We start from the raw sequence: 144,179 nt of genomic DNA, 5'->3' as shown, positions 1-144,179 counted from the left end.
TCTCACTGTGGTCAGTGTCACGATGGGCACTGTCACCATGAGCACTGTCACCATAGGCAATGTCACCTTGGTCAGTGTCACCATGAGCACTGTCAACATGGGCACTCATACAGTGGGCACTGTCACTGTGAGCACTGTCACCATGGGTACTGCCACCATGAGCAGTGTCTCTGTGAGTATTGTCAGCATGGGTTTTTACCGTGAGCACTGTCACCATGAGCCCTGTCACCATTTTTCAGTGACACCATGTGCACTACCACCATGCGCACTCTCACCATGGGCACTGTCACCGAGAAAACTGTCACCATAAGTACTGTCTTCATGGGCACTGTCACCAAGGGCACGGCCAACATGTGAACTGTAACCATTGTCAGTATCACTATGAGAAGTGTCACCATGGGAATTCCCAACATAGGAACTGTCATCCTTAGCACTTTCAGAAAGGGAACTGTCACAATGGGCACTATCACCGTGAGGACTCTCACCACGGGAATTATCGCCATGGGCACTATCAGCATTAGAACTGTCACCGTGGTCACTGTCACGATGGAATTTGTCACTGTGAGCACTGTCACGATAGGCAAAGTCACGGTTTGCACTGTCCCCTTGGGCCCTGTCACAGTGAGCACTATCACTTTGACGGTGATGTCCATGGGCACTGCCACCATGGACACTACCAACTTGAGAATTATCACCATTTGTTCTCTCAGCGTGGTCACGGTCAACAAGTGCACTCTCACTATGCTCACTATGACCGTGAACACTGTCACCATGGGCACCTTAATCATGGGCACTATCACCGTGAGCACTATCACCATCGGCACTATCACTGTGATCACTGTCACCATAGACACTATCATGGTGAGCACCGTTAACATGAGCATTGTAACTGTGAGCACTGTCACAATGGGTAATGCAACCATGAGCCCAGTCACCGTGAGCACTGTCAGCATGGGTTGTCACCTTGTGCACGGTCAGCATGAGCACTGTCACCATGGGCACTATAACTATTTTTCAGTGCCACCATGTGCACTGTCACCTTGGACACTATCACCACGAGCACTGTCACCATGAGTACTGTCATCATGGGCAATGGCACAGCCACCATCTGCAATCTTACCATGGTCACTGTCACTGTGCGCACTGTCACAAATGGAACTACCAACATGGGCACTGTCATCATGAGCACTTTCACCATACGAACTCTCACCATGGGCACTATGAACGTGAGAACGGTCACCATGGGCACTGTCACCATGAGCATTGTCATCATAGGCAATGTCACCGTGAGAACTATCACCATGCGCACTGTCCACAAGGGCACTATCACATTGAGTTGTATCACCATATGTACTGTCATCTTGGGCACAGTCACCATGGGCACACTCACCAAGTACACTATCACTATGCTCACTATTACTCTGAAAACTGTCACCATGGGCACCGTAACCATGGGCACTATCACCGGGAGCATTATCAGCATTGGCACAACAGGCGTGATAACTGTCACCATGGGTCATATCACCGTGAGCACGGTTGCCATGGGCACTGTCACGATGTGCAATGCCCCATTGGTACTCTCACCATGGGAACTGCCACCATGAGCACTGTCACCATGAGCACTGACACCACGATCACTGCCACCGAGGGCACTGCCACCATGAGCACTTTCACCATGAGAACTGTTACTATGTGAAATGTAACCATGGGCAATTTCTCGATGAGTACTCTCACCATGGGTATTTTCACCTTGGGCACTCTCAACGTAAACAGTATTACCATGAGCAGTTTCACTGTGAGCACTGTCACCATGGGCACTGTCACAATGCGGAGTGTCACCATGAGCCATGTCACCATGGGAAATGTCACCGTGAGAAGTGTCACCATAGGCAATGTCACCATGGGCAATGTCACCATGGGAAATGCCATTTTGAGCACTGTCACCATGGGTACTGCAACCATGAGTACTGTCACCATGAGTACTGTCACCATTGGCAGTATCACCAGGCGCACTGTCACCATGGGCACTATCACCATGACAACTCTCAGAGTGAGCACTGTCACTGTGGGCACTGCCATCGTGAGCAATTCCACCATGGGCAATGTCACCATGGGCACTAACGCTGTGAGCACTCTCAACATGAGCACGTCACCATGAGCCCTGTCACCATGGACAATGTCACTGTGAGAAGTTTCACCATAGGCAATGTCACCGTGGGCACTGTCACCATGGTCACTGCCACCACTGTCACTGTCATTTTGAGCACTGTCACCATGGGTACTGCAACCATGAGCACTGTCACCATGAGCACTGTCACCATTGCGAGTATCACCATGTGCACTGTCACCATGGGCACTAACACAATGAGAACTGTCAGCGTGGGCACTGTCACTGTTGGCAAGGGCACCATGGCCACTTCCACCATGGGCAATGTCACCATGGGCACTATCACTGTGAGCACTGTCAACATGAGCACGTCACCATGGGCACTGTCAACATGGGTACTATCTCAAAGGGCAATGTCACCATGAGCATTGTCAGGATGGGCAATTTCACCATGGGCACTGTCACCAAAGGAACTATCGCCATGAGCAATGTCACTGTGGGCCGTGTCACCAGGGGCACTATCACCGTGGTTAATGTTATCATTGGCACTTTCCCCTTGAGCACTGTCACCCTGGGCACTGTCATCATGGGCACGGTCACCGTGAGCACTATCTCCATGAGCACAGCCACTGTGAACACCATCACCATAATCACTGGCCTCATTGGTACTGTCACCATGAGCACTGCCACAATGAGCACTGTCAGCATGGGCACTTCCCCCATGAGCACTGTCACAATGAGAACTGCTACCATGGGTATTTTCACCATGAGTACTGTCACCCTGTGTATTGTCACCATTTGCACTGTCACCATGAAGACTATAACCGTGAGCGCTATTACCATGAGATCTCTCACCATGGTCACTGTCACCATGGCACCTTGCACAATGGGGGCTGTCAACATGAGTGCTGTCACCATTGGCATTATCACTGTGAGCATTCTCACTGTGGTCAGTGTCACCATGGGCACTGTCACCATGAGCACTGTCACCATAGGCAATGTCACCTTGGTCAGTGTCACCATGACCACTGTCAACATGGGCACTCATACAGTGGGCACTGTCACTGTGAGCACTGTCACCATGGGTACTGCCACCATGAGCAGTGTCTCTGTGAGTACTGTCAGCATGGGTTTTTACCGTGAGCACTGTCACCGTGAGCCCTGTCACCATTTTTCAGTGACACCATGTGCACTACCACCATGCTCACTCTCACCATGGGCACTGTCACCGAGAAAACTGTAAGCATATGTACTGTCTTCATGGGCACTGTCACCAAGGGCACGGCCAACATGTGAACTGTAACCATTGTCAGTATCACTGTGAGAAGTGTCACCATGGGAATTACCAACATAGGCACTGTCATCATGAGCACTTTCAGAACGGGAACTGTCACAATGGGCACTATCACCGTGAGGACTCTCACCACGGGAATTATCGCCATGGGCACTATCAGCATTAGAACTGTCACCGTGGTCACTGTCACGATGGAATTTGTCACTGTGAGCACTGTCACGATAGGCAAAGTCACGGTGTGCACTGTCCCCTTGGGCCCTGTCACAGTGAGCACTATCACTTTGACGGTGATGTCCATGGGCACTGCCACCATGGACACTACCAACTTGAGAATTATCACCATTTGTTCTCTCAGCGTGGTCACGGTAAACAAGTGCACTAACACTATGCTCACTATGACCGTGAACACTGTCACCATGGGCACCTTAATCATGGGCACTAGCACTGTGAGCACTATCACCATCGGCACTATCACTGTGATCACTGTCACCATAGACGCTATCATGGTGAGCACAGTTAACATGAGCATTGTAACTGTGAGCACTGTCACAATGGGTAATGCAACCATGAGCCCAGTCACCGTGAGCACTGTCAGCATGGGTTGTCACCTTGTGCACGGTCAGCATGAGCACTGTCACCATGGGCACTATAACTATTTTTCAGTGCCACTATGTGCACTGTCACCTTGGACACTATCACCACGAGCACTGTCACCATGAGTACTGTCATCATGGGCAATGGCACAGCCACCATCTGCAATCTTACCATGGTCACTATCACTGTGAGCACTGTCACCAATGGAACTACCAACATGGACACTGTCATCATGAGCACTTTCACCATACGAACTCTCACCATGGACACTATGAACGTGAGAACGGTCACCATGGGCACTGTCACCATGAGCATTGTCATCATAGGCAATGTCACCGTGAGAACTATCACCATGCGCACTGTCCACAAGGGTACTATCACATTGAGTTGTATCACCATGTGTACTGTCATCTTGGGCACAGTCACCATGGGCACACTCAGCAAGTACACTATCACTATGCTCACTATTACTCGGAACACTGTCACCATGGGCACCATAACCATGGGCACTATCACCGGGAGCATTATCAGCATCGGCTCAACAGGCGTGATAACTGTCACCATGGGTCATATCACCGTGTGCACGGTTGCCATGGGCACTGTCACGATGTGCAATGCCCCATTGGTACTCTCACCATGGGAACTGCCACCATGAGCACTGTCACCATGAGAACTGTTACTATGAGAAATGTAACCATGGGCAATTTCTCCATGAGTACTCTCACCATGGGTATTTTCACCTTGGGCACTCTCAACGTAAACAGTATTACCATGAGCACTTTCACTGTGAGCACTGTCACCATGGGCACTGTCACAATGCGGAGTGTCACCATGAGCCATGTCACCATGGGAAATGTCACCGTGAGAAGTGTCACCATAGACAATGTCACCATGGGCAATGTCACCATGGGAAATGCCATTTTGAGCACTGTCACCTTGGGTACTGCAACCATGAGTACTGTCACCATGAGTACTGTCACCATTGGCAGTATCACCAGGCGCACTGTCACCATGGGCACTATCACCATGACAACTCTCAGAGTGAGCACTGTCACTGTGGGCACTGCCATCGTGAGCAATTCCACCATGGGCAATGTCACCATGGGCACTAACGTTGTGAGCACTCTCAACATGAGCACGTCACCATGAGCCCTGTCACCATGGGCAATGTCACTGTGAGAAGTTTCACCATAGGCAATGTCACCGTGGGCACTGTCACCATGGTCACTGCCACCACTGTCACTGTCATTTTGAGCACTGTCACCATGGGTACTGCAACCATGAGCACTGTCACCATGAGCACTGTCACCATTGCGAGTATCACCATGTGCACTGTCACAATGAGCACTATCACAATGAGAACTGTCAGCCTGGGCACTGTCACTGTTGGCAAGGCACCATGGCCACTTCCACCATGGGCAATGTCACCATGGGCACTATCACTGTGAGCACTGTCAATATGAGCACGTCATCATGGGCACTGTCAACATGGGTTCTATCTCAAAGGGCAATGTCACCATTAGCATTGTCAGCATGGGCAATTTCACCATGAGCACTGTCACCAAAGGCACTATCGCCATGAGCAATGTCACTGTGGGCCGTGTCACCAGGGGCACTATCACCATGGTTAATGTTATCATTGGCACTTTCCCCGTGAGCACTGTCACCCTGGGCACTGTCATCATGGGCACGGTCACCGTGAGCAATATCTCCATGAGCACAGCCACTGTGAACACCATCACCATAATCACTGGCCTCATCGGTACTGTCACCATGAGCACTGCCACAATGAGCACTGTCAGCATGGGCACTTCCCCCATGAGCACTGTCACTATGAGAACTGCTACCATGGGTATTTTCACCATGAGTACTGTCACCCTGTGTATTGTCACCATTTGCACTGTCACCATGAAGACTATAACCGTGAGCGCTATCACCATGAGATCTCTCACCATGGTCACTGTCACCATGGCACCTTGCACAATGGGGGCTGTCAACATGAGTGCTGTCACCATTGGCACTATCACTGTGAGCATTCTCACTGTGGTCAGTGTCACCATGGGCACTGTCACCATGAGCACTGTCACCATAGGCAATGTCACCTTGGTCAGTGTCACCATGACCACTGTCAACATGGGCCCTCACACTGTGGGCACTGTCACAGTGAGCACTGTCACCATGGGTACTGCCACCATGAGCAGTGTCTCTGTGAGTACTGTCAGCATGGGTTTTTACCGTGAGCACTGTCACCATGAGCCATGTCACCATTTTTCAGTGACACCATGTGCACTACCACCATGCGCACTCTCACCATGGGCACTGTCACCGAGAAAACTGTCACCATAAGTACTGTCTTCATGGGCACTGTCACCAAGGGCACGGCCAACATGTGAACTGTAACCATTGTCAGTATCACTGTGAGAAGTGTCACCATGGGAATTACCAACATAGGCACTGTCATCATGAGCACTTTCAGAACTGGAACTGACACCATGGGCACTATCACCGTGAGGACTCTCACCATGGGAATTATCGCCATGGGCACTATCAGCATTAGAACTGTCACCGTGGTCACTGTCACGATAGAATTTGTCACTGTGAGCACTGTCACGATAGGCAAAGTCACGGTTTGCACTGTCCCCTTGGGCCCTGTCACAGTGAGCACTATCACTTTGACGGTGATGTCCATGGGCACTGCCACCATGGACACTACCAACTTGAGAATTATCACCATTTGTTCTCTCAGCGTGGTCATGGTCAACAAGTGCACTATCACTATGCTCACTATGACCGTGAACACTGTCACCATGGGCACCTTAATCATGGGCACTATCACCGTGAGCACTATCACCATCGGCACTATCACTGTGATCACTGTCACCATAGACACTATCATGGTGAGCACAGTTAACATGAGCATTGTAACTGTGAGCACTGTCACAATGGGTAATGCAACCATGAGCCCAGTCACCGTGAGCACTGTCAGCATGGGTTGTCACCTTGTGCACGGTCAGCATGAGCACTGTCACCATGGGCACTATAACTATTTTTCAGTGCCACCATGTGCACTGTCACCTTGGACACTATCACCACGAGCACTGTCACCATGAGTACTGTCATCATGGGCAATGGCACAGCCACCATCTGCAATCTTACCATGGTCACTATCACTGTGAGCACTGTCACCAATGGAACTACCAACATGGGCACTGTCAGCATGAGCACTTTCACCATACGAACTCTCACCATGGGCACTAGGAACGTGAGAACGGTCACCATGGGCACTGTCACCATGAGCAGTGTCATCATAGGCAATGTCACCGTGAGAACTATCACCATGCGCACTGTCCACAAGGGTACTATCACATTGAGTTGTATCACAATGTGTACTGTCATCTTGGGCACAGTCACCATGGGCACACTCAGCAAGTACACTATCACTATGCTCACTATTACTCTGAACACTGTCACCATGGGCACCGTAACCATGGGCACTGTCACCGGGAGCATTATCAGCATCGGCTCAACAGGCGTGATAACTGTCACCATGGGTCATATCACCGTGAGCATGGTTGCCATGGGCACTGTCACGATGTGCAATGCCCCATTGGTACTCTCACCATGGGAACTGCCACCATGAGCACTGTCACCATGAGAACTGTTACTATGAGAAATGTAACCATGGGCAATTCCTCGATGAGTACTCTCACCATGGGTATTTTCACCTTGGGCACTCTCAACGTAAACAGTATTACCATGAGCACTTTCACTGTGAGCACTGTCACCATGGGCACTGTGACAATGCGGAGTGTCACCATGAGCCATGTCACCATGGGAAATGTCACCGTGAGAAGTGTCACCATAGACAATGTCACCATGGGCAATGTCACCATGGGAAATGCCATTTTGAGCACTGTCACCATGGGTACTGCAACCATGAGTACTGTCACCATGAGTATTGTCACCATTGGCAGTATCACCAGGCGCACTGTCACCATGGGCACTATCACCATGACAACTCTCAGAGTGAGCACTGTCACTGTGGGCACTGCCATCGTGAGCAATTCCACCATGGGCAATGTCAGCATGGGCACTAACGTTGTGAGCACTCTCAACATGAGCACGTCACCATGAGCCCAGTCACCATGGGCAATGTCACTGTGAGAAGTTTCACCATAGGCAATGTCACCGTGGGCACTGTCACCATGGTCACTGCCACCACTGTCACTGTCATTTTGAGCACTGTCACCATGGGTACTGCAACCATGAGCACTGTCACCATGAGCACTGTCACCATTGCGAGTATCACCATGTGCACTGTCACCATGAGCACTATCACAATGAGAACTGTCAGCCTGGGCACTGTCACTGTTGGCAACGCACCATGGCCACTTCCACCATGGGCAATGTCACCATGGGCACTATCACTGTGAGCACTGTCAATATGAGCACGTCATCATGGGCACTGTCAACATGGGTTCTATCTCAAAGGGCAATGTCACCATTAGCATTGTCAGGATGGGCAATTTCACCATGAGCACTGTCACCAAAGGCACTATCGCCATGAGCAATGTCACTGTGGGCCGTGTCACCAGGGGCACTATCACCATGGTTAATGTTATCATTGGCACTTTCCCCGTGAGCACTGTCACCCTGGGCACTGTCATCATGGGCACGGTCACCGTGAGCAATATCTCCATGAGCACAGCCACTGTGAACACCATCACCATAATCACTGGCCTCATCGGTACTGTCACCATGAGCACTGCGACAATGAGCACTGTCAGCATGGGCACTTCCCCCATGAGCACTGTCACTCTGAGAACTGCTACCATGGGTATTTTCACCATGAGTACTGTCACCCTGTGTATTGTCACCATTTGCACTGTCACCATGAAGACTATAACCGTGAGCGCTATCACCATGAGATCTCTCACCATGGTCACTGTCACCATGGCACCTTGCACAATGGGGGCTGTCAACATGAGTGCTGTCACCATTGGCACTATCACTGTGAGCATTCTCACTGTGGTCAGTGTCACCATGGGCACTGTCACCATGAGCACTGTCACCATAGGCAATGTCACCTTGGTCAGTGTCACCATGAGCACTGTCAACATGGGCCCTCACACTGTGGGCACTGTCACAGTGAGCACTGTCAACATGGGTACTGCCACCATGAGCAGTGTCTCTGTGAGTACTGTCAGCATGGGTTTTTACCGTGAGCACTGTCACCATGAGCCATGTCACCATTTTTCAGTGACACCATGTGCACTACCACCATGCGCACTCTCACCATGGGCACTGTCACCGAGAAAACTGTCACCATAAGTACTGTCTTCATGGGCACTGTCACCAAGGGCTCGGCCAACATGTGAACTGTAACCATTGTCAGTATCACTGTGAGAAGTGTCACCATGGGAATTACCAACATAGGCACTGTCATCATGAGCACTTTCAGAACGGGAACTGACACCATGGGCACTATCACCGTGAGGACTCTCACCACGGGAATTATCGCCATGGGCACTATCAGCATTAGAACTGTCACCGTGGTCACTGTCACGATGGAATTTGTCACTGTGAGCACTGTCACGATAGGCAAAGTCACGGTGTGCACTGTCCCCTTGGGCCCTGTCACAGTGAGCACTATCACTTTGACGGTGATGTCCATGGGCACTGCCACCATGGACACTACCAACTTGAGAATTATCACCATTTGTTCTCTCAGCGTGGTCATGGTCAACAAGTGCACTCTCACTATGCTAACTATGACCGTGAACACTGTCACCATGGGCACCTTAATCATGGGCACTATCACCGTGAGCACTATCACCATCGGCACTATCACTGTGATCACTGTCACCATAGACACTATCATGGTGAGCACAGTTAACATGAGCATTGTAACTGTGAGCACTGTCACAATGGGTAATGCAACCATGAGCCCAGTCACCGTGAGCACTGTCAGCATGGGTTGTCACCTTGTGCACGGTCAGCATGAGCACTGTCACCATGGGCACTATAACTATTTTTCAGTGCCAACATGTGCACTGTCACCTTGGACACTATCACCACGAGCACTGTCACCATGAGTACTGTCATCATGGGCAATGGCACAGCCACCATCTGCAATCTTACCATGGTCACTATCACTGTGAGCACTGTCACCAATGGAACTACCAACATGGGCACTGTCATCATGAGCACTTTCACCATACGAACTCTCACCATGGGCACTAGGAACGTGAGAACGGTCACCATGGGCACTGTCACCATGAGCATTGTCATCATAGGCAATGTCACCGTGAGAACTATCACCATGCGCACTGTCCACAAGGGTACTATCACATTGAGTTGTATCACAATGTGTACTGTCATCTTGGGCACAGTCACCATGGGCACACTCAGCAAGTACACTATCACTATGCTCACTATTACTCTGAACACTGTCACCATGGGCACCGTAACCATGGGCACTGTCACCGGGAGCATTATCAGCATCGGCTCAACAGGCGTGATAACTGTCACCATGGGTCATATCACCGTGAGCATGGTTGCCATGGGCACTGTCACGATGTGCAATGCCCCATTGGTACTCTCACCATGGGAACTGCCACCATGAGCACTGTCACCATGAGAACTGTTACTATGAGAAATGTAACCATGGGCAATTCCTCGATGAGTACTCTCACCATGGGTATTTTCACCTTGGGCACTCTCAACGTAAACAGTATTACCATGAGCACTTTCACTGTGAGCACTGTCACCATGGGCACTGTCACAATGCGGAGTGTCACCATGAGCCATGTCACCATGGGAAATGTCACCGTGAGAAGTGTCACCATAGACAATGTCACCATGGGCAATGTCACCATGGGAAATGCCATTTTGAGCACTGTCACCATGGGTACTGCAACCATGAGTACTGTCACCATGAGTATTGTCACCATTGGCAGTATCACCAGGCGCACTGTCACCATGGGCACTATCACCATGACAACTCTCAGAGTGAGCACTGTCACTGTGGGCACTGCCATCGTGAGCAATTCCACCATGGGCAATGTCAGCATGGGCACTAACGTTGTGAGCACTCTCAACATGAGCACGTCACCATGAGCCCAGTCACCATGGGCAATGTCACTGTGAGAAGTTTCACCATAGGCAATGTCACCGTGGGCACTGTCACCATGGTCACTGCCACCACTGTCACTGTCATTTTGAGCACTGTCACCATGGGTACTGCAACCATGAGCACTGTCACCATGAGCACTGTCACCATTGCGAGTATCACCATGTGCACTGTCACCATGAGCACTATCACAATGAGAACTGTCAGCCTGGGCACTGTCACTGTTGGCAAGGGCACCATGGCCACTTCCACCATGGGCAATGTCACCATGGGCACTATCACTGTGAGCACTGTCAACATGAGCACGTCACCATGGGCACTGTCAACATGGGTACTATCTCAAAGGGCAATGTCACCATGAGCATTGTCAGGATGGGCAATTTCACCATGAGCACTGTCACCAAAGGCACTATCGCCATGAGCAATGTCACTGTGGGCCGTGTCACCAGGGGCACTATCACCATGGTTAATGTTAAAATTGGCACTTTCCCCGTGAGCACTGTCACCCTGGGCACTGTCATCATGGGCACGGTCACCGTGAGCAATATCTCCATGAGCACAGCCACTGTGAACACCATCACCATAATCACTGGCCTCATTGGTACTGTCACCATGAGCACTGCCACAATGAGCACTGTCAGCATGGGCACTGCCCCCATGAGCACTGTCACTATGAGAACTGCGACCATGGGTATTTTCACCATGAGTACTGTCACCCTGTGTATTGTCACCATTTGCACTGTCACCATGAAGACTATAACCGTGAGCGCTATCACCATGAGATCGCTCACCATGGTCACTGTCACCATGGCACCTTGCACAATGGGGGCTGTCAACATGAGTGCTGTTACCATTGGCACTATCACTGTGAGCATTCTCACTGTGGTCAGTGTCACCATGGGCACTGTCACCATGAGCACTGTCACCATAGGCAATGTCACCTTGGACAGTGTCACCATGAGCACTGTCAACATGGGCACTCACACTGTGGGCACTGTCACTGTGAGCACTGTCACCATGGGTACTGCCACCATGGGCAGTGTCTCTGTGAGTACTGTCAGCATGGGTTTTTACCGTGAGCACTGTCACCATGAGTCCTGTCACCATTTTTCAGTGACACCATGTGCACTACCACCATGCGCACTCTCACCATGGGCACTGTCACCGAGAAAACTGTCACCATAAGTACTGTCTTCATGGGCACTGTCACCAAGGGCACGGCCAACATGTGAACTGTAACCATTGTCAGTATCACTGTGAGAAGTGTCACCATGGGAATTACCAACATAGGCACTGTCATCATGAGCACTTTCAGAACTGGAACTGTCACCATGGGCACGATCACCGTGAGGACTCTCACCACGGGAATTATCGCCATGGGCACTATCAGCATTAGAACTGTCACCGTGGTCACTGTCACGATGGAATTTGTCACTGTGAGCACTGTCACGATAGGCAAAGTCACGGTTTGCACTGTCCCCTTGGGCCCTGTCACAGTGAGCACTATCACTTTGACGTTGATGTCCATGGGCACTGCCACCATAGACACTACCAACTTGAGAATTATCACCATTTGTTCTCTCAGCGTGGTCACGGTCAACAAGTGCACTCTCACTATGCTCACTATGACCGTGAACACTGACACCATGGGCACCTTAATCATGGGCACTATCACCGTGAGCACTATCACCATCGGCACTATCACTGTGATCACTGTCACCATAGACACTATCATGGTGAGCACAGTTAACATGAGCATTGTAACTGTGAGCACTGTCACAATGGGTAATGCAACCATGAGCCCAGTCACCGTGAGCACTGTCAGCATGGGTTGTCACCTTGTGCACGGTCAGCATGAGCACTGTCACCATGGGCACTATAACTATTTTTCAGTGCCACCATGTGCACTGTCACCTTGGACACTATCACCACGAGCACTGTCACCATGAGTACTGTCATCATGGGCAATGGCACAGCCACCGTCTGCAATCTTACCATGGTCACTATCACTGTGAGCACTGTCACCAATGGAACTACCAACATGGGCACTGTCATCATGAGCACTTTCACCATACGAACTCTCACCATGGGCACTAGGAACGTGAGAACGGTCACCGTGGGCACTGTCCCCATGAGCATTGTCATCATAGGCAATGTCACCGTGAGAACTATCACCATGCGCACTGTCCACAAGGGCACTATCACATTGAGTTGTATCACCATGTGTACTGTCATCTTGGGCACAGTCACCATGGGCACACTCACCAAGTACACTATCACTATGCTCACTATTACTCTGAACACTGTCACCATGGGCACCGTAACCATGGGCACTATCACCGGGAGCATTATCAGCATCGGCACAACAGGCGTGATAACTGTCACCATGGGTCATATCACCGTGAGCACGGTTGCCATGGGCAATGTCACGATGTGCAATGCCCCATTGGTACTCTCACCATGGGAACTGCCACCATGAGCACTGTCACCATGAGCACTGACACCACGATCACTGCCACCGACGGCACTGCCACCATGAGCACTGTCACCATGAGAACTGTTACTATGTGAAATGTAACCATGGGCAATTTCTCCATGAGTACTCTCACCATGGGTATTTTCACCTTGGGCACTCTCAACGTAAACATTATTACCATGAGCACTTTCACTGTGAGCACTGTCACCATGGGCACTGTCACAATGCGGAGTGTCACCATGAGCCATGTCACCATGGGAAATGTCACCGTGAGAAGTGTCACCATAGGCAATGTCACCATGGGCAATGTCACCATGGGAAATGCCATTTTGAGCACTGTCACCATGGGTACTGCAACCATGAGTACTGTCACCATGAGTACTGTCACCATTGGCAGTATCACCAGGCGCACTGTCACCATGGGCACTATCACCATGACAACTCTCAGAGTGAGCACTGTCACTGTGGGCACTGCCATCGTGAGCAATTCCACCATGGGCAATGTCACCATGGGCACTAACGCTGTGAGCACTCTCAACATGAGCACATCACCATGAGCCCTGTCACCATGGAAAATGTCACTGTGAGAAGTTTCACCATAGGCAATGTCACCGTGGGCACTGCCACCATGGTCACTGCCACCACTGTCACTGTCATTTTGGGCACTCTCACAATGGGTACTGCAACCATGAGCACTGTCACCATGAGCACTGTCACCATTGCGAGTATCACCATGTGCACTGTCACCATGGGCACTATCACAATGAGAACTGTCAGCGTGGGCACTGTCACTGTTGTCAAGGGCACCATGGCCACTTCCACCATGGGCAATGTCACCATGGGCACTATCACTGTGAGCACTGTCAACATGAGCACGTCACCATGGGCACTGTCAACATGGGTACTATCTCAAAGGGCAATGTCACCATGAGCATTGTCAGGATGGGCAATTTCACCATGGGCACTGTCACCAAAGGCACTATCGCCATGAGCAATGTCACTGTGGGCCGTGTCACCAGGGGCCCTATCACCATGGTTAATGTTATCATTGGCAATTTCCCCGTGAGCACTGTCACCCTGGGCACTGTCATCATGGGCACGGTCACCGTGAGCACTATCTCCATGAGCACAGCCACTGTGAACACCATCACCATAATCACTGGCCTCATCGGTACTGTCACCATGAGCACTGCCACAATGAGCACTGTCAACATGGGCACTTCCCCCATGAGCACTGTCACTATGAGAACTGCTACCATGGGTATTTTCACCATGAGTACTGTCACCCTGTGTATTGTCACCATTTGCACTGTCACCATGAAGACTATAACCGTGAGCGCTATCACCATGAGATCTCTCACCATGGCACATTGCACAATGGGGGCTGTCAACATGAGTGCTGTCACCATTGGCACTATCACTGTGAGCATTCTCACTGTGGTCAGTGTCACCATGGGCACGGTCACCATGAGCACTGTCACCATAGGCAATGTCACCGTGGTCAGTGTCACCATGATCACTGTCAACATGGGCACTTATACAGTGGGCACTGTCACTGTGAGCACTGTCACCATGGGTACTGCCACCATGAGCAGTGTCTCTGTGAATACTGTCAGCATGGGTTTTTACCGTGAGCACTGTCACCATGAGCCCTGTCACCATTTTTTAGTGACACCATGTGCACTACCACCATGCGCACTCTCACCATTTGCACTGTCACCGAGAAAACTGTCACCATAAGTACTGTCTTCATGGGCACTGTCACCAAGGGCACGGCCAACATGTGAACTGTAACCATTGTCAGTATCACTGTGAGAAGTGTCATCATGGGAATTACCAACATAGGCACTGTCATCATGAGCACTTTCAGAACGGGAACTGTCACCATGGGCACTATCACCGTGAGGACTCTCACCATGGGAGTTATCGCCATGGGCACTATCAGCATTAGAACTGTCACCGTGGTCACTGTCACGATGGAATTTGTCACGGTGAGCACTGTCACGGTATGCAAAGTCACGGTTTGCACTGTCCCCTTGGGCCCTGTCACAGTGAGCACTATCACTTTGACGGTGATGGCCATGGGCACTGCCACCATGGACACTATCAACTTGAAAATTATCACCATTTGTTCTCTCAGCGTGGTCAGGGTCAACAAGTGCAGTCTCAGTATGCTCACTATGACCGTGAACACTGTCACCATGGGCACCTTAATCATGGGCACTATCACCGTGAGCACTATCACCATCGGCACTATCACTGTGATCACTGTCCCCATAGACACTATCATGGTGAGCACAGTTAACATGAGCATTGTAACTGTGAGCACTGTCACAATGGGTAATGCAACCATGAGCCCAGTCACCGTGAGCACTGTCAGCATGGGTTGTCACCTTGTGCACGGTCAGCATGAGCACTGTCACCAAGGGACTATAACTATTTTTCAGTGCCGCCATGTGCACTCTCACCTTGGACACTATCACCACGAGCACTGTCACCATGAGTACTGTCATCATGGGCAATGGCACAGCCACCATCTGCAATCTTACCATGGTCACTATCACTGTGAGCACTGTCACCAATGGAACTACCAACATGGGCACTGTCATCATGAGCACTTTCAGCATACGAACTCTCACCATGGGCACTATGAACGTGAGAACGGTCACCATGGGCACTGTCACCATGAGCATTGTCATCATAGGCAATGTCACCGTGAGAACTATCACCATGCACACTGTCCACAAGGGCACTATCACATTGAGTTGTATCACCATGTGTACTGTCATCTTGGGCAGAGTCACCATGGGCACACTCACCAAGTACACTATCACTATGCTCACTATTACTCTGAACTCTGTCACCATGGGCACCGTAACCATGGGCACTATCACCGGGAGCATTATCAGCATCGGCACAACAGGCGTGATAACTGTCACCATGGGTCATATCACCGTGAGCACGGTTGCCATGGGCAATGTCACGATGTGCAATGCCCCATTGGTACTCTCACCATGGGAACTGCCACCAGGAGCACTGTCACCATGAGCACTGACACCACGATCACTGCCACCGAGGGCACTGCAACCATGAGCACTGTCACCATGAGAACTGTTACTATGAGAAATGTAACCATGGGCAATTTCTCGATGACTACTCTCACCATGGGTATTTTCACCTTGGGCACTCTCAACGTAAACAGTATTACCATGAGCACTTTCACTGTGAGCACTGTCACCATGGGCACTGTCACAATGCGGAGTGTCACCATGAGCCATGTCACCATGGGAAATGTCACCGTGAGAAGTGTCACCATAGGCAATGTCACCATGGGCAATGTCACCATGGGAAATGCCATTTTGAGCACTGTCACCATGGGTACTGCAACCATGAGTACTGTCACCATGAGTACTGTCACCATTGCGAGTATCACCATGTGCACTGTCACCATGAGCACTATCACAATGAGAACTGTCAGCGTGGGCACTGTCACTGTTGGCAAGGGCACCATGGCCACTTCCACCATGGGCAATGTCACCATGGGCACTATCACTGTGAGCACTGTCAACATGAGCACGTCACCATGGGCACTGTCAACATGGGTACTATCTCAAAGGGCAATGACACCATGAGCATTGTCAGGATGGGAAATTTCACCATGAGCACTGGCACCAAAGGCACTATCGCCATGAGCAATGTCACTGTGGGCCGTGTCACCATGGGCACTATCCCCATGGCTAATGTTATCATTGGCACTTTCCCCGTGAGCACTGTCACCCTGGGCACTGTCATCATGGGCACGGTCACCGTGAGCACTATCTCCATGAGCACAGCCACTGTGAACACCATCACCATAATCACTGGCCTCATCGGTACTGTCACCATGAGCACTGCCACAATGAGCACTGTCAGCATGGGCACTTCCCCCATGAGCACTGTCACTATGAGAACTGCTACCATGGGTATTTTCACCATGAGTACTGTCACCCTGTGTATTGTCACCATTTGCACTGTCACCATGAAGACTATAACCGTGAGCGCTATCACCATGAGATCTCTCACCATGGTCACTGTCACCATGGCACCTTGCACAATGGGGGCTGTCAACATGAGTGCTGTCACCATTGGCACTATCACTGTGAGCATTCTCACTGTGGTCAGTGTCACCATGGGCACTGTCACCATGAGCACTGTCACCATAGGCAATGTCACCGTGGTCAGTGTCATCATGAGCACTGTCAACATGGACACTCATACAGTGGGCACTGTCACTGTGAGCACTGTCACCATGGGTACTGCCACCATAAGCAGTGTCTCTGTGAGTACTGTCAGCATGGGTTTTACCGTGAGCACTGTCACCATGAGCCCTGTCACCATTTTTTAGTGACACCATGTGCACTACCACCATGCGCACTCTCACCATGGGCACTGTCACCGAGAAAACTGTCACCATAAGTACTGTCTTCATGGGCACTGTCACCAAAGGCACGGCCAACATGTGAACTGTAACCATTGTCAGTATCACTGTGAGAAGTGTCACCATGGGAATTACCACCATAGGCACTGTCATCATGAGCACTTTCAGAACGGGAACTGTCACCATGGGCACTATCACCGTGAGGACTCTCACCATGGGAATTATCGCCATGGGCACTATCAGCATTAGAACTGTCACCGTGGTCACCGTCACGATGGAATTTGTCACTGTGAACACTGTCACGATAGGCAAAGTCACGGTTTGCACTGTCCCCTTGGGCCCTCTCACAGTGAGTACTATCACTTTGACGGTGGTGGCCATGGGTACTGCCACCATGGACACTACCAACTTGAGAATTATCACCATTTGTTCTCTCAGCGTGGTCACGGTCAACAAGTGCACTCTCACTATGCTCACTATGACCGTGAACACTGTCACCATGGGCACCTTAATCATGGGCACTATCACCGTGAGCACTATCACCATCGGCACTATCACTGTGATCACTGTCACCATAGACACTATCATGGTGAGCACAGTTAACATGAGCATTGTAACTGTGAGCACTGTCACAATGGGTAATGCAACCATGAGCCCAGTCACCGTGAGCACTGTCAGCATGGGTTGTCACCTTGTGCACGGTCAGCATGAGCACTGTCACCATGGGCACTATAACTATTTTTCAGTGCCACCATGTGCACTGTCACCTTGGACACTATCACCACGAGCACTGTCACCATGAGTACTGTCATCATGGGCAATGGCACAGCCACCATCTGCAATCTTACCATGGTCACTATCACTGTGAGCACTGTCACCAATGGAACTACCAACATGGGCACTGTCATCATGAGCACTTTCACCATACGAACTCTCACCATGGGCACTATGAACGTGAGAACGGTCACCATGGGCACTGTCACCATGAGCATTGTCATCATAGGCAATGTCACCGTGAGATCTATCACCATGCGCACTGTCCACAAGGGTACTATCACATTGAGTTGTATCACCATGTGTACTGTCATCTTGGGCACAGTCACCATGGGCACACTCACCAAGTACACTATCACGATGCTCACTATTACTCTGAACACTGTCACCATGGGCACCGTAACCATGGGCACTATCACCGGGAGCATTATCAGCATCGGCTCAACAGGCGTGATAACTGTCACCATGGGTCATATCACCGTGAGCACGGTTGCCATGGGCACTGTCACGATGTGCAATGCCCCATTGGTACTCTCACCATGGGAACTGCCACCATGAGCACTGTCACCATGAGAACTGTTACTATGAGAAATGTAACCATGGGCAATTTCTCGATGAGTACTCTCACCATGGGTATTTTCACCTTGGGCACTCTCAACGTAAACAGTATTACCATGAGCACTTTCACTGTGAGCACTGTCACCATGGGCACTGTCACAATGCGGAGTGTCACCATGAGCCATGTCACCATGGGAAATGTCACCGTGAGAAGTGTCACCATAGGCAATGTCACCATGGGCAATGTCACCATGGGAAATGCCATTTTGAGCACTGTCACCATGGGTACTGCAACCATGAGTACTGTCACCATGAGTACTGTCACCATTGGCAGTATCACCAGGCGCACTGTCACCATGGGCACTATCACCATGACAACACTCAGAGTGAGCACTGTCACTGTGGGCACTGCCATCGTGAGCAATTCCACCATGGGCAATGTCACCATGGGCACTAACGTTGTGAGCACTCTCAACATGAGCACGTCACCATGAGCCCTGTCACCATGGGCAATGTCACTGTGAGAAGTTTCACCATAGGCAATGTCACCGTGGGCACTGTCACCATGGTCACTGCCACCACTGTCACTGTCATTTTGAGCACTGTCACCATGGGTACTGCAACCATGAGCACTGTCACCATGAGCACTGTCACCATTGCGAGTATCACCATGTGCACTGTCACCATGAGCACTATCACAATGAGGACTGTCAACCTGGGCACTGTCACTGTTGGCAAGGCACCATGGCCACATCCACCATGGGCAATGTCACCATGGGCACTATCACTGTGAGCACTGTCAACATGAGCACGTCACCATGAGCACTGTCAACATGGGTACTATCTCAAAGGGCAATGTCACCATGAGCATTGTCAGGATGGGCAATTTCACCATGAGCACTGTCACCAAAGGCACTATCGCCATGAGCAATGTCACTGTGGGCCGTGTCACCAGGGGCACTATCACCATGGTTAATGTTATCATTGGCACTTTCCCCGTGAGCACTGTCACCCTGGGCACTGTCATCATGGGCACTGTCACCGTGAGCAATATCTCCATGAGCACAGCCACTGTGAACACCATCACCATAATCACTTGCCTCATTGGTACTGTCCCCATGAGCACTGCCACAATGAGCACTGTCAGCGTGGGCACTTCCCCCATGAGCACTGTCACTATGAGAACTGCTACCATGGGTATTTTCACCATGAGTACTGTCACCCTGTGTATTGTCACCATTTGCACTGTCACCATGAAGACTATAACCGTGAGCGCTATCACCATGAGATCTCTCACCATGGTCACTGTCACCATGGCACCTTGCACAATGGGGGCTGTCAACATGAGTGCTGTCACCATTGGCACTCTCACTGTGAGCATTCTCACTGTGGTCAGTGTCACGATGGGCACTGTCACCATGAGCACTGTCACCATAGGCAATGTCACCTTGGTCAGTGTCACCATGAGCACTGTCAACATGGGCACTCATACAGTGGGCACTGTCACTGTGAGCACTGTCACCATGGGTACTGCCACCATGAGCAGTGTCTCTGTGAGTATTGTCAGCATGGGTTTTTACCGTGAGCACTGTCACCATGAGCCCTGTCACCATTTTTCAGTGACACCATGTGCACTACCACCATGCGCACTCTCACCATGGGCACTGTCACCGAGAAAACTGTCACCATAAGTACTGTCTTCATGGGCACTGTCACCAAGGGCACGGCCAACATGTGAACTGTAACCATTGTCAGTATCACTATGAGAAGTGTCACCATGGGAATTCCCAACATAGGAACTGTCATCCTTAGCACTTTCAGAAAGGGAACTGTCACAATGGGCACTATCACCGTGAGGACTCTCACCACGGGAATTATCGCCATGGGCACTATCAGCATTAGAACTGTCACCGTGGTCACTGTCACGATGGAATTTGTCACTGTGAGCACTGTCACGATAGGCAAAGTCACGGTTTGCACTGTCCCCTTGGGCCCTGTCACAGTGAGCACTATCACTTTGACGGTGATGTCCATGGGCACTGCCACCATGGACACTACCAACTTGAGAATTATCACCATTTGTTCTCTCAGCGTGGTCACGGTCAACAAGTGCACTCTCACTATGCTCACTATGACCGTGAACACTGTCACCATGGGCACCTTAATCATGGGCACTATCACCGTGAGCACTATCACCATCGGCACTATCACTGTGATCACTGTCACCATAGACACTATCATGGTGAGCACCGTTAACATGAGCATTGTAACTGTGAGCACTGTCACAATGGGTAATGCAACCATGAGCCCAGTCACCGTGAGCACTGTCAGCATGGGTTGTCACCTTGTGCACGGTCAGCATGAGCACTGTTACCATGGGCACTATAACTATTTTTCAGTGCCACCATGTGCACTGTCACCTTGGACACTATCACCACGAGCACTGTCACCATGAGTACTGTCATCATGGGCAATGGCACAGCCACCATCTGCAATCTTACCATGGTCACTGTCACTGTGCGCACTGTCACAAATGGAACTACCAACATGGGCACTGTCATCATGAGCACTTTCACCATACGAACTCTCACCATGGGCACTATGAACGTGAGAACGGTCACCATGGGCACTGTCACCATGAGCATTGTCATCATAGGCAATGTCACCGTGAGAACTATCACCATGCGCACTGTCCACAAGGGCACTATCACATTGAGTTGTATCACCATATGTACTGTCATCTTGGGCACAGTCACCATGGGCACACTCACCAAGTACACTATCACTATGCTCACTATTACTCTGAAAACTGTCACCATGGGCACCGTAACCATGGGCACTATCACCGGGAGCATTATCAGCATTGGCACAACAGGCGTGATAACTGTCACCATGGGTCATATCACCGTGAGCACGGTTGCCATGGGCACTGTCACGATGTGCAATGCCCCATTGGTACTCTCACCATGGGAACTGCCACCATGAGCACTGTCACCATGAGCACTGACACCACGATCACTGCCACCGAGGGCACTGCCACCATGAGCACTTTCACCATGAGAACTGTTACTATGTGAAATGTAACCATGGGCAATTTCTCGATGAGTACTCTCACCATGGGTATTTTCACCTTGGGCACTCTCAACGTAAACAGTATTACCATGAGCAGTTTCACTGTGAGCACTGTCACCATGGGCACTGTCACAATGCGGAGTGTCACCATGAGCCATGTCACCATGGGAAATGTCACCGTGAGAAGTGTCACCATAGGCAATGTCACCATGGGCAATGTCACCATGGGAAATGCCATTTTGAGCACTGTCACCATGGGTACTGCAACCATGAGTACTGTCACCATGAGTACTGTCACCATTGGCAGTATCACCAGGCGCACTGTCACCATGGGCACTATCACCATGACAACTCTCAGAGTGAGCACTGTCACTGTGGGCACTGCCATCGTGAGCAATTCCACCATGGGCAATGTCACCATGGGCACTAACGCTGTGAGCACTCTCAACATGAGCACGTCACCATGAGCCCTGTCACCATGGACAATGTCACTGTGAGAAGTTTCACCATAGGCAATGTCACCGTGGGCACTGTCACCATGGTCACTGCCACCACTGTCACTGTCATTTTGAGCACTGTCACCATGGGTACTGCAACCATGAGCACTGTCACCATGAGCACTGTCACCATTGCGAGTATCACCATGTGCACTGTCACCATGGGCACTAACACAATGAGAACTGTCAGCGTGGGCACTGTCACTGTTGGCAAGGGCACCATGGCCACTTCCACCATGGGCAATGTCACCATGGGCACTATCACTGTGAGCACTGTCAACATGAGCACGTCACCATGGGCACTGTCAACATGGGTACTATCTCAAAGGGCAATGTCACCATGAGCATTGTCAGGATGGGCAATTTCACCATGGGCACTGTCACCAAAGGAACTATCGCCATGAGCAATGTCACTGTGGGCCGTGTCACCAGGGGCACTATCACCGTGGTTAATGTTATCATTGGCACTTTCCCCTTGAGCACTGTCACCCTGGGCACTGTCATCATGGGCACGGTCACCGTGAGCACTATCTCCATGAGCACAGCCACTGTGAACACCATCACCATAATCACTGGCCTCATTGGTACTGTCACCATGAGCACTGCCACAATGAGCACTGTCAGCATGGACACTTCCCCCATGAGCACTGTCACAATGAGAACTGCTACCATGGGTATTTTCACCATGAGTACTGTCACCCTGTGTATTGTCACCATTTGCACTGTCACCATGAAGACTATAACCGTGAGCGCTATTACCATGAGATCTCTCACCATGGTCACTGTCACCATGGCACCTTGCACAATGGGGGCTGTCAACATGAGTGCTGTCACCATTGGCATTATCACTGTGAGCATTCTCACTGTGGTCAGTGTCACCATGGGCACTGTCACCATGAGCACTGTCACCATAGGCAATGTCACCTTGGTCAGTGTCACCATGACCACTGTCAACATGGGCACTCATACAGTGGGCACTGTCACTGTGAGCACTGTCACCATGGGTACTGCCACCATGAGCAGTGTCTCTGTGAGTACTGTCAGCATGGGTTTTTACCGTGAGCACTGTCACCGTGAGCCCTGTCACCATTTTTCAGTGACACCATGTGCACTACCACCATGCTCACTCTCACCATGGGCACTGTCACCGAGAAAACTGTAAGCATATGTACTGTCTTCATGGGCACTGTCACCAAGGGCACGGCCAACATGTGAACTGTAACCATTGTCAGTATCACTGTGAGAAGTGTCACCATGGGAATTACCAACATAGGCACTGTCATCATGAGCACTTTCAGAACGGGAACTGTCACAATGGGCACTATCACCGTGAGGACTCTCACCACGGGAATTATCGCCATGGGCACTATCAGCATTAGAACTGTCACCGTGGTCACTGTCACGATGGAATTTGTCACTGTGAGCACTGTCACGATAGGCAAAGTCACGGTGTGCACTGTCCCCTTGGGCCCTGTCACAGTGAGCACTATCACTTTGACGGTGATGTCCATGGGCACTGCCACCATGGACACTACCAACTTGAGAATTATCACCATTTGTTCTCTCAGCGTGGTCACGGTAAACAAGTGCACTAACACTATGCTCACTATGACCGTGAACACTGTCACCATGGGCACCTTAATCATGGGCACTAGCACTGTGAGCACTATCACCATCGGCACTATCACTGTGATCACTGTCACCATAGACGCTATCATGGTGAGCACAGTTAACATGAGCATTGTAACTGTGAGCACTGTCACAATGGGTAATGCAACCATGAGCCCAGTCACCGTGAGCACTGTCAGCATGGGTTGTCACCTTGTGCACGGTCAGCATGAGCACTGTCACCATGGGCACTATAACTATTTTTCAGTGCCACTATGTGCACTGTCACCTTGGACACTATCACCACGAGCACTGTCACCATGAGTACTGTCATCATGGGCAATGGCACAGCCACCATCTGCAATCTTACCATGGTCACTATCACTGTGAGCACTGTCACCAATGGAACTACCAACATGGACACTGTCATCATGAGCACTTTCACCATACGAACTCTCACCATGGACACTATGAACGTGAGAACGGTCACCATGGGCACTGTCACCATGAGCATTGTCATCATAGGCAATGTCACCGTGAGAACTATCACCATGCGCACTGTCCACAAGGGTACTATCACATTGAGTTGTATCACCATGTGTACTGTCATCTTGGGCACAGTCACCATGGGCACACTCAGCAAGTACACTATCACTATGCTCACTATTACTCGGAACACTGTCACCATGGGCACCATAACCATGGGCACTATCACCGGGAGCATTATCAGCATCGGCTCAACAGGCGTGATAACTGTCACCATGGGTCATATCACCGTGTGCACGGTTGCCATGGGCACTGTCACGATGTGCAATGCCCCATTGGTACTCTCACCATGGGAACTGCCACCATGAGCACTGTCACCATGAGAACTGTTACTATGAGAAATGTAACCATGGGCAATTTCTCCATGAGTACTCTCACCATGGGTATTTTCACCTTGGGCACTCTCAACGTAAACAGTATTACCATGAGCACTTTCACTGTGAGCACTGTCACCATGGGCACTGTCACAATGCGGAGTGTCACCATGAGCCATGTCACCATGGGAAATGTCACCGTGAGAAGTGTCACCATAGACAATGTCACCATGGGCAATGTCACCATGGGAAATGCCATTTTGAGCACTGTCACCTTGGGTACTGCAACCATGAGTACTGTCACCATGAGTACTGTCACCATTGGCAGTATCACCAGGCGCACTGTCACCATGGGCACTATCACCATGACAACTCTCAGAGTGAGCACTGTCACTGTGGGCACTGCCATCGTGAGCAATTCCACCATGGGCAATGTCACCATGGGCACTAACGTTGTGAGCACTCTCAACATGAGCACGTCACCATGAGCCCTGTCACCATGGGCAATGTCACTGTGAGAAGTTTCACCATAGGCAATGTCACCGTGGGCACTGTCACCATGGTCACTGCCACCACTGTCACTGTCATTTTGAGCACTGTCACCATGGGTACTGCAACCATGAGCACTGTCACCATGAGCACTGTCACCATTGCGAGTATCACCATGTGCACTGTCACAATGAGCACTATCACAATGAGAACTGTCAGCCTGGGCACTGTCACTGTTGGCAAGGCACCATGGCCACTTCCACCATGGGCAATGTCACCATGGGCACTATCACTGTGAGCACTGTCAATATGAGCACGTCATCATGGGCACTGTCAACATGGGTTCTATCTCAAAGGGCAATGTCACCATTAGCATTGTCAGCATGGGCAATTTCACCATGAGCACTGTCACCAAAGGCACTATCGCCATGAGCAATGTCACTGTGGGCCGTGTCACCAGGGGCACTATCACCATGGTTAATGTTATCATTGGCACTTTCCCCGTGAGCACTGTCACCCTGGGCACTGTCATCATGGGCACGGTCACCGTGAGCAATATCTCCATGAGCACAGCCACTGTGAACACCATCACCATAATCACTGGCCTCATCGGTACTGTCACCATGAGCACTGCCACAATGAGCACTGTCAGCATGGGCACTTCCCCCATGAGCACTGTCACTATGAGAACTGCTACCATGGGTATTTTCACCATGAGTACTGTCACCCTGTGTATTGTCACCATTTGCACTGTCACCATGAAGACTATAACCGTGAGCGCTATCACCATGAGATCTCTCACCATGGTCACTGTCACCATGGCACCTTGCACAATGGGGGCTGTCAACATGAGTGCTGTCACCATTGGCACTATCACTGTGAGCATTCTCACTGTGGTCAGTGTCACCATGGGCACTGTCACCATGAGCACTGTCACCATAGGCAATGTCACCTTGGTCAGTGTCACCATGACCACTGTCAACATGGGCCCTCACACTGTGGGCACTGTCACAGTGAGCACTGTCACCATGGGTACTGCCACCATGAGCAGTGTCTCTGTGAGTACTGTCAGCATGGGTTTTTACCGTGAGCACTGTCACCATGAGCCATGTCACCATTTTTCAGTGACACCATGTGCACTACCACCATGCGCACTCTCACCATGGGCACTGTCACCGAGAAAACTGTCACCATAAGTACTGTCTTCATGGGCACTGTCACCAAGGGCACGGCCAACATGTGAACTGTAACCATTGTCAGTATCACTGTGAGAAGTGTCACCATGGGAATTACCAACATAGGCACTGTCATCATGAGCACTTTCAGAACTGGAACTGACACCATGGGCACTATCACCGTGAGGACTCTCACCATGGGAATTATCGCCATGGGCACTATCAGCATTAGAACTGTCACCGTGGTCACTGTCACGATAGAATTTGTCACTGTGAGCACTGTCACGATAGGCAAAGTCACGGTTTGCACTGTCCCCTTGGGCCCTGTCACAGTGAGCACTATCACTTTGACGGTGATGTCCATGGGCACTGCCACCATGGACACTACCAACTTGAGAATTATCACCATTTGTTCTCTCAGCGTGGTCATGGTCAACAAGTGCACTATCACTATGCTCACTATGACCGTGAACACTGTCACCATGGGCACCTTAATCATGGGCACTATCACCGTGAGCACTATCACCATCGGCACTATCACTGTGATCACTGTCACCATAGACACTATCATGGTGAGCACAGTTAACATGAGCATTGTAACTGTGAGCACTGTCACAATGGGTAATGCAACCATGAGCCCAGTCACCGTGAGCACTGTCAGCATGGGTTGTCACCTTGTGCACGGTCAGCATGAGCACTGTCACCATGGGCACTATAACTATTTTTCAGTGCCACCATGTGCACTGTCACCTTGGACACTATCACCACGAGCACTGTCACCATGAGTACTGTCATCATGGGCAATGGCACAGCCACCATCTGCAATCTTACCATGGTCACTATCACTGTGAGCACTGTCACCAATGGAACTACCAACATGGGCACTGTCAGCATGAGCACTTTCACCATACGAACTCTCACCATGGGCACTAGGAACGTGAGAACGGTCACCATGGGCACTGTCACCATGAGCAGTGTCATCATAGGCAATGTCACCTTGAGAACTATCACCATGCGCACTGTCCACAAGGGTACTATCACATTGAGTTGTATCACAATGTGTACTGTCATCTTGGGCACAGTCACCATGGGCACACTCAGCAAGTACACTATCACTATGCTCACTATTACTCTGAACACTGTCACCATGGGCACCGTAACCATGGGCACTGTCACCGGGAGCATTATCAGCATCGGCTCAACAGGCGTGATAACTGTCACCATGGGTCATATCACCGTGAGCATGGTTGCCATGGGCACTGTCACGATGTGCAATGCCCCATTGGTACTCTCACCATGGGAACTGCCACCATGAGCACTGTCACCATGAGAACTGTTACTATGAGAAATGTAACCATGGGCAATTCCTCGATGAGTACTCTCACCATGGGTATTTTCACCTTGGGCACTCTCAACGTAAACAGTATTACCATGAGCACTTTCACTGTGAGCACTGTCACCATGGGCACTGTGACAATGCGGAGTGTCACCATGAGCCATGTCACCATGGGAAATGTCACCGTGAGAAGTGTCACCATAGACAATGTCACCATGGGCAATGTCACCATGGGAAATGCCATTTTGAGCACTGTCACCATGGGTACTGCAACCATGAGTACTGTCACCATGAGTATTGTCACCATTGGCAGTATCACCAGGCGCACTGTCACCATGGGCACTATCACCATGACAACTCTCAGAGTGAGCACTGTCACTGTGGGCACTGCCATCGTGAGCAATTCCACCATGGGCAATGTCAGCATGGGCACTAACGTTGTGAGCACTCTCAACATGAGCACGTCACCATGAGCCCAGTCACCATGGGCAATGTCACTGTGAGAAGTTTCACCATAGGCAATGTCACCGTGGGCACTGTCACCATGGTCACTGCCACCACTGTCACTGTCATTTTGAGCACTGTCACCATGGGTACTGCAACCATGAGCACTGTCACCATGAGCACTGTCACCATTGCGAGTATCACCATGTGCACTGTCACCATGAGCACTATCACAATGAGAACTGTCAGCCTGGGCACTGTCACTGTTGGCAAGGCACCATGGCCACTTCCACCATGGGCAATGTCACCATGGGCACTATCACTGTGAGCACTGTCAATATGAGCACGTCATCATGGGCACTGTCAACATGGGTTCTATCTCAAAGGGCAATGTCACCATTAGCATTGTCAGGATGGGCAATTTCACCATGAGCACTGTCACCAAAGGCACTATCGCCATGAGCAATGTCACTGTGGGCCGTGTCACCAGGGGCACTATCACCATGGTTAATGTTATCATTGGCACTTTCCCCGTGAGCACTGTCACCCTGGGCACTGTCATCATGGGCACGGTCACCGTGAGCAATATCTCCATGAGCACAGCCACTGTGAACACCATCACCATAATCACTGGCCTCATCGGTACTGTCACCATGAGCACTGCGACAATGAGCACTGTCAGCATGGGCACTTCCCCCATGAGCACTGTCACTATGAGAACTGCTACCATGGGTATTTTCACCATGAGTACTGTCACCCTGTGTATTGTCACCATTTGCACTGTCACCATGAAGACTATAACCGTGAGCGCTATCACCATGAGATCTCTCACCATGGTCACTGTCACCATGGCACCTTGCACAATGGGGGCTGTCAACATGAGTGCTGTCACCATTGGCACTATCACTGTGAGCATTCTCACTGTGGTCAGTGTCACCATGGGCACTGTCACCATGAGCACTGTCACCATAGGCAATGTCACCTTGGTCAGTGTCACCATGAGCACTGTCAACATGGGCCCTCACACTGTGGGCACTGTCACAGTGAGCACTGTCACCATGGGTACTGCCACCATGAGCAGTGTCTCTGTGAGTACTGTCAGCATGGGTTTTTACCGTGAGCACTGTCACCATGAGCCATGTCACCATTTTTCAGTGACACCATGTGCACTACCACCATGCGCACTCTCACCATGGGCACTGTCACCGAGAAAACTGTCACCATAAGTACTGTCTTCATGGGCACTGTCACCAAGGGCTCGGCCAACATGTGAACTGTAACCATTGTCAGTATCACTGTGAGAAGTGTCACCATGGGAATTACCAACATAGGCACTGTCATCATGAGCACTTTCAGAACGGGAACTGACACCATGGGCACTATCACCGTGAGGACTCTCACCACGGGAATTATCGCCATGGGCACTATCAGCATTAGAACTGTCACCGTGGTCACTGTCACGATGGAATTTGTCACTGTGAGCACTGTCACGATAGGCAAAGTCACGGTGTGCACTGTCCCCTTGGGCCCTGTCACAGTGAGCACTATCACTTTGACGGTGATGTCCATGGGCACTGCCACCATGGACACTACCAACTTGAGAATTATCACCATTTGTTCTCTCAGCGTGGTCATGGTCAACAAGTGCACTCTCACTATGCTAACTATGACCGTGAACACTGTCACCATGGGCACCTTAATCATGGGCACTATCACCGTGAGCACTATCACCATCGGCACTATCACTGTGATCACTGTCACCATAGACACTATCATGGTGAGCACAGTTAACATGAGCATTGTAACTGTGAGCACTGTCACAATGGGTAATGCAACCATGAGCCCAGTCACCGTGAGCACTGTCAGCATGGGTTGTCACCTTGTGCACGGTCAGCATGAGCACTGTCACCATGGGCACTATAACTATTTTTCAGTGCCAACATGTGCACTGTCACCTTGGACACTATCACCACGAGCACTGTCACCATGAGTACTGTCATCATGGGCAATGGCACAGCCACCATCTGCAATCTTACCATGGTCACTATCACTGTGAGCACTGTCACCAATGGAACTACCAACATGGGCACTGTCATCATGAGCACTTTCACCATACGAACTCTCACCATGGGCACTAGGAACGTGAGAACGGTCACCATGGGCACTGTCACCATGAGCATTGTCATCATAGGCAATGTCACCGTGAGAACTATCACCATGCGCACTGTCCACAAGGGTACTATCACATTGAGTTGTATCACAATGTGTACTGTCATCTTGGGCACAGTCACCATGGGCACACTCAGCAAGTACACTATCACTATGCTCACTATTACTCTGAACACTGTCACCATGGGCACCGTAACCATGGGCACTGTCACCGGGAGCATTATCAGCATCGGCTCAACAGGCGTGATAACTGTCACCATGGGTCATATCACCGTGAGCATGGTTGCCATGGGCACTGTCACGATGTGCAATGCCCCATTGGTACTCTCACCATGGGAACTGCCACCATGAGCACTGTCACCATGAGAACTGTTACTATGAGAAATGTAACCATGGGCAATTCCTCGATGAGTACTCTCACCATGGGTATTTTCACCTTGGGCACTCTCAACGTAAACAGTATTACCATGAGCACTTTCACTGTGAGCACTGTCACCATGGGCACTGTGACAATGCGGAGTGTCACCATGAGCCATGTCACCATGGGAAATGTCACCGTGAGAAGTGTCACCATAGACAATGTCACCATGGGCAATGTCACCATGGGAAATGCCATTTTGAGCACTGTCACCATGGGTACTGCAACCATGAGTACTGTCACCATGAGTATTGTCACCATTGGCAGTATCACCAGGCGCACTGTCACCATGGGCACTATCACCATGACAACTCTCAGAGTGAGCACTGTCACTGTGGGCACTGCCATCGTGAGCAATTCCACCATGGGCAATGTCAGCATGGGCACTAACGTTGTGAGCACTCTCAACATGAGCACGTCACCATGAGCCCAGTCACCATGGGCAATGTCACTGTGAGAAGTTTCACCATAGGCAATGTCACCGTGGGCACTGTCACCATGGTCACTGCCACCACTGTCACTGTCATTTTGAGCACTGTCACCATGGGTACTGCAACCATGAGCACTGTCACCATGAGCACTGTCACCATTGCGAGTATCACCATGTGCACTGTCACCATGAGCACTATCACAATGAGAACTGTCAGCCTGGGCACTGTCACTGTTGGCAAGGGCACCATGGCCACTTCCACCATGGGCAATGTCACCATGGGCACTATCACTGTGAGCACTGTCAACATGAGCACGTCACCATGGGCACTGTCAACATGGGTACTATCTCAAAGGGCAATGTCACCATGAGCATTGTCAGGATGGGCAATTTCACCATGAGCACTGTCACCAAAGGCACTATCGCCATGAGCAATGTCACTGTGGGCCGTGTCACCAGGGGCACTATCACCATGGTTAATGTTAAAATTGGCACTTTCCCCGTGAGCACTGTCACCCTGGGCACTGTCATCATGGGCACGGTCACCGTGAGCAATATCTCCATGAGCACAGCCACTGTGAACACCATCACCATAATCACTGGCCTCATTGGTACTGTCACCATGAGCACTGCCACAATGAGCACTGTCAGCATGGGCACTGCCCCCATGAGCACTGTCACTATGAGAACTGCGACCATGGGTATTTTCACCATGAGTACTGTCACCCTGTGTATTGTCACCATTTGCACTGTCACCATGAAGACTATAACCGTGAGCGCTATCACCATGAGATCGCTCACCATGGTCACTGTCACCATGGCACCTTGCACAATGGGGGCTGTCAACATGAGTGCTGTCACCATTGGCACTATCACTGTGAGCATTCTCACTGTGGTCAGTGTCACCATGGGCACTGTCACCATGAGCACTGTCACCATAGGCAATGTCACCTTGGACAGTGTCACCATGAGCACTGTCAACATGGGCACTCACACTGTGGGCACTGTCACTGTGAGCACTGTCACCATGGGTACTGCCACCATGGGCAGTGTCTCTGTGAGTACTGTCAGCATGGGTTTTTACCGTGAGCACTGTCACCATGAGTCCTGTCACCATTTTTCAGTGACACCATGTGCACTACCACCATGCGCACTCTCACCATGGGCACTGTCACCGAGAAAACTGTCACCATAAGTACTGTCTTCATGGGCACTGTCACCAAGGGCACGGCCAACATGTGAACTGTAACCATTGTCAGTATCACTGTGAGAAGTGTCACCATGGGAATTACCAACATAGGCACTGTCATCATGAGCACTTTCAGAACTGGAACTGTCACCATGGGCACTATCACCGTGAGGACTCTCACCACGGGAATTATCGCCATGGGCACTATCAGCATTAGAACTGTCACCGTGGTCACTGTCACGATGGAATTTGTCACTGTGAGCACTGTCACGATAGGCAAAGTCACGGTTTGCACTGTCCCCTTGGGCCCTGTCACAGTGAGCACTATCACTTTGACGGTGATGTCCATGGGCACTGCCACCATGGACACTACCAACTTGAGAATTATCACCATTTGTTCTCTCAGCGTGGTCATGGTCAACAAGTACACTCTCACTATGCTCACTATGACCGTGAACACTGTCACCATGGGCACCTTAATCATGGGCACTATCACCGTGAGCACTATCACCATCGGCACTATCACTGTGATCACTGTCACCATAGACACTATCATGGTGAGCACAGTTAACATGAGCATTGTAACAGTGAGCACTGTCACAATGGGTAATGCAACCATGAGCCCAGTCACCGTGAGCACTGTCAGCATGGGTTGTCACCTTGTGCACGGTCAGCATGAGCACTGTCACCATGGGCACTATAACTATTTTTCAGTGCCACCATGTGCACTGTCACCTTGGACACTATCACCACGAGCACTGTCACCATGAGTACTGTCATCATGGGCAATGGCACAGCCACCGTCTGCAATCTTACCATGGTCACTATCACTGTGAGCACTGTCACCAATGGAACTACCAACATGGGCACTGTCATCATGAGCACTTTCACCATACGAACTCTCACCATGGGCACTATGAACGTGAGAACGGTCACCATGGACACTGTCACCATGAGCATTGTCATCATAGGCAATGTCACCGTGAGAACTATCACCATGCGCACTGTCCACAAGGGCACTATCACATTGAGTTGTATCACCATGTGTACTGTCATCTTGGGCACAGTCACCATGGGTACACTCACGAAGTACACTATCACTATGCTAACTATTACTCTGAACACTGTCACCATGGGCACCGTAACCATGGGCACTATCACTGGGAGCATTATCAGCATCGGCACAACAGGCGTGATAACTGTCACCATGGGTCATATCACCGTGAGCACGGTTGCCATGGGCAATGTCACGATGTGCAATGCCCCATTGGTACTCTCACCATGGGAACTGCCACCATGAGCACTGTCACCATGAGCACTGACACCACCATCACTGCCACCATGGGCACTGCCACCATGAGCACTGTCACCATGAGAACTGTTACTATGAGAAATGTAACCATGGGCAATTTCTCGATCAGTACTCTCACCATGGGTATTTTCACCTTGGGCACTCTCAACGTAAACAGTATTACCATGAGCACTTTCACTGTGAGCACTGTCACCATGGGCACTGTCACAATGCGGAGTGTCACCATGAGCCATGTCACCATGGGAAATGTCACCGTGAGAACTGTCACCATAGGCAATGTCACCATGGGCAATGTCACCATGGGAAATGCCATTTTGAGCACTGTCACCATGGGTACTGCAACCATGAGTACTGTCACCATGAGTACTGTCACCATTGGCAGTATCACCAGGCGCACTGTCACCATGGGCACTATCACCATGACAACTCTCAGAGTGAGCACTGTCACTGTGGGCACTGCCATCGTGAGCAATTCCACCATGGGCAATGTCACCATGGGCACTAACGTTGTGAGCACTCTCAACATGAGCACGTCACCATGAGCCCTGTCACCATGGGCAATGTCACTGTGAGAAGTTTCACCATAGGCAATGTCACCGTGGGCACTGTCACCATGGTCACTGCCACCACTGTCACTGTCATTTTGAGCACTGTCACCATGGGTACTGCAACCATGATCACTGTCACCATGAGCACTGTCACCATTGCGAGTATCACCATGTGCACTGTCACCATGGGCACTATCACAATGAGAACTGTCAGCGTGGGCACTGTCACTGTTGGCAAGGGCACCATGGCCACTTCCACCATGGGCAATGTCACCATGGGCACTATCACTGTGAGCACTGTCAACATGAGCACGTCACCATGGGCACTGTCAACATGGGTACTATCTCAAAGGGCAATGTCACCATGAGCATTGTCAGGATGGGCAATTTCACCATGAGCACTGTCACCAAAGGCACTAACGCCATGAGCAATGTCACTGTGGGCCGTGTCACCAGGGGCACTATCACCATGGTTAATGTTATCATTGGCACTTTCCCCGTGAGCACTGTCACCCTGGGCACTGTAATCATGGGCACGGTCACCGTGAGCACTATCTCCATGAGCACAGCCACTGTGAACACCATCACCATAATCACTGGCCTCATCGGTACTGTCACCATGAGCACTGCCACAATGAGCACTGTCAGCATGAGCACTTCCCCCATGAGCACTGTCACTATGACAACTGCTACCATGGGTATTTTCACCATGAGTACTGTCACCCTGTGTATTGTCACCATTTGCACTGTCACCATGAAGACTATTACCGTGAGCGCTATCACCATGAGATCTCTCACCATGGTCACTGTCACCATGGCACCTTGCACAATGGGGGCTGTCAACATGAGTGCTGTCACCATTGGCACTATCACTGTGAGCATTCTCACTGTGGTCAGTGTCACCATGGGCACTGTCACCATGAGCACTGTCACCATAGGCAATGTCACCGTGGTCAGTGTCACCATGAGCACTGTCAACATGGACACTCATACAGTGGGCACTGTCACTGTGAGCACTGTCACCATGGGTACTGCCACCATAAGCAGTGTCTCTGTGAGTACTGTCAGCATGGGTTTTTACCGTGAGCACTGTCACCATGAGCCCTGTCACCATTTTTTAGTGACACCATGTGCACTACCACCATGCGCACTCTCACCGTGGGCACTGTCACCGAGAAAACTGTCACCATAAGTACTGTCTTCATGGGCACTGTCACCAAGGGCACGGCCAACATGTGAACTGGAACCATTGTCAGTATCACTATGAGAAGTGTCACCATGGGAATTCCCAACATAGGAACTGTCATCCTTAGCACTTTCAGAAAGGGAACTGTCACAATGGGCACTATCACCGTGAGGACTCTCACCACGGGAATTATCGCCATGGGCACTATCAGCATTAGAACTGTCACCGTGGTCACTGTCACGATGGAATTTGTCACTGTGAGCACTGTCACGATAGGCAAAGTCACGGTTTGCACTGTCCCCTTGGGCCCTGTCACAGTGAGCACTATCACTTTGACGGTGATGTCCATGGGCACTGCCACCATGGACACTACCAACTTGAGAATTATCACCATTTGTTCTCTCAGCGTGGTCACGGTCAACAAGTGCACTCTCACTATGCTCACTATGACCGTGAACACTGTCACCATGGGCACCTTAATCATGGGCACTATCACCGTGAGCACTATCACCATCGGCACTATCACTGTGATCACTGTCACCATAGACACTATCATGGTGAGCACCGTTAACATGAGCATTGTAACTGTGAGCACTGTCACAATGGGTAATGCAACCATGAGCCCAGTCACCGTGAGCACTGTCAGCATGGGTTGTCACCTTGTGCACGGTCAGCATGAGCACTGTCACCAAGGGACTATAACTATTTTTCAGTGCCGCCATGTGCACTCTCACCTTGGACACTATCACCACGAGCACTGTCACCATGAGTACTGTCATCATGGGCAATGGCACAGCCACCATCTGCAATCTTACCATGGTCACTATCACTGTGAGCACTGTCACCAATGGAACTACCAACATGGGCACTGTCATCATGAGCACTTTCACCATACGAACTCTCACCATGGGCACTATGAACGTGAGAACGGTCACCATGGGCACTGTCACCATGAGCATTGTCATCATAGGCAATGTCACCGTGAGAACTATCACCATGCACACTGTCCACAAGGGCACTATCACATTGAGTTGTATCACCATGTGTACTGTCATCTTGGGCACAGTCACCATGGGCACACTCATCAAGTACACTATCACTATGCTCACTATTACTCTGAACACTGTCACCATGGGCACCGTAACCATGGGCACTATCACCGGGAGCATTATCAGCATCGGCACAACAGGCGTGATAACTGTCACCATGGGTCATATCACCGTGAGCACGGTTGCCATGGGCACTGTCATGATGTGCAATGCCCCATTGGTACTCTCACCATGGGAACTGCCACCAGGAGCACTGTCACCATGAGCACTGACACCACGATCACTGCCACCGAGGGCACTGCAACCATGAGCACTGTCACCATGAGAACTGTTACTATGAGAAATGTAATCATGGGCAATTTCTCGATGAGTACTCTCACCATGGGTATTTTCACCTTGGGCACTCTCAACGTAAACAGTATTACCATGAGCACTTTCACTGTGAGCACTGTCACCATGGGCACTGTCACAATGCGGAGTGTCACCATGAGCCATGTCACCATGGGAAATGTCACCGTGAGAACTGTCACCATAGGCAATGTCCCCATGGGCAATGTCACCATGGGAAATGCCATTTTGAGCACTGTCACCATGGGTACTGCAACCATGAGTACTGTCACCATGAGTACTGTCACCATTGGCAGTATCACCAGGCGCACTGTCACCATGGGCACTATCACCATGACAACTCTCAGAGTGAGCACTGTCACTGTGGGCACTGCCATCGTGAGCAATTCCACCATGGGCAATGTCACCATGGGCACTAACGTTGTGAGCACTCTCAACATGAGCACGTCACCATGAGCCCTGTCACCATGGGCAATGTCACTGTGAGAAGTTTCACCATAGGCAATGTCACCGTGGGCACTGTCACCATGATCACTGCCACCACTGTCACTGTCATTTTGAGCACTGTCACCATGGGTACTGCAACCATGAGCACTGTCACCATGAGCACTGTCACCATTGCGAGTATCACCATGTGCACTGTCACCATGAGCACTAACACAATGAGAACTGTCAGCGTGGGCACTGTCACTGTTGGCAAGGGCACCATGGCCACTTCCACCATGGGCAATGTCACCATGGGCACTATCACTGTGAGCACTGTCAACATGAGCACGTCACCATGGGCACTGTCAACATGGGTACTATCTCAAAGGGCAATGTCACCATGAGCATTGTCAGGATGGGCAATTTCACCATGAGCACTGTCACCAAAGGCACTAACGCCATGAGCAATGTCACTGTGGGCCGTGTCACCAGGGGCACTATCACCATGGTTAATGTTATCATTGGCACTTTCCCCGTGAGCACTGTCACCCTGGGCACTGTCATCATGGGCATGGTCACCGTGAGCACTATCTCCATGAGCACAGCCACTGTGAACACCATCACCATAATCACTGGCCTCATCGGTACTGTCACCATGAGCACTGCCACAATGAGCTCTGTCAGCATGGGCACTTCCCCCATGAGCACTGTCACTATGAGAACTGCTACCATGGGTATTTTCACCATGAGTACTGTCACCCTGTGTATTGTCACCATTTGCACTGTCACCATGAAGACTATAACCGTGAGCGCTATCACCATGAGATCTCTCACCATGGTCACTGTCACCATGGCACCTTGCACAATGGGGGCTGTCAACATGAGTGCTGTCACCATTGGCACTATCACTGTGAGCATTCTCACTGTGGTCAGTGTCACCATGGGCACTGTCACCATGAGCACTGTCACCATAGGCAATGTCACCGTGGTCAGTGTCACCATGAGCACTGTCAACATGGACACTCATACAGTGGGCACTGTCACTGTGAGCACTGTCACCATGGGTACTGCCACCATAAGCAGTGTCTCTGTGAGTACTGTCAGCATGGGTTTTTACCGTGAGCACTGTCACCATGAGCCCTGTCACCATTTTTTAGTGACACCATGTGCACTACCACCATGCGCACTCTCACCATGGGCACTGTCACCGAGAAAACTGTCACCATAAGTACTGTCTTCATGGGCACTGTCACCAAGGGCACGGCCAACATGTGAACTGTAACCATTGTCAGTATCACTGTGAGAAGTGTCATCATGGGAATTACCAACATAGGCACTGTCATCATGAGCACTTTCAGAACGGGAACTGTCACCATGGGCACTATCACCGTGAGGACTCTCACCATGGGAGTTATCGCCATGGGCACTATCAGCATTAGAACTGTCACCGTGGTCACTGTCACGATGGAATTTGTCACGGTGAGCACTGTCACGGTATGCAAAGTCACGGTTTGCACTGTCCCCTTGGGCCCTGTCACAGTGAGCACTATCACTTTGACGGTGGTGGCCATGGGCACTGCCACCATGGACACTATCAACTTGAAAATTATCACCATTTGTTCTCTCAGCGTGGTCACGGTCAACAAGTGCAGTCTCAGTATGCTCACTATGACCGTGAACACTGTCACCATGGGCACCTTAATCATGGGCACTATCACCGTGAGCACTATCACCATCGGCACTATCACTGTGATCACTGTCCCCATAGACACTATCATGATGAGCACAGTTAACATGAGCATTGTAACTGTGAGCACTGTCACAATGGGTAATGCAACCATGAGCCCAGTCACCGTGAGCACTGTCAGCATGGGTTGTCACCTTGTGCACGGTCAGCATGAGCACTGTCACCAAGGGACTATAACTATTTTTCAGTGCCGCCATGTGCACTCTCACCTTGGACACTATCACCACGAGCACTGTCACCATGAGTACTGTCATCATGGGCAATGGCACAGCCACCATCTGCAATCTTACCATGGTCACTATCACTGTGAGCACTGTCACCAATGGAACTACCAACATGGGCACTGTCATCATGAGCACTTTCACCATAAGAACTCTCACCATGGGCACTATGAACGTGAGAACGGTCACCATGGGCACTGTCACCATGAGCATTGTCATCATAGGCAATGTCACCGTGAGAACTATCACCATGCACACTGTCCACAAGGGCACTATCACATTGAGTTGTATCACCATGTGTACTGTCATCTTGGGCACAGTCACCATGGGCACACTCATCAAGTACACTATCACTATGCTCACTATTACTCTGAACACTGTCACCATGGGCACCGTAACCATGGGCACTATCACCGGGAGCATTATCAGCATCGGCACAACAGGCGTGATAACTGTCACCATGGGTCATATCACCGTGAGCACAGTTGCCATGGGCACTGTCATGATGTGCAATGCCCCATTGGTACTCTCACCATGGGAACTGCCACCAGGAGCACTGTCACCATGAGCACTGACACCACGATCACTGCCACCGAGGGCACTGCAACCATGAGCACTGTCACCATGAGAACTGTTACTATGAGAAATGTAACCATGGGCAATTTCTCGATGAGTACTCTCACCATGGGTATTTTCACCTTGGGCACTCTCAACGTAAACAGTATTACCATGAGCACTTTCACTGTGAGCACTGTCACCATGGGCACTGTCACAATGCGGAGTGTCACCATGAGCCATGTCACCATGGGAAATGTCACCATGAGAAGTGTCACCATAGGCAATGTCACCATGGGCAATGTCACCATGGGAAATGCCATTTTGAGCACTGTCACCATGGGTACTTCAACCATGAGTACTGTCACCATGAGTACTGTCACCATTGCGAGTATCACCATGTGCACTGTCACCATGAGCACTATCACAATGAGAACTGTCAGCGTGGGCACTGTCACTGTTTGCAAGGGCACCATGGCCACTTCCACCATGGGCAATGTCACCATGGGCACTATCACTGTGAGCACTGTCAACATGAGCACGTCACCATGGGCACTGTCAACATGGGTACTATCTCAAAGGGCAATGACACCATGAGCATTGTCAGGATGGGCAATTTCACCATGAGCACTGTCACCAAAGGCACTATCGCCATGAGCAATGTCACTGTGGGCCGTGTCACCATGGGCACTATCCCCATGGTTAATGTTATCATTGGCACTTTCCCCGTGAGCACTGTCACCCTGGGCACTGTCATCATGGGCACGGTCACCGTGAGCACTATCTGCATGAGCACAGCCACTGTGAACACCATCACCATAATCACTGGCCTCATCGGTACTGTCACCATGAGCACTGCCACAATGAGCACTGTCAGCATGGGCACTTCCCCCATGAGCACTGTCACTATGAGAACTGCTACCATGGGTATTTTCACCATGAGTACTGTCACCCTGTGTATTGTCACCATTTGCACTGTCACCATGAAGACTATAACCGTGAGCGCTATCACCATGAGATCTCTCACCATGGTCACTGTCACCATGGCACCTTGCACAATGGGGGCTGTCAACATGAGTGCTGTTACCATTGGCACTATCACTGTGAGCATTCTCACTGTGGTCAGTGTCACCATGGGCACTGTCACCATGAGCACTGTCACCATAGGCAATGTCACCGTGGTCAGTGTCACCATGAGCACTGTCAACATGGGCACTCATACAGTGGGCACTGTCACTGTGAGCACTGTCACCATGGGTACTGCCACCATAAGCAGTGTCTCTGTGAGTACTGTCAGCATGGGTTTTACCGTGAGCACTGTCACCATGAGCCCTGTCACCATTTTTTATTGACACCATGTGCACTACCACCATGCGCACTCTCACCATGGGCACTGTCACCGAGAAAACTGTCACCATAAGTACTGACTTCATGGGCACTGTCACCAAAGGCACGGCCAACATGTGAACTGTAACCATTGTCAGTATCACTGTGAGAAGTGTAACCATGGGAATTACCACCATAGGCACTGTCATCATGAGCACGTTCAGAACGGGAACTGTCACCATGGGCACTATCACCGTGAGGACTCTCACCATGGGAATTATCGCCATGGGCACTATCAGCATTAGAACTGTCACCGTGGTCACTGTCACGATGGAATTTGTCACTGTGAACACTGTCACGATAGGCAAAGTCACGGTTTGCACTGTCCCCTTGGGCCCTGTCACAGTGAGTACTATCACTTTGACGGTGGTGGCCATGGGTACTGCCACCATGGACACTACCAACTTGAGAATTATCACCATTTGTTCTCTCAGCGTGGTCACGGTCAACAAGTGCACTGTCACTATGCTCACTATGACCGTGAACACTGTCACCATGGGCACCTTAATCATGGGCACTATCACCGTGAGCACTATCACCATCGGCACTATCACTGTGATCACTGTCCCCATAGACACTATCATGGTGAGCACAGTTAACATGAGCATTGTAACTGTGAGCACTGTCACAATGGGTAATGCAACCATGAGCCCAGTCACCGTGAGCACTGTCAGCATGGGTTGTCACCTTGTGCACGGTCAGCATGAGCACTGTCACCATGGGCACTATAACTATTTTTCAGTGCCACCATGTGCACTGTCACCTTGGACACTATCACCACGAGCACTGTCACCATGAGTACTGTCATCATGGGCAATGGCACAGCCACCATCTGCAATCTTACCATGGTCACTATCACTGTGAGCACTGTCACCTATGGAACTACCAACATGGGCACTGTCATCATAAGCACTTTCACCATACGAACTCTCACCATGGGCACTATGAACGTGAGAACGGTCAAAATGGGCACTGTCACCATGAGCATTGTCATCATAGGCAATGTCACCGTGAGAACTATCACCATGCGCACTGTCCACAAGGGTACTATCACATTGAGTTGTATCACCATGTGTACTGTCATCTTGGGCACAGTCACCATGGGCACACTCACCAAGTACACTATCACTATGCTCACTATTACTCTGAACACTGTCACCATGGGCACCGTAACCATGGGCACTATCACCGGGAGCATTATCAGCATCGGCTCAACAGGCGTGATAACTGTCACCATGGGTCATATCACCGTGAGCACGGTTGCCATGGGCACTGTCACGATGTGCAATGCCCCATTGGTACTCTCACCATGGGAACTGCCACCATGAGCACTGTCACCATGAGATCTGTTACTATGAGAAATGTAACCATGGGCAATTTCTCGATGAGTACTCTCACCATGGGTATTTTCACCTTGGGCACTCTCAACGTAAACAGTATTACCATGAGCACTTTCACTGTGAGCACTGTCACCATGGGCACTGTCACAATGCGGAGTGTCACCATGAGCCATGTCACCATGGGAAATGTCACCGTGAGAAGTGTCACCATAGGCAATGTCACCATGGGCAATGTCACCATGGGAAATGCCATTTTGAGCACTGTCACCATGGGTACTGCAACCATGAGTACTGTCACCATGAGTACTGTCACCATTGGCAGTATCACCAGGCGCACTGTCACCATGGGCACTATCACCATGACAACTCTCAGAGTGAGCACTGTCACTGTGGGCACTGCCATCGTGAGCAATTCCACCATGGGCAATGTCACCATGGGCACTAACGTTGTGAGCACTCTCAACATGAGCACGTCACCATGAGCCCTGTCACCATGGGCAATGTCACTGTGAGAAGTTTCACCATAGGCAATGTCACCGTGGGCACTGTCACCATGGTCACTGCCACCACTGTCACTGTCATTTTGAGCACTGTCACCATGGGTACTGCAACCATGAGCACTGTCACCATGAGCACTGTCACCATTGCGAGTATCACCATGTGCACTGTCACCATGAGCACTATCACAATGAGGACTGTCATCCTGGGCACTGTCACTGTTGGCAAGGCACCATGGCCACATCCACAATGGGCAATGTCACCATGGGCACTATCACTGTGAGCACTGTCAACATGAGCACGTCACCATGAGCACTGTCAACATGGGTACTATCTCAAAGGGCAATGTCACCATGAGCATTGTCAGGATGGGCAATTTCACCATGAGCACTGTCACCAAAGGCACTATCGCCATGAGCAATGTCACTGTGGGCCGTGTCACCAGGGGCACTATCACCATGGTTAATGTTATCATTGGCACTTTCCCCGTGAGCACTGTCACCCTGGGCAATGTCATCATGGGCACTGTCACCGTGAGCAATATCTCCATGAGCACAGCCACTGTGAACACCATCACCATAATCACTTGCCTCATTTGTACTGTCACCATGAGCACTGCCACAATGAGCACTGTCAGCATGGGCACTTCCCCCATGAGCACTGTCACTATGAGAACTGCTACCATGGGTATATTCACCATGAGTACTGTCACCCTGTGTATTGTCACCATTTGCACTGTCACCATGAAGACTATAACCGTGAGCGCTATCACCATGAGATCTCTCACCATGGTCACTGTCACCATGGCACCTTGCACAATGGGGGCTGTCAACATGAGTGCTGTCACCATTGGCACTATCACTGTGAGCATTCTCACTGTGGTCAGTGTCACCATGGGCACTGTCACCATGAGCACTGTCACCATAGGCAATGTCACCTTGGTCAGTGTCACCATGAGCACTGTCAACATGGGCACTCATACAGTGGGCACTGTCACTGTGAGCACTGTCACCATGGGTACTGCCACCATGAGCAGTGTCTCTGTGAGTACTGTCAGCATGGGTTTTTACTTTGAGCACTGTCACCATGAGCCCTGTCACCATTTTTCAGTGACACCATGTGCACTACCACCATGCGCACTCTCACCATGGGCACTGTCACCGAGAAAACTGTCACCATAAGTACTGTCTTCATGGGCACTGTCACCAAGGGCACGGCCAACATGTGAACTGGAACCATTGTCAGTATCACTATCAGAAGTGTCACCATGGGAATTCCCAACATAGGAACTGTCATCCTTAGCACTTTCAGAAAGGGAACTGTCACAATGGGCACTATCACCGTGAGGACTCTCACCACGGGAATTATCGCCATGGGCACTATCAGCATTAGAACTGTCACCGTGGTCACTGTCACGATGGAATTTGTCACTGTGAGCACTGTCACGATAGGTAAAGTCACGGTTTGCACTGTCCCTTTGGGCCCTGTCACAGTGAGCACTATCACTTTGACGGTGATGTCCATGGGCACTGCCTCCATGGACACTACCAACTTGAGAATTATCACCATTTGTTCTCTCAGCGTGGTCACGGTCAACAAGTGCACTCTCACTATGCTCACTATGACCGTGAACACTGTCACCATGGGCACTGTAATCATGGGCACTATCACCGTGAGCACTATCACCATCGGCACTATCACTGTGATCACTGTCACCATAGACACTATCATGGTGAGCACCGTTAACATGAGCATTGTAACTGTGAGCACTGTCACAATGGGTAATGCAACCATGAGCCCAGTCACCGTGAGCACTGTCAGCATGGGTTGTAACCTTGTGCACGGTCAGCATGAGCACTGTTACCATGGGCACTATAACTATTTTTCAGTGCCACCATGTGCACTGTCACCTTGGACACTATCACCACGAGCACTGTCACCATGAGTACTGTCATCATGGGCAATGGCACAGCCACCATCTGCAATCTTACCATGGTCACTATCACTGTGAGCACTGTCACCAATGGAACTACCAACATGGGCACTGTCATCATGAGCTCTTTCACCATACGAACTCTCACCATGGGCACTATGAACGTGAGAACGGTCACCATGGGCACTGTCACCATGAGCATTGTCATCATAGGCAATGTCACCGTGAGAACTATCACCATGCGCACTGTCCACAAGGGCACTATCACATTGAGTTGTATCACCATGTGTACTGTCATCTTGGGCACAGTCACCATGGGCACACTCACGAAGTACACTATCACTATGCTCACTATTACTCTGAACACTGTCACCATGGGCACCGTAACCATGGGCACTATCACCGGGAGCATTATCAGCATCGGCACAACAGGCGTGATAACTGTCACCATGGGTCATATCACCGTGAGCACGGTTGCCATGGGCACTGTCACGATGTGCAATGCCCCATTGGTACTCTCACCATGGGAACTGCCACCATGAGCACTGTCACCATGAGCACTGACACCACGATCACTGCCACCGAGGGCACTGCCACCATGAGCACTGTCACTATGAGAACTGTTACTATGTGAAATGTAACCATGGGCAATTTCTCGATGAGTACTCTCACCATGGGTATTTTCACCTTGGGCACTCTCAACGTAAACAGTATTACCATGAGCAGTTTCACTGTGAGCACTGTCACCATGGGCACTGTCACAATGCGGAGTGTCACCATGAGCCATGTCACCATGGGAAATGTCACCGTGAGAAGTGTCACCATAGGCAATGTCACCATGGGCAATGTCACCATGGGAAATGCCATTTTGAGCACTGTCACCATGGGTACTGCAACCATGAGTACTGTCACCATGAGTACTGTCACCATTGGCAGTATCACCAGGCGCACTGTCACCATGGGCACTATCACCATGACAACTCTCAGAGTGAGCACTGTCACTGTGGGCACTGCCATCGTGAGCAATTCCACCATGGGCAATGTCACCATGTGCACTAACGCTGTGAGCACTCTCAACATGAGCACATCACCATGAGCCCTGTCACCATGGACAATGTCACTGTGAGAAGTTTCACCATAGGCAATGTCACCGTGGGCACTGTCACCATGGTCACTGCCACCACTGTCACTGTCATTTTGAGCACTGTCACCATGGGTACTGCAACCATGAGCACTGTCACCATGAGCACTGTCACCATTGCGAGTATCACCATGTGCACTGTCACCATGGGCACTATCACAATGAGAACTGTCAGCGTGGGCACTGTCACTGTTGGCAAGGGCACCATGGCCACTTCCACCATGGGCAATGTCACCATGGGCACTATCACTGTGAGCACTGTCAACATGAGCACGTCACCATGGGCACTGTCAACATGGGTACTATCTCAAAGGGCAATGTCACCATGAGCATTGTCAGGATGGGCAATTTCACCATGGGCACTGTCACCAAAGGCACTATCGCCATGAGCAATGTCACTGTGGGCCGTGTCACCAGGGGCACTATCACCGTGGTTAATGTTATCATTGGCACTTTCCCCTTGAGCACTGTCACCCTGGTCACTGTCATCATGGGCACGGTCACCGTGAGCAATATCTCCATGAGCACAGCCACTGTGAACACCATCACCATAATCACTGGCCTCATTGGTACTGTCACCATGAGCACTGCCACAATGAGCACTGTCAGCATGGGCACTTCCCCCATGAGCACTGTCACTATGAGAACTGCTACCATGGGTATTTTCACCATGAGTACTGTCACCCTGTGTATTGTCACCATTTGCACTGTCACCATGAAGACTATAACCGTGAGCGCTATTACCATGAGATCTCTCACCATGGTCACTGTCACCATGGCACCTTGCACAATGGGGGCTGTCAACATGAGTGCTGTCACCATTGGCTTTATCACTGTGAGCATTCTCACTGTGGTCAGTGTCACCATGGGCACTGTCACCATGAGCACTGTCACCATAGGCAATGTCACCGTGGTCAGTGTCACCATGAGCACTGTCAACATGGGCACTCATACAGTGGGCACTGTCACTGTGAGCACTGTCACCATGGGTACTGCCACCATGAGCAGTGTCTCTGTGAGTACTGTCAGCATGGGTTTTTACCGTGAGCACTGTCACCATGAGCCCTGTCACCATTTTTCAGTGACACCATGTGCACTACCACCATGCGCACTCTCACCATGGGCACTGTCACCGAGAAAACTGTCACCATAAGTACTGTCTTCATGGGCACTGTCACCAAGGGCACGGCCAACATGTGAACTGTAACCATTGTCAGTATCACTGTGAGAAGTGTCACCATGGGAATTACCAACATAGGCACTGTCATCCTTAGCACTTTCAGAACGGGAACTGTCACAATGGGCACTATCACCGTGAGGACTCTCACCACGGGAATTATCGCCATGGGCACTATCAGCATTAGAACTGTCACCGTGGTCACTGTCACGATGGAATTTGTCACTGTGAGCACTGTCACGATAGGCAAAGTCACGGTTTGCACTGTCCCCTTGGGCCCTGTCACAGTGAGCACTATCACTTTGACGGTGATGTCCATGGGCACTGCCACCATGGACACTACCAACTTGAGAATTATCACCATTTGTTCTCTCAGCGTGGTCACGGTAAACAAGTGCACTAACACTATGCTCACTATGACCGTGAACACTGTCACCATGGGCACCTTAATCATGGGCACTAGCACTGTGAGCACTATCACCATCGGCACTATCACTGTGATCACTGTCACCATAGACGCTATCATGGTGAGCACAGTTAACATGAGCATTGTAACTGTGAGCACTGTCACAATGGGTAATGCAACCATGAGCCCAGTCACCGTGAGCACTGTCAGCATGGGTTGTCACCTTGTGCACGGTCAGCATGAGCACTGTCACCATGGGCACTATAACTATTTTTCAGTGCCACCATGTGCACTGTCACCTTGGACACTATCACCACGAGCACTGTCACCATGAGTACTGTCATCATGGGCAATGGCACAGCCACCATCTGCAATCTTACCATGGTCACTATCACTGTGAGCACTGTCACCAATGGAACTACCAACATGGACACTGTCATCATGAGCACTTTCACCATACGAACTCTCACTATGGACACTATGAACGTGAGAACGGTCACCATGGGCACTGTCACCATGGGAAATGTCACCATGAGAAGTGTCACCATAGGCAATGTCACCATGGGCAATGTCACCATGGGAAATGCCATTTTGAGCACTGTCACCATGGGTACTGCAACCATGAGTACTGTCACCATGAGTACTGTCACCATTGGCAGTATCACCAGGCGCACTGTCACCATGGGCACTATCACCATGACAACTCTCAGAGTGAGCACTGTCACTGTGGGCACTGCCATCGTGAGCAATTCCACCATGGGCAATGTCACCATGGGCACTAACGTTGTGAGCACTCTCAACATGAGCACGTCACCATGAGCCCTGTCACCATGGGCAATGTCACTGTGAGAAGTTTCACCATAGGCAATGTCACCGTGGGCACTGTCACCATGGTCACTGCCACCACTGTCACTGTCATTTTGAGCACTGTCACCATGGGTACTGCAACCATGAGCACTGTCACCATGAGCACTGTCACCATTGCGAGTATCACCATGTGCACTGTCACCATGAGCACTATCACAATGAGAACTGTCAGTGTGGGCACTGTCACTGTTGGCAAGGCACCATGGCCACTTCCACCATGGGCAATGTCACCATGGGCACTATCACTGTGAGCACTGTCAACATGAGCACGTCACCATGGGCACTGTCAACATGGGTACTATCTCAAAGGGCAATGTCACCATGAGCATTGTCAGGATGGGCAATTTCACCATGGGCACTGTCACCAAAGGCACTATCGCCATGAGCAATGTCACTGTGGGCCGTGTCACCAGGGGCACTATCACCATGGTTAATGTTATCATTGGCACTTTCCCCGTGAGCACTGTCACCCTGGGCACTGTCATCATGGGCACGGTCACTGTGAGCAATATCACCATGAGCACAGCCACTGTGAACACCATCACCATAATCACTGGCCTCATTGGTACTGTCACCATGAGCACTGCCACAATGAGCACTGTCAGCATGGGCACTTCCCCCATGAGCACTGTCACTATGAGAACTGCTACCATGGGTATTTTCACCATGAGTACTGTCACCCTGTGTATTGTCACCATTTGCACTGTCACCATGAAGACTATAACCGTGAGCGCTATCACCATGAGATCTCTCACCATGGTCACTGTCACCATGGCACCTTGCACAATGGGGGCTGTCAACATGAGTGCTGTCACCATTGGCACTATCACTGTGAGCATTCTCACTGTGGTCAGTGTCACCATGGGCACGGTCACCATGAGCACTGTCACCATAGGCAATGTCACCGTGGTCAGTGTCACCATGAGCACTGTCAACATGGGCACTCATACAGTGGGCACTGTCACTGTGAGCACTGTCACCATGGGTACTGCCACCATGAGCAGTGTCTCTGTGAATACTGTCAGCATGGGTTTTTACCGTGAGCACTGTCACCATGAGCCCTGTCACCATTTTTTAGTGACACCATGTGCACTACCACCATGCGCACTCTCACCATGGGCACTGTCACCGAGAAAACTGTCACCATAAGTACTGTCTTCATGGGCACTGTCACCAAGGGCACGGCCAACATGTGAACTGTAACCATTGTCAGTATCACTGTGAGAAGTGTCACCATGGGAATTACAAACATAGGCACTGTCATCATGAGCACTTTCAGAACGGGAACTGTCACCATGGGCACTATCACCGTGAGGACTCTCACCACGGGACTTATCGCCATGGGCACTAACAGCATTAGAACTGTCACCGTGGTCACTGTCACGATGGAATTTGTCACGGTGAGCACTGTCACGATAGGCAAAGTCACGGTGTGCACTGTCCCCTTGGGCCCTGTCACAGTGAGCAGTATCACTTTGAAGGTGGTGGCCATGGGCTCTGCCACCATGGACACTACCAACTTGAGAATTATCACCATTTGATCTCTCAGTATTGTCACGGTCAACAAGTGCACTCTCACTGTGCTCACTATGACCGTGAACTCTGACACCATGGGCACCTTAATCATGGGCACTATCACCGTGAGCACTATCACCATCGGCACTATCACTGTGATCACTGTCACCATAGACACTATCATGGTGAGCACAGTTAACATGAGCATCGTAACTGTGAGCACTGTCACAATGGGTAATGCAACCATGAGCCCAGTCACCGTGAGCACTGTCAGCATGGGTTGTCACCTTGTGCACGGTCAGCATGAGCACTGTCACCAAGGGACTATAATTATTTTTCAGTGCCGCCATGTGCACTGTCACCTTGGACACTATCACCACGAGCACTGTCACCATGAGTACTGTCATCATGGGCAATGGCACAGCCACCATCTGCAATCTTACCATGGTCACTATCACTGTGAGCACTGTCACCAATGGAACTACCAACATGGGCACTGTCATCATGAGCACTTTCACCATACGATCTCTCACCATGGGCACTATGAACGTGAGAACGGTCACCATGGGCACTGTCACCATGAGCATTGTCATCATAGGCAATGTCACCGTGAGAACTATCACCATGCGCACTGTCCACAAGGGCACTATCACATTGAGTTGTATCACCATGTGTACTGTCATCTTGGGCACAGTCACCATGGGTACACTCACGAAGTACACTATCACTATGCTCACTATTACTCTGAACACTGTCACCATGGGCACCGTAACCATGGGCACTATCACCGGGAGCATTATCAGCATCGGCACAACAGGCGTGATAACTGTCACCATGGGTCATATCACCGTGAGCACGGTTGCCATGGGCACTGTCACGATGTGCAATGCCCCATTGGTACTCTCACCATGGGAACTGCCACCATGAGCACTGTCACCATGAGCACTGACACCACGATCACTGCCACCGAGGGCACTGCCACCATGAGCACTGTCACCATGAGAACTGTTACTATGAGAAATGTAACCATGGGCAATTTCTCGATCAGTACACTCACCATGGGTATTTTCACCTTGGGCACTCTCAACGTAAACAGTATTACCATGAGCACTTTCACTGTGAGCACTGTCACCATGGGCACTGTCACAATGCGGAGTGTCACCATGAGCCATGTCACCATGGGAAATGTCACCGTGAGAACTGTCACCATAGGCAATGTCACCATGGGCAATGTCACCATGGGAAATGCCATTTTGAGCACTGTCACCATGGGTACTGCAACCATGAGTACTGTCACCATGAGTACTGTCACCATTGGCAGTATCACCAGGCGCACTGTCACCATGGGCACTATCACCATGACAACTCTCAGAGTGAGCACTGTCACTGTGGGCACTGCCATCGTGAGCAATTCCACCATGGGCAATGTCACCATGGGCACTAACGTTGTGAGCACTCTCAACATGAGCACGTCACCATGAGCTTTGTCACCATGGGCAATGTCACTGTGAGAAGTTTCACCATAGGCAATGTCACCGTGGGCACTGTCACCATGGTCACTGCCACCACTGTCACTGTCATTTTGAGCACTGTCACCATGGGTACTGCAACCATGATCACTGTCACCATGAGCACTGTCACCATTGCGAGTATCACCATGTGCACTGTCACCATGAGCACTATCACAATGAGAACTCTCAGCGTGGGCACTGTCACTGTTGGCAAGGGCACCATGGCCACTTCCACCATGGGCAATGTCACCATGGGCACTATCACTGTGAGCACTGTCAACATGAGCACGTCACCATGGGCACTGTCAACATGGGTACTATCTCAAAGGGCAATGTCACCATGAGCATTGTCAGGATGGGCAATTTCACCATGAGCACTGTCACCAAAGGCACTAACGCCATGAGCAATGTCACTGTGGGCCGTGTCACCAGGGGCACTATCACCATGGTTAATGTTATCATTGGCACTTTCCCCGTGAGCACTATCACCCTGGGCAATGTCATCATGGGCACGGTCACCGTGAGCACTATCTCCATGAGCACAGCCACTGTGAACACCATCACCATAATCACTGGCCTCATCGGTACTGTCACCATGAGCACTGCCACAATGAGCACTGTCAGCATGAGCACTTCCCCCATGAGCACTGTCACTATGACAACTGCTACCATGGGTATTTACACCATGAGTACTGTCACCCTGTGTATTGTCACCATTTGCACTGTCACCATGAAGACTATAACCGTGAGCGCTATCACCATGAGATCTCTCACCATGGTCACTGTCACCATGGCACCTTGCACAATGGGGGCTGTCAACATGAGTGCTGTCACCATTGGCACTATCACTGTGAGCATTCTCACTGTGGTCAGTGTCACCATGGGCACTGTCACCATGAGCACTGTCACCACAGGCAATGTCACCGTGGTCAGTGTCACCATGAGCACTGTCAACATGGACACTCATACAGTGGGCACTGTCACTGTGAGCACTGTCACCATGGGTACTGCCACCATAAGCAGTGTCTCTGTGAGTACTGTCAGCATGGGTTTTTACCGTGAGCACTGTCACCATGAGCCCTGTCACCATTTTTTAGTGACACCATGTGCACTACCACCATGCGCACTCTCACCGTGGGCACTGTCACCGAGAAAACTGTCACCATAAGTACTGTCTTCATGGGCACTCTCACCAAGGGCACGGCCAACATGTGAACTGTAACCATTGTCAGTATCACCGTGAGAAGTGTCACCATGGGAATTACCAACATAGGCACTCTCATCATGAGCACTTTCAGAACGGGAACTGTCACCATGGGCACTATCACCGTGAGGACTCTCACCATGGGAATTATCGCCATGGGCACTATCAGCATTAGAACTGTCACCGTGGTCACTGTCACGATGGAATTTGTCACGGTGAGCAGTGTCACGATAGGCAAAGTCACGGTTTGCACTGTCCCCTTGGGCCCTGTCACAGTGAGCACTATCACTTTGACGGTGGTGGCCATGGGCACTGCCACCATGGACCCTACCACCTTGAGAATTATCACCATTTGTTCTCTCAGCGTGGTCACGGTCAACAAGTGCAGTCTCAGTATGCTCACTATGACCGTGAACACTGTCACCATGGGCACCTTAATCATGGGCACTATCACTGTGAGCACTATCACCATCGGCACTATCACTGTGATCACTGTCACCATAGACACTATCATGGTGAGCACAGTTAACATGAGCATTGTAACTGTGAGCACTGTCACAATGGGTAATGCAACCATGAGCCCAGTCACCGTGAGCACTATCAGCATGGGTTGTCACCTTGTGCACGGTCAGCATGAGCACTGTCACCATGAGCAGTATAACAATTTTTCAGTGCCAACATGTGCACTGTCACCTTGGACACTATCACCACGAGCACTGTCACCATGAGTACTGTCATCATGGGCAATGGCACAGCCACCATCTGAAATCTTACCATGGTCACTATCACTGTGAGCACTGTCACCAATGGAACTACCAACATGGGCACTGTCATCATGGGCACTTTCACCATGCGAACTCTCAACATGGGCACTATAAACGTGAGAACGGTCACCATGGGCACTGTCACCATGAGCATTGTCATCATAGGCAATGTCACCGTGAGAACTATCACCATGCGCACTGCCCACAAGGGCACTATCACATTGAGTTGTATCACCATGTGTACTGTCATCTTGGGCACAGTCACCATGGGCACACTCACCAAGTACACTATCACTATGCTCACTATTACTCTGAACACTGTCACCATGGGCACCGTAACCATGGGCACTATCACCGGGAGCATTATCAGCATCGGCACAACAGGCGTGATAACTGTCACCATGGGTCATATCACCGTGAGCACGGTTGCCATGGGCACTGTCACGATGTGCAATGCCCCATTTGTACTCTCACCATGGGAACTGCCACCATGAGCACTGTCACCATGAGCACTGACACCACCATCACTGCCACCGAGGGCACTGCAACCATGAGCACTGTCACCATGAGAACTGTTACTATGAGAAATGTAACCATGGGCAATTTCTCGATGAGTACTCTCACCATGGGTATTTTCACCTTGGGCACTCTCAACGTAAACAGTATTACCATGAGCACTTTCATTGTGAGCACTGTCACCAAGGGCACTGTCACAATGCGGAGTGTCACCATGATCCATGTCACCATGGGAAATGTCACGGTGAGAAGTGTCACCATAGGCAATGTCACCATGGGCAATGTCACCATGGGAAATGCCATTTTGAGCACTGTCAACATGGGTACTGCAACCATGAGTACTGTCACCATGAGTACTGTCACCATTGGCAGTATCACCAGGCGCACTGTCACCATGGGCACTATCACCATGACAACTCTCAGAGTGAGCACTGTCACTGTGGGCACTGCCATCGTGAGCAATTCCACCATGGGCAATGTCACCATGGGCACTAACGTTGTGAGCACTCTCAACATGAGCACGTCACCATGAGCCCTGTCACCATGGGCAATGTCACTGTGAGAAGTTTCACCATAGGCAATGTCACCGTGGGCACTGTCACCATGGTCACTGCCACCACTGTCACTGTCATTTTGAGCACTGTCACCATGGGTACTGCAACCATGATCACTGTCACCATGAGCACTGTCACCATTGCGAATATCACTATGTGCACTGTCACCATGAGCACTATCACAATGAGAACTGTCAGCGTGGGCACTGTCACTGTTGGCAGGGGCACCATGGCCACTTCCACCATGGGCAATGTCACCATGGGCACTATCACTGTGAGCACTGTCAACATGAGCACGTCACCATGGGCACTGTCAACATGGGTACTATCTCAAAGGGCAATGTCACCATGAGCATTGTCAGGATGGGCAATTTCACCATGAGCACTGTCACCAAAGGCACTATCGCCATGAGCAATGTCACTGTGGGCCGTGTCACCAGGGGCACTATCCCCATGGTTAAAGTTATCATTGGCACTTTCCCCGTGAGCACTGTCACCCTGGGCACTGTCATCATGGGCACGGTCACCGTGAGCACTATCTCCATGAGCACAGCCACTGTGAACACCATCACCATAATCACTGGCCTCATCGGTACTGTCACCATGAGCACTGCCACAATGAGCACTGTCAGCATGGGCACTTCCCCCATGAGCACTGTCACTATGAGAACTGCTACCATGGGTATTTTCACCATGAGTACTGTCACCCTGTGTATTGTCACCATTTGCACTGTCACCATGAAGACTATAACCGTGAGCGCTATCACCATGAGATCTCTCACCATGGTCACTGTCACCATGGCACCTTGCACAATAGGGGCTGTCAACATGAGTGCTGTCACCATTGGCACTATCACTGTGAGCATTCTCACTGTGGTCAGTGTCACCATGGGCACGGTCACCATGAGCACTGTCACCATAGGCAATGTCACCGTGGTCAGTGTCACCATGAGCACTGTCAACATGGGCACTCATACAGTGGGCACTGTCACTGTGAGCACTGTCACCATGGGTACTGCCACCATAAGCAGTGTCTCTGTGAGTACTGTCAGCATGGGTTTTTACCGTGAGCACTGTCACCATGAGCCCTGTCACCATTTTTTAGTGACACCATGTGCACTACCACCATGCGCACTCTCACCATGGGCACTGTCACCGAGAAAACTGTCACCATAAGTACTGTCTTCATGGGCACTGTCACCAAAGGCACGGCCAACATGTGAACTGTAACCATTGTCAGTATCACCGTGAGAAGTGTCACCATGGGAATTACCAACATAGGCACTGTCATCATGAGCACTTTCAGAACGGGAACTGTCACCATGGGCACTATCACCGTGAGGACTCTCACCATGGGAATTATCGCCATGGGCACTATCAGCATTAGAACTGTTACCGTGGTCACTGTCACGATGGAATTTGTCACTGTGAACACTGTCACGATAGGCAAAGTCACGGTTTGCACTGTCCCCTTGGGCCCTGTCACAGTGAGCACTATCACTTTGACGGTGGTGGCCATGGGCACTGCCACCATGGACACTACCAACTTGAGAATTATCAACATTTGTTCTCTCAGCGTGGTCACGGTCAACACGGGCACTCTCACTATGCTCACTATGACCGTGAACACTGTCACCATGGGCACCTTAATCATGGGCACTATCACCGTGAGCACTATCACCATCAGCACTATCACTGTGATCACTGTCACCATAGACACTATCATGGTGAGCACAGTTAACATGAGCATTGTAACTGTGAGCACTGTCACAATGGGTAATGCAACCATGAGCCCAGTCACCGTGAGCACTGTCAGCATGGGTTGTCACCTTGTGCACGGTCAGCATGAGCACTGTCACCATGGGCACTATAACTATTTTTCAGTGCCACCATGTGCACTGTCACCTTGGACACTATCACCACGAGCACTGTCACCATGAGTACTGTCATCATGGGCAATGGCACAGCCACCATCTGCAATCTTACCATGGTTACTATCACTGTGAGCACTGTCACCAAAGGAACTACCAACATGGGCACTGTCACCATGAGCACTTTCACCATACGAACTCTCACCATGGGCACTATGAACGTGAGAACGGTCACCATGGGCACTGTCACCATGAGCATTGTCATCATAGGCAATGTCACCGTGAGAACTATCACCATGCGCACTGTCCACAAGGGTACTATCACATTGAGTTGTATCACCATGTGTACCGTCATCTTGGGCACAGTCACCATGGGCACACTCACCAAGTACACTATCACTATGCTCACTATTACTCTGAGCACTGTCACCATGGGCACCGTAACCATGGGCACTATCACCGGGAGCATTATCAGCATCGGCTCAACAGGCGTGATAACTGTCACCATGGGTCATATCACCGTGAGCACGGTTGCCATGGGCACTGTCACGATGTGCAATGCCCCATTGGTACTCTCACCATGGGAACTGACACCATGAGCACTGTCACCATGAGAACTCTTACTATGAGAAATGTAACCATGGGCAATTTATCGATGAGTACTCTCACCATGGGTATTTTCACCTTGGGCACTCTCAACGTAAACAGTATTACCATGAGCACTTTCACTGTGAGCACTGTCACCATGGGCACTGTCACAATGTGGAGTGTCAACATGAGCCATGTCACCATGGGAAATGTCACCGTGAGAAGTGTCACCATAGGCAATGTCACCATGGGCAATGTCACCATGGGAAATGCCATTTTGAGCACTGTCACCATGGGTACTGCAACCATGAGTACTGTCACCATGAGTACTGTCACCATTGGCAGTATCACCAGGCGCACTGTCACCATGGGCACTATCACCATGACAACTCTCAGAGTGAGCACTGTCACTGTGGGCACTGCCATCGTGAGCAATTCCACCATGGGCAATGTCACCATGGGCACTAACGTTTTGAGCACTCTCAACATGAGCACGTCACCATGAGCCCTGTCACCATGGGCAATGTCACTCTGAGAAGTTTCACCATAGGCAATGTCACCGTGGGCACTGTCACCATGGTCACTGCCACCACTGTCACTGTCATTTTGAGCACTGTCACCATGGGTACTGCAACCATGAGCACTGTCACCATGAGCACTGTCACCATTGCGAGTATCACCATGTGCACTGTCACCATGAGCACTATCACAATGAGGACTGTCAGGGTGGGCACTGTCACTGTTGGCAAGGGCACCATGGCCACTTCCACCATGGGCAATGTCACCATAGGCACTATCACTGTGAGCACTGTCAATATGAGCACGTCATCATGGGCACTGTCAACATGGGTTCTATCTCAAAGGGCAATGTCACCATTAGCATTGTCAGGATGGGCAATTTCACCATGAGCACTGTCACCAAAGGCACTATCGCCATGAGCAATGTCACTGTGGGCCGTGTCAACAGGGGCACTATCACCATGGTTAATGTTATCATTGGCACTTTCCCCGTGAGCACTGTCACCCTGGGCACTGTCATCATGGGCACGGTCACCGTGAGCACTATCTCCATGAGCACAGCCACTGTGAACACCAACACCATAATCAATGGCCTCATTGGTACTGTCACCATGAGCACTGCCACAATGAGCACTGTCAGCATGGGAACTTCCCCCATGAGCAATGTCACTATGAGAACTGCTACCATGGGTATTTTCACCATGAGTACTGTCACCCTGTGTATTGTCACCATTTGCACTGTCACCATGAAGACTATAACCGTGAGCGCTATCACCATGAGATCTCTCACCATGGTCACTGTCACCATGGCACCTTGCACAATGGGGGCTGTCAACATGAGTGCTGTCACAATTGGCACTATCACTGTGAGCATTCTCACTGTGGTCAGTGTCACGATGGGCACTGTCACCATGAGCACTGTCACCATAGGCAATGTCACCTTGGTCAGTGTCACCATGAGCACTGTCAACATGGGCACTCATACAGTGGGCACTGTCACTGTGAGCACTGTCACCATGGGTACTGCCACCATGATCAGTGTCTCTGTGAGTACTGTCAGCATGGGTTTTTACCGTGAGCACTGTCACCATGAGCCCTGTCACCATTTTTCAGTGACACCATGTGCACTACCACCATGCGCACTCTCACCATGGGCACTGTCACCGAGAAAACTGTCACCATAAGTACTGTCTTCATGGGCACTGTCACCAAGGGCACGGCCAACATGTGAACTGTAACCATTGTCAGTATCACTGTGAGAAGTGTCACCATGGGAATTACCAACATAGGCACTGTCATCCTTAGCACTTTCAGAACGGGAACTGTCACAATGGGCACTATCACCGTGAGGACTCTCACCACGGGAATTATCTCCATGGGCACTATCAGCATTAGAACTGTCACCGTGGTCACTGTCACGGTGGAATTTGTCACTGTGAGCACTGTCACGATAGGCAAAGTCACGGTTTGCACTGTCCCCTTGGGCCCTGTCTCAGTGAGCACTATCACATTGACGGTGATGTCCATGGGCACTGCCACCATGGACACTACCAACTTGAGAATTATCACCATTTGTTCTCTCAGCATGGTCACGGTCAACACGGGCACTCTCACTATGCTCACTATGACCGTGAACACTGTCACCATGGGCACCTTAATCATGGGCACTATCACCGTGAGCACTATCACCATCGGCACTATCACTGTGATCACTGTCACCATAGACACTATCATGGTGAGCACAGTTAACATGAGCATTGTAACTGTGAGCACTGTCAAAATGGGTAATGCAACCATGAGCCCAGTCACCGTGAGCACTGTCAGCATGGGTTGTCACCTTGTGCACCGTCAGCATGAGCACTGTCACCAAGGGACTATAAATATTTTTCAGTGCCGCCATGTGCACTGTCACCTTGGACACTATCACCACGAGCACTGTCACCATGAGTACTGTCATCATGGGCAATGGCACAGCCACCATCTGCAATCTTACCATGGTCACTATCACTGTGAGCACTGTTACCAATGGAACTACCAACATGGGCACTGTCATCATGAGCACTTTCACCATACGAACTCTCATCATGGGCACTATGAACGTGAGAACGGTCACCATGGGCACTGTCACCATGAGCATTGTCATCATAGGCAATGTCACCGTGAGAACTATCACCATGCGCACTGTCCACAAGGGTACTATCACATTGAGTTGTATCACCATGTGTACCGTCATCTTGGGCACAGTCACCATGGGCACACTCACCAAGTACACTATCACTATGCTCACTATTACTCTGAGCACTGTCACCATGGGCACCGTAACCATGGGCACTATCACCGGGAGCATTATCAGCATCGGCTCAACAGGCGTGATAACTGTCACCATGGGTCATATCACCGTGAGCACGGTTGCCATGGGCACTGTCACGATGTGCAATGCCCCATTGTTACTCTCACCATGGGAACTGGCACCATGAGCACTGTCACCATGAGAACTGTTACTATGAGAAATGTAACCATGGGCAATTTCTCGATGAGTACTCTCACCATGGGTATTTTCACCTTGGGCACTCTCAACGTAAACAGTATTACCATGAGCACTTTCACTGTGAGCACTGTCACCATGGGCATTGTCACAATGTGGAGTGTCACCATGAGCCATGTCACCATGGGAAATGTCACCGTGAGAAGTGTCACCATAGGCAATGTCACCATGGGCAATGTCACCATGGGAAATGCCATTTTGAGCAGTGTCACCATGGGTACTGCAACCATGAGTACTGTCACCATGAGTACTGTCACCATTGGCAGTATCACCAGGCGCACTGTCACCATGGGCACTATCACCATGACAACTCTCAGAGTGAGCACTGTCACTGTGGGCACTGCCATCGTGAGCAATTCCAACATGGGCAATGTCACCATGGGCACTAACGTTGTGAGCACTCTCAACATGAGCACGTCACCATGAGCCCTGTCACCATGGGCAATGTCACTGTGAGAAGTTTCACCATAGGCAATGTCACCGTGGGCACTGTCACCATGGTCACTGCCACCACTGTCACTGTCATTTTGAGCACTGTCACCATGGGTACTGCAACCATGAGCACTGTCACCATGAGCACTGTCACCATTGCGAGTATCACCATGTGCACTGTCACCATGAGCACTATCACAATGAGAACTGTCAGCCTGGGCACTATCACTGTTGGCAAGGCAGCATGGCCACTTCCACCATGGGCAATGTCACCATGGGCACTATCACTGTGAGCACTGTCAACATGAGCACGTCACCATGGGCACTGTCAACATGGGTACTATCTCAAAGGGCAATGTCACCATGAGCATTGTCAGGATGGGCAATTTCACCATGAGCACTGTCACCAAAGGCACTATCGCCATGAGCAATGTCACTGTGGGCCGTGTCACCAGGGGCACTATCACCATGGTTAATGTTATCATTGGCACTTTCCCCGTGAGCACTGTCACCCTGGGCACTGTCATCATGGGCACGGTCACCGTGAGCAATATCTCCATGAGCACAGCCACTGTGAACACCATCACCATAATCACTGGCCTCATTGGTACTGTCACCATGAGCACTGCCACAATGAGCACTGTCAGCATGGGCACTTCCCCCATGAGCACTGTCACTATGAGAACTGCTACCATGGGTATTTTCACCATGAGTACTGTCACCCTGTGTATTGTCACCATTTGCACTGTCACCATGAAGACTATAACCGTGAGCGCTATCACCATGAGATCTCTCACCATGGTCACTGTCACCATGGCACCTTGCACAATGGGGGCTGTCAACATGAGTGCTCTCACAATTGGCACTATCACTGTGAGCATTCTCACTGTGGTCAGTGTCACCATGGGCACTGTCACCATGAGCACTGTCACCATAGGCAATGTCACCGTGGTCAGTGTCACCATGAGCACTGTCAACATGGACACTCATACAGTGGGCACTGTCACTGTGAGCACTGTCACCATGGGTACTGCCACCATAAGCAGTGTCTCTGTGAGTACTGTCAGCATGGGTTTTTACCGTGAGCACTGTCACCATGAGCCCTGTCACCATTTTTTAGTGACACCATGTGCACTACCACCATGCGCACTCTCACCATGGGCACTGTCACCGAGAAAACTGTCACCATAAGTACTGTCTTCATGGGCACTGTCACCAAAGGCACGGCCAACATGTGAACTGTAACCATTGTCAGTATCACTGTGAGAAGTGTCACCATGGGAATTACCACCATAGGCACTGTCATCATGAGCACGTTCAGGACGGGAACTGTCACCATGGGCACTATCACCGTGAGGACTCTCACCATGGGAATTATCGCCATGGGCACTATCAGCATTAGAACTGTCACCGTGGTCACTGTCACGATGGAATTTGTCACTGTGAACACTGTCACGATAGGCAAAGTCACGGTTTGCACTGTCCCCTTGGGCCCTGTCACAGTGAGTACTATCACTTTGACGGTGGTGGCCATGGGTACTGCCACCATGGACACTACCAACTTGAGAATTATCACCATTTGTTCTCTCAGCGTGGTCACGGTCAACAAGTGCACTCTCACTATGCTCACTATGACCGTGAACACTGTCACCATGGGCACCTTAATCATGGGCACTATCACCGTGAGCACTATCACCATCGGCACTATCACTGTGATCACTGTCCCCATAGACACTATCATGGTGAGCACAGTTAACATGAGCATTGTAACTGTGAGCACTGTCACAATGGGTAATGCAACCATGAGCCCAGTCACCGTGAGCACTGTCAGCATGGGTTGTCACCTTGTGCACGGTCAGCATGAGCACTGTCACCATGGGCACTATAACTATTTTTCAGTGCCACCATGTGCATTGTCACCTTGGACACTATCACCACGAGCACTGTCACCATGAGTACTGTCATCATGGGCAATGGCACAGCCACCATCTGCAATCTTACCATGGTCACTATCACTGTGAGCACTGTCACCAATGGAACTACCAACATGGGCACTGTCATCATGAGCACTTTCACCATACGAACTCTCACCATGGGCACTATGAACGTGAGAACGGTCACCATGGGCACTGTCACCATGAGCATTGTCATCATAGGCAATGTCACCGTGAGAACTATCACCATGCGCACTGTCCACAAGGGTACTATCACATTGAGTTGTATCACCATGTGTACTGTCATCTTGGGCACAGTCACCATGGGCACACTCACCAAGTACACTATCACTACGCTCACTATTACTCTGAACACTGTCACCATGGGCACCGAAACCATGGGCACTATCACCGGGAGCATTATCAGCATCGGCTCAACAGGCGTGATAACTGTCACCATGGGTCATATCACCGTGAGCACGGTTGCCATGGGCACTGTCACGATGTGCAATGCCCCATTGGTACTCTCACCATGGGAACTGCCACCATGAGCACTGTCACCATGAGAACTGTTACTATGAGAAATGTAACCATGGGCAATTTCTCGATGAGTACTCTCACCATGGGTATTTTCACCTTGGGCACTCTCAACGTAAACAGTATTACCATGAGCACTTTCACTGTGAGCACTGTAACCATGCGCACTGTCACCATGCGGAGTGTCACCATGAGCCATGTCACCATGGGAAATGTCACCGTGAGAAGTGTCACCATAGGCAATGTCACCATGGGCAATGTCACCATGGGAAATGCCATTTTGAGCACTGTCACCATGGGTACTGCAACCATGAGTACTGTCACCATGAGTACTGTCACCATTGGCAGTATCACCAGGCGCACTGTCACCATGGGCACTATCACCATGACAACTCTCAGAGTGAGCACTGTCACTGTGGGCACTGCCATCGTGAGCAATTCCACCATGGGCAATGTCACCATGGGCACTAACGTTGTGAGCACTCTCAACATGAGCACGTCACCATGAGCACTGTCACCATGGGCAATGTCACTGTGAGAAGTTTCACCATAGGCAATGTCACCGTGGGCACTGTCACCATGGTCACTGCCACCACTGTCACTGTCATTTTGAGCACTGTCACCATGGGTACTGCAACCATGAGCACTGTCACCATGAGCACTGTCACCATTGCGAGTATCACCATGTGCACTGTCACCATGAGCACTATCACAATGAGGACTGTCAGCCTGGGCACTGTCACTGTTGGCAAGGCACCATGGCCACATCCACCATGGGCAATGTCACCATGGGCACTATCACTGTGAGCACTGTCAACATGAGCACGTCACCATGAGCACTGTCAACCTGGGTACTATCTCAAAGGGCAATGTCACCATGAGCATTGTCAGGATGGGCAATTTCACCATGAGCACTGTCACCAAAGGCACTATCGCCATGAGCAATGTCACTGTGGGCCGTGTCACCAGGGGCACTATCACCATGGTTAATGTTATCATTGGCACTTTCCCCGTGAGCACTGTCACCCTGGGCACTGTCATCATGGGCACTGTCACCGTGAGCAATATCTCCATGAGCACAGCCACTGTGAACACCATCACCATAATCACTTGCCTCATTTGTACTGTCACCATGAGCACTGCCACAATGAGCACTGTCAGCATGGGCACTTCCCCCATGAGCACTGTCACTATGAAAACTGCTACCATGGGTATTTTCACCATGAGTACTGTCACCCTGTGTATTGTCACCATTTGCACTGTCACCATGAAGACTATAACCGTGAGCGCTATCACCATGAGATCTCTCACCATGGTCACTGTCACCATGGCACCTTGCACAATGGGGGCTGTCAACATGAGTGCTGTCACCATTGGCACTATCACTGTGAGCATTCTCACTGTGGTCAGTGTCACCATGGGCACTGTCACCATGAGCACTGTCACCATAGGCAATGTCACCGTGGTCAGTGTCACCATGAGCACTGTCAACATGGACACTCATACAGTGGGCACTGTCACAGTGAGCACTGTCACGATGGGTACTGCCACCATAAGCAGTGTCTCTGTGAGTACTGTCAGCATGGGTTTTTACCGTGAGCACTGTCACCATGAGCCCTGTCACCATTTTTTAGTGACACCATGTGCACTACCACCATGCGCACTCTCACCGTGGGCACTGTCACCGAGAAAACTGTCACCATAAGTACTGTCTTCATGGGCACTGTCACCAAGGGCACGGCCAACATGTGAACTGTAACCATTGTCAGTATCACTGTGAGAAGTGTCACCATGGGAATTACCAACATAGGCACTGTCATCATGAGCACTTTCAGAACGGGAACTGTCACCATGGGCACTATCACCGTGAGGACTCTCACCATGGGAATTATCGCCATGGGCACTATCAGCATTAGAACTGTCACCGTGGTCACTGTCACGATGGAATTTGTCACTGTGAACACTGTCACGATAGGCAAAGTCACGGTTTGCACTGTCCCCTTGGGCCCTGTCACAGTGAGCACTATCACTTTAACGGTGGTGGCCATGGGCACTGCCACCATGGACACTACCAACTTGAGAATTATCAACATTTGTTCTCTCAGCGTGGTCACGGTCAACAAGTGCAGTCTCAGTATGCTCACTATGACCGTGAACACTGTCACCATGGGCACCTTAATCATGGGCACTATCACCGTGAGCACTATCACCATCGGCACTATCACTGTGATCACTGTCACCATAGACACTATCATGGTGAGCACAGTTAACATGAGCATTGTAACTGTGAGCACTGTCACAATGGGTAATGCAACCATGAGCCCAGTCACCGTGAGCACTGTCAGCATGGGTTGTCACCTTGTGCACGGTCAGCATGAGCACTGTCACCATGGGCACTATAACTATATTTCAGTGCCACCATGTGCACTGTCACCTTGGACACTATCACCACGAGCACTGTCACCATGAGTACTGTCATCATGGGCAATGGCACAGCCACCATCTGCAATCTTACCATGGTTACTATCACTGTGAGCACTGTCACCAATGGAACTACCAACATGGGCACTGTCATCATGGGCACTTTCACCATACGAACTCTCACAATGGGCACTATGAACGTGAGAACGGTCACCATGGGCACTGTCACCATGAGCATTGTCATCATAGGCAATGTCACCGTGAGAACTATCACCATGCGCACTGTCCACAAGGGCACTATCACATTGAGTTGTATCACCATGTGTACTGTCATCTTGGGCACAGTCACCATGGGCACACTCACCAAGTACACTATCACTATGCTCACTATTACTCTGAGCACTGTCACCATGGGCACCGTAACCATGGGCACTATCACCGGGAGCATTATCAGCATCGGCTCAACAGGCGTGATAACTGTCACCATGGGTCATATCACCGTGAGCACGGTTGCCATGGGCACTGTCACGATGTGCAATGCCCCATTGGTACTCTCACCATGGGAACTGCCACCATGAGCACTGTCACCATGAGAACTCTTACTATGAGAAATGTAACCATGGGCAATTTCTCGATGAGTACTCTCACCATGGGTATTTTCACCTTGGGCACTCTCAACGTAAACAGTATTACCATGAGCACTTTCACTGTGAGCAATGTCACCATGGGCACTGTCACAATGTGGAGTGTCACCATGAGCCATGTCACCATGGGAAATGTCACCGTGAGAAGTGTCACCATAGGCAATGTCACCATGGGCAATGTCACCATGGGAAATGCCATTTTCAGCACTGTCACCATGGGTACTGCAACCATGAGTACTGTCACCATGAGTACTGTCACCATTGGCAGTATCACCAGGCGCACTGTCACCATGGGCACTATCACCATGACAACTCTCAGAGTGAGCACTGTCACTGTGGGCACTGCCATCGTGAGCAATTCCACCATGGGCAATGTCACCATGGGCACTAACGTTTTGAGCACTCTCAACATGAGCACGTCACCATGAGCCCTGTCACCATGGGCAATGTCACTCTGAGAAGTTTCACCATAGGCAATGTCACCGTGGGCACTGTCACCATGGTCACTGCCACCACTGTCACTGTCATTTTGAGCACTGTCACCATGGGTACTGCAACCATGAGCACTGTCACCATGAGCACTGTCACCATTGCGAGTATCACCATGTGCACTGTCACCATGAGCACTATCACAATGAGGACTGTCAGGGTGGGCACTGTCACTGTTGGCAAGGGCACCATGGCCACTTCCACCATGGGCAATGTCACCATAGGCACTATCACTGTGAGCACTGTCAATATGAGCACGTCATCATGGGCACTGTCAACATGGGTTCTATCTCAAAGGGCAATGTCACCATTAGCATTGTCAGGATGGGCAATTTCACCATGAGCACTGTCACCAAAGGCACTATCGCCATGAGCAATGTCACTGTGGGCCGTGTCAACAGGGGCACTATCACCATGGTTAATGTTATCATTGGCACTTTCCCCGTGAGCACTGTCACCCTGGGCACTGTCATCATGGGCACGGTCACCGTGAGCAATATCTCCATGAGCACAGCCACTGTGAACACCATCACCATAATCACTGGCCTCATTGGTACTGTCACCATGAGCACTGCCACAATGAGCACTGTCAGCATGGGCACTTCCCCCATGAGCAATGTCACTATGAGAACTGCTACCATGGGTATTTTCACCATGAGTACTGTCACCCTGTGTATTGTCACCATTTGCACTGTCACCATGAAGACTATAACCGTGAGCGCTATCACCATGAGATCTCTCACCATGGTCACTGTCACCATGGCACCTTGCACAATGGGGGCTGTCAACATGAGTGCTGTCACCATTGGCACTATCACTGTGAGCATTCTCACTGTGGTCAGTGTCACGATGGGCACTGTCACCATGAGCACTGTCACCATAGGCAATGTCACCGTGGTCAGTGTCACCATGAGCACTGTCAACATGGGCACTCATACAGTGGGCACTGTCACTGTGAGCACTGTCACCATGGGTACTGCCACCATGAGCAGTGTCTCTGTGAGTACTGTCAGCATGGGTTTTTACCGTGAGCACTGTCACCATGAGCCCTGTCACCATTTTTCAGTGACACCATGTGCACTACCACCATGCGCACTCTCACCATGGGCACTGTCACCGAGAAAACTGTCACCATAAGTACTGTCTTCATGGGCACTGTCACCAAGGGCACGGCCATCATGTGAACTGTAACCATTGTCAGTATCACTGTGAGAAGTGTCACCATGGGAATTACCAACATAGGCACTGTCATCATGAGCACTTTCAGAACGGGAACTGTCACAATGGGCACTATCACCGTGAGGACTCTCACCACGGGAATTATCGCCATGGGCACTATCAGCATTAGAACTGTCACCGTGGTCACTGTCACGATGGAATTTGTCACTGTGAGCACTGTCACGATAGGCAAAGTCACGCTTTGCACTGTCCCCTTGGGCCCTGTCACAGTGAGCACTATCACTTTGACGGTGATGTCCATGGGCACTGCCACCATGGACACTACCAACTTGAGAATTATCACCATTTGTTCTCTCAGCGTGGTCATGGTCAACACGGGCACTCTCACTATGCTCACTATGACCGTGAACACTGTCACCATGGGCACCTTAATCATGGGCACTATCACCGTGAGCACTATCACCATCGGCACTATCACTGTGATCACTGTCACCATAGACACTATCATGGTGAGCACAGTTAACATGAGCATTGTAACTGTGAGCACTGTCACAATGGGTAATGCAACCATGAGCCCAGTCACCGTGAGCACTGTCAGCATGGGTTGTCACCTTGTGCACGGTCAGCATGAGCACTGTCACCATGGGCACTATAACTATTTTTCAGTGCCACCATGTGCACTGTCACCTTGGACACTATCACCACGAGCACTGTCACCATGAGTACTGTCATCATGGGCAATGGCACAGCCACCATCTGCAATCTTACCATGGTCACTATCACTGTGAGCACTGTTACCAATGGAACTACCAACATGGGCACTGTCATCATGAGCACTTTCACCATACGAACTCTCATCATGGGCACTATGAACGTGAGAACGGTCACCATGGGCACTGTCACCATGAGCATTGTCATCATAGGCAATGTCACCGTGAGAACTATCACCATGCGCACTGTCCACAAGGGTACTATCACATTGAGTTGTATCACCATGTGTACTGTCATCTTGGGCACAGTCACCATGGGCACACTCACCAAGTACACTATCACTATGCTCACTATTACTCTGAACACTGTCACCATGGGCACCGTAACCATGGGCACTATCACCGGGAGCATTATCAGCATCGGCTCAACAGGCGTGATAACTGTCACCATGGGTCATATCACCGTGAGCACGGTTGCCATGGGCACTGTCACGATGTGCAATGCCCCATTGTTACTCTCACCATGGGAACTGGCACCATGAGCACTGTCACCATGAGAACTGTTACTATGAGAAATGTAACCATGGGCAATTTCTCGATGAGTACTCTCACCATGGGTATTTTCACCTTGGGCACTCTCAACGTAAACAGTATTACCATGAGCACTTTCACTGTGAGCACTGTCACCATGGGCACTGTCACAATGTGGAGTGTCACCATGAGCCATGTCACCATGGGAAATGTCACCGTAAGAAGTGTCACCATAGACAATGTCACCATGGGCAATGTCACCATGGGAAATGCCATTTTGAGCACTGTCACCATGGGTACTGCAACCATGAGTACTGTCACCATGAGTACTGTCACCATTGGCAGTATCACCAGGCGCACTGTCACCATGGGCACTATCACCATGACAACTCTCAGAGTGAGCACTGTCACTGTGGGCACTGCCATCGTGAGCAATTCCAACATGGGCAATGTCACCATGGGCACTAACGTTGTGAGCACTCTCAACATGAGCACGTCACCATGAGCCCTGTCACCATGGGCAATGTCACTGTGAGAAGTTTCACCATAGGCAATGTCACCGTGGGCACTGTCACCATGGTCACTGCCACCACTGTCACTGTCATTTTGAGCACTGTCACCATGGGTACTGCAACCATGAGCACTGTCACCATGAGCACTGTCACCATTGCGAGTATCACCATGTGCACTGTCACCATGAGCACTATCACAATGAGAACTGTCAGCCTGGGCACTATCACTGTTGGCAAGGCAGCATGGCCACTTCCACCATGGGCAATGTCACCATGGGCACTATCACTGTGAGCACTGTCAACATGAGCACGTCACCATGGGCACTGTCAACATGGGTACTATCTCAAAGGGCAATGTCACCATGAGCATTGTCAGGATGGGCAATTTCACCATGAGCACTGTCACCAAAGGCACTATCGCCATGAGCAATGTCACTGTGGGCCGTGTCACCAGGGGCACTATCACCATGGTTAATGTTATCATTGGCACTTTCCCCGTGAGCACTGTCACCCTGGGCACTGTCATCATGGGCACGGTCACCGTGAGCAATATCTCCATGAGCACAGCCACTGTGAACACCATCACCATAATCACTGGCCTCATTGGTACTGTCACCATGAGCACTGCCACAATGAGCACTGTCAGCATGGGCACTTCCCCCATGAGCACTGTCACAATGAGAACTGCTACCATGGGTATTTTCACCATGAGTACTGTCACCCTGTGTATTGTCACCATTTGCACTGTCACCATGAAGACTATAACCGTGAGCGCTATCACCATGAGATCTCTCACCATGGTCACTGTCACCATGGCACCTTGCACAATGGGGGCTGTCAACATGAGTGCTGTCACCATTGGCACTATCACTGTGAGCATTCTCACTGTGGTCAGTGTCACGATGGGCACTGTCACCATGAGCACTGTCACCATAGGCAATGTCACCTTGGTCAGTGTCACCATGAGCACTGTCAACATGGGCACTCATACAGTGGGCACTGTCACTGTGAGCACTGTCACCATGGGTACTGCCACCATGAGCAGTGTCTCTGTGAGTACTGTCAGCATGGGTTTTTACCGTGAGCACTGTCACCATGAGCCCTGTCACCATTTTTCAGTGACACCATGTGCACTACCACCATGCGCACTCTCACCATGGGCACTGTCACCGAGAAAACTGTCACCATAAGTACTGTCTTCATGGGCACTGTCACCAAGGGCACGGCCAACATGTGAACTGTAACCATTGTCAGTATCACTATGAGAAGTGTCACCATGGGAATTCCCAACATAGGAACTGTCATCCTTAGCACTTTCAGAAAGGGAACTGTCACAATGGGCACTATCACCGTGAGGACTCTCACCACGGGAATTATCGCCATGGGCACTATCAGCATTAGAACTGTCACCGTGGTCACTGTCACGATGGAATTTGTCACTGTGAGCACTGTCACGATAGGCAAAGTCACGGATTGCACTGTCCCCTTGGGCCCTGTCACAGTGAGCACTATCACTTTGACGGTGATGTCCATGGGCACTGCCACCATGGACACTACCAACTTGAGAATTATCACCATTTGTTCTCTCAGCGTGGTCACGGTCAACAAGTGCACTCTCACTATGCTCACTATGACCGTGAACACTGTCACCATCGGCACCTTAATCATGGGCACTATCACCGTGAGCACTATCACCATCGGCACTATCACTGTGATCACTGTCACCATAGACACTATCATGGTGAGCACCGTTAACATGAGCATTGTAACTGTGAGCACTGTCACAATGGGTAATGCAACCATGAGCCCAGTCACCGTGAGCACTGTCAGCATGGGTTGTCACCTTGTGCACGGTCAGCATGAGCACTGTTACCATGGGCACTATAACTATTTTTCAGTGCCACCATGTGCACTGACACCTTGGACACTATCACCACGAGCACTGTCACCATGAGTACTGTCATCATGGGCAATGGCACAGCCACCATCTGCAATCTTACCATGGTCACTATCACTGTTAGCACTGTCACCAATGGAACTACCAACATGGGCACTGTCATCATGAGCACTTTCACCATACGAACTCTCACCATGGGCACTATGAACGTGAGAACGGTCACCATGGGCACTGTCACCATGAGCATTGTCATCATAGGCAATGTCACCGTGAGAACTATCACCATGCGCACTGCCCACAAGGGCACTATCACATTGAGTTGTATCACCATGTGTACTGTCATCTTGGGCACAGTCACCATGGGCACACTCACCAGGTACACTATAACTATGCTCACTATTACTCTGAACACTGTCACCATGGGCACCGTAACCATGGGCACTATCACCGGGAGCATTATCAGCATTGGCACAACAGGCGTGATAACTGTCACCATGGGTCATATCACCGTGAGCACGGTTGCCATGGGCACTGTCACGATGTGCAATGCCCCATTGGTACTCTCACCATGGGAACTGCCACCATGAGCACTGTCACCATGAGCACTGACACCACGATCACTGCCACCGAGGGCACTGCCACCATGAGCACTGTCACCATGAGAACTGTTACTATGTGAAATGTAACCATGGGCAATTTCTCGATGAGTACTCACACCATGGGTATTTTCACCTTTGGCACTCTCAACGTAAACAGTATTACCATGAGCAGTTTCACTGTGAGCACTGTCACCATGGGCACTGTCACAATGCGGAGTGTCACCATGAGCCATGTCACCATGGGAAATGTCACCGTGAGAAGTGTCACCATAGGCAATGTCACCATGGGCAATGTCACCATGGGAAATGCCATTTTGAGCACTGTCACCATGGGTACTGCAACCATGAGTACTGTCACCATGAGTACTGTCACCATTGGCAGTATCACCAGGCGCACTGTCATCATGGGCACTATCACCATGACAACTCTCAGAGTGAGCACTGTCACTGTGGGCACTGCCATCGTGAGCAATTCCACCATGGGCAATGTCACCATGGGCACTAACGCTGTGAGAACTCTCAACATGAGCACGTCACCATGAGCCCTGTCACCATGGACAATGTCACTGTGAGAACTTTCACCATAGGCAATGTCACCGTGGGCACTGTCACCATGGTCACTGCCACCACTGTCACTGTCATTTTGAGCACTGTCACCATGGGTACTGCAACCATGAGCACTGTCACCATGAGCACTGTCACCATTGCAAGTATCACCATGTGCACTGTCACCATGGGCACTATCACAATGAGAACTGTCAGCGTGGGCACTGTCACTGTTGGCAAGGGCACCATGGCCACTTCCACCATGGGCAATGTCACCATGGGCACTATCACTGTGAGCACTGTCAACATGAGCACGTCACCATGGGCACTGTCAACATGGGTACTATCTCAAAGGGCAATGTCACCATGAGCATTGTCAGGATGGGCAATTTCACCATGGGCACTGTCACCAAAGGCACTATCGCCATGAGCAATGTCACTGTGGGCCGTGTCACCAGGGGCACTATCACCGTGGTTAATGTTATCATTGGCACTTTCCCCTTGAGCACTGTCACCCTGGGCACTGTCATCATGGGCACGGTCACCGTGAGCAATATCTCCATGAGCACAGCCACTGTGAACACCATCACCATAATCACTGGCCTCATTGGTACTGTCACCATGAGCACTGCCACAATGAGCACTGTCAGCATGGGCACTTCCCCCATGAGCACTGTCACAATGAGAACTGCTACCATGGGTATTTTCACCATGAGTACTGTCACCCTGTGTATTGTCACCATTTGCACTGTCACCATGAAGACTATAACCGTGAGCGCTATTACCATGAGATCTCTCACCATGGTCACTGTCACCATGGCACCTTGCACAATGGGGGCTGTCAACATGAGTGCTGTCACCATTGGCATTATCACTGTGAGCATTCTCACTGTGGTCAGTGTCACCATGGGCACTGTCACCATGAGCACTGTCACCATAGGCAATGTCACCTTGGTCAGTGTCACCATGAGCACTGTCAACATGGGCACTCATACAGTGGGCACTGTCACTGTGAGCACTGTCACCATGGGTACTGCCACCATGAGCAGTGTCTCTGTGAGTACTGTCAGCATGGGTTTTTACCGTGAGCACTGTCACCATGAGCCCTGTCACCATTTTTCAGTGACACCATGTGCACTACCACCATGCGCACTCTCACCATGGGCACTGTCACCGAGAAAACTGTCACCATAAGTACTGTCTTCATGGGCACTGTCACCAAGGGCACGGCCAACATGAGAACTGTAACCATTGTCAGTATCACTGTGAGAAGTGTCACCATGGGAATTACCAACATAGGCACTGTCATCCTTAGCACTTTCAGAACAGGAACTGTCACAATGGGCACTATCACCGTGAGGACTCTCACCACGGGAATTATCGCCATGGGCACTATCAGCATTAGAACTGTCACCGTGGTCACTGTCACGATGGAATTTGTCACTGTGAGCACTGTCACGATAGGCAAAGTCACGGTTTGCACTGTCCCCTTGGGCCCTGTCACAGTGAGCACTATCACTTTGACGGTGATGTCCATGGGCACTGCCACCATGGACACTACCAACTTGAGAATTATCACCATTTGTTCTCTCAGCGTGGTCACGGTAAACAAGTGCACTAACACTATGCTCACTATGACCGTGAACACTGTCACCATGGGCACCTTAATCATGGGCACTAGCACTGTGAGCACTATCACCATCGGCACTATCACTGTGATCACTGTCACCATAGACGCTATCATGGTGAGCACAGTTAACATGAGCATTGTAACTGTGAGCACTGTCACAATTGGTAATGCAACCATGAGCCCAGTCACCGTGAGCACTGTCAGCATGGGTTGTCACCTTGTGCACGGTCAGCATGAGCACTGTCACCATGGGCACTATAACTATTTTTCAGTGCCACCATGTGCACTGTCACCTTGGACACTATCACCACGAGCACTGTCACCATGAGTACTGTCATCATGGGCAATGGCACAGCCACCATCTGCAATCTTACCATGGTCACTATCACTGTGAGCACTGTCACCAATGGAACAACCAACATGGACACTGTCATCATGAGCACTTTCACCATACGAACTCTCACCATGGACACTATGAACGTGAGAACGGTCACCATGGGCACTGTCACCATGAGCATTGTCATCATAGGCAATGTCACCGTGAGAACTATCACCATGCGCACTGTCCACAAGGGTACTATCACATTGAGTTGTATCACCATGTGTACTGTCATCTTGGGCACAGTCACCATGGGCACACTCACCAAGTACACTATCACTATGCTCACTATTACTCTGAACACTGTCACCATGGGCACCGTAACCATGGGCACTATCACCGGGAGCATTATCAGCATCGGCTCAACAGGCGTGATAACTGTCACCATGGGTCATATCACCATGAGCACGGTTGCCATGGGCACTGTCACGATGTGCAATGCCCCATTGGTACTCTCACCATGGGAACTGCCACCATGAGCACTGTCACCATGAGAACTGTTACTATGAGAAATGTAACCAGGGGCAATTTCTCGATGAGTACTCTCACCATGGGTATTTTCACCTTGGGCACTCTCAACGTAAACAGTATTACCATGAGCACTTTCACTGTGAGCACTGTCACCATGGGCACTGTCACAATGCGGAGTGTCACCATGAGCCATGTCACCATGGGAAATGTCACCGTGAGAAGTGTCACCATAGGCAATGTCACCATGGGCAATGTCACCATGGGAAATGCCATTTTGAGCACTGTCAACATGGGTACTGCAACCATGAGTACTGTCACCATGAGTACTCTCACCATTGGCAGTATCACCAGGCGCACTGTCACCATGGGCACTATCACCATGACAACTCTCAGAGTGAGCACTGTCACTGTGGGCACTGCCATCGTGAGCAATTCCACCATGGGCAATGTCACCATGGGCACTAACGTTGTGAGCACTCTCAACATGAGCACGTCACCATGAGCCCTGTCACCATGGGCAATGTCACTGTGAGAAGTTTCACCATAGGCAATGTCACCGTGGGCACTGTCACCATGGTCACTGCCACCACTGTCACTGTCATTTTGAGCACTGTCACCATGGGTACTGCAACCATGAGCACTGTCACCATGAGCACTGTCACCATTGCGAGTATCACCATGTGCACTGTCACCATGAGCACTATCACAATGAGAACTGTCAGCGTGGGCACTGTCACTGTTGGCAAGGCACCATGGCCACTTCCACCATGGGCAATGTCACCATGGGCACTATCACTGTGAGCACTGTCAACATGAGCACGTCACCATGGGCACTGTCAACATGGGTACTATCTCAAAGGGCAATGTCACCATGAGCATTGTCAGGATGGGCAATTTCACCATGAGCACTGTCACCAAAGGCACTATCGACATGAGCAATGTCACTGTGGGCCGTGTCACCAGGGGCACTATCACCATGGTTAATGTTATCATTGGCACTTTCCCCGTGAGCACTGTCACCCTGGGCACTGTCATCATGGGCACGGTCACCGTGAGCAATATCTCCATGAGCACAGCCACTGTGAACACCATCACCATAATCACTGGCCTCATTGGTACTGTCACCATGAGCACTGCCACAATGAGCACTGTCAGCATGGGCACTTCCCCCATGAGCACTGTCACTATGAGAACTGCTACCATGGGTATTTTCACCATGAGTACTGTCACCCTGTGTATTGTCACCATTTGCACTGTCACCATGAAGACTATAACCGTGAGCGCTATCACCATGAGATCTCTCACCATGGTCACTGTCACCATGGCACCTTGCACAATGGGGGCTGTCAACATGAGTGCTGTCACCACTGGCACTATCACTGTGAGCATTCTCACTGTGGTCAGTGTCACCATGGGCACGGTCACCATGAGCACTGTCACCATAGGCAATGTCACCGTGGTCAGTGTCACCATGAGCACTGTCAACATGGGCACTCATACAGTGGGCACTGTCACTGTGAGCACTGTCACCATGGGTACTGCCACCATGAGCAGTGTCTCTGTGAGTACTGTCAGCATGGGTTTTTACCCTGAGCACTGTCACCATGAGCCCTGTCACCATTTTTCAGTGACACCATGTGCACTACCACCATGCGCACTCTCACCATGGGCACTGTCACCGAGAAAACTGTCACCATAAGTACTGTCTTCATGGGCACTGTCACCAAGGGCACGGCCAACATGTGAACTGTAACCATTGTCAGTATCACTGTGAGAAGTGTCACCATGGGAATTACCAACATAGGCACTGTCATCATGAGCACTTTCAGAACGGGAACTGTCACCATGGGCACTATCACCGTGAGGACTCTCACCACGGGACTTATCGCCATGGGCACTATCAGCATTAGAACTGTCACCGTGGTCACTGTCACGATGGAATTTGTCACGGTGAGCACTGTCACGATAGGCAAAGTCACGGTGTGCACTGTCCCCTTGGGCCCTGTCACAGTGAGCAGTATTACTTTGAAGGTTGTGGCCATGGGCTCTGCCACCATGGACACTACCAACTTGAGAATTATCACCATTTGATCTCTCAGCATTGTCACGGTCAACAAGTGCACTCTCACTGTGCTCACTATGACCGTGAACTCTGACACCATGGGCACCTTAATCATGGGCACTATCACCGTGAGCACTATCACCATCGGCACTATCACTGTGATCACTGTCACCATAGACACTATCATGGTGAGCACAGTTAACATGAGCATTGTAACTGTGAGCACTGTCACAATGGGTAATGCAACAATGAGCCCAGTCACCGTGAGCACTGTCAGCATGGGTTGTCACCTTGTGCACGGTCAGCATGAGCACTGTCACCAAGGGACTATAAATATTTTTCAGTGCCGCCATGTGCACTGTCACCTTGGACACTATCACCACGAGCACTGTCACCATGAGTACTGTCATCATGGGCAATGGCACAGCCACCATCTGCAATCTTACCATGGTCACTATCACTGTGAGCACTGTCACCAATGGAACTACCAACATGGGCACTGTCATCATGGGCACTTTCACCATGCGAACTCTCACCATGGGCACTATGAACGTGAGAACGGTCACCATGGGCACTGTCACCATGAGCATTGTCATCATAGGCAATGTCACCGTGAGAACTATCACCATGCGCACTGTCCACAAGGGCACTATCACATTGAGTTGTATCACCATGTGTACTGTCATCTTGGGCACAGTCACCATGGGCACACTCACCAGGTACACTATCACTATGCTCACTATTACTCTGAACACTGTCACCATGGGCACCGTAACCATGGGCACTATCACCGGGAGCATTATCAGCATTGGCACAACAGGCGTGATAACTGTCACCATGGGTCATATCACCGTGAGCACGGTTGCCATGGGCACTGTCACGATGTGCAATGCCCCATTGGTACTCTCACCATGGGAACTGCCACCATGAGCACTGTCACCATGAGCACTGACACCACGATCACTGCCACCGAGGGCACTGCCACCATGAGCACTGTCACCATGAGAACTGTTACTATGTGAAATGTAACCATGGGCAATTTCTCGATGAGTACTCACACCATGGGTATTTTCACCTTTGGCACTCTCAACGTAAACAGTATTACCATGAGCAGTTTCACTGTGAGCACTGTCACCATGGGCACTGTCACAATGCGGAGTGTCACCATGAGCCATGTCACCATGGGAAATGTCACCGTGAGAAGTGTCACCATAGGCAATGTCACCATGGGCAATGTCACCATGGGAAATGCCATTTTGAGCACTGTCACCATGGGTACTGCAACCATGAGTACTGTCACCATGAGTACTGTCACCATTGGCAGTATCACCAGGCGCACTGTCACCATGGGCACTATCACCATGACAACTCTCAGAGTGAGCACTGTCACTGTGGGCACTGCCATCGTGAGCAATTCCACCATGGGCAATGTCACCATGGGCACTAACGCTGTGAGCACTCTCAACATGAGCACGTCACCATGAGCCCTGTCACCATGGACAATGTCACTGTGAGAAGTTTCACCATAGGCAATGTCACCGTGGGCACTGTCACCATGGTCACTGCCACCACTGTCACTGTCATTTTGAGCACTGTCACCATGGGTACTGCAACCATGAGCACTGTCACCATGAGCACTGTCACCATTGCGAGTATCACCATGTGCACTGTCACCATGGGCACTATCACAATGAGAACTGTCAGCGTGGGCACTGTCACTGTTGGCAAGGGCACCATGGCCACTTCCACCATGGGCAATGTCACCATGGGCACTATCACTGTGAGCACTGTCAACATGAGCACGTCACCATGGGCACTGTCAACATGGGTACTATCTCAAAGGGCAATGTCACCATGAGCATTGTCAGGATGGGCAATTTCACCATGAGCACTGTCACCAAAGGCACTATCGCCATGAGCAATGTCACTGTGGGCCGTGTCACCAGGGGCACTATCCCCATGGTTAAAGTTATCATTGGCACTTTCCCCGTGAGCACTGTCACCCTGGGCACTGTCATCATGGGCACGGTCACCGTGAGCACTATCTCCATGAGCACAGCCACTGTGAACACCATCACCATAATCACTGGCCTCATCAGTACTGTCACCATGAGCACTGCCACAATGAGCACTGTCAGCATGGGCACTTCCCCCATGAGCACTGTCACTATGAGAACTGCTACCATGGGTATTTTCACCATGAGTAGTGTCACCCTGTGTATTGTCAACATTTGCACTGTCACCATGAAGACTATAACCGTGAGCGCTATCACCATGAGATCTCTCACCATGGTCACTGTCACCATGGCACCTTGCACAATGGGGGCTGTCAACATGAGTGCTGTCACCATTGGCACTATCACTGTGAGCATTCTCACTGTGGTCAGTGTCACCATGGGCACGGTCACCATGAGCACTGTCACCATAGGCAATGTCACCGTGGTCAGTGTCACCATGAGCACTGTCAACATGGGCACTCATACAGTGGGCACTGTCACTGTGAGCACTGTCACCATGGGTACTGCCACCATAAGCAGTGTCTCTGTGAGTACTGTCAGCATGGGTTTTTACCGTGAGCACTGTCACCATGAGTCCTGTCACCATTTTTTAGTGACACCATGTGCACTACCACCATGCGCACTCTCACCATGGGCACTGTCACCGAGAAAACTGTCACCATAAGTACTGTCTTCATGGGCACTGTCACCAAAGGCACGGCCAACATGTGAACTGTAACCATTGTCAGTATCACCGTGAGAAGTGTCACCATGGGAATTACCAACATAGGCACTGTCATCATGAGCACTTTCAGAACGGGAACTGTCACCATGGGCACTATCACCGTGAGGACTCACACCATGGGAATTATCGCCATGGGCACTATCAGCATTAGAACTGTCACCGTGGTCACTGTCACGATGGAATTTGTCACTGTGAACACTGTCACGATAGGCAAAGTCACGGTTTGCACTGTCCCCTTGGGCCCTGTCACAGTGAGCACTATCACTTTGACGGTGGTGGCCATGGGCACTGCCACCATGGACACTACCAACTTGAGAATTATCAACATTTGTTCTCTCAGCGTGGTCACGGTCAAAAAGTGCAGTCTCACTATGCTCACTATGACCGTGAACACTGTCACCATGGGTACCTTAATCATGGGCACTATCACCGTGAGCACTATCACCATCAGCACTATCACTGTGATCACTGTCACCATAGACACTATCATGGTGAGCACAGTTAACATGAGCATTGTAACTGTGAGCACTGTCACAATGGGTAATGCAACCATGAGCCCAGTCACCGTGAGCACTGTCTGCATGGGTTGTCACCTTGTGCACGGTCAGCATGAGCACTGTCACCATGGGCACTATAACTATTTTTCAGTGCCACCATGTGCACTGTCACCTTGGACACTATCACCACGAGCACTGTCACCATGAGTACTGTCATCATGGGCAATGGCACAGCCACCATCTGCAATCTTACCATGGTCACTATCACTGTGAGCACTGTCACCAATGGAACTACCAACATGGGCACTGTCACCATGAGCACTTTCACCATACGAACTCTCACCATGGGCACTATGAACGTGAGAACGGTCACCATGGGCACTGTCACCATGAGCATTGTCATCATAGGCAATGTCACCGTGAGAACTATCACCATGCGCACTGTCCACAAGGGTACTATCACATTGAGTTGTATCACCATGTGTACTGTCATCTTGGGCACAGTCACCATGGGCACACTCACCAAGTACACTATCACTATGCTCACTATTACTCTGAGCACTGTCACCATGGGCACCGTAACCATGGGCACTATCACCGGGAGCATTATCAGCATCGGCTCAACAGGCATGATAACTGTCACCATGGGTCATATCACCGTGAGCACGGTTGCCATGGGCACTGTCACGATGTGCAATGCCCCATTGGTACTCTCACCATGGGAACTGACACCATGAGCACTGTCACCATGAGAACTCTTACTATGAGAAATGTAACCATGGGCAATTTATCGATGAGTACTCTCACCATGGGTATTTTCACCTTGGGCACTCTCAACGTAAACAGTATTACCATGAGCACTTTCACTGTGAGCACTGTCACCATGGGCACTGTCACAATGTGGAGTGTCAACATGAGCCATGTCACCATGGGAAATGTCACCGTGAGAAGTGTCACCATTGGCAATGTCACCATGGGCAATGTCACCATGGGAAATGCCATTTTGAGCACTGTCACCATGGGTACTGCAACCATGAGTACTGTCACCATGAGTACTGTCACCATTGGCAGTATCACCAGGTGCACTGTCACCATGGGCACTATCACCATGACAATTCTCAGAGTGAGCACTGTCACTGTGGGCACTGCCATCGTGAGCAATTCCACCATGGGCAATGTCACCATGGGCACTAACGCTGTGAGCACTCTCAACATGAGCACGTCACCATGAGCCCTGTCACCATGGACAATGTCACTGTGAGAAGTTTCACCATAGGCAATGTCACCGTGGGCACTGTCACCATGGTCACTGCCACCACTGTCACTGTCATTTTGAGCACTGTCACCATGGGTACTGCAACCATGAGCACTGTCACCATGAGCACTGTCACCATTGCGAGTATCACCATGTGCACTGTCACCATGGGCACTATCACAATGAGAACTGTCAGCGTGGGCACTGTCACTGTTGGCAAGGGCACCATGGCCACTTCCACCATGGGCAATGTCACCATGGGCACTATCACTGTGAGCACTGTCAACATGAGCACGTCACCATGGGCACTGTCAACATGGGTACTATCTCAAAGGGCAATGTCACCATGAGCATTGTCAGGATGGGCAATTTCACCATGAGCACTGTCACCAAAGGCACTATCGCCATGAGCAATGTCACTGTGGGCCGTGTCACCAGGGGCACTATCCCCATGGTTAAAGTTATCATTGGCACTTTCCCCGTGAGCACTGTCACCCTGGGCACTGTCATCATGGGCACGGTCACCGTGAGCACTATCTCCATGAGCACAGCCACTGTGAACACCATCACCATAATCACTGGCCTCATCAGTACTGTCACCATGAGCACTGCCACAATGAGCACTGTCAGCATGGGCACTTCCCCCATGAGCACTGTCACTATGAGAACTGCTACCATGGGTATTTTCACCATGAGTAGTGTCACCCTGTGTATTGTCAACATTTGCACTGTCACCATGAAGACTATAACCGTGAGCGCTATCACCATGAGATCTCTCACCATGGTCACTGTCACCATGGCACCTTGCACAATGGGGGCTGTCAACATGAGTGCTGTCACCATTGGCACTATCACTGTGAGCATTCTCACTGTGGTCAGTGTCACCATGGGCACGGTCACCATGAGCACTGTCACCATAGGCAATGTCACCGTGGTCAGTGTCACCATGAGCACTGTCAACATGGGCACTCATACAGTGGGCACTGTCACTGTGAGCACTGTCACCATGGGTACTGCCACCATAAGCAGTGTCTCTGTGAGTACTGTCAGCATGGGTTTTTACCGTGAGCACTGTCACCATGAGTCCTGTCACCATTTTTTAGTGACACCATGTGCACTACCACCATGCGCACTCTCACCATGGGCACTGTCACCGAGAAAACTGTCACCATAAGTACTGTCTTCATGGGCACTGTCACCAAAGGCACGGCCAACATGTGAACTGTAACCATTGTCAGTATCACCGTGAGAAGTGTCACCATGGGAATTACCAACATAGGCACTGTCATCATGAGCACTTTCAGAACGGGAACTGTCACCATGGGCACTATCACCGTGAGGACTCACACCATGGGAATTATCGCCATGGGCACTATCAGCATTAGAACTGTCACCGTGGTCACTGTCACGATGGAATTTGTCACTGTGAACACTGTCACGATAGGCAAAGTCACGGTTTGCACTGTCCCCTTGGGCCCTGTCACAGTGAGCACTATCACTTTGACGGTGGTGGCCATGGGCACTGCCACCATGGACACTACCAACTTGAGAATTATCAACATTTGTTCTCTCAGCGTGGTCACGGTCAAAAAGTGCAGTCTCACTATGCTCACTATGACCGTGAACACTGTCACCATGGGTACCTTAATCATGGGCACTATCACCGTGAGCACTATCACCATCAGCACTATCACTGTGATCACTGTCACCATAGACACTATCATGGTGAGCACAGTTAACATGAGCATTGTAACTGTGAGCACTGTCACAATGGGTAATGCAACCATGAGCCCAGTCACCGTGAGCACTGTCTGCATGGGTTGTCACCTTGTGCACGGTCAGCATGAGCACTGTCACCATGGGCACTATAACTATTTTTCAGTGCCACCATGTGCACTGTCACCTTGGACACTATCACCACGAGCACTGTCACCATGAGTACTGTCATCATGGGCAATGGCACAGCCACCATCTGCAATCTTACCATGGTCACTATCACTGTGAGCACTGTCACCAATGGAACTACCAACATGGGCACTGTCACCATGAGCACTTTCACCATACGAACTCTCACCATGGGCACTATGAACGTGAGAACGGTCACCATGGGCACTGTCACCATGAGCATTGTCATCATAGGCAATGTCACCGTGAGAACTATCACCATGCGCACTGTCCACAAGGGTACTATCACATTGAGTTGTATCACCATGTGTACTGTCATCTTGGGCACAGTCACCATGGGCACACTCACCAAGTACACTATCACTATGCTCACTATTACTCTGAGCACTGTCACCATGGGCACCGTAACCATGGGCACTATCACCGGGAGCATTATCAGCATCGGCTCAACAGGCATGATAACTGTCACCATGGGTCATATCACCGTGAGCACGGTTGCCATGGGCACTGTCACGATGTGCAATGCCCCATTGGTACTCTCACCATGGGAACTGACACCATGAGCACTGTCACCATGAGAACTCTTACTATGAGAAATGTAACCATGGGCAATTTATCGATGAGTACTCTCACCATGGGTATTTTCACCTTGGGCACTCTCAACGTAAACAGTATTACCATGAGCACTTTCACTGTGAGCACTGTCACCATGGGCACTGTCACAATGTGGAGTGTCAACATGAGCCATGTCACCATGGGAAATGTCACCGTGAGAAGTGTCACCATTGGCAATGTCACCATGGGCAATGTCACCATGGGAAATGCCATTTTGAGCACTGTCACCATGGGTACTGCAACCATGAGTACTGTCACCATGAGTACTGTCACCATTGGCAGTATCACCAGGTGCACTGTCACCATGGGCACTATCACCATGACAATTCTCAGAGTGAGCACTGTCAATGTGGGCACTGCCATCGTGAGCAATTCCACCATGGGCAATGTCACCATGGGCACTAACGTTGTGAGCACTCTCAACATGAGCACGTCACCATGAGCCCTGTCACCATGGGCAATGTCACTGTGAGAAGTTTCACCATAGGCAATGTCACCGTGGGCACTGTCACCATGGTCACTGCCACCACTGTCACTGTCATTTTGAGCACTGTCACCATGGGTACTGCAACCATGAGCACTGTCACCATGAGCACTGTCACCATTGCGAGTATCACCATGTGCACTGTCACCATGGGCATTATCACAGTGAGAACTGTCAGCTTGGGCACTGTCACTGTTGGCAAGAGCACCATGGCCACTTCCACCATGGGCAATGTCACCATGGGCACTATCACTGTGAGCACTGTCAACATGAGCACGTCACCATGGGCACTGTCAACATGGGTACTATCTCAAAGGGAAATGTCACCATGAGCATTGTCAGGATGGGCAATTTCACCATGGGCACTGTCACCAAAGGCACTATCGCCATGAGCAATGTCACTGTGGGCCGTGTCACCAGGGGCACTATCACCATGGTTAATGTTATCATTGGCACTTTCCCCGTGAGCACTGTCACCCTGGGCACTGTCATCATGGGCACGGTCACCGTGAGCACTATCTCCATGAGCACAGCCACTGTGAACACCATCACCATAATCACTGGCCTCATCAGTACTGTCACCATGGGCACTGCCACAATGAGCACTGTCAGCATGGGCACTTCCCCCATGAGCACTGTCACTATGAGAACTGCTACCATGGGGATTTTCACCATGAGTACTGTCACCCTGTGTATTGTCACAATTTGCACTGTCACCATGAAGACTATAACCGTGAGCGCTATCACCATGAGATCTCTCACCATGGTCACTGTCACCATGGCACCTTGCACAATGGGGGCTGTCAACATGAGTGCTGTCACCATTGGCACTATCACTGTGAGCATTCTCACTGTGGTCAGTGTCACCATGGGCACTGTCACCATGAGCACTGTCACCGTAGGCAATGTCACCGTGGTCAGTGTCATCATGAGCACTGTCAACATGGGCACTCATAGAGTGGGCACTGTCACTGTGAGCACTGTCACCATGAGCCCTGTCACCATTTTTGAGTGACACCATGTGGACTACCACCATGCGCACTCTCACCATGGGCACTGTCACCGAGAAAACTGTCACCATAAGTACTGTCTTCATGGGCACTGTCACCAAGGGCACGGCCAACATGTGAACTGTAACCATTGTCAGTATCACCGTGAGAAGTGTCACCATGGGAATTACCAACATAGGCACTGTCATCATGAGCACTTTCAGAACGGGAACTGCCAACATGGGCACTATCACCGTGAGGACTCTCACCATGGGAATTATCGCCATGGGCACTATCAGCATTAGAACTGTCACCGTGGTCACTGTCACGATGGAATTTGTCACTGTGAGCACTGTCACGATAGGCAAAGTCACGGTTTGCACTGTCCCCTTGGGCCCTGTCACAGTGAGCACTATCACTTTGACGGTGGTAGCCATGGGCACTGCCACCATGGACACTACCAACTTGAGAATTATCACCATTTGTTCTCTCAGCGTAGTCACGGTCAACAAGTGCACTCTCACTATGCTCACTATGACCGTGAACACTGTCACCATGGGCACCTTAATCATGGGCACTATCACCGTGAGCACTATCACCATCGGCACTATCACTCTGATCACTGCCACCATAGACACTATCATGGTGAGCACAGTTAACATGAGCATTGTAACTGTGAGCACTGTCACCATGGGTACTGCAACCATGAGCACTGTCACCATGAGCACTGTCACCATTGCGAGTATCACCATGTGCACTGTCACCATGGGCATTATCACAGTGAGAACTGTCAGCTTGGGCACTGTCACTGTTGGCAAGAGCACCATGGCCACTTCCACCATGGGCAATGTCACCATGGGCACTATCACTGTGAGCACTGTCAACATGAGCACGTCACCATGGGCACTGTCAACATGGGTACTATCTCAAAGGGAAATGTCACCATGAGCATTGTCAGGATGGGCAATTTCACCATGGGCACTGTCACCAAAGGCACTATCGCCATGAGCAATGTCACTGTGGGCCGTGTCACCAGGGGCACTATCACCATGGTTAATGTTATCATTGGCACTTTCCCAGTGAGCACTGTCACCCTGGGCACTGTCATCATGGGCACGGTCACCGTGAGCACTATCTCCATGAGCACAGCCACTGTGAACACCATCACCATAATCACTGGCCTCATCAGTACTGTCACCATGGGCACTGCCACAATGAGCACTGTCAGCATGGGCACTTTCCCCATGAGCACTGTCACTATGAGAACTGCTACCATGGGGATTTTCACCATGAGTACTGTCACCCTGTGTATTGTCACAATTTGCACTGTCACCATGAAGACTATAACCGTGAGCGCTATCACCATGAGATCTCTCACCATGGTCACTGTCACCATGGCACCTTGCACAATGGGGGCTGTCAACATGAGTGCTGTCACCATTGGCACTATCACTGTGAGCATTCTCACTGTGGTCAGTGTCACCATGGGCACTGTCACCATGAGCACTGTCACCGTAGGCAATGTCACCGTGGTCAGTGTCATCATGAGCACTGTCAACATGGGCACTCATAGAGTGGGCACTGTCACTGTGAGCACTGTCACCATGAGCCCTGTCACCATTTTTGAGTGACACCATGTGGACTACCACCATGCGCACTCTCACCATGGGCACTGTCACCGAGAAAACTGTCACCATAAGTACTGTCTTCATGGGCACTGTCACCAAGGGCACGGCCAACATGTGAACTGGAACCATTGTCAGTATCACCGTGAGAAGTGTCACCATGGGAATTACCAACATAGGCACTGTCATCATGAGCACTTTCAGAACGGGAACTGCCAACATGGGCACTATCACCGTGAGGACTCTCACCATGGGAGTTATCGCCATGGGCACTATCAGCATTAGAACTGTCACCGTGGTCACTGTCACGATGGAATTTGTCACTGTGAGCACTGTCACGATAGGCAAAGTCACGGTTTGCACTGTCCCCTTGGGCCCTGTCACAGTGAGCACTATCACTTTGACGGTGGTAGCCATGGGCACTGCCACCATGGACACTACCAACTTGAGAATTATCACCATTTGTTCTCTCAGCGTTGTCACGGTCAACAAGTGCACTCTCACTATGCTCACTATGACCGTGAACACTGTCACCATGGGCACCTTAATCATGGGCACTATCACCGTGAGCACTATCACCATCGGCACTATCACTCTGATCACTGCCACCATAGACACTATCATGGTGAGCACAGTTAACATGAGCATTGTAACTGTGAGCACTGTCACAATGGGTAAAGCAACCATGAGCCTAGTCACCGTGAGCACTGTCAGCATGGGTTGTCACCTTGTGCACGGCCAGCATGAGCACTGTCACCAAGGGACTATAACTATTTTTCAGTGCCGCCATGTGCACTGTCACCTTGGACACTATCACCACGAGCACTGTCACCATGAGTACTGTCATCATGGGCAATGGCACAGCCACCATCTGCAGTCTTATCATTGTCACTATCACTGTGAGCACTCAAACCAATGGAACTACCAACATGGGCACTGTCATCATGAGCACTTTCACCATACGAACTCTCACCATGGGCACTATGAACGTGAGAACGGTCACCATGGGCACTGTCACCATGAGCATTGTCATCATAGGCAATGTCACCGTGAGAACTATCACCATGCGCACTGTCCACAAGGGCACTATCACATTGAGTTGTATCACCATGTGTACCTTCATCTTGGGCACAGTCACCATGGGCAAACTCACCAAGTACACTATCACTATGCTCACTATTACTCTGAACACTGTCACCATGGGCACCGTAACCATGGGCACTATCACCGGGAGCATTATCAGCATCGGCACAACAGGCGTGATAACTTTCACCATGTGTCATATCACCGTGAGCACGGTTGCCATGGGCACTGTCACGATGTGCAATGCCCCATTGGTACTCTCACCATGGGAACTGCCACCAGGAGCACTGTCACCATGAGCACTGACACCACGATCACTGCCACCGAGGGCACTGCAACCATGAGCACTGTCACCATGAGAATTGTTACTATGAGAAATGTAACCATGGGCAATCTCTCGATGAGTACTCTCACCATGGGTATTTTCACCTTGGGCACTCTCAACGTAAACAGTATTACCATGAGCACTTTCACTGTGAGCACTGTCACCATGGGCACTGTCACAATGCAGAGTGTCACCATGAGGCCTGTCACCATGGGAAATGTCACCGTGAGAAGTGTCACCATAGGCAATGTCACCATGGGCAATGTCACCATGGGAAATGCCATTTTGAGCACTGTCACCATGGGTACTGCAACCATGAGTACTGTCACCATGAGTACTGTCACCATTGGCAGTATCACCAGGCGCACTGTCACCATGGGCACTATCACCATGACAACTCTCAGAGTGAGCACTGTCACTGTGGGCACTGCCATCGTGAGCAATTCCACCATGGGCAATGTCACCATGGGCACTAACGCTGTGAGCACTCTCAACATGAGCACGTCACCATGAGCCCTGTCACCATGGACAATGTCACTGTGAGAAGTTTCACCATAGGCAATGTCACCGTGGGCACTGTCACCATGGTCACTGCCACCACTGTCACTGTCATTTTGAGCACTGTCACCAGGGGAACTGCAACCATGAGCACTGTCACCATGAGCACTGTCACCATTGCGAGTATCACCATGTGCACTGTCACCATGAGCACTATCACAATGAGAACTGTCAGCGTGGGCACTGTCACTGTTGGCAAGGGCACCATGGCCACTTCCACCATGGGCAATGTCACCATGGGCACTATCACTGTGAGCACTGTCAACATGAGCACGTCACCATGGGCACTGTCAACATGGGTACTATCTCAAAGGGCAATGTCACCATGAGCATTGTCAGGATGGGCAATTTCACCATGGTCACTGTCACCAAAGGCACTATCGCCATGAGCAATGTCACTGTGGGCCGTGTCACCAGGGGCACTATCACCATGGTTAATGTTATCATTGGCACTTTCCCCGTGAGCACTGTCACCCTGGGCACTGTCATCATGGGCACGGTCACCGTGAGCACTATCTCCATGAGCACAGCCACTGTGAACACCATCACCATAATCACTGGCCTCATCGGTACTGTCACCATGGGCACTGCCACAATGAGCACTGTCAGCATGGGCACTTCCCCCATGAGCACTGTCACTATGAGAACTGCTACCATGGGTATTTTCACCATGAGTCCTGTCACCCTGTGTATTGTCACCATTTGCACTGTCACCATGAAGACTATAACCGTGAGCGCTATCACCATGAGATCTCTCACCATGGTCACTGTCACCATGGCACCTTGCACAATGGGGGCTGTCAACATGAGTGCTGTCACCATTGGCACTATCACTGTGAGCATTCTCACTGTGGTCAGTGTCACCATGGGCACGGTCACCATGAGCACTGTCACCATAGGCAATGTCACCGTGGTCAGTGTCACCATGAGCACTGTCAACATGGGCACTCATACAGTGGGCACTGTCACTGTGAGCACTGTCACCATGGGTACTGCCACCATGAGCAGTGTCTCTGTGAGTACTGTCAGCATGGGTTTTTACCGTGATCACTGTCACCATGAGCCCTGTCACCATTTTTTAGTGTCACCATGTGCACTACCACCATGGGCACTCTCACCATGGGCACTATCACCGAGAAAACTGTCACCATAAGTACTGTCTTCATGGGCACTGTCACCAAGGGCACGGCCAACATGTGAACTGTAACCATTGTCAGTATCACCGTGAGAAGTGTCACCATGGGAATTACCAACATAGGCACTGTCATCATGAGCACTTTCAGAACGGGTACTGCCACCATGGGCACTATCACCGTGAGGACTCTCACCATGGGAATTATCGCCATGGGCACTATCAGCATTAGAACTGTCACCGTGGTCACTGTCACGATGGAATTTGTTACGGTGAGCAGTGTCACGATAGGCAAAGTCACGGTTTGCACTGTCCCCTTGGGCCCTGTCACAGTGAGCACTATCACTTTGACGGTGGTGGCCATGGGCACTGCCACCATGGACACTACCACCTTGAGAATTATCACCATTTGTTCTCTCAGCGTGGTCACGGTCAACAAGTGCAGTCTCAGTATGCTCACTATGACCGTGAACACTGTCACCATGGGCACCTTAATCATGGGCACTCTCACCGTGAGCACTATCACCATCGGCACTATCACTGTGATCACTGTCACCATAGACACTATCATGGTGAGCACAGTTAACATGAGCATTGTAACTGTGAGCACTGTCACAATGGGTAATGCAACCATGAGCCCAGTCACCGTGAGCACTGTCAGCATGGGTTGTCACCTTGTGCACGGTCAGCATGAGCACTGTCACCATGGGCACTATAACTATCTTTCAGTGCCACCATGTGCACTGTCACCTTGGACACTATCACCACGAGCACTGTCACCATGAGTACTGTCATCATGGGCAATGGCACAGCCACCATCTGCAATCTTACCATGGTCACTATCACTGTGAGCACTGTCACCAATGGAACTACCAACATGGGCACTGTCATCATGAGCACTTTCACCATACGAACTCTCACCATGGGCACTATGAACGTGAGAACGGTCACCATGGGCACTGTCACCATGAGCATTGTCATCATAGGCAATGTCACCGTGAGAACTATCACCATGCGCACTGTCCACAAGGGCACTATCACATTGAGTTGTATCACCATGTGTACTGTCATCTTGGGCACAGTCACCATGGGCACACTCACCAAGTACACTATCACTATGCTCACTATTACTCTGAACACTGTCACCATGGGCAACGTAACCATGGGCACTATCACAGGGAGCATTATCAGCATCGGCTCAACAGGCGTGATAACTGTCACCATGGGTCATATCACCGTGAGCACAGTTGCCATGGGCACAGTCACGATGTGCAATGCCCCATTGGTACTCTCACCATGGGAACTGCCACCATGAGCACTGTCACCATGAGAACTGTTACTATGAGAAATGTAACCATGGGCAATTTCTCGATGAGTACTCTCACCATGGGTATTTTCACCTTGGGCACTCTCAACGTAAACAGTATTACCATGAGCACTTTCACTGTGAGCACTGTCACCATGGGAACTGTCACAATGCGGAGTGTCACCATGAACCATGTCACCATGGGAAATGTCACCGTGAGAAGTGTCACCATAGGCAATGTCACCATGGGCAATGTCACCATGGGAAATGCCATTTTGAGCACTGTCACCATGGGTACTGCAACCATGAGTACTGTCACCATGAGTACTGTCACCATTGGCAGTATCACCAGGCGCACTGTCACCATGGGCACTATCACCATGACAATTATCAGAGTGAGCACTGTCACTGTGGGCACTGCCATCGTGAGCAATTCCACCATGGGCAATGTCACCATGGGCACTAACGTTGTGAGCACTCTCAACATGAGCACGTCACCATGAGCCCTGTCACCATGGGCAATGTCACTGTGAGAAGTTTCACCATAGGCAATGTCACCGTGGGCACTGTCACCATGGTCACTGCCACCACTGTCACTGTCATTTTGAGCACTGTCACCATGGGTACTGCAACCATGAGCACTGTCACCATGAGCACTGTCACCATTGCGAGTATCACCATGTGCACTGTCACCATGAGCACTATCACAATGAGAACTGTCAGCTTGGGCACTGTCACTGTTGGCAAGGGCACCATGGCCACTTCCACCATGGGCAATGTCACCATGGGCACTATCACTGTGAGCACTGTCAACATGAGCACGTCACCATGGGCACTGTCAACATGGGTACTATCTCAAAGGGCAATGTCACCATGAGCATTGTCAGGATGGGCAATTTCACCATGGGCACTGTCACCAAAGGCACTATCGCCATGAGCAATGTCACTGTGGGCCGTGTCACCAGGGGCACTATCACCATGGTTAATGTTATCATTGGCACTTTCCCCGTGAGCACTGTCACCCTGGGCACTGTCATCATGGGCACGGTCACCGTGAGCACTATCTCCATGAGCACAGCCACTGTGAACACCATCACCATAATCCCTGGCCTCATCAGTACTGTCACCATGGGCACTGCCACAATGAGCACTGTCAGCATGGGCACTTCCCCCATGAGCACTGTCACTATGAGAACTGCTACCATGGGGATTTTCACCATGAGTACTGTCACCCTGTGTATTGTCACCATTTGCACTGTCACCATGAAGACTATAACCGTGAGCGCTATCACCATGAGATCTCTCACCATGGTCACTGTCACCATGGCACCTTGCACAATGGGGGCTGTCAACATGAGTGCTGTCACCATTGGCACTATCACTGTGAGCATTCTCACTGTGGTCAGTGTCACCATGGGCACTGTCACCATGAGCACTGTCACCATAGGCAATGTCACCGTGGTCAGTGTCATCATGAGCACTGTCAACATGGGCACTCATACAGTGGGCACTGTCACTGTGAGCAGTGTCAGCATGGGTACTGACACCATGAGCAGTGTCTCTGTGAGTACTGTCAGCATGGGTTTTTACCGTGAGCACTGTCACCATGAGCCCTGTCACCATTTTTTAGTGACACCATGTGCACTACCACCATGCGCACTCTCACCATGGGCACTGTCACCGAGAAAACTGTCACCGTAAGTACTGTCTTCATGGGCACTGTCACCAAGGGCACGGCCAACATGTGAACTGTAACCATTGTCAGTATCACTGTGAGGAGTGTCACCATGGGAATTACCAACATAGGCACTGTCATCATGAGCACTTTCAGAACGGGAACTGTCACCATTGGCACTATCACCGTGAGGACTCTCACCATGGGAATTATCGCCATGGGCACTATCAGCATTAGAACTGTCACCGTGGTCACTGTCACGATGGAATTTGTCACGGTGAGCAGTGTCACGATAGGCAAAGTCACGGTTTGCACTGTCCTCTTGGGCCCTGTCACAGTGAGCACTATCACTTTGACGGTGGTGGCCATGGGCACTGCCACCATGGACACTACCAACTTGAGAATTATCACCATTTGTTCTCTCAGCATTGTCACGGTCAACAAGTGCACTCTCACTGTGCTCACTATGACCGTGAACTCTGACACCATGGGCACCTTTATCATGGGCACTATCACCGTGAGCACTATCACCATCGGCACTATCACTGTGATCACTGTCACCATAGACACTATCATGGTGAGCACAGTTAACATGAGCATTGTAACTGTGAGCACTGTCACAATGGGTAATGCAACCATGAGCCCAGTCACCGTGAGCACTGTCAGCATGGGTTGTCACCTTGTGCACGGTCAGCATGAGCACTGTCACCAAGGGACTATAAATATTTTTCAGTGCCGCCATGTGCACTGTCACCTTGGACACTATCACCACGAGCACTGTCACCATGAGTACTGTCATCATGGGCAATGGCACAGCCACCATCTGCAATCTTACCATGGTCACTATCACTGTGAGCACTGTCACCAATGGAACTACCAACATGGGCACTGTCATCATGAGCACTTTCACCATATGAACTCTCACCATGGGCACTATGAACGTGAGAACGGTCACCATGGGCACTGTCACCATGAGCATTGTCATCATAGGCAATGTCACCGTGAGAACTATCACCATGCGCACTGTCCACAAGGGCACTATCACATTGAGTTGTATCACCATGTGTACTGTCCTCTTGGGCACAGTCACCATGGGTACACTCACGAAGTACACTATCACTATGCTCACTATTACTCTGAACACTGTCACCATGGGCACCGTAACCATGGGCACTATCACCGGGAGCATTATCAGCATCGGCACAACAGGCTTGATAACTGTCACCATGGGTCATATCACCGTGAGCACGGTTGCCATGGGCACTGTCACGATGTGCAATGCCCCATTGGTACTCTCACCATGGGAACTGCCACCATGAGCACTGTCACCATGAGCACTGACACCACAATCACTGCCACCGAGGGCACTGCCACAATGAGCACTGTCACCATGAGAACTGTTACTATGAGAAATGTAACCAGGGGCAATTTCTCGATGAGTACTCTCACCATGGGTATTTTCACCTTGGGCACTCTCAACGTAAACAGTATTACCATGAGCACTTTCACTGTGAGCACTGTCACCATGGGCACTGTCACAATGCGGAGTGTCACCATGAGCCATGTCACCATGGGAAATGTCACCGTGAGAAGTGTCACCATAGGCAATGTCACCATGGGCAATGTCACCATGGGAAATGCCATTTTGAGCACTGTCACCATGGGTACTGCAACCATGAGTACTGTCACCATGAGTACTGTCACCATTGGCAGTATCACCAGGCGCACTGTCACCATGGGCACTATCACCATGACAACTCTCAGAGTGAGCACTGTCACTGTGGGCACTGCCATCGTGAGCAATTCCACCATGGGCAATGTCACCATGGGCACTAACGTTGTGAGCACTCTCAACATGAGCACGTCACCATGAGCCCTGTCACCATGGACAATGTCACTGTGAGAAGTTTCACCATAGGCAATGTCACCGTGGGCACTGTCACCATGGTCACTGCCACCACTGTCACTGTCATTTTGAGCACTGTCACCAGGGGAACTGCAACCATGAGCACTGTCACCATGAGCACTGTCACCATTGCGAGTATCACCATGTGCACTGTCACCATGAGCACTATCACAATGAGAACTGTCAGCGTGGGCACTGTCACTGTTGGCAAGGGCACCATGGCCACTTCCACCATGGGCAATGTCACCATGGGCACTATCACTGTGAGCACTGTCAACATGAGCACGTCACCATGGGCACTGTCAACATGGGTACTATCTCAAAGGGCAATGTCACCATGAGCATTGTCAGGATGGGCAATTTCACCATGGTCACTGTCACCAAAGGCACTATCGCCATGAGCAATGTCACTGTGGGCCGTGTCACCAGGGGCACTATCACCATGGTTAATGTTATCATTGGCACTTTCCCCGTGAGCACTGTCACCCTGGGCACTGTCATCATGGGCACGGTCACCGTGAGCACTATCTCCATGAGCACAGCCACTGTGAACACCATCACCATAATCACTGGCCTCATCGGTACTGTCACCATGGGCACTGCCACAATGAGCACTGTCAGCATGGGCACTTCCCCCATGAGCACTGTCACTATGAGAACTGCTACCATGGGTATTTTCACCATGAGTCCTGTCACCCTGTGTATTGTCACCATTTGCACTGTCACCATGAAGACTATAACCGTGAGCGCTATCACCATGAGATCTCTCACCATGGTCACTGTCACCATGGCACCTTGCACAATGGGGGCTGTCAACATGAGTGCTGTCACCATTGGCACTATCACTGTGAGCATTCTCACTGTGGTCAGTGTCACCATGGGCACGGTCACCATGAGCACTGTCACCATAGGCAATGTCACCGTGGTCAGTGTCACCATGAGCACTGTCAACATGGGCACTCATACAGTGGGCACTGTCACTGTGAGCACTGTCACCATGGGTACTGCCACCATGAGCAGTGTCTCTGTGAGTACTGTCAGCATGGGTTTTTACCGTGAGCACTGTCACCATGAGCCCTGTCACCATTTTTTAGTGTCACCATGTGCACTACCACCATGCGCACTCTCACCATGGGCACTATCACCGAGAAAACTGTCACCATAAGTACTGTCTTCATGGGCACTGTCACCAAGGGCACGGCCAACATGTGAACTGTAACCATTGTCAGTATCACCGTGAGAAGTGTCACCATGGGAATTACCAACATAGGCACTGTCATCATGAGCACTTTCAGAACGGGTACTGCCACCATGGGCACTATCACCGTGAGGACTCTCACCATGGGAATTATCGCCATGGGCACTATCAGCATTAGAACTGTCACCGTGGTCACTGTCACGATGGAATTTGTTACGGTGAGCAGTGTCACGATAGGCAAAGTCACGGTTTGCACTGTCCCCTTGGGCCCTGTCACAGTGAGCACTATCACTTTGACGGTGGTGGCCATAGGCACTGCTACCATGGACACTACCACCTTGAGAATTATCACCATTTGTTCTCTCAGCGTGGTCACGGTCAACAAGTGCAGTCTCAGTATGCTCACTATGACCGTGAACACTGTCACCATGGGCACCTTAATCATGGGCACTCTCACCGTGAGCACTATCACCATCGGCACTATCACTGTGATCACTGTCACCATAGACACTATCATGGTGAGCACAGTTAACATGAGCATTGTAACTGTGAGCACTGTCACAATGGGTAATGCAACCATGAGCCCAGTCACCGTGAGCACTGTCAGCATGGGTTGTCACCTTGTGCACGGTCAGCATGAGCACTGTCACCATGGGCACTATAACTATCTTTCAGTGCCACCATGTGCACTGTCACCTTGGACACTATCACCACGAGCACTGTCACCATGAGTACTGTCATCATGGGCAATGGCACAGCCACCATCTGCAATCTTACCATGGTCACTATCACTGTGAGCACTGTCACCAATGGAACTACCAACATGGGCACTGTCATCATGAGCACTTTCACCATACGAACTCTCACCATGGGCACTATGAACGTGAGAACGGTCACCATGGGCACTGTCACCATGAGCATTGTCATCATAGGCAATGTCACCGTGAGAACTATCACCATGCGCACTGTCCACAAGGGCACTATCACATTGAGTTGTATCACCATGTGTACTGTCATCTTGGGCACAGTCACCATGGGCACACTCACCAAGTACACTATCACTATGCTCACTATTACTCTGAACACTGTCACCATGGGCAACGTAACCATGGGCACTATCACAGGGAGCATTATCAGCATCGGCTCAACAGGCGTGATAACTGTCACCATGGGTCATATCACCGTGAGCACAGTTGCCATGGGCACAGTCACGATGTGCAATGCCCCATTGGTACTCTCACCATGGGAACTGCCACCATGAGCACTGTCACCATGAGAACTGTTACTATGAGAAATGTAACCATGGGCAATTTCTCGATGAGTACTCTCACCATGGGTATTTTCACCTTGGGCACTCTCAACGTAAACAGTATTACCATGAGCACTTTCACTGTGAGCACTGTCACCATGGGAACTGTCACAATGCGGAGTGTCACCATGAACCATGTCACCATGGGAAATGTCACCGTGAGAAGTGTCACCATAGGCAATGTCACCATGGGCAATGTCACCATGGGAAATGCCATTTTGAGCACTGTCACCATGGGTACTGCAACCATGAGTACTGTCACCATGAGTACTGTCACCATTGGCAGTATCACCAGGCGCACTGTCACCATGGGCACTATCACCATGACAATTATCAGAGTGAGCACTGTCACTGTGGGCACTGCCATCGTGAGCAATTCCACCATGGGCAATGTCACCATGGGCACTAACGTTGTGAGCACTCTCAACATGAGCACGTCACCATGAGCCCTGTCACCATGGGCAATGTCACTGTGAGAAGTTTCACCATAGGCAATGTCACCGTGGGCACTGTCACCATGGTCACTGCCACCACTGTCACTGTCATTTTGAGCACTGTCACCATGGGTACTGCAACCATGAGCACTGTCACCATGAGCACTGTCACCATTGCGAGTATCACCATGTGCACTGTCACCATGAGCACTATCACAATGAGAACTGTCAGCTTGGGCACTGTCACTGTTGGCAAGGGCACCATGGCCACTTCCACCATGGGCAATGTCACCATGGGCACTATCACTGTGAGCACTGTCAACATGAGCACGTCACCATGGGCACTGTCAACATGGGTACTATCTCAAAGGGCAATGTCACCATGAGCATTGTCAGGATGGGCAATTTCACCATGGGCACTGTCACCAAAGGCACTATCGCCATGAGCAATGTCACTGTGGGCCGTGTCACCAGGGGCACTATCACCATGGTTAATGTTATCATTGGCACTTTCCCCGTGAGCACTGTCACCCTGGGCACTGTCATCATGGGCACGGTCACCGTGAGCACTATCTCCATGAGCACAGCCACTGTGAACACCATCACCATAATCCCTGGCCTCATCAGTACTGTCACCATGGGCACTGCCACAATGAGCACTGTCAGCATGGGCACTTCCCCCATGAGCACTGTCACTATGAGAACTGCTACCATGGGGATTTTCACCATGAGTACTGTCACCCTGTGTATTGTCACCATTTGCACTGTCACCATGAAGACTATAACCGTGAGCGCTATCACCATGAGATCTCTCACCATGGTCACTGTCACCATGGCACCTTGCACAATGGGGGCTGTCAACATGAGTGCTGTCACCATTGGCACTATCACTGTGAGCATTCTCACTGTGGTCAGTGTCACCATGGGCACTGTCACCATGAGCACTGTCACCATAGGCAATGTCACCGTGGTCAGTGTCATCATGAGCACTGTCAACATGGGCACTCATACAGTGGGCTCTGTCACTGTGAGCAGTGTCAGCATGGGTACTGACACCATGAGCAGTGTCTCTGTGAGTACTGTCAGCATGGGTTTTTACCGTGAGCACTGTCACCATGAGCCCTGTCACCATTTTTTAGTGACACCATGTGCACTACCACCATGCGCACTCTCACCATGGGCACTGTCACCGAGAAAACTGTCACCGTAAGTACTGTCTTCATGGGCACTGTCACCAAGGGCACGGCCAACATGTGAACTGTAACCATTGTCAGTATCACTGTGAGGAGTGTCACCATGGGAATTACCAACATAGGCACTGTCATCATGAGCACTTTCAGAACGGGAACTGTCACCATTGGCACTATCACCGTGAGGACTCTCACCATGGGAATTATCGCCATGGGCACTATCAGCATTAGAACTGTCACCGTGGTCACTGTCACGATGGAATTTGTCACGGTGAGCAGTGTCACGATAGGCAAAGTCACGGTTTGCACTGTCCTCTTGGGCCCTGTCACAGTGAGCACTATCACTTTGACGGTGGTGGCCATGGGCACTGCCACCATGGACACTACCAACTTGAGAATTATCACCATTTGTTCTCTCAGCATTGTCACGGTCAACAAGTGCACTCTCACTGTGCTCACTATGACCGTGAACTCTGACACCATGGGCACCTTTATCATGGGCACTATCACCGTGAGCACTATCACCATCGGCACTATCACTGTGATCACTGTCACCATAGACACTATCATGGTGAGCACAGTTAACATGAGCATTGTAACTGTGAGCACTGTCACAATGGGTAATGCAACCATGAGCCCAGTCACCGTGAGCACTGTCAGCATGGGTTGTCACCTTGTGCACGGTCAGCATGAGCACTGTCACCAAGGGACTATAAATATTTTTCAGTGCCGCCATGTGCACTGTCACCTTGGACACTATCACCACGAGCACTGTCACCATGAGTACTGTCATCATGGGCAATGGCACAGCCACCATCTGCAATCTTACCATGGTCACTATCACTGTGAGCACTGTCACCAATGGAACTACCAACATGGGCACTGTCATCATGAGCACTTTCACCATATGAACTCTCACCATGGGCACTATGAACGTGAGAAAGGTCACCATGGGCACTGTCACCATGAGCATTGTCATCATAGGCAATGTCACCGTGAGAACTATCACCATGCGCACTGTCCACAAGGGCACTATCACATTGAGTTGTATCACCATGTGTACTGTCCTCTTGGGCACAGTCACCATGGGTACACTCACGAAGTACACTATCACTATGCTCACTATTACTCTGAACACTGTCACCATGGGCACCGTAACCATGGGCACTATCACCGGGAGCATTATCAGCATCGGCACAACAGGCTTGATAACTGTCACCATGGGTCATATCACCGTGAGCACGGTTGCCATGGGCACTGTCACGATGTGCAATGCCCCATTGGTACTCTCACCATGGGAACTGCCACCATGAGCACTGTCACCATGAGCACTGACACCACAATCACTGCCACCGAGGGCACTGCCACAATGAGCACTGTCACCATGAGAACTGTTACTATGAGAAATGTAACCAGGGGCAATTTCTCGATGAGTACTCTCACCATGGGTATTTTCACCTTGGGCACTCTCAACGTAAACAGTATTACCATGAGCACTTTCACTGTGAGCACTGTCACCATGGGCACTGTCACAATGCGGAGTGTCACCATGAGCCATGTCACCATGGGAAATGTCACCGTGAGAAGTGTCACCATAGGCAATGTCACCATGGGCAATGTCACCATGGGAAATGCCATTTTGAGCACTGTCACCATGGGTACTGCAACCATGAGTACTGTCACCATGAGTACTGTCACCATTGGCAGTATCACCAGGCGCACTGTCACCATGGGCACTATCACCATGACAACTCTCAGAGTGAGCACTGTCACTGGGGGCACTGCCATCGTGAGCAATTCCACCATGGGCAATGTCACCATGGGCACTAACGTTGTGAGCACTCTCAACATGAGCACGTCACCATGAGCCCTGTCACCATGGGCAATGTCACTGTGAGAAGTTTCACCATAGGCAATGTCACCGTGGGCACTGTCACCATGGTCACTGCCACCACTGTCACTGTCATTTTGAGCACTGTCACCATGGGTACTGCAACCATGAGCACTGTCACCATGAGCACTGTCACCATTGCGAGTATCACCATGTGCACTGTCACCATGGGCACTATCACAATGAGAACTGTCAGCTTGGGCACTGTCACTGTTGGCAAGGGCACCATGGCCACTTCCACCATGGGCAATGTCACCATGGGCACTATCACTGTGAGCACTGTCAACATGAGCACGTCACCATGGGCACTGTCAACATGGGTACTATCTCAAAGGGCAATGTCACCATGACCATTGTCAGGATGGGCCATTTCACCATGGGCACTGTCACCAAAGGCACTATCGCCATGAGCAATGTCACTGTGGGCCGTGTCACCAGGGGCACTATCACCATGGTTAATGTTATCATTGGCACTTTCCCCGTGAGCACTGTCACCCTGGGCACTGTCATCATGGGCACGGTCACCGTGAGCACTATCTCCATGAGCACAGCCACTGTGAACACCATCACCATAATCACTGGCCTCATCGGTACTGTCACCATGGGCACTGCCACAATGAGCACTGTCAGCATGGGCACTTCCCCCATGAGCACTGTCACTATGAGAACTGCTACCATGGGGATTTTCACCATGAGTACTGTCACCCTGTGTATTGTCACCATTTGCACTGTCACCATGAAGACTATAACCGTGAGCGCTATCACCATGAGATCTCTCACCATGGTCACTGTCACCATGGCACCTTCCACAATGGGGGCTGTCAACATGAGTGCTGTCACCATTGGCACTATCACTGTGAGCATTCTCACTGTGGTCAGTGTCACCATTGGAACTGTCACCATGAGCACTGTCACCATAGGCAATGTAACCGTGGACAGTGTCACCATGAGCACTGTCATCATGGGCACTCATACAGTGGGCACTCTCACTGTGAGCACTGTCACCATGGGTACTGCCACCATGAGCAGTGTCTCTGTGAGTACTGTCAGCATGGGTTTTTACCGTGAGCACTGTCACCATGAGCCCTGTCACCATTTTTTAGTGACACCATGTGCACTACCACCATGCGCACTCTCACCATGGGCACTGTCACCGAGAAAACTGTCACCATAAGTACTGTCTTCATGGGCACTGTCACCAAGGGCACGGCCAATATGTGAACTGTAACCATTGTCAGTATCACTGTGAGAAGTGTCACCATGGGAATTACCAACATAAGCAGTGTCATCATGAGCACTTTCAGAACGGGAACTGTCACCATGGGCACTATCACCGTGAGGACTCTCACCATGGGAATTATCGAAATGGGCACTATCAGCATTAGAACTGTCACCGTGGTCACTGTCACGATGGAATTTGTCACGGTGAGCAGTGTCACGATAGGCAAAGTCACGGTTTGCACTGTCCCCTTGGGCCCTGTCACAGTGAGCACTATCACTTTGACGGTGGTGGCCATGGGCACTGCCACCATGGACACTACCAACTTGAGAATTATCACCATTTGTTCTCTCAGCGTGGTCACGGTCAACAAGTGCAGTCTCAGTATGCTCACTATGACCGTGAACACTGTCACCATGGGCACCTTAATCATGGGCACTATCACTGTGAGCACTATCACCATCGGCACTATCACTGTGATCACTGTCACCATAGACACTATCATGGTGAGCACAGTTAACATGAGCATTGTAACTGTGAGCACTGTCACAATGGGTAATGCAACCATGAGCCCAGTCACCGTGAGCACTGTCAGCATGGGTTGTCACCTTGTGCACGGTCAGCATGAGCACTGTCACCATGGGCACTATAACTATCTTTCAGTGCCACCATGTGCACTGTCACCTTGGACACTATCACCACGAGCACTGTCACCATGAGTACTGTCATCATGGGCAATGGCACAGCCACCATCTGCAATCTTACCATGGTCACTATCACTGTGAGCACTGTCACCAATGGAACTACCAACATGGGCACTGTCATCATGAGCACTTTCACCATACGAACTCTCACCATGGGCACTATGAACGTGAGAACGGTCACCATGGGCACTGTCACCATGAGCATTGTCATCATAGGCAATGTCACCGTGAGAACTATCACCATGCGCACTGTCCACAAGGGCACTATCACATTGAGTTGTATCACCATGTGTACTGTCATCTTGGGCACAGTCACCATGGGCACACTCACCAAGTACACTATCACTATGCTCACTATTACTCTGAACACTGTCACCATGGGCACCGTAACCATGGGCACTATCACCGGTAGCATTATCAGCATCGGCACAACAGGCGTGATAACTGTCACCATGGGTCATATCACCGTGAGGACGGTTGCCATGGGCACTGTCACGATGTGCAATGCCCCATTGGTACTCTCACCATGGGAACTGCCACCATGAGCACTGTCACCATGAGAACTGTTACTATGAGAAATGTAACCATGGGCAATTTCTCGATGAGTACTCTCACCATGGGTATTTTCACCTTGGGCACTCTCAACGTAAACATTATTACCATGAGCACTTTCACTGTGAGCACTGTCACCATGGGCACTGTCACAATGCGGAGTTTCACCATGAGCCATGTCACCATGGGAAATGTCACCGTGAGAAGTGTCACCATAGGCAATGTCACCATGGGCAATGTCACCATGGGAAATGCCATTTTGAGCACTGTCACCATGTGTACTGCAACCATGAGTACTGTCACCATGAGTACTGTCACCATTGGCAGTATCACCAGGCGCACTGTCACCATGGGCACTATCACCATGACAACTCTCAGAGTGAGCACTGTCACTGGGGGCACTGCCATCGTGAGCAATTCCACCATGGGCAATGTCACCATGGGCACTAACGCTGTGAGCACTCTCAACATGAGCACGTCACCATGAGCCTTGTCACCATGGACAATGTCACTGTGAGAAGTTTCACCATAGGCAATGTCACCGTGGGCACTGTCACCATGGTCACTGCCACCACTGTCACTGTCATTTTGAGCACTGTCACCATGGGTACTGCAACCATGAGCACTGTCACCATGAGCACTGTCACCATTGCGAGTATCACCATGTGCACTGTCACCATGAGCACTATCACAATGAGAACTGTCAGCTTGGGCACTGTCACTGTTGGCAAGGGCACCATGGCCACTTCCACCATGGGCAATGTCACCATGGGCACTATCACTGTGAGCACTGTCAACATGAGCACGTCACCATGGGCACTGTCAACATGGGTACTATCTCAAAGGGCAATGTCACCATGAGCATTGTCAGGATGGGCAATTTCACCATGGGCACTGTCACCAAAGGCACTATCGCCATGAGCAATGTCACTGTGGGCCGTGTCACCAGGGGCACTATCACCATGGTTAATGTTATCATTGGCACTTTCCCCGTGAGCACTGTCACCCTGGGCACTGTCATCATGGGCACGGTCACCGTGAGCACTATCTCCATGAGCACAGCCACTGTGAACACCATCACCATAATCACTGGCCTCATCGGTACTGTCACCATGGGCACTGCCACAATGAGCACTGTCAGCATGGGCACATCCCCCATGAGCACTGTCACTATGAGAACTGCTACCATGGGGATTTTCACCATGAGTACTGTCACCCTGTGTATTGTCACCATTTGCACTGTCACCATGAAGACTATAACCGTGAGCGCTATCACCATGAGATCTCTCACCATGGTCACTGTCACCATGGCACCTTCCACAATGGGGGCTGTCAACATGAGTGCTGTCACCATTGGCACTATCACTGTGAGCATTCTCACTGTGGTCAGTGTCACCATGGGATCTGTCACCATGAGCACTGTCACCATAGGCAATGTAACCGTGGTCAGTGTCACCATGAGCGCTGTCAACATGGGCACTCATACAGTGGGCACTGTCACTGTGAGCACTGTCACCATGGGTACTGCCACCATGAGCAGTGTCTCTGTGAGTACTGTCAGCATGGGTTTTTACCGTGAGCACTGTCACCATGAGCCCTGTCACCATTCTTTAGTGACACCATGTGCACTACCACCATGCGCACTCTCACCATGGGCAGTGTCACCTAGAAAACTGTCACCATAAGTACTGTGTTCATGGGCACTGTCACCAAGGGCACGGCCAATATGTGAACTGTAACCATTGTCAGTATCACCGTGAGAAGTGTCACCATGGGAATTACCAACATAAGCAGTGTCATCATGAGCACTTTCAGAACGGGAACTCTCACCATGGGCACTATCACCGTGAGGACTCTCACCATGGGAATTATCGCCATGGGCACTATCAGCATTAGAACTGTCACCGTGGTCACTGTCACGATGGAATTTGTTACGGTGAGCAGTGTCACGATAGGCAAAGTCACGGTTTGCACTGTCCCCTTGGGCCCTGTCACAGTGAGCACTATCACTTTGACGGTGGTGGCCATGGGCACTGCCACCATGGACACTACCACCTTGAGAATTATCACCATTTGTTCTCTCAGCGTGGTCACGGTCAACAAGTGCAGTCTCAGTATGCTCACTATGACCGTGAACACTGTCACCATGGGCACCTTAATCATGGGCACTCTCACCGTGAGCACTATCACCATCGGCACTATCACTGTGATCACTGTCACCATAGACACTATCATGGTGAGCACAGTTAACATGAGCATTGTAACTGTGAGCACTGTCACAATGGGTAATGCAACCATGAGCCCAGTCACCGTGAGCACTGTCAGCATGGGTTGTCACCTTGTGCACGGTCAGCATGAGCACTGTCACCATGGGCACTATAACTATCTTTCAGTGCCACCATGTGCACTGTCACCTTGGACACTATCACCACGAGCACTGTCACCATGAGTACTGTCATCATGGGCAATGGCACAGCCACCATCTGCAATCTTACCATGGTCACTATCACTGTGAGCACTGTCACCAATGGAACTACCAACATGGGCATTGTCATCATGAGCACTTTCACCATACGAACTCTCACCATGGGCACTATGAACGTGAGAACGGTCACCATGGGCAATGTCACCATGAGCATTGTCATCATAGGCAATGTCACCGTGAGAACTATCACCATGCGCACTGTCCACAAGGGCACTATCACATTGAGTTGTATCACCATGTGTACTGTCATCTTGGGCACAGTCACCATGGGCACACTCACCAAGTACACTATCACTATGCTCACTATTACTCTGAACACTGTCACCATGGGCACCGTAACCATGGGCACTATCACCGGTAGCATTATCAGCATCGGCACAACAGGCGTGATAACTGTCACCATGGGTCATATCACCGTGAGCACGGTTGCCATGGGCACTGTCACGATGTGCAATGCCCCATTGGTACTCTCACCATGGGAACTGCCACCATGAGCACTGTCACCATGAGCACTGACACCACGATCACTGCCACCGAGGGCACTGCAACCATGAGCACTGTCACCATGAGAACTGTTACTATGTGAAATGTAACCATGGGCAATTTCTCGATGAGTACTCTCACCATGGGTATTTTCACCTTGGGCACTCTCAACGTAAACAGTATTACCATGAGCACTTTCACTGTGAGCACTGTCACCATGGGCACTGTCACAATGCGGAGTGTCACCATGAGCCATGTCACCATGGGAAATGTCACCGTGAGAAGTGTCACCATAGGCAATGTCACCATGGGCAATGTCACCATGGGAAATGCCATTTTGAGCACTGTCACCATGGGTACTGCAACCATGAGTACTGTCACCATGAGTACTGTCACCATTGGCAGTATCACCAGGCGCACTGTCACCATGGGCACTATCACCATGACAACTCTCAGAGTGAGCACTGTCACTGTGGGCACTGCCATCGTGAGCAATTCCACCATGGGCAATGTCACCATGGGCACTAACGCTGTGAGCACTCTCAACATGAGCACGTCACCATGAGCCCTGTCACCATGGACAATGTCACTGTGAGAAGTTTCACTATAGGCAATGTCACCGTGGGCACTGTCACCATGGTCACTGCCACCACTGTCACTGTCATTTTGAGCACTGTCACCATGGGTACTGCAACCATGAGCACTGTCACCATGAGCACTGTCACCATTGCGAGTATCACCATGTACACTGTCACCATGGGCACTATCACAATGAGAACTGTCAGCGTGGGCACTGTCACTGTTGGCAAGGGCACCATGGCCACTTCCACCATGGGCAATGTCACCATGGGCACTATCACTGTGAGCACTGTCAACATGAGCACGTCACCATGGGCACTGTCAATGTGGGTACTATCTCAAAGGGCAATGTCACCATGAGCATTGTCAGGATGGGCAATTTCACCATGGGCACTGTCACCAAAGGCACTATCGCCATGAGCAATGTCACTGTGGGCCGTGTCACCAGGGGCACTATCACCATGGTTAATGTTATCATTGGCACTTTCCCCGTGAGCACTGTCACCCTGGGCAATGTCATCATGGGCACGGTCACCGTGAGCACTATCTCCATGAGCACAGCCACTGTGAACACCATCAACATAATCACGGGCCTCATCGGTACTGTCACCATGGGCACTGCCACAATGAGCACTGTCAGCATGGGCACTTCCCCCATGAGCACTGTCACTATGAGAACTGCTACCATGGGGATTTTCACCATGAGTACTGTCACCCTGTGTATTGTCACCATTTGCACTGTCACCATGAAGACTATAACCGTGAGCGCTATCACCATGAGATCTCTCACCATGGTCACTGTCACCATGGCACCTTGCACAATGGGGGCTGTCAACATGAGTGCTGTCACCATTGGCACTATCACTGTGAGCATTCTCACTGTGGTCAGTGTCACCATGGGATCTGTCACCATGAGCACTGTCACCATAGGCAATGTCACCGTGGTCAGTGTCACCATGAGCACTGTCAACATGGGCACTCATACAGTGGGCACTGTCACTGTGAGCACTGTCACCATGGGTACTGCCACCATGAGCAGTGTCTCTGTGAGTACTGTCAGCATGGGTTTTTACCGTGAGCACTGTCACCATGAGCCCTGTCGCCATTTTTAAGTGACACCATGTGCACTACCACCATGCGCACTCTCACCATGGGCTCTGTCACTGAGAAAACTGTCACCATAAGTACTGTCTTCATGGGCACTGTCACCAAGGGCACGGCCAACATGTGAACTGTAACCATTGTCAGTATCACCGTGAGAAGTGTCACCATGGGAATTACCAACATAGGCACTGTCACCATGAGCACTTTCAGAACGGGAACTGTCACCATGGGCACTATCACCGTGAGGACTCTCACCATGGGAGTTATCGCCATGGGCACTATCAGCATTAGAACTGTCACCGTGGTCACTGTCACGATGGAATTTGTCACGGTGAACACTGTCACGATAGGCAAAGTCACTGTTTGCACTGTCCCCTTGGGCCCTGTCACAGTGAGCACTATCACTTTGACGGTGGTGGCCATGGGCACTGCCACCATGGCCACTACCACCTTGAGAATTATCACCATTTGTTCTCTCAGCGTGGTCACGGTCAACAAGTGCACTCTCACTATGCTCACTATGACCGTGAACACTGTCACCATGGGCACCTTAATCATGGGCACTATCACCGTGAGCACTATCACCATCGGCACTATCACTGTGATCACTGTCCCCATAGACACTATCATGGTGAGCACAGTTAACATGAGCATTGTAACTGTGAGCACTGTCACAATGGGTAATGCAACCATGAGCCCAGTCACCGTGAGCACTGTCAGCATGGGTTGTCACCTTGTGCACGGTCAGCATGAGCACTGTCACCAAGGGACTATAACTATTTTTCAGTGCCGCCATGTGCACTGTCACCTTGGACACTATCACCACGAGCACTGTCACCATGAGTACTGTCATCATGGGCAATGGCACAGCCACCATCTGCAATCTTACCATGGTCACTATCACTGTGAGCACTGTCACTAATGGAACTACCAACATGGGCACTGTCATCATGAGCACTTTCACCATACGAACTCTCACCATGGGCACTATGAACGTGAGAACGGTCACCATGGGCACTGTCACCATGAGCATTGTCATCATAGGCAATGTCACCGTGAGAACTATGACCATGCGCACTGTCCACAAGGGCACTATCACATTGAGTTGTATCACCATGTGTACTGTCATCTTGGGCACAGTCACCATGGGCACACTCACCAAGTACACTATCACTATGCTCACTATTACTCTGAACACTGTCACCATGGGCACCGTAACCCTGGGCACTATCACCGGGATCATTATCAGCATCGGCTCAACAGGCGTGATAACTGTCACCATGGGTCATATCACCGTGAGCACGGTTGCCATGGGCACTGTCACGATGTGCAATGCCCCATTGGTACTCTCACCATGGGAACTGCCACCATGAGCACTGTCACCATGAGCACTGACACCACCATCACTGCCACCGAGGGCACTGCAACCATGAGCACTGTCACCATGAGAACTGTTACTATGTGAAATGTAACCATGGGCAATTTCTCGATGAGTACTCTCACCATGGGTATTTTCACCTTGGGCACTCTCAACGTAAACAGTATTACCATGAGCACTTTGACTGTGAGCACTGTCACCATGGGCACTGTCACAATGCGGAGTGTCACCATGAGCCATGTCACCATGGGAAATGTCACCGTGAGAAGTGTCACCATAGGCAATGTCACCATGGGCAATGTCACCATGGGAAATGCCATTTTGAGCACTGTCACCATGGGTACTGCAACCATGAGTACTGTCACCATGAGTACTGTCACCATTGGCAGTATCACCAGGCGCACTGTCACCATGGGCACTATCACCATGACAACTCTCAGAGTGAGCACTGTCACTGTGGGCACTGCCATCGTGAGCAATTCCACCATGGGCAATGTCACCATGGGCACTAACGCTGTGAGCACTCTCAACATGAGCACGTCACCATGAGCCCTGTCACCATGGACAATGTCACTGTGAGAAGTTTCACCATAGGCAATGTCACCGTGGGCACTGTCACCATGGTCACTGCCACCACTGTCACTGTCATTTTGAGCACTGTCACCAGGGGAACTGCAACCATGAGCACTGTCACCATGAGCACTGTCACCATTGCGAGTATCACCATGTGCACTGTCACCATGGGCACTATCACAATGAGAACTGTCATCTTGGGCACTGTCACTGTTGGCAAGGGCACCATGGCCACTTCCACCATGGGCAATGTCACCATGGGCACTATCACTGTGAGCACTGTCAACATGAGCACGTCACCATGGGCACTGTCAACATGGGTACTATCTCAAAGGGCAATGTCACCATGAGCATTGTCAGGATGGGCAATTTCACCATGGGCACTGTCACCAAAGGCACTATCGCCATGAGCAATGTCACTGTGGGCCGTGTCACCAGGGGCACTATCACCATGGTTAATGTTATCATTGGCACTTTCCCCGTGAGCACTGTCACCCTGGGCACTGTCATCATGGGCACGGTCACCGTGAGCACTATCTCCATGAGCACAGCCACTGTGAACACCATCACCATAATCACTGGCCTCATCGGTACTGTCACCATGGGCACTGCCACAATGAGCACTGTCAGCATGGGCACTTCCCCCATGAGCACTGTCACTATGAGAACTGCTACCATGGGGATTTTCACCATGAGTACTGTCACCCTGTGTATTGTCACCATTTGCACTGTCACCATGAAGACTATAACCGTGAGCGCTATCACCATGAGATCTCTCACCATGGTCACTGTCACCATGGCACCTTGCACAATGGGGGCTGTCAACATGAGTGCTGTCACCATTGGCACTATCACTGTGAGCATTCTCACTGTGGTCAGTGTCACCATTGGAACTGTCACCATGAGCACTGTCACCATAGGCAATGTAACCGTGGACAGTGTCACCATGAGCACTGTCAACATGGGCACTCATACAGTGGGCACTGTCACTGTGAGCACTGTCACCATGGGTACTGCCACCATGAGCAGTGTCTCTGTGAGTACTGTCAGCATGGGTTTTTACCGTGAGCACTGTCACCATGAGCCCTGTCACCATTTTTTAGTGACACCATGTGCACTACCACCATGCGCACTCTCACCATGGGCACTGTCACCGAGAAAACTGTCACCATAAGTACTGTCTTCATGGGCACTGTCACCAAGGGCACGGCCAATATGTGAACTGTAACCATTGTCAGTATCACTGTGAGAAGTGTCACCATGGGAATTACCAACATAAGCAGTGTCATCATGAGCACTTTCAGAACGGGAACTGTCACCATGGGCACTATCACCGTGAGGACTCTCACCATGGGAATTATCGCCATGGGCACTATCAGCATTAGAACTGTCACCGTGGTCACTGTCACGATGGAATTTGTCACGGTGAGCAGTGTCACGATAGGCAAAGTCACGGTTTGCACTGTCCCCTTGGGCCCTGTCACAGTGAGCACTATCACTTTGACGGTGGTGGCCATGGGCACTGCCACCATGGACACTACCACCTTGAGAATTATCACCATTTGTTCTCTCAGCGTGGTCACGTTCAACAAGTGCAGTCTCAGTATGCTCACTATGACCGTGAACACTGTCACCATGGGCACCTTAATCATGGGCACTATCACTGTGAGCACTATCACCATCGGCACTATCACTGTGATCACTGTCACCATAGACACTATCATGGTGAGCACAGTTAACATGAGCATTGTAACTGTGAGCACTGTCACAATGGGTAATGCAACCATGAGCCCAGTCACCGTGAGCACTGTCAGCATGGGTTGTCACCTTGTGCACGGTCAGCATGAGCACTGTCACCATGGGCACTATAACTATCTTTCAGTGCCACCATGTGCACTGTCACCTTGGACACTATCACCACGAGCACTGTCACCATGAGTACTGTCATCATGGGCAATGGCACAGCCACCATCTGCAATCTTACCATGGTCACTATCACTGTGAGCACTGTCACCAATGGAACTACCAACATGGGCACTGTCATCATGAGCACTTTCACCATACGAACTCTCACCATGGGCACTATGAACGTGAGAATGGTCACCATGGGCACTGTCACCATGAGCATTGTCATCATAGGCAATGTCACCGTGAGAACTATCACCATGCGCACTGTCCACAAGGGCACTATCACATTGAGTTGTATCACCATGTGTACTGTCATCTTGGGCACAGTCACCATGGGCACACTCACCAAGTACACTATCACTATGCTCACTATTACTCTGAACACTGTCACCATGGGCACCGTAACCATGGGCACTATCACCGGGAGCATTATCAGCATCGGCTCAACAGGCGTGATAACTGTCACCATGGGTCATATCACCGTGAGCACGGTTGCCATGGGCACTGTCACGATGTGCAATGCCCCATTGGTACTCTCACCATGGGAACTGCCACCATGAACACTGTCACCATGAGAACTGTTACTATGAGAAATGTAACCATGGGCAATTTCTCGATGAGTACTCTCACCATGGGTATTTTCACCTTGGGCACTCTCAACGTAAACATTATTACCATGAGCACTTTCACTGTGAGCACTGTCACCATGGGCACTGTCACAATGCGGAGTGTCACCATGAGCCATGTCACCATGGGAAATGTCACCGTGAGAAGTGTCACCATAGGCAATGTCACCATGGGCAATGTCACCATGGGAAATGCCATTTTGAGCACTGTCACCATGGGTACTGCAACCATGAGTACTGTCACCATGAGTACTGTCACCATTGGCAGTATCACCAGGCGCACTGTCACCATGGGCACTATCACCATGACAACTCTCAGAGTGAGCACTGTCACTGTGGGCACTGCCATCGTGAGCAATTCCACCATGGGCAATGTCACCATGGGCACTAACGTTGTGAGCACTCTCAACATGAGCACGTCACCATGAGCCTTGTCACCATGGACAATGTCACTGTGAGAAGTTTCACCATAGGCAATGTCACCGTGGGCACTGTCACCATGGTCACTGCCACCACTGTCACTGTCATTTTGAGCACTGTCACCATGGGTACTGCAACCATGAGCACTGTCACCATTGCCAGTATCACCATGTGCACTGTCACCATGGGCACTATCACAATGAGAACTGTCATCTTGGGCACTGTCACTGTTGGCAAGGGCACCATGGCCACTTCCACCATGGGCAATGTCACCATGGGCACTATCACTGTGAGCACTGTCAACATGAGCACGTCACCATGGGCACTGTCAACATGGGTACTATCTCAAAGGGCAATGTCACCATGAGCATTGTCAGGATGGGCAATTTCACCATGAGCACTGTCACCAAAGGCACTAACGCCATGAGCAATGTCACTGTGGGCCGTGTCACCAGGGGCACTATCACCATGGTTAATGTTATCATTGGCACTTTCCCCGTGAGCACTGTCACCCTGGGCACTGTCATCATGGGCACGGTCACCGTGAGCACTATCTCCATGAGCACAGCCACTGTGAACACCATCACCATAATCACTGGCCTCATCGGTACTGTCACCATGAGCACTGCCACAATGAGCACTGTCAGCATGAGCACTTCCCCCATGAGCACTGTCACTATGAGAACTGCTACCATGGGTATATTCACCATGAGTACTGTCACCCTGTGTATTGTCACCATTTGCACTGTCACCATGAAGACTATAACCGTGAGCGCTATCACCATGAGATCTCTCACCATGGTCACTGTCACCATGGCACCTTGCACAATGGGGGCTGTCAACATGAGTGCTGTCACCATTGGCACTATCACTGTGAGCATTCTCACTGTGGTCAGTGTCACCATGGGCACTGTCTCCATGAGCACTGTCACCATAGGCAATGTCACCGTGGTCAGTGTCACCATGAGCACTGTCAACATGGGCACTCATACAGTGGGCACTGTCACTGTGAGCACTGTCACCATGGGTACTGCCACCATGAGCAGTGTCTCTGTGAGTACTGTCAGCATGGGTTTTTACCCTGAGCACTGTCACCATGAGCCCTGTCACCATTTTTTAGTGACACCATGTGCACTACCACCATGCGCACTCTCACCATGGGCACTGTCACCGAGAAAACTGTCACCATAAGTACTGTCTTCATGGGCACTGTCACCAAGGGCACGGCCAACATGTGAACTGTAACCATTGTCAGTATCACTGTGAGAAGTGTCACCATGGGAATTACCAACATAAGCAGTGTCATCATGAGCACTTTCAGAACGGGAACTCTCACCATGGGCACTATCACCGTGAGCACTCTCACCATGGGAATTATCGCCATGGGCACTATCAGCATTAGAACTGTCACCGTGGTCACTGTCACGATGGAATTTGTTACGGTGAGCAGTGTCACGATAGGCAAAGTCATGGTTTGCACTGTCCCCTTGGGCCCTGTCACAGTGAGCACTATCACTTTGACGGTGGTGGCCATGGGCACTGCCACCATGGACACTACCACCTTGAGAATTATCACCATTTGTTCTCTCAGCGTGGTCACGGTCAACAAGTGCACTCTCACTATGCTCACTATGACCGTGAACACTGTCACCATGGGCACCTTAATCATGGGCACTCTCACTGTGAGCACTATCACCATCGGCACTATCACTGTGATCACTGTCACCATAGACACTATCATGGTGAGCACAGTTAACATGAGCATTGTAACTGTGAGCACTGTCACAATGGGTAATGCAACCATGAGCCCAGTCACCCTGAGCACTGTCAGCATGGGTTGTCACCTTGTGCACGGTCAGCATGAGCACTGTCACCATGGGCACTATAACTATCTTTCAGTGCCACCATGTGCACTGTCACCTTGGACACTATCACCACGAGCACTGTCACCATGAGTACTGTCATCATGGGCAATGGCACAGCCACCATCTCCAATCTTACCATGGTCACTATCACTGTGAGCACTGTCACCAATGGAACTACCAACATGGGCACTGTCATCATGAGCACTTTCACCATACGAACTCTCACCATGGGCACTATGAACGTGAGAACGGTCACCATGGGCACTGTCACCATGAGCATTGTCATCATAGGCAATGTCACCGTGAGAACTATCACCATGCGCACTGTCCACAAGGGCACTATCACATTGAGTTGTATCACCATGTGTACTGTCATCTTGGGCACAGTCACCATGGGCACACTCACCAAGTACACTATCACTATGCTCACTATTACTCTGAACACTGTCACCATGGGCACCGTAACCATGGGCACTATCACCGGTAGCATTATCAGCATCGGCACAACAGGCGTGATAACTGTCACCATGGGTCATATCACCGTGAGCACGGTTGCCATGGGCACTGTCACGATGTGCAATGCCCCATTGGTACTCTCACCATGGGAACTGCCACCATGAGCACTGTCACCATGAGCACTGACACCACGATCACTGCCACCGAGGGCACTGCAACCATGAGCACTGTCACCATGAGAACTGTTACTATGTGAAATGTAACCATGGGCAATTTCTCGATGAGTACTCTCACCATGGGTATTTTCACCTTGGGCACTCTCAACGTAAACAGTATTACCATGAGCACTTTCACTGTGAGCACTGTCACCATGGGCACTGTCACAATGCGGAGTGTCACCATGAGCCATGTCACCATGGGAAATGTCACCGTGAGAAGTGTCACCATAGGCAATGTCACCATGGGCAATGTCACCATGGGAAATGCCATTTTGAGCACTGTCACCATGGGTACTGCAACCATGAGTACTGTCACCATGAGTACTGTCACCATTGGCAGTATCACCAGGCGCACTGTCACCATGGGCACTATCACCATGACAACTCTCAGAGTGAGCACTGTCACTGTGGGCACTGCCATCGTGAGCAATTCCACCATGGGCAATGTCACCATGGGCACTAACGCTGTGAGCACTCTCAACATGAGCACGTCACCATGAGCCCTGTCACCATGGACAATGTCACTGTGAGAAGTTTCACCATAGGCAATTTCACCGTGGGCACTGTCACCATGGTCACTGCCACCACTGTCACTGTCATTTTGAGCACTGTCACCATGGGTACTGCAACCATGAGCACTGTCACCATGAGCACTGTCACCATTGCGAGAATCACCATGTACACTGTCACCATGGGCACTATCACAATGAGAACTGTCAGCGTGGGCACTGTCACTGTTGGCAAGGGCACCATGGCCACTTCCACCATGGGCAATGTCACCATGGGCACTATCACTGTGAGCACTGTCAACATGAGCACGTCACCATGGGCACTGTCAACGTGGGTACTATCTCAAAGGGCAATGTCACCATGAGCATTGTCAGGATGGGCAATTTCACCATGGGCACTGTCACCAAAGGCACTATCGCCATGAGCAATGTCACTGTGGGCCGTGTCACCAGGGGCACTATCACCATGGTTAATGTTATCATTGGCACTTTCCCCGTGAGCACTGTCACCCTGGGCACTGTCATCATGGGCACGGTCACCGTGAGCACTATCTCCATGAGCACAGCCACTGTGAACACCATCAACATAATCACTGGCCTCATCGGTACTGTCACCATGGGCACTGCCACAATGAGCACTGTCAGCATGGGCACTTCCCCCATGAGCACTGTCACTATGAGAACTGCTACCATGGGTATTTTCACCATGAGTACTGACACCCTGTGTATTGTCACCATTTGCACTGTCACCATGAAGACTATAACCGTGAGCGCTATCACCATGAGATCTCTCACCATGGTCACTGTCACCATGGCACCTTGCACAATGGGGGCTGTCAACATGAGTGCTGTCACCATTGGCACTATCACTGTGAGCATTCTCACTGTGGTCAGTGTCACCATGGGCACTGTCACCATGAGCACTGTCACCATAGGCAATGTCACCGTGGTCAGTGTCACCATGAGCACTGTCAACATGGGCACTCATACAGTGGGCACTGTCACTGTGAGCACTGTCACCATGGGTACTGCCACCATGAGCAGTGTCTCTGTGAGTACTGTCAGCATGGGTTTTTACCGTGAGCACTGTCACCATGAGCCCTGTCACCATTTTTAAGTGACACCATGTGCACTACCACCATGCGCACTCTCACCATGGGCACTGTCACTGAGAAAACTGTCACCATAAGTACTGTCTTCATGGGCACTGTCACCAAGGGCACGGCCAACATGTGAACTGTAACCATTGTCAGTATCACCGTGAGAAGTGTCACCATGGGAATTACCAACATAGGCACTGTCACCATGAGCACTTTCAGAACGGGAACTGTCACCATGGGCACTATCACCGTGAGGACTCTCACCATGGGAGTTATCGCCATGGGCACTATCAGCATTAGAACTGTCACCGTGGTCAATGTCACGATGGAATTTGTCACGGTGAACACTGTCACGATAGGCAAAGTCACGGTTTGCACTGTCCCCTTGGGCCCTGTCACAGTGAGCACTATCACTTTGACGGTGGTGGCCATGGGCACTGCCACCATGGACACTACCACCTTGAGAATTATCACCATTTGTTCTCTCAGCGTGGTCACGGTCAACAAGTGCACTCTCACTATGCTCACTATGACCGTGAACACTGTCACCATGGGCACCTTAATCATGGGCACTATCACCGTGAGCACTATCACCATCGGCACTATCACTGTGATCACTGTCACCATAGACACTATCATGGTGAGCACAGTTAACATGAGCATTGTAACTGTGAGCACTGTCACAATGGGTAATGCAACCATGAGCCCAGTCACCGTGAGCACTGTCAGCATGGGTTGTCACCTTGTGCACGGTCAGCATGAGCACTGTCACCAAGGGACTATAACTATTTTTCAGTGCCGCCATGTGCACTGTCACCTTGGACACTATCACCACGAGCACTGTCACCATGAGTACTGTCATCATGGGCAATGGCACAGCCACCATCTGCAATCTTACCATGGTCACTATCACTGTGAGCACTGTCACCAATGGAACTACCAACATGGGCACTGTCATCATGAGCACTTTCACCATACGAACTCTCACCATGGGCACTATGAACGTGAGAACGGTCACCATGGGCACTGTCACCATGAGCATTGTCATCATAGGCAATGTCACCGTGAGAACTATCACCATGCGCACTGTCCACAAGGGCACTATCACATTGAGTTGTATCACCATGTGTACTGTCATCTTGGGCACAGTCACCATGGGTACACTCACGAAGTACACTATCACTATGCTCACTATTACTCTGAACACTGTCACCATGGGCACCGTAACCATGGGCACTATCACCGGGAGAATTATCAGCATCGGCACAACAGGCGTGATAACTGTCACCATGGGTCATATCACCGTGAGCACGGTTGCCATGGGCACTGTCACGATGTGCAATGACCCATTGGTACTCTCACCATGGGAACTGCCACCATGAGCACTGTCACCATGAGCACTGACACCACGATCACTGCCACCGAGGGCACTGCCCCCATGAGCACTGTCACCATGAGAACTGTTACTATGAGAAATGTAACCATGGGCAATTTCTCGATGAGTACTCTCACCATGGGTATTTTCACCTTGGGCACTCTCAACGTAAACAGTATTACCATGAGCACTTTCACTGTGAGCACTGTCACCATGGGCACTGTCACAATGCGGAGTGTCACCATGAGCCATGTCACCATGGGAAATGTCACCGTGAGAAGTGTCACCATAGGCAATGTCACCATGGGCAATGTCACCATAGGAAATGCCATTTTGAGCACTGTCACCATGGGTACTGCAACCATGAGTACTGTCACCATGAGTACTGTCACCATTGGCAGTATCACCAGGCGCACTGTCACCATGGGCACTATCACCATGACAACTCTCAGAGTGAGCACTGTCACTGTGGGCACTGCCATCGTGAGCAATTCCACCATGGGCAATGTCAACATGGGCACTAACGTTGTGAGCACTCTCAACATGAGCTCGTCACCATGAGCCCTGTCACCATGGGCAATGTCACTGTGAGAAGTTTCACCATAGGCAATGTCACCGTGGGCACTGTCACCATGGTCACTGCCACCACTGTCACTGTCATTTTGAGCACTGTCACCATGGGTACTGCAACCATGAGCACTGTCACCATGAGCACTGTCACCATTGCGAGTATCACCATGTGCACTGTCACCATGAGCACTATCACAATGAGAACTGTCAGCGTGGGCACTGTCACTGTTGGCAAGGGCACCATGGCCACTTCCACCATGGGCAATGTCACCATGGGCACTATCACTGTGAGTACTGTCAACATGAGCACGTCACCATGGGCACTGTCAACATGGGTACTATCTCAAAGGGCAATGCCACCATGAGCATTGTCAGGATGGGCAATTTCACCATGAGCACTGTCACCAAAGGCACTAACGCCATGAGCAATGTCACTGTGGGCCGTGTCACCAGAGGCACTATCACCATGGTTAATGTTATCATTGGCACTTTCCCCGTGAGCACTGTCACCCTGGGCACTGTCATCATGGGCACGGTCACCGTGAGCACTATCTCCATGAGCACAGCCACTGTGAACACCATCACCATAATCACTGGCCTCATCGGTACTGTCACCATGAGCACTGCCACAATGAGCACTGTCAGCATGAGCACTTCCCCCATGAGCACTGTCACTATGAGAACTGCTACCATGGGTATATTCACCATGAGTACTGTCACCCTGTGTATTGTCACCATTTGCACTGTCACCATGAAGACTATAACCGTGAGCGCTATCACCATGAGATCTCTCACCATGGTCACTGTCACCATGGCACCTTGCACAATGGGGGCTGTCAACATGAGTGCTGTCACCATTGGCACTATCACTGTGAGCATTCTCACTGTGGTCAGTGTCACCATGGGCACTGTCACCATGAGCACTGTCACCATAGGCAATGTCACCGTGGTCAGTGTCACCATGAGCACTGTCAACATGGGCACTCATACAGTGGGCACTGTCACTGTGAGCACTGTCACCATGGGTACTGCCACCATGAGCAGTGTCTCTGTGAGTACTGTCAGCATGGGTTTTTACCGTGAGCACTGTCACCATGAGCCCTATCACAATTTTTTAGTGACACCATGTGCACTACCACCATGCGCACTCTCACCATGGGCACTGTCACCGAGAAAACTGTCACCATAAGTACTGTCTTCATGGGCACTGTCACCAAGGGCACGGCCAACATGTGAACTGTAACCATTGTCAGTATCACTGTGAGAAGTGTCACCATGGGAATTACCAACATAGGCACTGTCATCATGAGCACTTTCAGAAAGGGAACTGTCACCATGGGCAATATCACCGTGAGGACTCTCACCATGGGAGTTATCGCCATGGGCACTATCAGCATTAGAACTGTCACCGTGGTCACTGTCACGAGGGAATTTGTCACGGTGAGCACTGTCACGATAGGCAAAGTCACGGTTTGCACTGTCCCCTTAGGCCCTGTCACAGTGAGCACTATCACTTTGACGGTGGTGGCCATGGGCACTGCCACCGTGGACACTACCAACTTGAGAATTATCACCATTTGTTCTCTCAGCGTGGTCACGGTCAACAAGTGCAGTCTCAGTATGCTCACTATGACCGTGAACACTGTCACCATGGGCACCTTAATCATGGGCACTATCACTGTGAGCACTATCACCATCGGCACTATCACTGTGATCACTGTCACCATAGACACTCTCATAGTGAGCACAGTTAACATGAGCATTGTAACTGTGACCACTGTCACAATGGGTAATGCAACCATGTGCCCAGTCACCGTGAGCACTATCAGCATGGGTTGTCACCTTGTGCACGGTCAGCATGAGCACTGTCACCATGGGCACTATAACTATTTTTCAGTGCCACCATGTGCACTGTCACCTTGGACACTATCACCACGAGCACTGTCACCATGAGTACTGTCATCATGGGCAATGGCACAGCCACCATCTGCAATCTTACCATGGTCACTATCACTGTGAGCACTGTCACCAATGGAACTACAAACATGGGCACTGTCATCATGAGAACTTTCACCATACGAACTCTCAACATGGGAACTATAAACGTGAGCACGGTCACCATGGGCACTGTCACCATGAGCATTGTCATCATAGGCAATGTCACCGTGAGAACTATCACCATGCGCACTGTCCACAAGGGCACTATCACATTGAGTTGTATCACCATGTGTACTGTCATCTTGGGCACAGTCACCATGGGCACACTCACCAATTACACTATCACTATGCTCACTATTACTCTGAACACTGTCACCATGGGCACCGTAACCATGGGCACTATCACCGGGAGCATTATCAGCATCGGCACAACAGGCGTGATAACTGTCACCATGGGTCATATCACCGTGAGCACTGTTGCCATGGGCACTGTCACGAAGTGCAATGCCCCATTGGTACTCTCACCATGGGAACTGCCACCATGAGCACTGTCACCATGAGCACTGACACCACCATCACTGCCACCGAGGGCACTGCCACCATGAGCACTGTCACCATGAGAATTGTTACTATGAGAAATGTAACCATGGGCAATCTCTCGATGAGTACTCTCACCATGGGTATTTTCACATTGGGCACTCTCAACGTAAACAGTATTACCATGAGCACTTTCACTGTGAGCACTGTCACCATGGGCACTGTCACAATGCGGAGTGTCACAATGAGACATGTCACCATGGGGAATGTCACCGTGAGAAGTGTCAACATAGGCAATGTCACCATGGGCAATGTCACCATGGGAAATGCCATTTTGAGCACTGTCACCATGGGTACTGCAACCATGAGTACTGTCACCATGAGTACTGTCACCATTGGCAGTATCACCAGGCGCACTGTCACCATGGGCACTATCACCATGACAACTCTCAGAGTGAGCACTGTCACTGTGGGCACTGCCATCGTGAGCAATTCCACCATGGGCAATGTCACCATGGGCACTAACGTTGTGAGCACTCTCAACATGAGCACGTCACAATGAGCCCTGTCACCATGGGCAATGTCACTGTGAGAAGTTTCACCGTAGGCAATGTCACCGTGGGCACTGTCACCATGGTCACTGCCACCACTGTCACTGTCATTTTGAGCACTGTCACCATGGGTACTGCAACCATGAGCACTGTCACCATGAGCACTGTCACCATTGCGAGTATCACCAGGTGCACTGTCACCATGGGCACTATCACAATGAGAACTGTCAGCGTGGGCACTGTCACTGTTGGCAAGGGCACCATGGCCACTTCCACCATGGGCAATGTCACCATGGGCACTATCACTGTGAGCACTGTCAACATGAGCACGTCACCATGGGCACTGTCAACATGGGTACTATCTCAAAGGGCAATGTCACCATGAGCATTGTCAGGATGGGCAATTTCACCATGGGCACTGTCACCAAAGGCACTATCGCCATGAGCAATGTCACTGTGGGCCGTGTCACCACGGGCACTATCCCCATGGTTAATGTTATCATTGGCACTTTCCCCGTGAGCACTGTCACCCTGGGCACTGTCATCATGGGCACGGTCACCGTGAGCAATATCTCCATGAGCACAGCCACTGTGAACACCATCACCATAATCACTGGCCTCATCGGTACTGTCACCATGGGCACTGCCACAATGAGCACTGTCAGCATGGGCACTTCCCCCATGAGCACTGTCACTATGAGAACTGCTACCATGGGTATTTTCACCATGAGTACTGTCACCCTGTGTATTGTCCCCATTTGCACTGTCACCATGAAGACTATAACCGTGAGCGCTGTCACCATGAGATCTCTCACCATGGTCACTGTCACCATGGCACCTTGCACAATGGGGGCTGTCAACATGAGTGCTGTCACCATTGGCACTATCACTGTGAGCATTCTCACTGTGGTCAGTGTCACCATGGGCACTGTCACCATGAGCACTGTCACCATAGGCAATGTCACCGTGGTGAGTGTCACCATGAGCACTGTCAACATGGGCACTCATACAGTGGGCACTGTCACTGTGAGCACTGTCACCATGGGTACTGCCACCATAAGCAGTGTCTCTGTGAGTACTGTCAGCATGGGTTTTTACCGTGAGCACTGTAACCATGAGCCCTGTCACAATTTTTTAGTGACACCATGTGCACAACCACCATGCGCACTCTCACCATGGGCACTGTCACCGAGAAAAATGTCACCATAAGTACTGTCTTCATGGGCACTGTCACCAAAGGCACGGCCAACATGTAATCTGTAACCATTGTCAGTATCACCGTGAGAAGTGTCACCATGGGAATTACCAACATAGGCACTGTCATCATGAGCACTTTCCGAACGGGAAATGTCACCATGGGCACTATCACCGTGAGGACTCTCACCATGGGAGTTATCGCCATGGGCACTATCAGCATTAGAACTGTCACCGTGGTCACTGTCATGGTGGAATTTGTCACTGTGAACACTGTCACGATAGGCAAAGTCACGGTTTGCACTGTCCCCTTGGGCCCTGTCACAGTGAGCACTATCACTTTGACGGTGGTGGCCATGGGCACTGCCACCATGGACACTACCAACTTGAGAATTATCACCATTTGTTCTCTCAGCGTGGTCACGGTCAACAAGTGCAGTCTCACTATGCTCACTATGACCGTGAACACTGTCACCATGGGCACCTTAATCATGGGCACTATCACCGTGAGCACTATCACCATCGGCACTATCACTGTGATCACTGTCACCATAGACACTATCATGGTGAGCACAGTTAACATGAGCATTGTAACTGTGAGCACTGTCACAATGGGTAATGCAACCATGAGCCCAGTCACCGTGAGCACTGTCAGCATGGGTTGTCACCTTGTGCACGGTCAGCATGAACACTGTCACCAAGGGACTATAACTATTTTTCAGTGCCGCCATGTGCACTGTCACCTTGGACACTATCACCACGAGCACTGTCACCATGAGTACTGTCATCATGGGCAATGGCACAGCCACCATCTCCAATCTTACCATGGTCACTATCACTGTGAGCACTGTCACCAATGGAACTACCAACATGGGCACTGTCATCATGAGCACTTTCACCATACGAACTCTCACCATGGGCACTATGAACGTGAGAACGGTCACCATGGGCACTGTCACCATGAGCATTGTCATCATAGGCAATGTCACCGTGAGAACTATCACCATGCGCACTGTCCACAAGGGTACTATCACACTGAGTTGTATCACCATGTGTACTGTCATCTTGGGCACAGTCACCATGGGCACACTCACCAAGTACACTATCACTATGCTCACTATTACTCTGAACACTGTCACCATGGGCACCGTAACCATGGGCACTATCACCGGGAGCATTATCAGCATCGGCTCAACAGGCGTGATAACGGTCACCACGGGTCATATCACCGTGAGCACGGTTGCCATGGGCACTGTCACGATGTGCAATGCCCCATTGGTACTCTCAACATGGGAACTGCCACCATGAGCACTGTCACCATGAGAACTGTTACTATGAGAAATGTAACCATGGGCAATTTCTCGATGAGTACTCTCACCATGGGTATTTTCACCTTGGGCACTCTCAACGTAAACAGTATTACCATGAGCACTTTCACTGTGAGCACTGTCACCATGGGCACTGTCACAATGCGGAGTGTCACCATGAGCCATGTCACCATGGGAAATGTCACCGTGAGAAGTGTCACCATAGGCAATGTCACCATGGGCAATGTCACCATGGGAAATGCCATTTTGAGCACTGTCACCATGGGTACTGCAACCATGAGTACTGTCACCATGAGTACTGTCACCATTGGCAGTATCACCAGGCGCACTGTCACCATGGGCACTATCACCATGACAACTCTCAGAGTGAGCACTGTCACTGTGGGCACTGCCATCGTGAGCAATTCCACCATGGGCAATGTCACCATGGGCACTAACGTTGTGAGCACTCTCAACATGAGCACGTCACCATGAGCCCTGTCACCATGGACAATGTCACTGGGAGAAGTTTCACCATAGGCAATGTCACCGTGGGCACTGTCACCATGGTCACTGCCACCACTGTCACTGTCATTTTGAGCACTGTCACCAGGGGAACTGCAACCATGAGCACTGTCACCAAGAGCACTGTCACCATTGCGAGTATCACCATGTGCACTGTCACCATGGGCACTATCACAATGAGAACTGTCATCTTGGGCACTGTCACTGTTGGCAAGGGCACCATGGCCACTTCCACCATGGGCAATGTCACCATGGGCACTATCACTGTGAGCACTGTCAACATGAGCACGTCACCATGGGCACTGTCAACATGGGTACTATCTCAAAGGGCAATGTCACCATGAGCATTGTCAGGATGGGCAATTTCACCATGGGCACTGTCACCAAAGGCACTATCGCCATGAGCAATGTCACTGTGGGCCGTGTCACCAGGGGCACTATCACCATGGTTAATGTTATCATTGGCACTTTCCCCGTGAGCACTGTCACCCTGGGCACTGTCATCATGGGCACGGTCACCGTGAGCACTATCTCCATGAGCACAGCCACTGTGAACACCATCACCATAATCACTGGCCTCATCGGTACTGTCACCATGGGCACTGCCACAATGAGCACTGTCAGCATGGGCTCTTCCCCCATGAGCACTGTCACTATGAGAACTGCTACCATGGGGATTTTCACCATGAGTACTGTCACCCTGTGTATTGTCACCATTTGCACTGTCACCATGAAGACTATAACCGTGAGCGCTATCACCATGAGATCTCTCACCATGGTCACTGTCACCATGGCACCTTCCACAATGGGGGCTGTCAACATGAGTGCTGTCACCATTGGCACTATCACTGTGAGCATTCTCACTGTGGTCAGTGTCACCATTGGAACTGTCACCATGAGCACTGTCACCATAGGCAATGTAACCGTGGACAGTGTCACCATGAGCACTGTCAACATGGGCACTCATACAGTGGGCACTGTCACTGTGAGCACTGTCACCATGGGTACTGCCACCATGAGCAGTGTCTCTGTGAGTACTGTCAGCATGGGTTTTTACCGTGAGCACTGTCACCATGAGCCCTGTCACCATTTTTTAGTGACACCATGTGCACTACCACCATGCGCACTCTCACCATGGGCACTGTCACCGAGAAAACTGTCACCATAAGTACTGTCTTCATGGGCACTGTCACCAAGGGCACGGCCAATATGTGAACTGTAACCATTGTCAGTATCACTGTGAGAAGTGTCACCATGGGAATTACCAACATAAGCAGTGTCATCATGAGCACTTTCAGAACGGGAACTGTCACCATGGGCACTATCACCGTGAGAACTCTCACCATGGGAATTATCGCCATGGGCACTATCAGCATTTGAACTGTCACCGTGGTCACTGTCACGATGGAATTTGTCACGGTGAGCAGTGTCACGATAGGCAAAGTCACGGTTTGCACTGTCCCCTTGGGCCCTGTCACAGTGAGCACTATCACTTTGACGGTGGTGGCCATGGGCACTGCCACCATGGACACTAAAACCTTGAGAATTATCACCATTTGTTCTCTCAGCGTGGTCACGGTCAACAAGTGCACTCTCACTATGCTCACTATGACCGTGAACACTGTCACCATGGGCACCTTAATCATGGGCACTATCACCGTGAGCACTATCACCATCGGCACTATCACTGTGATCACTGTCACCATAGACACTATCATGGTGAGCACAGTTAACATGAGCATTGTAACTGTGAGCACTGTCACAATGGGTAATGCAACCATGAGCCCAGTCACCGTGAGCACTGTCAGCATGGGTTGTCACCTTGTGCACGGTCAGCATGAGCACTGTCACCATGGGCACTATAACTATCTTTCAGTGCCACCATGTGCACTGTCACCTTGGACACTATCACCACGAGCACTGTCACCATGAGTACTGTCATCATGGGCAATGGCACAGCCACCATCTGCAATCTTACCATGGTCACTATCACTGTGAGCACTGTCACCAATGGAACTACCAACATGGGCACTGTCATCATGAGCACTTTCACCATACGAACTCTCACCATGGGCACTATGAACGTGAGAACGGTCACCATGGGCACTGTCAACATGAGCATTGTCATCATAGGCAATGTCACCGTGAGAACTATCACCATGCGCACTGTCCACAAGGGCACTATCACATTGAGTTGTATCACCATGTGTACTGTCATCTTGGGCACAGTCACCATGGGCACACTCACCAAGTACACTATCACTATGCTCACTATTACTCTGAACACTGTCACCATGGGCACCGTAACCATGGGCACTATCACCGGGAGCATTATCAGCATCGGCTCAACAGGCGTGATAACTGTCACCATGGGTCATATCACCGTGAGCACGGTTGCCATGAGCACTGTCACGATGTGCAATGCCCCATTGGTACTCTCACCATGGGAACTGCCACCATGAGCACTGTCACCATGAGAACTGTTACTATGAGAAATGTAACCATGGGCAATTTCTCGATGAGTACTCTCACCATGGGTATTTTCACCTTGGGCACTCTCAACGTAAACATTATTACCATGAGCACTTTCACAGTGAGCACTGTCACCATGGGCACTGTCACAATGCGGAGTGTCACCATGAGCCATGTCACCATGGGAAATGTCACCGTGAGAAGTGTCACCATAGGCAATGTCACCATGGGCAATGTCACCATGGGAAATGCCATTTTGAGCACTGTCACCATGGGTACTGCAACCATGAGTACTGTCACCATGAGTAGTGTCACCATTGGCAGTATCACCAGGCGCACTGTCACCATGGGCACTATCACCATGACAACTCTCAGAGTGAGCACTGTCACTGGGGGCACTGCCATCGTGAGCAATTCCACCATGGGCAATGTCACCATGGGCACTAACGTTGTGAGCACTCTCAACATGAGCACGTCACCATGAGCCCTGTCACCATGGACAATGTCACTGTGAGAAGTTTCACTATAGGCAATGTCACCGTGGGCACTGTCACCATGGTCACTGCCACCACTGTCACTGTCATTTTGAGCACTGTCACCATGGGTACTGCCACCATGAGCACTGTCACCATGAGCACTGTCACCATTGCGAGTATCACCATGTACACTGTCACCATGGGCACTATCACAATGAGAACTGTCAGCGTGGGCACTGTCACTGTTGGCAAGGGCACCATGGCCACTTCCACCATGGGCAATGTCACCATGGGCACTATCACTGTGAGCACTGTCAACATGAGCACGTCACCATGGGCACTGTCAACGTGGGTACTATCTCAAAGGGCAATGTCACCATGAGCATTGTCAGGATGGGCAATTTCACCATGGGCACTGTCACCAAAGGCACTATCGCCATGAGCAATGTCACTGTGGGCCGTGTCACCAGGGGCACTATCACCATGGTTAATGTTATCATTGGCACTTTCCCTGTGAGCACTGTCACCCTGGGCACTGTCATCATGGCCACGGTCACCGTGAGCACTATCTCCATGAGCACAGCCACTGTGAACACCATCAACATAATCACGGGCCTCATCGGTACTGTCACCATGGGCACTGCCACAATGAGCACTGTCAGCATGGGCACTTCCCCCATGAGCACTGTCACTATGAGAACTGCTACCATGGGTATTTTCACCATGAGTACTGACACCCTGTGTATTGTCACCATTTGCACTGTCACCATGAAGACTATAACCGTGAGCGCTATCACCATGAGATCTCTCACCATGGTCACTGTCACCATGGCACCTTGCACAATGGGGGCTGTCAACATGAGTGCTGTCACCATTGGCACTATCACTGTGAGCATTCTCACTGTGGTCAGTGTCACCATGGGCACTGTCACCATGAGCACTGTCACCATAGGCAATGTCACCGTGGTCAGTGTCACCATGAGCACTGTCAACATGGGCACTCATACAGTGGGCACTGTCACTGTGAGCACTGTCACCATGGGTACTGCCACCATGAGCAGTGTCTCTGTGAGTACTGTCAGCATGGGTTTTTACCGTGAGCACTGTCACCATGAGCCCTGTCACCATTTTTAAGTGACACTATGTGCACTACCACCATGCGCACTCTCACCATGGGCTCTGTCACTGAGAAAACTGTCACCATAAGTACTGTCTTCATGGGCACTGTCACCAAGGGCATGGCCAACATGTGAACTGTAACCATTGTCAGTATCACCGTGAGAAGTGTCACCATGGGAATTACCAACATAGGCACTGTCACCATGAGCACTTTCAGAACGGGAACTGTCACCATGGGCACTATCACCGTGAGGACTCTCACCATGGGAGTTATCGCCATGGGCACTATCAGCATTAGAACTGTCACCGTGGTCAATGTCACGATGGAATTTGTCACGGTGAACACTGTCACGATAGGCAAAGTCACGGTTTGCACTGTCCCCTTGGGCCCTGTCACAGTGAGCACTATCACTTTGACGGTGGTGGCCATGGGCACTGCCACCATGGCCACTACCACCTTGAGAATTATCACCATTTGTTCTCTCAGCGTGGTCACGGTCAACAAGTGCACTCTCACTATGCTCACTATGACCATGAACACTGTCACCATGGGCACCTTAATCATGGTCACTATCACCGTGAGCACTATCACCATCGGCACTATCACTGTGATCACTGTCACCATAGACACTATCATGGTGAGCACAGTTAACATGAGCATTGTAACTGTGAGCACTGTCACAATGGGTAATGCAACCATGAGCCCAGTCACCGTGAGCACTGTCAGCATGGGTTGTCACCTTGTGCACGGTCAGCATGAGCACTGTCACCAAGGGACTATAACTATTTTTCAGTGCCGCCATGTGCACTGTCACCTTGGACACTATCACCACGAGCACTGTCACCATGAGTACTGTCATCATGGGCAATGGCACAGCCACCATCTGCAATCTTACCATGGTCACTATCACTGTGAGCACTGTCACTAATGGAACTACCAACATGGGCACTGTCATCATGAGCACTTTCACCATACGAACTCTCACCATGGGCACTATGAACGTGAGAACGGTCACCATGGGCACTGTCACCATGAGCATTGTCATCATAGGCAATGTCACCGTGAGAACTATCACCATGCGCACTGTCCACAAGGGCACTATCACATTGAGTTGTATCACCATGTGTACTGTCATCTTGGGCACAGTCACCATGGGCACACTCACCAAGTACACTATCACTATGCTCACTATTACTCTGAACACTGTCACCATGGGCACCGTAACCCTGGGCACTATCACCGGGATCATTATCAGCATCGGCTCAACAGGCGTGATAACTGTCACCATGGGTCATATCACCGTGAGCACGGTTGCCATGGGCACTGTCACGATGTGCAATGCCCCATTGGTACTCTCACCATGGGAACTGCCACCATGAGCACTGTCACCATGAGCACTGACACCACGATCACTGCCACCGAGGGCACTGCAACCATGAGCACTGTCACCATGAGAACTGTTACTATGTGAAATGTAACCATGGGCAATTTCTCGATGAGTACTCTCACCATGGGTATTTTCACCTTGGGCACTCTCAACGTAAACAGTATTACCATGAGCACTTTCACTGTGAGCACTGTCACCATGGGCACTGTCACAATGCGGAGTGTCACCATGAGCCATGTCACCATGGGAAATGTCACCGTGAGAAGTGTCACCATAGGCAATGTCACCATGGGCAATGTCACCATGGGAAATGCCATTTTGAGCACTGTCACCATGGGTACTGCAACCATGAGTACTGTCACCATGAGTACTGTCACCATTGGCAGTATCACCAGGCGCACTGTCACCATGGGCACTATCACCATGACAACTCTCAGAGTGAGCACTGTCACTGTGGGCACTGCCATCGTGAGCAATTCCACCATGGGCAATGTCACCATGGGCACTAACGTTGTGAGCACTCTCAACATGAGCACGTCACCATGAGCCCTGTCACCATGGACAATGTCACTGTGAGAAGTTTCACCATAGGCAATGTCACCGTGGGCACTGTCACCATGGTCACTGCCACCACTGTCACTGTCATTTTGAGCACTGTCACCAGGGGAACTGCAACCATGAGCACTGTCACCATGAGCACTGTCACCATTGCGAGTATCACCATGTGCACTGTCACCATGGGCACTATCACAATGAGAACTGTCATCTTGGGCACTGTCACTGTTGGCAAGGGCACCATGGCCACTTCCACCATGGGCAATGTCACCATGGGCACTATCACTGTGAGCACTGTCAACATGAGCACGTCACCATGGGCACTGTCAACATGGGTACTATCTCAAAGGGCAATGTCACCATGAGCATTGTCAAGATGGGCAATTTCACCATGGGCACTGTCACCAAAGGCACTATCGCCATGAGCAATGACACTGTGGGCCGTGTCACCAGGGGCACTATCACCATGGTTAATGTTATCATTGGCACTTTCCCCGTGAGCACTGTCACCCTGGGCACTGTCATCATGCGCACGGTCACCGTGAGCACTATCTCCATGAGCACAGCCACTGTGAACACCATCACCATAATCACTGGCCTCATCGGTACTGTCACCATGGGCACTGCCACAATGAGCACTGTCAGCATGGGCACTTCCCCCATGAGCACTGTCACTATGAGAACTGCTACCATGGGGATTTTCACCATGAGTACTGTCACCCTGTGTATTGTCACCATTTGCACTGTCACCATGAAGACTATAACCGTGAGCGCTATCACCATGAGATCTCTCACCATGGTCACTGTCACCATGGCACCTTGCACAATGGGGGCTGTCAACATGAGTGCTGTCACCATTGGCACTATCACTGTGAGCATTCTCACTGTGGTCAGTGTCACCTTGGGCACTGTCACCATGAGCACTGTCACCATAGGCAATGTCACCTTGGTCAGTGTCACCATGAGCACTGTCAACATGGGCACTCATACAGTGGGCACTGTCACTGTGAGCACTGTCACCATGGGTACTGCCACCATGAGCAGTGTCTCTGTGAGTACTGTCAGCATGGGTTTTTACCCTGAGCACTGTCACCATGAGCCCTGTCACCATTTTTAAGTGACACCATGTGCACTACCACCATGCGCACTCTCACCATGGGCACTGTCACCGAGAAAACTGTCACCATAAGTACTGTCTTCATGGGCACTGTCACCAAGGGCACGGCCAACATGTGAACTGTAACCATTGTCAGTATCACTGTGAGAAGTGTCACCATGGGAATTACCAACATAAGCAGTGTCATCATGAGCACTTTCAGAACGGGAACTCTCACCATGGGCACTATCACCGTGAGGACTCTCACCATGGGAATTATCGCCATGGGCACTATCAGCATTAGAACTGTCACCGTGGTCACTGTCACGATGGAATTTGTTACGGTGAGCAGTGTCACGATAGGCAAAGTCACGGTTTGCACTGTCCCCTTGGGCCCTGTCACAGTGAGCACTATCACTTTGACGGTGGTGGCCATGGGCACTGCCACCATGGACACTACCACCTTGAGAATTATCACCATTTGTTCTCTCAGCGTGGTCACGGTCAACAAGTGCACTCTCACTATGCTCACTATGACCGTGAACACTGTCACCATGGGCACCTTAATCATGGGCACTCTCACTGTGAGCACTATCACCATCGGCACTATCACTGTGATCACTGTCACCATAGACACTATCATGGTGAGCACAGTTAACATGAGCATTGTAACTGTGAGCACTGTCACAATGGGTAATGCAACCATGAGCCCAGTCACCGTGAGCACTGTCAGCATGGGTTGTCACCTTGTGCACGCTCAGCATGAGCACTGTCACCATGGGCACTATAACTATCTTTCAGTGCCACCATGTGCACTGTCACCTTGGACACTATCACCACGAGCACTGTCACCATGAGTACTGTCATCATGGGCAATGGCACAGCCACCATCTGCAATCTTACCATGGTCACTATCACTGTGAGCACTGTCACCAATGGAACTACCAACATGGGCACTGTCATCATGAGCACTTTCACCATACGAACTCTCACCTTGGGCACTATGAACGTGAGAACGGTCACCATGGGCACTGTCACCATGAGCATTGTCATCATAGGCAATGTCACCGTGAGAACTATCACCATGCGCACTGTCCACAAGGGCACTATCACATTGAGTTGTATCACCATGTGTACTGTCATCTTGGGCACAGTCACCATGGGCACACTCACCAAGTACACTATCACTATGCTCACTATTACTCTGAACACTGTCACCATGGGCACCGTAACCATGGGCACTATCACCGGTAGCATTATCAGCATCGGCACAACAGGCGTGATAACTGTCACCATGGGTCATATCACCGTGAGCACGGTTGCCATGGGCACTGTCACGATGTGCAATGCCCCATTGGTACTCTCACCATGGGAACTGCCACCATGAGCACTGTCACCATGAGCACTGACACCACGATCACTGCCACCGAGGGCACTGCAACCATGAGCACTGTCACCATGAGAACTGTTACTGTGTGAAATGTAACCATGGGCAATTTCTCGATGAGTACTCTCACCATGGGTATTTTCACCTTGGGCACTCTCAACGTAAACAGTATTACCATGAGCACTTTCACTGTGAGCACTGTCACCATGGGCACTGTCACAATGCGGAGTGTCACCATGAGCCATGTCACCATGGGAAATGTCACCGTGAGAAGTGTCACCATAGGCAATGTCACCATGGGCAATGTCACCATGGGAAATGCCATTTTGAGCACTGTCACCATGGGTACTGCAACCATGAGTACTGTCACCATGAGTACTGTCACCATTGGCAGTATCACCAGGCGCACTGTCACCATGGGCACTATCACCATGACAACTCTCAGAGTGAGCACTGTCACTGTGGGCACTGCCATCGTGAGCAATTCCACCATGGGCAATGTCACCATGGGCACTAACGCTGTGAGCACTCTCAACATGAGCACGTCACCATGAGCCCTGTCACCATGGACAATGTCACTGTGAGAAGTTTCACCATAGGCAATTTCACCGTGGGCACTGTCACCATGGTCACTGCCACCACTGTCACTGTCATTTTGAGCACTGTCACCATGGGTACTGCAACCATGAGCACTGTCACCATGAGCACTGTCACCATTGCGAGTATCACCATGTACACTGTCACCATGGGCACTATCACAATGAGAACTGTCAGCGTGGGCACTGTCACTGTTGGCAAGGGCACCATGGCCACTTCCACCATGGGCAATGTCACCATGGGCACTATCACTGTGAGCACTGTCAACATGAGCACGTCACCATGGGCACTGTCAACGTGGGTACTATCTCAAAGGGCAATGTCACCATGAGCATTGTCAGGATGGGCAATTTCACCATGGGCACTGTCACCAAAGGCACTATCGCCATGAGCAATGTCACTGTGGGCCGTGTCACCAGGGGCACTATCACCATGGTTAATGTTATCATTGGCACTTTCCCCGTGAGCACTGTCACCCTGGGCACTGTCATCATGGGCACGGTCACCGTGAGCACTATCTCCATGAGCACAGCCACTGTGAACACCATCAACATAATCACGGGCCTCATCGGTACTGTCACCATGGGCACTGCCACAATGAGCACTGTCAGCATGGGCACTTCCCCCATGAGCACTGTCACTATGAGAACTGCTACCATGGGTATTTTCACCATGAGTACTGACACCCTGTGTATTGTCACCATTTGCACTGTCACCATGAAGACTATAAACGTGAGCGCTATCACCATGAGATCTCTCACCATGGTCACTGTCACCATGGCACCTTGCACAATGGGGGCTGTCAACATGAGTGCTGTCACCATTGGCACTATCACTGTGAGCATTCTCACTGTGGTCAGTGTCACCATGGGCACTGTCACCATGAGCACTGTCACCATAGGCAATGTCACCGTGGTCAGTGTCACCATGAGCACTGTCAACATGGGCACTCATACAGTGGGCACTGTCACTGTGAGCACTGTCACCATGGGTACTGCCACCATGAGCAGTGTCTCTGTGAGTACTGTCAGCATGGGTTTTTACCGTGAGCACTGTCACCATGAGCCCTGTCACCATTTTTAAGTGACACCATGTGCACTACCACCATGCGCACTCTCACCATGGGCACTGTCACTGAGAAAACTGTCACCATAAGTACTGTCTTCATGGGCACTGTCACCAAGGGCACGGCCAACATGTGAATTGTAACCATTGTCAGTATCACCGTGAGAAGTGTCACCATGGGAATTACCAACATAGGCACTGTCACCATGAGCACTTTCAGAACGGGAACTGTCACCATGGGCACTATCACCGTGAGGACTCTCACCATGGGAGTTATCGCCATGGGCACTATCAGCATTAGAACTGTCACCGTGGTCAATGTCACGATGGAATTTGTCACGGTGAACACTGTCACGATAGGCAAAGTCACGGTTTGCACTGTCCCCTTGGGCCCTGTCACAGTGAGCACTATCACTTTGACGGTGGTGGCCATGGGCACTGCCACCATGGACACTACCACCTTGAGAATTATCACCATTTGTTCTCTCAGCGTGGTCACGGTCAACAAGTGCACTCTCACTATGCTCACTATGACCGTGAACACTGTCACCATGGGCACCTTAATCATGGGCACTATCACCGTGAGCACTATCACCATCGGCACTATCACTGTGATCACTGTCACCATAGACACTATCATGGTGAGCACAGTTAACATGAGCATTGTAACTGTGAGCACTGTCACAATGGGTAATGCAACCATGAGCCCAGTCACCGTGAGCACTGTCAGCATGGGTTGTCACCTTGTGCACGGTCAGCATGAGCACTGTCACCAAGGGACTATAACTATTTTTCAGTGCCGCCATGTGCACTGTCACCTTGGACACTATCACCACGAGCACTGTCACCATGAGTACTGTCATCATGGGCAATGGCACAGCCACCATCTGCAATCTTACCATGGTCACTATCACTGTGAGCACTGTCACCAATGGAACTACCAACATGGGCACTGTCATCATGAGCACTTTCACCATACGAACTCTCACCATGGGCACTATGAACGTGAGAACGGTCACCATGGGCACTGTCACCATGAGCATTGTCATCATAGGCAATGTCACCGTGAGAACTATCACCATGCGCACTGTCCACAAGGGCACTATCACATTGAGTTGTATCACCATGTGTACTGTCATCTTGGGCACAGTCACCATGGGTACACTCACGAAGTACACTATCACTATGCTCACTATTACTCTGAACACTGTCACCATGGGCACCGTAACCATGGGCACTATCACCGGGAGCATTATCAGCATCGGCACAACAGGCGTGATAACTGTCACCATGGGTCATATCACCGTGAGCACGGTTGCCATGGGCACTGTCACGATGTGCAATGCCCCATTGGTACTCTCACCATGGGAACTGCCACCATGAGCACTGTCACCATGAGCACTGACACCACGATCACTGCCACCGAGGGCACTGCCCCCATGAGCACTGTCACCATGAGAACTGTTACTATGAGAAATGTAACCATGGGCAATTTCTCGATGAGTACTCTCACCATGGGTATTTTCACCTTGGGCACTCTCAACGTAAACAGTATTACCATGAGCACTTTCACTGTGAGCACTGTCACCATGGGCACTGTCACAATGCGGAGTGTCACCATGAGCCATGTCACCATGGGAAATGTCACCGTGAGAAGTGTCACCATAGGCAATGTCACCATGGGCAATGTCACCATGGGAAATGCCATTTTGAGCACTGTCACCATGGGTACTGCAACCATGAGTACTGTCACCATGAGTACTGTCACCATTGGCAGTATCACCAGGCGCACTGTCACCATGGGCACTATCACCATGACAACTCTCAGAGTGAGCACTGTCACTGTGGGCACTGCCATCGTGAGCAATTCCACCATGGGCAATGTCAACATGGGCACTAACGTTGTGAGCACTCTCAACATGAGCTCGTCACCATGAGCCCTGTCACCATGGGCAATGTCACTGTGAGAAGTTTCACCATAGGCAATGTCACCGTGGGCAATGTCACCATGGTCACTGCCACCACTGTCACTGTCATTTTGAGCACTGTCACCATGGGTACTGCAACCATGAGCACTGTCACCATGAGCACTGTCACCATTGCGAGTATCACCATGTGCACTGTCACCATGAGCACTATCACAATGAGAACTGTCAGCGTGGGCACTGTCACTGTTGGCAAGGGCACCATGGCCACTTCCACCATGGGCAATGTCACCATGGGCACTATCACTGTGAGTACTGTCAACATGAGCACGTCACCATGGGCACTGTCAACATGGGTACTATCTCAAAGGGCAATGTCACCATGAGCATTGTCAGGATGGGCAATTTCACCATGAGCACTGTCACCAAAGGCACTAACGCCATGAGCAATGTCACTGTGGGCCGTGTCACCAGGGGCACTATCACCATGGTTAATGTTATCATTGGCACTTTCCCCGTGAGCACTGTCACCCTGGGCACTGTCATCATGGGCACGGTCACCGTGAGCACTATCTCCATGAGCACAGCCACTGTGAACACCATCACCATAATCACTGGCCTCATCGGTACTGTCACCATGAGCACTGCCACAATGAGCACTGTCAGCATGAGCACTTCCCCCATGAGCACTGTCACTATGAGAACTGCTACCATGGGTATATTCACCATGAGTACTGTCACCCTGTGTATTGTCACCATTTGCACTGTCACCATGAAGACTATAACCGTGAGCGCTATCACCATGAGATCTCTCACCATGGTCACTGTCACCATGGCACCTTGCACAATGGGGGCTGTCAACATGAGTGCTGTCACCATTGGCACTATCACTGTGAGCATTCTCACTGTGGTCAGTGTCACCATGGGCACTGTCACCATGAGCACTGTCACCATAGGCAATGTCACCGTGGTCAGTGTCACCATGAGCACTGTCAACATGGGCACTCATACAGTGGGCACTGTCACTGTGAGCACTGTCACCATGGGTACTGCCACCATGAGCAGTGTCTCTGTGAGTACTGTCAGCATGGGTTTTTACCGTGAGCACTGTCACCATGAGCCCTGTCACCATTTTTTAGTGACACCATGTGCACTACCACCATGCGCACTCTCACCATGGGCACTGTCACCGAGAAAACTGTCACCATAAGTACTGTCTTCATGGGCACTGTCACCAAGGGCACGGCCAACATGTGAACTGTAAACATTTTCAGTATCACTGTGAGAAGTGTCACCATGGGAATTACCAACATAGGCACTGTCATCATGAGCACTTTCAGAAAGGGAACTGTCACCATGGGCACTATCACCGTGAGGACTCTCACCATGGGAGTTATCGCCATGGGCACTATCAGCATTAGAACTGTCACCGTGGTCACTGTCACGAGGGAATTTGTCACGGTGAGCACTGTCACGATAGGCAAAGTCACGGTTTGCACTGTCCCCTTAGGCCCTGTCACAGTGAGCACTATCACTTTGACGGTGGTGGCCATGGGCACTGCCACCGTGGACACTACCAACTCGAGAATTATCACCATTTGTTCTCTCAGCGTGGTCACGGTCAACAAGTGCAGTCTCAGTATGCTCACTATGACCGTGAACACTGTCACCATGGGCACCTTAATCATGGGCACTATCACTGTGAGCACTATCACCATCGGCACTATCACTGTGATCACTGTCACCATAGACACTCTCATGGTGAGCACAGTTAACATGAGCATTGTAACTGTGAGCACTGTCACAATGGGTAATGCAACCATGTGCCCAGTCACCGTGAGCACTATCAGCATGGGTTGTCACCTTGTGCACGGTCAGCATGAGCACTGTCACCATGGGCACTATAACTATTTTTCAGTGCCACCATGTGCACTGTCACCTTGGACACTATCACCACGAGCACTGTCACCATGAGTACTGTCATCATGGGCAATGGCACAGCCACCATCTGCAATCTTACCATGGTCACTATCACTGTGAGCACTGTCACCAATGGAACTACAAACATGGGCACTGTCATCATGAGAACTTTCACCATACGAACTCTCAACATGGGAACTATAAACGTGAGCACGGTCACCATGGGAACTGTCACCATGAGCATTGTCATCATAGGCAATGTCACCGTGAGAACTATCACCATGCGCACTGTCCACAAGGGCACTATCACATTGAGTTGTATCACCATGTGTACTGTCATCTTGGGCACAGTCACCATGGGCACACTCACCAATTACACTATCACTATGCTCACTATTACTCTGAACACTGTCACCATGGGCACCGTAACCATGGGCACTATCACCGGGAGCATTATCAGCATCGGCACAACAGGCGTGATAACTGTCACCATGGGTCATATCACCGTGAGCACTGTTGCCATGGGCACTGTCACGATGTGCAATGCCCCATTGGTACTCTCACCATGGGAACAGCCACCATGAGCACTGTCACCATGAGCACTGACACCGCCATCACTGCCACCGAGGGCACTGCCACCATGAGCACTGTCACCATGAGCACTGACACCACCATCACTGCCACCGAGGGCACTGCAACCATGAGCACTGTCACCATGAGAATTGTTACTATGAGAAATGTAACCATGGGCAATCTCTCGATGAGTACTCTCACCATGGGTATTTTCACATTGGGCACTCTCAACGTAAACAGTATTACCATGAGCACTTTCACTGTGAGCACTGTCACCATGGGCACTGTCACAATGCGGAGTGTCACAATGAGACATGTCACCATGGGGAATGTCACCGTGAGAAGTGTCAACATAGGCAATGTCACCATGGGCAATGTCACCATGGGAAATGCCATTTTGAGCACTGTCACCATGGGTACTGCAACCATGAGTACTGTCACCATGAGTACTGTCACCATTGGCAGTATCACCAGGCGCACTGTCACCATGGGCACTATCACCATGACAACTCTCAGAGTGAGCACTGTCACTGTGGGCACTGCCATCGTGAGCAATTCCACCATGGGCAATGTCACCATGGGCACTAACTTTGTGAGCACTCTCAACATGAGCACGTCACCATGAGCCCTGTCACCATGGACAATGTCACTGTGAGAAGTTTCACCATAGGCAATGTCACCGTGGGCACTGTCACCATGGTCACTGCCACCACTGTCACTGTCATTTTGAGCACTGTCACCATGGGTACTGCAACCATGAGCACTGTCACCATGAGCACTGTCACCATTGCGAGTATCACCATGTGCACTGTCACCATGGGCACTATCACAATGAGAACTGTCAGCGTGGGCACTGTCACTGTTGGCAAGGGCACCATGGCCACTTCCACCATGGGCAATGTCACCATGGGCACTATCACTGTGAGCACTGTCAACATGAGCACGTCACCATGGGCACTGTCAACATGGGTACTATCTCAAAGGGCAATGTCACCATGAGCATTGTCAGGATGGGCAATTTCACCATGGGCACTGTCACCAAAGGCACTATCGCCATGAGCAATGTCACTGTGGGCCGTGTCACCAGGGGCACTATCCCCATGGTTAATGTTATCATTGGCACTTTCCCCGTGAGCACTGTCACCCTGGGCACTGTCATCATGGGCACGGTCACCATGAGCACTATCTCCATGAGCACAGCCACTGTGAACACCATCACCATAATCACTGGCCTCATCGGTACTGTCACCATGGGCACTGCCACAATGAGCACTGTCAGCATGGGCACTTCCCCCATGAGCACTGTCACTATGAGAACTGCTACCATGGGTATTTTCACCATGAGTACTGTCACCCTGTGTATTGTCCCCATTTGCACTGTCACCATGAAGACTATAACCGTGAGCGCTGTCACCATGAGATCTCTCACCATGGTCACTGTCACCATGGCACCTTGCACAATGGGGGCTGTCAACATGAGTGCTGTCACCATTGGCACTATCACTGTGAGCATTCTCACTGTGGTCAGTGTCACCATGGGCACTGTCACCATGAGCACTGTCACCATAGGCAATGTCACCGTGGTCAGTGTCACCATGAGCACTGTCAACATGGGCACTCATACAGTGGGCACTGTCACTGTGAGCACTGTCACCATGGGTACTGCCACCATAAGCAGTGTCTCTGTGAGTACTGTCAGCATGGGTTTTTACCGTGAGCACTGTAACCATGAGCCCTGTCACAATTTTTTAGTGACACCATGTGCACAACCACCATGCGCACTCTCACCATGGGCACTGTCACCGAGAAAAATGTCACCATAAGTAGTCTTCATGGGCACTGTCACCAAAGGCACGGCCAACATGTAATCTGTAACCATTGTCAGTATCACCGTGAGAAGTGTCACCATGGGAATTACCAACATAGGCACTGTCATCATGAGCACTTTCCGAACGGGAAATGTCACCATGGGCACTATCACCGTGAGGACTCTCACCATGGGAGTTATCGCCATGGGCACTATCAGCATTAGAACTGTCACCGTGGTCACTGTCATGATGGAATTTGTCACTGTGAACACTGTCACGATAGGCAAAGTCACGGTTTGCACTGTCCCCTTGGGCCCTGTCACAGTGAGCACTATCACTTTGACGGTGGTGGCCATGGGCACTGCCACCATGGACACTACCAACTTGAGAATTATCACCATTTGTTCTCTCAGCGTGGTCACGGTCAACAAGTGCAGTCTCACTATGCTCACTATGACCGTGAACACTGTCACCATGGGCACCTTAATCATGGGCACTATCACCGTGAGCACTATCACCATCGGCACTATCACTGTGATCACTGTCACCATAGACACTATCATGGTGAGCACAGTTAACATGAGCATTGTAACTGTGAGCACTGTCACAATGGGTAATGCAACCATGAGCCCAGTCACCGTGAGCACTGTCAGCATGGGTTGTCACCTTGTGCACGGTCAGCATGAGCACTGTCACCAAGGGACTATAACTATTTTTCAGTGCCGCCATGTGCACTGTCACCTTGGACACTATCACCACGAGCACTGTCACCATGAGTACTGTCATCATGGGCAATGGCACAGCCACCATCTCCAATCGTACCATGGTCACTATCACTGTGAGCACTGTCACCAATGGAACTACCAACATGGGCACTGTCATCATGAGCACTTTCACCATACGAACTCTCACCATGGGCACTATGAACGTGAGAACGGTCACCATGGGCACTGTCACCATGAGCATTGTCATCATAGGCAATGTCACCGTGAGAACTATCACCATGCGCACTGTCCACAAGGGTACTATCACAATGAGTTGTATCACCATGTGTACTGTCATCTTGGGCACAGTCACCATGGGCACACTCACCAAGTACACTATCACTATGCTCACTATTACTCTGAACACTGTCACCATGGGCACCGTAACCATGGGCACTATCACCGGGAGCATTATCAGCATCGGCTCAACAGGCGTGATAACGGTCACCATGGGTCATATCACCGTGAGCACGGTTGCCATGGGCACTGTCACGATGTGCAATGCCCCATTGGTACTCTCAACATGGGAACTGCCACCATGAGCACTGTCACCATGAGAACTGTTACTATGAGAAATGTAACCATGGGCAATTTCTCGATGCGTACTCTCACCATGGGTATTTTCACCTTGGGCACTCTCAACGTAAACAGTATTACCATGAGCACTTTCACTGTGAGCACTGTCACCATGGGCACTGTCACAATGCGGAGTGTCACCATGAGCCATGTCACCATGGGAAATGTCACCATGAGAAGTGTCACCATAGGCAATGTCACCATGGGCAATGTCACCATGGGAAATGCCATTTTGAGCACTGTCACCATGGGTACTGCAACCATGAGTACTGTCACCATGAGTACTGTCACCATTGGCAGTATCACCAGGCGCACTGTCACCATGGGCACTATCACCATGACAACTCTCAGAGTGAGCACTGTCACTGTGGGCACTGACATCGTGAGCAATTCCACCATGGGCAATGTCACCATGGGCACTAAC

The sequence above is a fragment of the Mesoplodon bidens genome, assembly GCF_964165515.1.
Source record: "Mesoplodon bidens genome assembly, chromosome: 14".
NCBI lineage: Eukaryota > Metazoa > Chordata > Mammalia > Artiodactyla > Ziphiidae > Mesoplodon > Mesoplodon bidens.
This window is presented reverse-complemented; position numbering follows the sequence as displayed.